Raw genomic sequence first — 144,179 nt, 5'->3', positions numbered from 1 at the left:
CAGGTGTTCTAAAGCTTTTGACAGGTAAAAAAATTAAAATAATAAAATAAGAATATGCTTCTGGATTGTGTCCTGACCGTGTCAGTTTCACTGTAGTACCTATGAAACTAAATTTAACAATAGACATTAGGAGTTGTTGAATTACTAGACCACCAATATAAACCATGGAAATGTGGACACACCTTTGACACACTCTCTCTACAGTAGGCCTACACCCATATCCTCAGAGAAGTCTAATGGTGATCCTTCTGGAGGAAAAAGTAAGAGATAGGTCTCTGCACTGAGCCCCACTCCCAAGCCTCTCCTATTGCTTTCCCCTTAACGAGAAATTCCCTCAGCTGAGAGCAGTAGAGCTGTGCAGATCGATTTGGACGGCGCACCTGGTTCATTCAGTGGTGTCACTGCCCCCAATTCATCTGCATAAGGAGTTCTGGCTGGGCATCAGCCCGGCTCACTTAGACATGCAGTGGAGCTCTCTCTCCGCCTCTGGTGCCCATGGGCCACCCTGTTGGATAATAGCATAAATCTCATAGGAGGGCACCCCTCTCTCTCTCTCTGACCTGCTTAATAAGGAGACCTCCAATAAAATATGCAATAAAAATGGCATACTGAAATAAAATGAATAAAAGTATTCTCGGCTCATTTGCACTTTGTCTCATTTGGTAATTGAGGTACATGGTAATGAAGCTGTCGGGAAGATTTTGTACTGTAGCTAACAGAACCAACTTGATATGCATGTTATCGCTTGTGCAAGGAAATCAGATTTTAAGACAAGTGGTCTTACAATCTCGCCTGCTACTTGTTCCACGTTGTGCTAATAATTGCCATAATATTGCTTTAATTTACTTAAACAGATTTATTAACATTTCCTAAATTTCAGCCAAACTTCAGTCGTGTTGAAGTGCGAATGCTTTTGAGTGCTCCATGGTTTCTGTGTTACCGCTGTGTTCGTTACACTGTTGCTGCTGTCTGTTGTTGTGACAGGCTATTTTAGTAATTGCTTTGTTATTGCATAGTAACAGAGTTACGTTTTGTTACAAGTGGAATAAGGAACAGAACCTACTCCTTACTGTGACGGTATTTTAGCCTCCACAACTGCAGACTCACTCTGCAGCAATCTCAGTCATATCTACATCTACTCATCTCTGCAATGGAGTATGGGTCATGAACATCTTTAATATGGTTAAAAACAGGCAGAATTCACTCTGCTTAATCCTTTCTAATGGGTATCAGTTGCAACTGTCTCCAGCAGCCAGTGTAAGACACAGACCAATGGCCCAACAGAAAGTGTGGTTTATTGGTTTAATCCCAAACTTTCTATCGTGATACATTATACAGCTCAGTCCTGAAGGGGCAAGGGTTAACATTTCTGTATAGACAACCAATTAGATATTTTGTCGTAAAGTGCTGTAAAAATGTTGTACAGCAAAGAGACCTTGATAAATTTGTTTGAAAGGAGGGCACTGTTTACTACAGGTAGGAGGTTGTGTCTCATGGTTATTGTATTGAAGCATGAAGCTGTAAGTGCATGTGGATTAGGTTTTAAATTGCCTACCAATTTAAATTCCCGTTTCCCTTTGGCTATTCCCATATCAATTATTTGAAAGTGCACTATGTCACCTAAAATGTCTTGCAGAAGAGGTCAACACTGGTTAGTTGAAATCAGCGAAGACCTGTTCTACTTATCTATCAGATGAAGTAATATAGCATATTTCCTGATGCCCACATCATCCAATGTTTTCAGAGAAATCACATTGAGAGATTGCTAACATGAGTCTTTTAATGCTCCAAAATGTTGCTATCATTTGTATTTTGTGTAAAATGATGAACTGATTGAAACATGGTTTAACACAGTGTAGAGGAGAGTAATTGGGCCTTTTAAGCTTCCACAACAGTCCACGGCAGATACATTTCAGAGGCTCTGAGTGACTTGGCAGAAACATAAAAACAAATAATTCACAAGCTAATGTGCTGCATCCCTTCAACAGAGAAGTTCAACAACAACATCACAACAGGAAAGGACAGTGAGAAACCAGAGACCATGTGGTGTAGTGGACAACTCTCACCTCTCTTTCAATACTACTGTAGGTGATTTACTGGCACAAGCGATCATAGCGATGAACAAAGGAAAGACATGTTTGACCATGATCAAACAGATTTGAAAAAGTCCTGCCATATAGAGTATATGCACCCCTGCATATAGGTGTGCCTGAGTGAAAATATTAGCACGTGAAAGAGATAATACCCCTTGAAGATGACTTATATTCACGCTTCATTAATATGCACAGCATTAATACTTTAGCTATAGACATAAAAAATACCACAGCTCTTCAGTTAAAATTAAAGTTGTCTGATGATGGTGGGTGGGTAGTGGGAAAAATACTACTTTGAAAGAATCATAATATGTTGATCTGTTACCAAGCTTCAATGTTGCTCATGAAAGATAATGTTTTTGCAATGTTTAATGTAGTTGATCATTTAGTTTCAAGTTGATAAAAACAAGCTTTTTAAGACTTACGAGACATGGAATTCTAAAAGAGCAATTCCTAGAGTATATAAATCACTGACACAATATTCTCACCCTTTCCCCATTAAAAGTATCGTTCACAGAGGATCTTCTGTACTGTTGGTGTATTTGCACAGCCCACACATACTAGGGAAACATGATTCATTATGCTTGTGGTGTACTGGTTAGCTTTTACACTCAATGTAAAACTTGAGTATGTCTTAATCAGAGTGGTTCCAAAAATCTCTATGTCTCTTAAAACACATTAATTTCTCCATAAACTACAATATGTAAGTCAGATCATGTCTGATGTATGTTTTTATCATAATTATCAAGACAATTGGTCACCCCTCGATCGGATATGACATGAGTTTTGTAAATTATGATGTGTTTAGTAAACTGGGTAAAACAAAGGTAAAGTATTATATTAACACATTGAATATTGTCCCCTTACCAGTCGGAAGCAGCAGTGTGCTACATGAAATGTCCCATCCTCCCATTTTTGTTGTGATGCCAATTGAACCCCGTTTCTTGGATTCACATGAGTAAATTACATATGTTGTCTGTAGCTGCAGCCACAGTTGCACATTTTAATGTACCTCCTACTCTCAGGGACAGTCTACCCAGTCCATGATGCCTTGACATGGGCCTGGCCTTCTGTTCTACAAGCCTTGAGATGGCTGTGGAGGGTATAAGGGCAAGCTCAGGACTGTTAACACCAAGCGCTGCAGTGTCCCGGCCATTCTAACTCGTTGGTTAATAAATACCTCTAGAGATCACTTGCCAAACTGGCTGTCTCTCTGAGCACATGGATAACCTTTAAAGGGCACATCAGATCTGTGCCTTTAAGGTAAGAATGCCCAGGGAGAAGACTTGGAGTGAATATGCCAAGCATGAACTACTGTAAGGCCCACTGAGCTGGTCTGTATTCTTGGCACGCCTCTCAAGCTCTCTCTCTCTCAGCTCGCCTTATTCCCATTCATTTAATGCTGGATGAGGACAAGGACACTGTGTTTCTAGCAGTAACTGATACATTTCAAATGCCTGTCAGTCAAACTACATATGGTAAATGATGATAATTCAGTTCAGGACTGAGTGTTTTTAAATCTCCTCCGTACTGGAAGTTTGGAAGTGCTCTCTTAGGGTTTTTTTTTTCTAAAAGAGTGGGCACTATCCCACTTCTTGCATTTTTTTATTTTTTTTATTGAACATGTAGGACAGTGGAGGAAATATAGGACAAGTTTGAATACAGAGGGCAGTGGGCCGAATTCCAACCCATGCAGCATGTGTGCACGGCATGTGTGTGGCATGGTCAGCAGCACTAACCACTGGATGACACAGGTCACTGCTCTTTTGAGGATTCTAATAGATATACTAGTTCAGCTCAACACTCAGAAAAACAGAGCAACCGACTTGTTTTGGTTATCTTACTAACATTCTGATGTTAGGAATCACTTTGACTGTAGCATACTCACCTGTGTCACATGCTAGATTAGAGATACTACCTCATTGCTTTTTGTTAAACAGTAAGCAAAAATATGGTGCCCATTTTAGGACATTCTTCAAAGCCCTCTGCCCCCTACTATACGTATATCCTGTGTCTCAGACAACATGTCAGAGTGGGCACCTCACAGCAAATGGCAGAGAGTCTATTATAACTGTAGAGGACAAAACAAAACAAATATCTGTTTTCTTACCCATTCTAATCCTTCCATTATAACTGTAAAAGAAAAAACAAAACAAATATGTTTTCTTACCTGTTATAATCCTTCCATTACACCTTGCCATAATTGTTGAGCTGAGAAAATACACATTTTCGCTCTTTATCTTCTACCCCAGACCTCACATTTGATTTTCCTTGTTCACTTAAAAGCGTTTGTGAATGTAACCCTGTGGTCTGCCAGTTATGTCACCCTGATGAGTCCTGTTTGATCCCAGCTCGGTGCTGTGATGAGGAGTGGCAGCGGTGGGATTTGGGCCCGGTGAAACGGTAACGCAGATGGATTGAGACCCATAACACCGAATCCACAGAGACACACTCAGAGGGGCAGAGATGGAATTCAATCCCGCCTGCTTTCCTTGTTGCCAGCTTGTCCTTCACATTGAATGACATACAGTATGTACATTCAGGGAAAAGACACACTTTGCTTTTCGCTCGTGCACCTCGAAATTTCTGAGTTCCTTGATGTGAGAGAAACATCTGTTCCTGCAGATCAACAAAGAAAGAGATTATTTTAGCCCTAATTATTTGACTCTAAAGGGACAAACAGGGTATAAAGACCATCCGTTAGCCGTGTTTTACTCACAATATACCACAGCTTCTCATGCCTTACTGCATGACATATTTAACATACACCTTTTGTATCTGCCCTCATGGCTCATATTTAGGCTTTACCCCGGGCGTGGTCCAGAGAGACGAAATGTGAATTGGGTATATTGCCTTGACATCCATATCAGAGTTATATATTTTTTTCAAGACAACTGCAGGCGAAATTAGACAACTATTTCACAACAAATGCTCACATTGTCCGAATTCCAACAGGCTTAGCAACTCTCATATGATTTGAATCACAAAATTTCACTGGCAATTTTAGCATGTAAATCTTGGTGGGGCAAAATAAAATTAATGTGGCATACATTAATGAGTGTGCCAGGATAGACGTAGTTATTATAACTATTTTGTCAGCACTTTTGAAATGTACAGCGACAGAATTCAGAACATGGGCCGTTCTTACAGTGTTCTCCCTGTACACCAAGTCAGAACCATAAGATAAATAAAGGGGCAGACAATGAAAGCTCTTACAATATTCGATGATTACATTTCTCAAAAACAGGTTATAGGCTACATGTGCACCACCAAGTCAGAACAGTAGGCACCATTAAGAGGTGGAAATAGACCAAATTATTAGTGTGAGGCACATTGGCTACTAACAGCTTACTACACAACATACACTTACTATTACTTTCTTAGCTACAGTATACATACATCCCTGGCATATTACATAATTTATGCAGCAGCATACAATACATTTTTGGACTCACTTTGTTGTGCTCCCGCTCACTTGAACAGGAAGGTGGCTAGGCTGTCCATCGTGGGCAAATTATGTCATCAAACTTTGTTAGCAAAGTCTTGCATTCTCTGGATTTATGGTGCTTTCTTGACAACTGGGAAATCAAACTAAAAATGTTGAATCATGTTGACGTCAGTAATCTTCAGGTCATAGTTCAAAAAGCATTTTCCTAGTTGTAGCTCATTTTTCCGAGTTCTCAGGTGTCTTGAAAGCACTAAAGTCAGATTTTGCAGTTCCAAGTTAACAGTTGTTTTAATCTTTGACTTGGGACCACACAATCACTCCACTATATAGCAGGCTAATGATTGCTTTACAATACTTGCAGTTAGCCACTGATTCCTTCCAAATCACTAATTGTTGAATTTGCTTATGTCCAATGGCCGATGAGCACTGATACGTTTTATCTATGTCTCTTCATTATTTATCTTCGTATGACAAGGATTAAAAAGGATTTGCCAGTAGATTGTCGAATTGATTCATGATGATGACTGCAAGCTAAGATTTTGAAAGTATGATGTTGACATGATCAGTCCAATTAAAGCTACTGTAGATATAACATGATTTGACGTCCTTTTATCTGTGGCCAATGACCTTGAGCCTTCTTGGATGGGCAATTCTAATGTAACTCTATGGCAGCACCCAAGGGGCTAGAATTTTAGAGCTCTACTCTTAGACTTGGTAGTGATGTAGTATCCCCATTAGTGACAGAACACTGAGCCAATCACAGCGCAATGCCCCGTATTTTCTGCTGGCTTGCCCCACCACCACAGAAAGCACTGAGCTAGGCTGAAACACCTGGATTTTGGAGCTGCCTTATTCAAGAAAAACAAAAAGAGACAATTTTTGTTTGCGGCTTTATTAACTCAATGATATACACTGCTCAAAAAAATAAAGGGAACACTTAAACAACACAATGTAACTCCAAGTCAATCACACTTCTGTGAAATCAAACTGTCCACTTAGGAAGCAACACTGATTGACAATAAATTTCACATGCTGTTGTGCAAATGGAATAGACAACAGGTGGAAATTATAGGAAATTAGCAAGACACTCCCAATAAAGGAGTGGTTCTGCATGTGGGGACCACAGACCACTTCTCAGTTCCTATGCTTCCTGGCTGATGTTTGGTCACTTTTGAATGCTGGCGGTGCTTTCACTCTAGTGGTAGCATTAGACGGAGTCTACAAACCACACAAGTGGCTCAGGTAGTGCAGTTCATCCTGGCTGGCACATCAATGCGAGCTGTGGCAAGAAGGTTTGCTGTGTCTGTCAGCGTAGTGTCCAGAGCATGGAGGCGCTACCAGGAGACAGGCCAGTACATCAGGAGACGTAGAGGAGGCCGTAGGAGGGCAACAACCCAGCAGCAGGACCCTCTACCTCCGCCTTTGTGCAAGGAGGAGCAGGAGAAGCACTGCCAGAGCCCTGCAAAATGACCTCCAGCAGGCCACAAACGTGCATGTGTCTGCTCAAACGGTCAGAAACAGACTCCATGAGGGTGGTATGAGGGCCCGACGTCCACAGGTGGGGGTTGTGCTTACAGCCCAACACCGTGCAGGACGTTTGGCATTTGCCAGAAAACACCAAGATTGGCAAATTCGCCACTGGCGCCCTGTGCTCTTCACAGATGAAAGCAGGTTCACACTGAACACGTGACAGACGTGACAGAGTCTGGAGACGCTGTGGAGAACGTTCTGCTGCCTGCAACATCCTCCAGCATGACCGGTTTGGCGGTGGGTCAGTCATGGTGTGGGGTGGCATTTCTTTGGGGGGCCGCACAGCCCTCCATGTACTCACCAGAGGTAGCCTGACTGCCATGAGGTACCGAGATGAGATCCTCAGACCCCTTGTGAGACCATATGCTGGTGCGGTTGGCCCTGGGTTCCTCCTAATGCAAGACAATGCTAGACCTCATGTGGCTGGAGTGTGTCAGCAGTTCCTGCAAGAGGAAGGCATTGATGCTATGGACTGGCCCGCCCGTTCCCCAGACCTGAATCGAATTGAGCACATCTGGGACATCATGTCTCGCTCCATCCACCAACGCCACGTTGCACCACAGACTGTCGAGGAGTTGGCGGATGCTTTCGTCCAGGTCTGGGAGGAGATCCCTCAGGAGACCATCCGCCACCTCATCAGGAGCATGCCCAGGCGTTGTAGGGAGGTCATACAGGCACGTGGAGGCCACACACACTACTGAGCCTCATTTTGACTTGTTTTAAGGACATTACATCAAAGTTGGATCAGCCTGTAGTGTGGTTTTCCACTTTAATTTGGAGTGTTACTCCAAATCCAGACCTCCATGGGTTGATAAATTGGATTTCCATTGATTATTTTTTTGTGATTTTGTTGTCAGCACATTCAACTATGTAAAGAAAAAAGTATTTAATAAGATTATTTATTTCATTCAGATCTAGGATGTGTTGTTTAAGTGTTCCCTTTATTTTTTTGAGCAGTATATATATATATATATATATATTTTTTTTTTACATTGTTTGCAAACTGATATGTGACACGTATTAATGTCAAAATAACAAGAAAATTAGCAACCCAACCTCAAATTATTATGATTATTATTTATTTATTTATTTATTGCTAGAAATGTGGGGCTCAAAGCAGGTGGAGCAGAGATGGCCGGTCGCCACTGCCAAACGTCTAATATTTAGGGTTAGGGTAATGTTGGAAAACAACATGTTAAAACCAAAAAAGGTGATTAGATTTTAACCACTGCCACTCATGTAATAGAAGTCCTGCTCATTATAACTATCCATCCGGAAACCCCTCCTAGCAACACCAATTCCTCTTTTGACTCTTGCAGAAATTCGCCTCACCACCACTTGAGGGCACAGCATCATCAGGCCTACAGATTGGTCGACAATCACCATAAAACATTCACTCTATTGTCATAGCTCTGGTAAGAGAGAACAATATATTAATATATCTTGTCTTTTTAGTCATGGAAAAGTTGAGACGAGGTAGGCTAAGTCTATGGTGGATGGCAGTTCTCTTTTTTCCTCTTGAAATATCCATCATAGCAATCAACCACTCCTCCATAGAGACAACCACTCCTCCATAGAGACAACCACTCCTCCATAGAGGCAACCACTCCTCCATAGAGGCAACCACTCCTCCATAGAGGCAACCACTCCTCCATAGAGGCAACCACTCCTCCATAGAGGCAACCACTCCTCCATAGAGGCAACCACTCCTCCATAGAGGCAACCACTCCTCCATAGAGGCAACCACTCCTCCATAGAGGCAACCACTTCTCATAACACAAACATGCATAACCTCAAACATACAAGTACACAACAACATTTGTAGCCCTCCAATTACAATGCTCTAAATTCCATTAACATTGAACAAAACATAGTAAGTGGTTGTACAATAAACGTGCAATACATTATATTAGAAGTACCATAGCAACAAGGTAATCAAAGTATACTCTAGAGACGGTGTAGAGTTTAAAAAAAAAAAATGTACAGGCAAAGTCAGGAGTAACGACAGCCAATTTATATACACAGTGCCCCCCAATTTTTCCCACTCTTTTCATTATTTGTTCTTTGTTCCTGCTCTGCTTAAATCACAATATTCTTGACAACTGACATTGTCCATGCAACAATTACACACAAGACACTTTCTCTGCATACAAAACAATGAATAAGTCAGCCAGAATATAATTATTTATTCCTTCCAGCACTGACAAACCCAAGAGACTTGTGCTTTTGCTATAGTGGGTTCTGTAATGTACACACCACAATAAATAATGCAATTTAAATGTTTGTCAAAGGCGTGTTTAGTTCCAAAACACTGACACAGCTGGAGTAATTTGCAAATAAATTGACATTAAAATGCAATGCACATGGAGGGTTGGAACCACTTTCCAATGAAAGGTTTTATCCAAGACCAGTCTCTACCCCCACAGTCATTTTGACGTGCCTACAATATATGCAGTAAATCCAAAATAAAAAATGCACAGAGAAAATACTGGGGTCAGAACCATATTTCTGTCACTCAGGATGCCTGCATGCTAATAAGGTGTATAAAATAGACATGCTTCTTTGTACAGAATCCTAATTTCTAGAGTTTTGGGGTGTATTTTATGTGGACAGAACACACTAGTCTTAAATACAATTATGACGGACAGTTAGAAGCTAATTTACACTTACAGCAGTTTCTAAAGGATTGACTTCCACTTCAAACAGGATTAAAAACATTCTAGAATGTCTGCAAAGCAAGATGACCTTTCAACATACAGTAGTAACTCCCAGTCCACCATCAAAGACATCCACATTGTGTCTGCCGATTTTATGGCAGTTCTCTTTGTGACACAAGGTGGCAGTATAACAATGTAGTTTTGGGTCTCTGAGGAAACTGTCTAGCCCAAACACACTGTTCAGCATTATTCTGGGAATCCGTGTTGGGCAGTTATAGATAGAGAGAGTCTCAAAGCCCGAAGAGACGTTACTTCTTGTTTGGCTGTTCCTCGGCCAAGGCACCTAAAGTGGTGCATCTGTTTACAAGCAAGCCACTTTGCAGAGGAGCACAGATCCACTCCTTATTCATGAGCGATCTCTTTAGGGTCTCCAGCTGGAAAATGGGAGAAAAAAAATCTCTCCATTTGGGTCTTATTCACAGGATGTTTAACATGGAGAGGAGAAATGTCCCCCACCGCCACCACCCAAGCAAAAAATGATTTCCTTTTTAGATGCAAATTGAGTTCTATCTTGCTTATGACATCTGTTTCGTACCCTGTATACATTACAATCCTGATATTTTCGTGCTCTGAGATAATAGCTGAAGTCTGAATGCTTCGCCCCCCCTCCTCATTTCAGAGAAGCCGCCTTAAGGCCAGATCATATTGCCTTTGAGCGCTTGGCAGGAAGGGCAGAAAAATGCCAAAGGGAAATGCCAGTCAGTTCTGCCAGAGAGGTGAAACACTCGGGGATCCATGATAATGTGGTATTCTAAAACACCCAAAAGCAGAACTGTCTGTAGATGCAGTCTGGAGGAGGGGATGAACATGGGAGGGAGGGAGAGAGAGAGAGGGAGAGATAGAGAGAGAGAGACCAGTTTCACACACAACCCACAGCTATGGACTTAGGGACACGGAATGTCTTGATATTGTACGTTCTACTTTCCAATAACACATTATTGAGTTTGGGCGATGGCTTTCAAGTAATCTTTAATTAGCATTGGATCCTCCATTACCACCATCCTCTCATGTGTATGGAAACTGTAGTGTCCATTTTGTCTGTTTTATTCCTTCACATATAGATGTACACTCTCTCCACATATAAACACAGCCATTTGTAAATGTCCTAAATGAGAAATAAATGCTGTAATGCCAAACACACACATGTTGCTGATCAAATGCAGAGATGCTAAATGACTATCATTAAAACCGCTGAGGCTTTGTGATGAAAAAGCAGGGGCGCACGGTGGAGAACACTCTCTCTGCTCAGTACGCTGTTGACATAAAGGGGGGAAATTATGATTTACTAGGTGGGCCTTTATTCATTGGCTGTCCCAGATGAATAAAGATCAAATTATGGGTTTATGAGTTTCCTTGGCTATCTTGACATTTATATGAGACTGAGCTAGGCTCAAAGTGATTTATGTTTACAGCAGAAGGGAAAACAAATGAAGTAACCCGGAATTTTATTCTAATGTTACTCGCAACGTGGGGAAAGCGTTTGGGGGACTGATAGAATCCATTCAAGCACCCCTTATGTTTTAAGGCTTACTGAGGGGATACCGTTGGGCTTAGGTTAGAGTTTGGGTCAATGTAGGGATAGGAGAAGTCGAGACGAAGGTCAGAAGTAAAATACATGTATTGGACCAACAACACATCTCCCTCATCCTACATCTATTACTATCACAGTGTGAGAAAGGAATCCGGTGATTATGACAAGTGACATCCACATGGTGGCAGGCAAGCACAACATTTGGAGCCAAACGTGGTAGAAAAGAAACAGACCCTGCAGCGTTTGTCATTAAAAACTGACAAACACAGAGAGGAAGGAGCGGGTGAGGGACCATAATGTATGTGATCAGTCAGACCTTTAGCATGCTCTCTGCTGAGATAACAGAGTAAAAATATACCTATTTGACACCTAAGTTATGATAGTAATAATGACGGGAGGACAACACAAGGCCAAAGAGCTTTCTTCTTAGGTGCGAAGATTGTACTTGATATAACTGAACACAGTAGATATGTACAATACTGTAGTATTCATCTCCCTTCGTTGTTTCAGGCATCTAATTTACCTCCAAATGTTCTCTCTTAAGAGCAACAATGCCTGATCTGGTTTTGCATAATAGATTAATAGGTTTTTTCGTCCACCATTATTCTCTTATTTTCACATTGATGACGTAAAGAACCCTTTAATGTTTTTTCCCCCTTCTTCTTTACACGCTTTCTGCTACTCAGGACTTCAAAAAGACAGTGTGTTTCCGCTACCCAGAACTTCAAAAAGACTGTGGCTTTCCACTACCCAGAACTTTGAAAAGACAGTGGCTTTCCACTACCCAGGACTTTGAAAAGACCGTGGCTTTCCATTACCCAGGACTTAAAAAAGACAGTGGCTTTCCATTACCCAGTACTTAAAAAAGACAGTGGGTTTTCACTACCCAGGACTTAAAAAAGACAGTGGCTTTCCACTACCTAGGACTTCAAAAAGGCAGTGGCTTTCCATTACCCAGAACTTTAAAAAGACAGTGGGTTTTCACTACCCAGGACTTTGAAATGACAGTGGCTTTCCACTACATAGGACTTCAAAAAGAGAGTGGCTTTCCATTACCCAGGACTTCAAAATGACAGTGGCTTTCCACTACCCAGGACTTCAAAAAGACAGTGGCTTTCCACTACCCATGACTTCAACAAGGCAATGGCTTTCCACTACCCAGGACTTCAACAAGGCAATGGCTTTCCACTACCCAGGACTTCAAAAAGGCAGTGGCTTTCCACTACCCAGGACTTCAAAAAGGCAGTGGCTTTTCACTACTCAGGACTTCAAAAAGGCAGTGGCTTTCCACTACTCAGGACTTCAAAAAGGCAGTGGCTTTCCACTACTCAGGACTTCAAAAAGGCAGTGGCGTTGCACTACTCAGGACTTCAAAAAGGCAGTGGCGTTGCACTCATTTCAGAGAAAGATGAGCTTATCTTACAATGGAGCTTAGTGGGAATATGGATGGGAAGAGTTTAGCATATTTTCCCCTCTTTTTTTCATCACTCTGTTGAGCTGATTTGTAGCACGACGTGTACCTGCTACCCCCATGTCTACGGAAGATTTCCATCCCCTCACTTGGAAGCTGCTTGTAGTTTTACCTTTACCTCAGGGTTGGCATCCTTACACCACAACACTTAAAGCCTTTACAACTGATTGCTCTCTCTTCTCTACAGCTAGACAAGGGAAACCTGGAATCTGTTAAAGGAATCCTTCATTGTAAATCAGAAAAACAATTTCAGCTTGGTCAGGTATCATATGGTCTCATGCACTTCATCTATCCACAATTGTGTTATGTGCTATATCCAGTGAGGTATAATAAGAACTGGAGACTGCGCCCAAGATGTCCAACCGTTGTTTTCAAGGTAATTTACTCATGTTCTCTTACACCGATTCATGGACCGTCAATGTCCGTGTTGCATCCGGTTTATTCAAACGAACATCACATGCGCACTAGCACTCAGTGTGCACAGGGAGCGGATGGAGCAGTGACGACGTCATCACGTCTTCCAAAAACATGGCAGACATTGGATGAATATAAAATGTTAATATCTGTGTGTGATGGGTGAAAAAATGACCTTAGCAACAAATATTTGAATAACTCAATGGATATTTAGTGCACAAAGGTGATGACTAAAGTGTTTTTTTAGAAATGTTCTAATCTGACTTCTTTATGTGGCCATCTATGGAAATTGTATTTCTGGGCCTGGCATCAGATAAACTGCAGTACTGAAGCAAAACTTTAGGAGCAGTCCAAACCGTGCTCCTAGAACGGAACCCTGGCCCCTTAGTTGTATCTTATCTTCATCTATCCACAGTTGTGCTATGTATGCTGTATCTCATCTATTTCACCCACGCTGGACTTCCTCTGATGTCTCCCTGCATACCCTCTCACTCTGTCCCCGGCCCTTGAATGAGGTTGTGTGCCCACCCTGTAGGATGGATCCAGTTCACGTAGACATCTGCCGCCGTGTAGAACCCTTCATCTTCTCATTATTCTTCCTGGGAAGTGAGGTCGATTTGGGGGACTGAGCGATAGCTCTCCCGCATCTCTCGCATTGTCTCCCTGGCTCTCTGGTCACAATAACTTGCTGCGGTGGTGGTGGTGGTGAGTGCTACGGCCTCGACGGGAGACAATTACGGGTGCGTATGCTTCCAGAAAAAGCACCCAGGCATGGGCTGTGGGATGCTTTGGATAATTTCACCTCCCTCCACAATCATAAAGAGCAGATAGCTACTTTTAACTGTGGGTATAGTAAATACCCAGCAAAGGATACCTTGGTTTTAACCTGGGCTTCTCTACATAATGTGCTCATATGAACCCAAGTAAATCATGGGACTAAACAGCAAAATAAATGTGCAGCAAAGAAGTACTGATTAGAGTTCTAAATGGATCCACCTGTACCCGAATACCCGAGACACGACCCGGGACCCGAGCGGGAATGCTAAATATTGTTACAGGTCTGGATCGGACATGACATGATTGTCATAGGTCTCGAGATGTTTACTTTTGTCCCACCCTAGTCAACGGCCAGTGGAATCGCGTGGCACAAAATACAAATACCTCAAAAATGCTATAACTTCAATTTCTCAAACATATTACTATTTTACACCATTTTAAAGACAAGACTCTCGTTAATCTAAGCACATTGTCCGATTTCAAAAAGGCTTTACAGCGAAAGCAAAACATTAGATTATGTTAGGAGAGTACATAGACACAAATAATCACACAGACATTTTCCTAGCAAGCATATATGTCACATAAACCCAAACCACAGCTAAATGCAGCACTAACCTTTGATGATCTTCATCAGATGACACTCCTAGGACATTATGTTATACAATACATGCATGTTTTGTTCAATCAAGTTCATATTTCTATAAAAAAACTGCTTTTTACATTAGCATGTGATGTTCAGAACTAGCATACCCACCGAAAACTTCCGGTGAATTTACTAAATTACTCATGATAAATGTTGACAAAATACATAACAATTATTTTAAGAATTATAGATACAGAACTCCTTTATGCAATCGCGGTGTCAGATTTTAAAATAGCTTTTCGGCGAAAGCACATTTTGCAATATTCTGGGTATATAGCTCGGACATCACGGCTAGCTATTTTGACACCCACCAAGTTTGGGGCTCACTAAACTCAGAGTTACTATTAGAAAAATTGGATTACCTTTGCTGTTCTTCGTCAGAATGAACTCCCAGGACTTCTACTTCAACAACAAATGTTGTTTTGGTTCCAAATAATCCATAGTTATATTGAAATAGCTCCGTTTTGTTCGTGCGTTCAGGTCACTATCCGAAGGGTGACACGCGAGCGCATTTCGTGACAAAAAAATTCAAAATATTCCATTCCCGTACTTAGAAGCATGTCAAACGCTGTTTAAAATCAATTTGTATGCGATTTTTCTCGTAAAATAGCGATAGTTTTCCAACCGGGCAATGTTGTATTCATTCAAAGGCTGAATGAAAAAAATGGAGAGTTCTCGTGAAAGCGCATCTCAGTCTCACTGTCCCCAGGTTGACCACTCACAAACTCTGCTGCTGTTCTTTGCCCAGAGACAGCAGACACCCCATTCCACTTTCTAGCGGCTTTAGAGAGCCAATGGAAGCCTTAGAAAATGTCACGTTACAGCACAGATGCTGTATTTTCGATAGAGATGCAACAGAAGGACAACAAATTGTCAGACAGGGCACTTCCTGTATGGAATCTTCTCAGGTTTTGGCCTGCCATATGAGTTCTGTTATACTCACAGACACCATTCAAACAGTTTTTGAAACTTTAGAGTGTTTTCTATCCAAATCTACTAATTATATGCATATTCTCATTTCTGGGCAAGAGTAGTAACCAGTTTAAATCGGTGCGTTTTTTTATCTGGCCGTGCAAATACTGCCCCCTAGCCCCAACAGGTTAACTGAATTGTTAATGGCCTCATTTGAAGCAGAGGAATGAGGTGATGACTACAATGGCTTCTTTTGAAGCAGTGGCATGCCATGATGACTACAATGGACTATTCTGAAGCAGAGGTTAATAGTGATGACTAGAATAGCATCTTCTGAACCAGAGGCATGACAAGATAACTACAATGGCCTCTTCTGAGCAGATGCATTCTGTGATGACTACAATGGCCTCTTCTGAAGCAGAAGCATGCCTTGATTACTACAATGGCCTCTTCAAAAGCATAGGCATGCCGTGAAGACGAAAATCAACTCTTCTGAAGCAGGCATGTCGTGATGACTACAATGGCCTATTCTTAAGGAGAGGGATATAGTGATGACTACAATGGCCTATTCTTAAGGAGAGGGATATAGTGATGACTACAATGGCCTTTTCTGAAGCAGAGCCATGACAGGGTAACTACAATGGACTCTTCTGAGCAGATGCATGACATAATGAGTACAATGGCCTCTTCTGAAGCAAAGGCTGGCCGTGAAGACTACAATGGCCTCTTCTGAAGCAATGGCATGCCATGATGACTGCAATGGCCTATTCTGAAGGAGAAGCATGCCGTGATGACTACAATGTCCTCTTATGAAGAAGGTGCATGCTGTGATGACTACAATGGCCTATTCTGAAGCAGAAGCACGCCCTGATGACGACAACGGCCTCTTCTGAAGCAGAGGCATGCTGTGATTACTACAATGGCCTCTTCTGAAGCAGAGGCATACCGTGATGACTACAATGGCCTCTTCTGAAGCAGAGGCATGCTGTGATGACTACAATGGCCTCTTCTGAAGCAGAGGTATGCTGTGATGACTACAATGGCCTCTTCTGAAGCAGAGGCATGCTGTGATGACTACAATGGCCTCTTCTGAAGCAGAGGCATTCCCTGATGACTACAAAGGCTCCGTAGAACTGGCTGGGTAATATAAAACCATGAGCAGCATGAATATCAAACATCTTTGAATATCTATTCATAACATTTGCAATGCATTTTAGTGTGGAAAATATACGAAGACAACCTATAGATGCTAAAAGGTAAAACTGTGTTTCCATCTACCGTGTGAGGTGAGTGTATTTACTGAGGTCAGTGCTATGTTGTATAGTGCTATGTTGTCTGATGCTGTCCTAATATGGACACATACAATGAGATTATAAGCATGGAGCGTGGAAAGAGTTGTACTAGACTACCACAGAGTACAATGCACATGGCTATGTTTGTCTCAGTCATTACCCACTGGGCACAGATGTCAGTTCAACGTGTGGTTTTGATTGACATTTGATTGAACATGAAATCAACCAAAACATTTATTGGATTTAGGTTCAAAGTTAGCTGAAAAAGAGACTAAATGGCCTTACGTTGATGATTTTTTTGCAAATCCAATCAGTTTGCCACATTGAATCAATGTCATCACATAGATTTGTTGGTGTTGAAATGATGCAGAAACAGCATTGATTCAACCAGTTTTTGCCCAGTGGGTACTCTGCTTGAAGATTACAAGATGCTAGTAAGTGGTGCTTGCTACTTGTAAAGGATAGCTTACAATATCTGCAAAATGTTCTAATGCTTAATCTCATTCACTAAATCTCCCGTTTTAGAATGTTCATCTTGGAAATGCATATTCATGTACTTATTTGCATAACGGACAGAGATGCAGTTTGGCACGACGCCAGTAAATAATGGTAGCAAAACGGTTCTATAAAAAGTCTCAGTGAATGTCTTAGCAAATACATGATTCATAACCAATTCATGAGAAATAAATGTTGTGCAAATCCTTAGTCCAAGACAATTACATTGTAGTTTGCTACATGCTAATAGCATATTAAATGACACACTCTGCCTGCTTTCTCCAGGTATCACTCCTGAGGCTGCCTGCTTTCTCCAGGTATCACTCCTGAGGCTGCCTGCTTTCTACAGGTATCACTCCTAAGGCTGCCTGCTTTCTACAGGTATCACTCCTGAGGCTGCCTGCTTTCCTCAGGTATCACTCCTGAGGCTGAACCCTTCCTCAGAGATAAAAAAAATTGCAGGGGAATTGTATGAAAGGGTGTTGTGGGGAGTGTGTTCCCAGAGCTCTCTCTCTCTCTCTCTCTCTCTTTCTCTCTCTCTCTCTCATCTCTCTCTCTGAGTGACAGGGGCTGCCTCTTTTGTACAGTGTGTGAGTCTACCCGCCACTCACCTGCTGATAACACCAAATAACCCAGTCCATTGTTATCTTTAATTCCTCACTCCTTGTCCAAAGCCATTCAATGCCATCCAGTAATCCTCACTTCTTATTTTCTTCTTCCTCCTAGCCCGTGTCTGATTCCATCCGCTCCTTCCCTCAGCCTCGACCGGGAGGTCAACAATTCTTCAGGACCAGAGGGATCAAAGCTTCCATTCTCAATGTACTGGTTCCAGATAAGCCTCTCGTCTTGTGAGAAGTGACAGTGGTCTTGTCGATATTATTCTTTCATCACTGGCTGAAAGCTAGGAAACAGGTACTATATTTTGCTCATGTTCTTTATGATCTTAGTTTAGAAATGCCCAACATGCCGCTTCTGTGCGCGTGGAGTTTGTGGGATTTTTTTTCATATCCAAAGCCATGAATATCTTACAGCCCTTATAATATGATTGGAACGGTGGCACGGCATTGAACATGAAAGATATGCACCAAGGACATGCAACCAATTTCAGACTTTTATTTAAATGTTTTATTCTGCACTATTTCAGTCTATTCTTTACCTCTTGGATAAACATCATGTATATCTTCCCAACATCACATATTTGTGACAAAGGACATACAAGATTAAACCAACGACCTATCACGCAAGTAAATGTTTGTTTACATCAAGATACAGTTGGAGATTGCTCTTCTTTGAGATCACTGCGGAATAGGGTTAGGTTTAGGGAATAGGCAGAGAATGAGCTTTGAAGTGTTTTTCCAGTTGGATTGTCTCCCCAAGGAACCAAAATGAATCTGAAGAGAATTTCAACTCACACCTCGATCCCTTTCTCTTTTTCCACATCACATCCCCTGTCGCTCATACCTGGCTCACTGGACGACAGTTCACAAAGCTACTGAGTCCCCTGAATCTCCTAAATATTTCAGCGTCATTTTACTTATTTATCCCGCTCCAGATTTGACACTCATAGCTGGGGATTATGGACTGGCATCTTTAGGGACTGTGGCCCCAAATACAGCATGTCTTCAAAAGGAAGGAAGGGCATATTTTAGGTAATCAAAATGACATTTGAAGATGAAAAATATGAATGGCTCACAAAGTATATCACAAACAGTGTATTAAAGTTATGTCACTGTATGCTCACCACTTAAACAATTGTTTGGAACCTGTTAAACACTGATACGTTCAGTAATAATATTCACAGAAAATATATTTAATTTTATTAGAGAACAGTTAGCATGGTGCCTCGAAGAGAACAATTCCTACCACAAACACCAGCCCTTAGATCCGAACCTGCTGATAACACTAAGTTATTGAATAAATACAAACGGCAGTTCTTAACACTGAATTTACACTAATTTAATGGAGATGTGAGCAAGGAACCAAAATGGTCAATTTTATTCAAGGAAGCACACAGAGAGATAACTAGCATATAGATTACTTCATTTTCCCTACTCCAGGATAATTTGTGTCCTTTGGAAGTTTAAACCAGTATTGGGCTAGCCAAAAGCAAGCAGAGGAGTGGTGAGGGCCTATATTATGTTTTTGGAGAGTGCACCAATTTTTGTTAATTAGGGGTGAAAAAGAACACACAAGCTCATTAAGTGGGTTATGGCATTGGGAAGTTGTTTCAAACTCACCCAAGGACACTGTGGCACTGTTTTCACTTTGTAGAAAAGTTCCAATTGCAATGCAGTGAGAATCAAACTAATGAGGCTACCATAATGGAACTTATACGTTTGGCATGTACTGTATATATGTTGCAGTGGAGGCTCCTCAAAGGAGGAAGGGGAGGACCTTGCTCCAAAGTGAATTTCATTCAAATAAAATAATAGTTAAACATTGACTTCAATACAAAACCTAGGAGGCTCATGGTTCTCACCCCCTTCCATAGACTTACACAGTAATTATGACAACTGCCGGTGGATGTCCTCCAACCTATCAGAGCTCTTGCAGCATGAACTGACATTTTTTCCACCCAATCAAAGGATCAGAGAATGAATCTAGTACTGAAAGCATAAGTTACAGATAGCTAGCAAGGCACTGCATAAAAAGTGGTGAGTTGTTGAAATGCCCAACATCTCTCAGAGAGAGAAAGACAATAGTTGAGAAGTTTTGAACAAATACATTTCTTAAACTGCACTGCATGATTGTAGCTGGTTTACTAACACGTTAGTTCTAGTAGCTATGTGGACTATGATGTAAGCTAATATGGTGACAATGATGTAGGCTGTGTGTAGCAGTTAGCAGTAATGATATGAAGGTTTGGCTTGGAAAGGTTTTTTCGTCTGGTCACTGTCTTCTTTTGCATGCTTTGTACAAAATAATAAAATGCAGCACGACAGGATATTTATAAAACATAGCTCTTCATTAGCTAGCTATAACTGGCATGTTCATGTGTCTCCGGCCATGATCAACTGAAATGATCTCACGACCTGGGTGGTCTTAACCAATCATAGTGCAATATGATATGACGGTAGAATGCAACCAATTACAATTCAGTATGCTGACATATGAATATTACAGTCACAGACAGCCAGCTGATTGGTTGTGCATTGAAGTCCACAAGTGAAGGGAAAAGGTAAGAAGAGGAGAGAGCATAGATGCGAGAAGGAATAATACAACGAGCAAAGCGATTAAGCTGTTTGTATGTGGATGCTATGAAAATGAACTGTGTTTGTGTGATCAGGGGTGTATTCATTCCGCCGATTCTGTTGAAAAAAGTTTCTTGAATGGAAGCAAACGGAACAAAACTGGGATAAATATACCTGAGTTTGTCCAATAGAAACTCTCATTTTCAACAATTGGACAAATAATTACACCCTAGATTAGCTAGATTCAGGCAAGAGTGTGCCAGGCAGTATTGAATGTGTCACTGTCTGTCACCTTGATTACTCAAATATTTATCTCGACAAGTGCACCTACTTTGTAAACTTTCATTCATAGGCTAGGTTGTAGCAACCTCATGATGGGTATAGGGAAATGTTTATTATCGTGTAGTAGCCTAAAACCATCGATGTTACATTGAGCTGGGTGAATGGAATATGAATGACAACCATCCAATATGCTGTAATAGAAATAAGGCCATGCTCAGAAAAAAATGAATCGTCCACTCTCTCAGCACCGACTGCCACTGAGATGTTGAGATGTGTTTATGTATCACCCATGTACGAAATTGTGTGTGGAGATTCATAAAAAATTTACCAATGACATTATTCTGCTAGGTGAGTAAAAGTGTGTTTGGCTTGTCTAGCAGAAGATATGACATATACTTAGTTATTATTACTTCTGACCATTTAGCTACATTTCTTTATATCTTATTGCTTTTGTTTTCTTTAACATAAATAGTTTTTCTACCGCTTGAGGAGTAACTCAAGTTTAAGCCTCATTAAAAGTTACCCCTGTAAAGTTTAGAGCCTGGCTGCTGGTGGATGAATGTGGAATGTGTGGCTTTCAGTTGAAAGGCCTCTTAATGAGATTGTACACTTTCATAGATGGACAGTTATCTGGGAATGTATTAAAACATCACACCTCACAGCCTCCATTTAAACCCTCTTTAATACCTTATTTTTTAATCTGTGTGGCACCAGCCATACACATTCATCCGTCTCCAATGGAATTTCAAGTGTAAAATATTAAAAACCTGAACCAAGCAAGAAGACTAGCGTATGTTTAAATCTTAAAACCTTGGACTTTTTGTTATTATGTCAGCAGAAAACTTCTGCCTGGTATAGTGGTGGTGGTTCCTACCTGGTATAGTGGATGTGGTTCTTACATGGAATTGTGGTGGTTGATCCTACCTGGTTTAGTGGTGGTGGATCGTATCTCTTATCGTGGTGGTGGATCCTACCTGGTATAGTGTATGTGGTTCCTACATGGTATAGTGGAGGTGGATTAAATTAATTGCTAAGAAACCAAAATGACAACGCAACCTGTCATGGAAATTCAGTAATGAGAGAAACTTGGTCATTTCTTCAAACAATCATCTTTATTTAATATTGATTAATTATTGCAATAATGAAGCTGTCAATCCAACAGTCTTGACTGTCAGACCGAGTGCTTAACCTTTACAGAAATGCAGAGTTCTATATATAGTAGACCTAAAGATGCTGTTATGGCTGTCTCCACCCTTCCCATGCAGACTAAGGGACATTATAAGCCACTCTGGGTTCATCTCCTGGTTTTCTGCCTCTGGTGTTATTTTTAACCCCACCTTGTTTTAGTTTTGCAGATTCCAGGATAATTAGGAATACTGAGGCCTTTGTTCTGCTCCTCCAGGCTATCTCTATCCCGGCTAAACATACACCATATCTTGTCTATGGAATGCAGGCTCAATCAGACCGGAGACATACAATTGAAGTCGGAAGTTTACATACACCTTAGCCAAATACATTTAAACTCAGTTTTTCACAATTCCTGACATTTAATCCTAGTAAAACTTCCCTGTTTTAGGTCAGTTAGGATCACCACTTTATTTTAAGAATGTGAAACGAATATTAGTAGAGAGAATGACTTGAATTGAACTAGAAATGACTCCAACCCTGGTTGGTATGTCCTAGAATTGAGGTTTTCTATCATATAACCAAGGATGAACTAGACTGAAAAAGAGATGATAAAATCAGGTGAATACTGCTTTCAGAACAACTACACATTTAAACAAACTAAACCAAAACAATGCTATAAATATGCCATCATTTGTTGCATGAAGCTGCACTGAGAAACTGTTCTTCCACATTACCATCTGAGTTCCTGCACACTCATCCTGTGCAATCCCACTCATAAATAGAGAAAGCCTTATTTGAATTATTAATGCAGATTTTTGCACACAATCTTTAGGGCCTATTATCAACATCCTGGCAGGATTTTATTTCATTTAGACAGATTAGATGGATCCAGGCAGCTGGTTTTATTGGAACACTGCACAAATGTTTAAGGGTTAAGGTGATTTCGAAAGATAATCTCGGTCCAGGCTGATTTGATAAAGCAAAGGTTGTATTAGTGTCTTTTTGCATATGAATGAATTTCATCACGGGCTATGACAATGTATTGTTTTCTGAATTCTGTGTCCATCTCAGAAGTGTGGAGTCTGGACCATGAATAAAATGTCAGGTCTCCTGATATATAATCTCTATGGACATTGAAAAGTCCAGCATTGCTTAAGAATGAGGCTGGGGTATGATACAATGACTACACCATCATCCATTTGTGTAAGGTCAAGTCACAGACATCCAGTCTTGTGAGGACTCAAATAACCACTTATCTTTTGGAAAGCCATAAACTAGGTAATCCTCTTATTTGACAGCCATACCAGACACTCATTACCTCTGCTTCTTCCTACATAATGAATCATGGTATAGGAACAGCATTTTGTGTCAAGATAAGTTCATCCATTTCATAAGACATACAGCTGGAATCTCCTCAGTGAAAGCTTCAGCTACACAACAACCTACACCTGACCAATCCCAGATTATCTCTCCACCCTTTTTAAGGACATAAAGCCCAACAGATGACACCAGCGTGCCCTTATAGAGAGGAATGAAGCCTTATTCAGAGGGATTGTGTTAACCTTCCATTTGCCCCATTGTTGTATTCTGTATTTGTCTAATCTTAAATTGTTTCCTTCTGATCACGGCCCGCGTTCAACTCTTACGACAAATTACAAATAGAGAGATTCCTAGGAGGGCAGAGAGAAGGGAAGAGAGGACGAGAGAGAGGGAAAGAGAGGACAAGGGAGAGGGGAAGAGAGGACGAGAGAGAGGGGGAGAAATGGCGAGAGAGAGGGGAAGAGAGGACAAAAGAGAGAACGAGAGAGAGGAAGATTGAGAATGGGGTCTGATTAAAATGTCACATGAGCAGTATATTTGCCTTAGATAAAGATTGACGACAGTTTATTGTACACTGCCACAACCCATAACCGCTGCTCGCAATCCAAAATGTAAATTAGTTATTGGCATCAAGCATCAAAAGCTAAAAACATATAGCATCCACCACAATATTAATTAAAGTGTGCCTCTTACTTCCATATATTCAATACAGTATGAACATGCCTACACAAACACCTACATTCCGCTCTCTAGGCACAATTAGACATTTTAAAGATCCATTTTCAGCTCTGATTTGTTTTGGAGGTACATGTGAACCTCAGTGTTGAAAATGTGTCGTTGTGTGTGTATGTGCGAGCGTGCGTGCGTGCATATGTAAACATTAAATACGTAAACATGTAATTATGCATTTTGCAGTATAGTGTCACGATTCCCACCGACGGTGGCGCCCCCTCCTGCTCGGGTGGCGCTCGGCGGTCGTCGTCACCGGCCTATTAGCTACCACTGATTCCCTTTTTGGTTTTCCCTTCTTTTTGGTTTTGTGCACCTGTGTTTAGTTTGGTTAATTAGCGGGGCTATTTATGTTAGCTGGTCCGCTTCCGTGTTGTGCGGGATTATTTCTATTGTGACGGCTCATGTTCGTGTCGGCGCTATTTTACGCCGTGTGTATTTTCTCTCCTGTGTTTGGGAGTATTTTGTTTGATGAGTGAGTGTACATTAAATACGCCACTACCCTGTGCTCGCTGCTTCCTGTGCCTCATTCCTTCACCACGACTGCCAATCCGTTAGAGAATCCCGCACCACGAAAAGGCATGGAATCAGCAGGAGCAGCGGCCACCCCTGTCCCCTCGATGGAGGAACGCGTCCTCCACCACACTACGGTCCTCCACCGCATAGGAGCCGCGATGGACCAGATGATGGAGAGGATGGACCGATGGGAGAGAAGTGGTCTCCTCTCTCCACCTCCGGCTCCTCCGATGCAGCCACCTCCTCCTCCCACTACGTCTGGCTCAGGCGCGCTTTGTTTGGCGCTCCCGAGGGAGTATGATGGGGCGGCGGCTGGGTGCCAGGGATTTCTGCTCCAGCTCGAGCTGTACCTGGCCACCGTCAGACCTGCTCCCTCAGGAGAGGAGAGCGTGAGTGCCCTCGTTTCCTGCCTGACGGGCCGAGCTCTGGAGTGGGCTAATGCGGTCTGGAATGGCCCAGACTCGGCGAGGGACTATTATTCAGAGTTCACCCGCCGCTTTCGGGCCGTGTTCGACCACTCTCCGGAAGGAAGAGCGGCGGGTAAACGGCTGTTCCACCTCAGGCATGAGACAAGGAGCGCTCAGGACTTCGCGTTGGAGTTCAGGACCTTGGCTGCTGGGGCGGGGTGGAACGACAGGGCCCTCATAGACCACTATAGATGCAGTCTCCGGGCGGACGTCCGCAGGGAGCTGGCCTGTCAAGATGCCGCTCTATCCCTGGACGAGCTCATCGACATGTCCATTCGTTTGGACAATCTGCTGGCTGCCCGCGGGTGTTCGGAGAGGGTCCTGCCCATTCCACCTCCGTGCACCCCCGCCCCTACCCCTATGGAGGTAGGGGGGGCCGTGCCAAGGGGCACCGGAGGAGCTGGCTACTCCTGCACCAGCTGTGGTCGGAGAGGACACACGGCCGACCGGTGCTGGAGGAGCCAGTCTGGGAGTCGAGAGGGCAGGCAGAACACTTCTCGGTCACCCCAGGTGAGTCAGCACCAGAATCACCCAGAACCCCTTGTTGGTCACGTGTTCTTACCTGTTTTGTTTTCTAAATTTTTTCCCTCTTCCCAGCATAGGGCGCTAGTCGATTCAGGCGCAGCTGGGAACTTTATGGATCGTGGACTTGCCATTAAGCTGGGCATTCCGCGGGTGCCGATAGATCCCCCCTTCCCCGTGCACTCCCTAGATAGCCGGCCATTAGGGTCAGGGCTAGTCAGGGAATCTACGGTGCCACTGGACATGGTAACGCAGGGGAATCATAAGGAACGCATTCGTTTTTTCCTTATTGATTCGCCTGCGTTTCCGGTGTTGCTGGGGGTCCCCTGGCTGGCTAGTCACAATCCCCGTATTTCATGGAAACAGGGGGTTCTCCAGGGGTGGTCAGAGGAGTGTTCAGGGAGGTGTCTAGGAGTTTCCATAGGTGCCACGTCGGTGGAGAGTACAGACCAGGTGTCCCCCGTGCGCATTCCCCCTGAGTACGCCGATTTGGCGATCGCCTTCTGTAAAAAGAGGGCGACTAAATTACCACCCCATCGACAGGGGGATTGTGCGATAGACCTCCAGGTCACAGGAGGAGACAGCGGCTATGGAGACATATGTCACTGAATCCCTGGGACAGGGGTACATTCGGCCCTCCATCTCACCCGCCTCCTCGAGTTTCTTTTTTGTGAAGAAAAAGGAGGGAGGTCTGCGTTCGTGCATTGATTACAGAGGTCTAAACGCTATCACGGTGGGGTTTAGTTACCCACTACCTCTCATCGCTACGGCGGTGGAATCATTTCACGGAGCAAAGTTCTTCACGAAACTGGATCTCAGGAGCGCGTATAACCTGGTGCGTATCAAGAAGGGAGACGAGTGGAAAACCGCCTTTAGTACCATATCGGGCCATTATGAGTACCTCGTCATGCCGTATGGGTTGAAAAATGCTCCAGCCGTCTTTCAATCCTTTGTTAACGAGATTCTCAGGGACCTGCATGGGCAGGGCGTGATTGTCTATATCGAAGACATTCTGATATATTCCGCCACCCGCTCCGCACATGTGTCCCTGGTGCGCAAGGTGCTTGGTAGACTGCTGGAGCATGACTTATACGTTAAGGCTGAGAAATGTGTGTTTTCCAAACGAGCCGTTTCCTTTCTGGGTTATCGCATTTCCACCACGGGGGTGGTGATGGAGTGTGACCGCGTTAAGGCCGTGCGTAATTGGCCGACTCCAACCACGGGGAAGGAGGTGCAGCGTTTCTTAGGCTTTGCCAATTACTACCGGAGGTTTATCTAGGGTTTTGGCCAGGTAGCGGCGTTTGCGATAGTCGACGGAGGCGGACGGACCCTTCAAGAAGTTGAAGACCCTGTTCACCGACGCACCCGTGTTGGCGCACCCGGACCCGTCTCTAGCATTCATAGTGGAGGTGGACGCATCCGAGGCTGGGGTGGGTGCCGTGCTATCACAGCGCTCGGGTACGCCATCGAAACTCCGCCCCTGCGCTTTCTTTTCGAAGAAGCTCAGTTCGGCGGAGCGTAACTATGATGTGGGGGACAGGGAGTTGCTAGCGGTGGTAAAAGCTTTGAGGGTGTGGCGGCACTGGCTTGAGGGGGCTAAACACCCCTTTCTCATCTGGACCGACCACCGAAACCTGGAGTACATCCAGGCAGCGAGGAGACTGAATCCGCGTCAGGCAAGGTGGGCCATGTTCTTCGCCTGGTTTAGGTTCACTATCTCCTATAGACCGGGTTCCCTTAACACTAGAGCCGACGCGCTATCCCGTCTCTATGACACGGAGGACCGGCCCATCGATCCAACTCCCATCATTCCATTCCGTCTAGGCTGGTGGCATCGGTGGTATGGGAGGTGGACGCGGACATCGAGCGGGCATTAGTGTTGGAACCTGCGCCTGCGCAGGTTCCCGTGGGTCGCATGTATGTGCTGCTCGGTGTTCGTGATCGTTTGATTCGATGGGCGCACACACTACCTACTGCGGGTCATCCTGGTGTGGCGAGGACAGTGCGGAGTCTCAGGGGGAAGTACTGGTGGCCCACCTTGGCTAAGGACGTGAGGTCCTATGTCTCTTCCTGTTCGGTGTGCGCTCAGAGTAAGGCTCCTAGGCATCTACCGAGAGGGAAGTTACAGCCCCTCCCCGTTCCACAACGGCCATGGTCGCACCTGTCCATCGACTTCTTGACAGATCTTCCCCCCTCTCAGGGGAACACTGCGATTCTGGTGGTTGTGGATCGGTTCTCTAAGTCCTGCCGTCTCCTCCCATTGCCCGGTCTCCCTACGGCCCTGCAGACTGCGGAGGCCCTATTTACCCACATCTTCCGGCACTACGGGGTGCCGGAGGACATTGTCTCTGATCGAGGTTCCCAGTTCACATCCAGGGTCTGGAGGGCGTTTATGGGGCGGCTGGGGGTCTCGGTCAGTTTGACCTCCGGTTTTCACCCCGAGAGCAATGGGCAGGCGGAGAGGGTGAACCAGGAGGTGGGCAGGTTTCTGAGGTCGTATTGCCAGGACCGACCAGGGGAGTGGGCGAGGTACATTCCCTGGGCTGAGTTAGCCCAGAACTCACTTCGGACACTCCTCTACTAACATGTCACCCTTTCAGTGTGTTTTGGGTTACCAGCCGGTCCTGGCACCATGGCACCGGAGCCAGTCCGAGGCTCCTGCAGTGGAGGACTGGGTACAGCACTCCAAGGAGACCTGGTCCCCTCACCTGGTCCCCTGCAGGAAGGTGAGGTGCCGGAGGTCCCTCCACCCCCTCTGGACATCGGGGGTCCCCGGCGTACAGCATACGGGCCATTCTGGACTCGAGACGCCGGGCGAGGGGCCTGCAGTACCTCGTGGACTGGGAGGGGTACGGCCCGGAGGAGAGGTGCTGGGTGCCGGCGGAGGACGTCTTGGACCCATCCATGTTGAAGGATTTCCATCGCCTCCATCCGGATCGCCCTGCGCCTCGCCCTCTGGGTCGTCCTCGAGGCCGGTGTCGGCGCGCTGCGGGAGCCGCGCGTCAGGAGGGGGGTACTGTCACGATTCCCACCGACGGTGGCGCCCCCTCCTGCTCGGGTGGCGCTCGGCGGTCGTCGTCACCGGCCTATTAGCTACCACTGATTCCCTTTTTGGTTTACCTTCTTTTTGGTTTTGTGCACCTGTGTTTAGTTTGGTTAATTAGCGGGGCTATTTATGTTAGCTGGTCCGCTTCCGTGTTGTGCTGGATTATTTCTATTGTGAGGGCTCATGTTCATGTCGGCGCTATTTTACGCCGTGTGTATTTTCTCCCCTGTGTTTGGGAGTATTTTGTTTGATGAGTGAGTGTACATTAAATACGCCACTACCCTGTGCTCGCTGCTTCCTGTGCCTCATTCCTTCACCACGACTGCCAATCCGTTACATATAGTAAGCAAATATTTGTTTACCATTAAAATGATATTAGAAAGATACTCTGAAGTTTATTGCCCGTAATGTAAGTTGATTTTCGAAAAATTCATTTAAAAACTTTATCCTAGTGTAATGAGTTTATATTTGTCAGGAAATGGATTGTATGTTGAAATCAAATTATGTTAAATGAACACAAAATGAGCAGCAGGAATAAAAACGTAACAGTTTACGATGATGGCAACTTTTACCTAGACACAAATGTACAATGTCATCTGTCCTCAAATGGTCACACGTTCATCATTTTTGTTTACCTTCATACACTTCCATTGCTACCTTACCATAACCTCCCTCTCCTCACAGTTTTTCTCTCCCTTTGCTCTCTCTATTAAATTCTAATAGGTTTGACAGGTTTATTTTCACTGCTGTAGATAAAAATCATTATTGCCATATTCCTCTGTCACAGCTGTCAGTGTCCCCACTATGCCCCGTTATTTGTGAAGGGCCCTTAAGTGTCATTTTGGGGATTGATGGTCACTCTGCGGCAGCGTGGTTACACTTCTCCTTCAAGCCAAAGTATGACAGCAGATGCACATCCCTTCCTATGAGCTAGCTGGAAGGTCCATGCCAAAGTGGAACGGAGACAAATTTACAGCCTCTGAAGAGGTGGTGGGGTTTTATGCTACCTTAGGGTATGGATGGCTGATAGATCTACACATGATCAGTTACTGTTCATTCTTCTCCATATCGCTGTATGTGTTTTATCTTAACTTGATCTCACAACAAATGCTCACATTGGCAAATAATCCAACAGCCTGAGATATGCTCATATTCTCTGAATCGCAAAATGACTGATACATGTTCTCTGAATCGCAAAATGACTGATACATGTGTCAAAAGCAGAGTTCTTAAATCACACGGTAAACAACCACAGAGGCAGGCCAAAGTACAATCAAAGGTTCTTTATTATAAACTCAGCTTTTACAATAATAACAATACACAGTATCACTACGGCCCGATTAGAAACATATGAAAAGCCTGAGATTTAGGGCTATAGGCTAACTATGAGCCCCGGGGCAAAGTGTTTTTTATTTGATTATGTTTATTTGTCCTTTATTTAACTTGGCCACAGTTGATTCCCTCACGGAGCGGTGGTCAATGTAAGTTCGTTCGGCTCTTTCCGAGCAGCGTTCGTTCATTTGGCTCTTCCCGATAAGGGTTCAGCTCTTCCTCCCGAGCAGGGGTCTTTAGTCGATGGCTGGTCCGGTAGTCAATGGCTAGTTCGATTGTCAATAGCAGGTAGTGCTATAGAGACCGTTGTATTTGTGTCTTTTTCCCACAGCAGGCAAACAGCGAGCAGCAGCAACGAGGTGGACGTCCATCGGTTGAGAGGTCCCCGATTCGAATGGCGTCTGAATTTTCCTGGGGTCCTGGGGTGTGTTTAGCAATTAGTTTGGGGAGGGAGGAGGTGATACGGAATTGACAACAGCTGTCTCAATGTCACTTTATCCATGCCAATCTGTGGAATCACAGCACACCATGAAAGCAAGCTAAATAGTCCATGTGATTCAATCCGATTTCACACGTGAGAATGTAAGGAAATAAGTGGAAGACAATCAAAGGAAGCTTTGTTTAAGAGCCCCGGCGCTCAATCTGAACATTAACACGTGTTGCTTGCAGTATGTTTTTGGAAGTATAAAGACCTTATCTTTCATAAAATAATAATTTAAAAAATGACAACACACCTTTATAGGGTTAGGGTTAGTGTTCCCACGGGGCCATATCTCCATGTTACACCGCTTGTTTACAGAAGACAAGACACCTGTAGTAATTAGTTATCTAGCGTGCTCCTAACACCTGTGTGTAAGCGTAACTCAGGAAGTGTAGTTTCGTCAGATGGAGGCACCAATAGCTGAACAAAACTGCTACAGTACGTGTATATTTTTTATTTTAAGGATTCTTTCTCAATGATGAAAGATAAGGGTAATACTGTATGTTTTGAAAGCTGTATCGCAAGCGATAATTGACGTTTCTAAACTTTAAAACATAGCGTTGGAATTGTAGTTCACATGAGGTGGTTGTGGGCAAAGATAATGGCTGAAAACGTTAGGGAGAAGGCAGAATGTGACACGTTAGCAGGTCGTCAGGATTAGAGTAAGGTTTAAGCATGCACGTGAGATTTAAGGTTATTAAGTCAAATTATTTGTTATTTAACCCTTATTTTACCAGGTAAGTTGACTGAGAACACATTCTCATTTACAGCAACGACCTGGGGAATACTTACGGGGGGGGGGGGGGGGGGGGGCAGAATGAGCCAAATGTAATCTATGGGCACAAGCGAGAATTGGACGAGGTGTACAGCGTCTCATCCCTGTGTGTGTAGTTTCTTCCATAAAGTGTGCATACCCATATGCAAAGGCATTTACATAGGTGTTTGAGTTTGAATACAACCAGTTCATTTAGAAAATATAGCCTGCTGTAATTTTTTTTAAGACATAGACTTAATGCCTGCGCCTTATGTAACAATAGTATTAATTAGCTTGTCCAATATAACAACAGGTTCAAGCGTAACCAGATAAACTTGCTTTGAAGATAAAACTACTTTCAACTTGCACTAATCCCGTGTCCCTGTCGCTAGAATAGTGACTTCTACTAGCTTTGGCTGCCATCTATTGGAAAGGAATGGTAACTACACTGGGCAGCTAGCTGGCAGAGTCAAAGTAGACTTGAATAATATATGCCATTTAGCAGACGCCTTCATCCAAAGTGAACTGGATGCATGGTAGTGGAAACAGGTCATAGAAACAGTATTACAATGTTAATATCATGGATGATCAGTCCTTGCATCTATAGCTATGTCTATGAATTTGAGAGTGGTTACATTTCTCTAGCTCCATCCCTCAGCTTTTTACCGAAAAAGGGGCAGGGAGACACTTTGTTATTGTTTCTACTGCTGATTACCACTTTAAGAAGTTAAGGTGCAGATTAAATACACACCAAAATATGTTACAGATACTACAAAAATGTCCCATCACTCAGACAGTAAGTGAATACACAGTATCCAGCACAGCAAACAATCCATGAAATATATTTTACAAAAGCCCTTTTTACATCAAAATAATAATCAAAGTGGTTATAGAGGGTGCAACACCTCAGGAGCAATTGTCAGTTGGCTTTTCATAGCTGAGCATTCATAGGTTGAGAGAGAGAGTCGAAACAGCAGGACCGGGACAAGGTAGGGCATCCGTTGAAACGGGTAAAAAAAATCTGTGTAAAAACAATTCCACTCCGATTCCCTTTGTGGATGGGTGTATCTTTGAATTCGCTGTTGAATGGCCTGCTCCTAATCCGTTTTCGAAACACCAGCCCGCTCCCCCAAATTGATCGATAGTATATCTTGGCTCGCACTGTGGTGATTGTGATTCTGAGCTCTCAGGTTCACACAGCGAGTTATGGTCTTCACTGATCTCACTCTCCGTCAGCTCCATCTGTGGCGTATTGGGCCAGGACTCGGTTGTATACTGATGGTCATGAGCGCAATCTATCTGGGCCCCAAGGTCTTTAGTGATGGTCCCAGTGGACCTCTCCTCCACTGCAGCACAGGAACACTCTGGCACCCCGGGGTCAGTTTGGCATGCTGTACTAACCGTTCTTTTCTGTGGGTAGAAAACAATTATGGCATCTATTAGGCTATACTTATATTCAAGAATCACCTGCATATACTTGAAATAAACAATAGCCTTAGAAATAACATGGATTTGCATGTACCTCTGCCTCCTGCACAGTCTCCTCCAGGATGAAAACATTTTCAGGGATGAAGATGTCATTCTGAAAACAAACAAGTGTTTTGTTAAGACAACTGAACCCAAATATATCAGTTCGCATAAACAGGCTACCTGTCTTGTATGCTTTGTCAACACACACACAGCAAATACTGGGACACTTATTTTTCAGCAAACATTAGCTATGTCAACTTCAGTCTAGCTAAATGAGGTGGAGCTAACAAAATATTACAAAAACAAATCTGTCAACAAAATGTATTACAGTACTTGACTATCTGAGGTGGAAGCTAGCTACAATAACTACCTAATAACAGGGGTAAACAGAGAAACTGTGTTGCAATTTTAGTTGCAGTTGAGTTGCTTGCTAATGTTACTTGCTGGTGGGTGTTACACAAAACACTTCAGAGGCAATTAGCTAGTTACTGTCAACTAGAGTTGCAACAAAGTTGTGTCTAAGGCTAGCCTGGTCAACAACAGTCATGACCGGTTGACGTTACCTCAGGCTCCATTGCATTGACTTACGTCACCTCTTCCATTCAGTCGCTTTTGCTTGCAGCAATGTTGATGATGATTGGTCGGTAACCCCTACACCATAACCCTCGAAATTTCAAATGCATATGCAAGCTGAGGGCTTCATTGTAGGCCTATGACTCCTTTTCATTCGGAAACTCCCGGTTGTCGCATCAAAAGTACCCTTCATCGTGAAGTCTGCGGACCCTGCTGGCTCGAGCTGGCACGTCCTTCCTCTTCAGGACATGAAGCCACATCTTCAAAAGTTGTGGGTCCTTGGGCAGCCGATGGTAGTTTACCGAGGGATTGTTTTGAGCCAATTCTTTCAGCCTGGCGCTATACAGTTAATTTTTAATTACTACTTGCTGCCATCTTTGATGTCCGCACCTAAACTCACTCTTTTCGGTTCTCCGCAAGAAAACTCTATACCATCGACAATTTGCTGATTCTTGTCAGTGATGCAGTGGTGTCAGTCATTACTATGGCAATTTAAAATGGCACTGACCATAGCGCTAATAAACCTTGTCGATGTTCAAAATACTAAATATAGACATGTTTTTATGTTAAATGCACATATTTAGTATTAGTGGATTGAATACATCTCTTTATTTAGATTGAATTCCTAAGTCTTTCCATTCACCTTTAAGGTTAAGTCTAATGTAGGGTAAGGTTAAGGTTAAGTCTAATCTAGGGTAAGGTTAAGGTTAAGTCTAAAGTAGGGTAAGGTTAGAAAACAAAAGCCCGGATTCCAACCTGCACATTAAGCCCAACCAGCTATCAAGCACATTTCCATAATCTGCTGCTTGGGAGCACATCTTCACCAGACGTACATATTGGTTGAAAATTACACCATAAGTGTTTGGGAATGACTCCAATAATGGAATGTAACAGAAAAGACTCCAGTAATGGAATGTAACAGACAAGACTCCAGTAATGGAATGTAACAGAAAAGACTCCAGTAATGGAATGTAACAGACAAGACTCCAGTAATGGATTGTAACAGACTTGACTCCAGTAATGGATTGTAACAGACGACTCCAGTAATGGAATGTAACAAACAAGATGCCAGTAATGGAATGTTACAGACAAGACTCCAGTAATGGAATGTAACAGACAAAACTCCAGTAATGTAATGTAACAGACAAGACTCCAGTAATGGATTGTAACAGACTTGACTCCAGTAATGGATTGTAACAGACTAGACTCCAGTAATCCATTTGAATCCGAGGGATGGTTAAATACTGCACCAAGCAGAGCAGAGCACATTTTGCTCAAATGATGGTGATATGTTATATGTAATTAGAATTCCTTAATTGTATCATACTTAAGTATAAACAAAATAAACATATGGTAGTTTAAAGAGGAAGCATTTCTGCAGTACACAGATTGGCAATGGTTCATGTTAATGGAGTCTTAATGTACTCTGCAAGGCTCTCATGTGGGCTCTCATGCGGCCTGTATGTGTTATCCCTTGAATTAGTCAGTAAGTAAAGGCACAAGATCTGCACATCTTTTCTCCAGGCCCCCGGCGGTGTTGATCTATACCCCTAACACATTGCCACACACTGCCCTGCGTTAAGGGTTCCTAAAAGTTTGATTTAATAGGCCAAGCAGGGAATTTCAAGGAGCATTGTGTAAGCTTTTATTCTCAATTATGCATATGGAATGATTCTTATTTAGTACAGCCAGAGATAATAAATTAGAATTACATCCCTCTCCCTTTTCTTTAAGGTCCTTTTATAGATCTCTATCCCGCCTGGACCCTGAGTCGTGTTTAATCAGATTCATAAATAAAACATGCTGAGGCCCCTGGGCTATGGGGTCACTGTATCCTCCTCAACCAATAAGGAGTCAGTAAGACAAAACTAGGATGTGGAGAGAGTAAATTCCATATTTAACAATAACAATATAACCCCCAGTGGATTAATTCACGCACCCTCCCACCTGAGGAAGCCACATCGCACCATTCTGACCTTTGACCTTATTAATATATGCACGCTAAACTGCAGCTCTCTCAGCTCGCAAAATCCAGGGAGTGGGAAGGAGGTCACAACATCTCGCTAAGTAGCAAATTAGCATGAGCATAATCTCTCTGCAGATGCAGCTAATTCTGTGTGTTTTTAAAGATAACTGTGAGGATGAGCAGACCAAATGTATCTGCAGTTCCAGTAAGGACTGGGACCTATGTTAAAAACACAGAGTCTACAAAACATTAAGAACGCCTGTTCTTTCCATGACAGGAGACTGACCAGGTGAAACCAGATGAAAGCTATGATCCGTTATTGATGTCACTTTTTAAATCCACTTCAATCAGTGTAGATGAAGGGGAGGAGACAGATAAACATGTTTAAGCCTTGAGAAAGTTGAGACATGGAATGTGTACGTGTGCCATTCAGAGGGTGAATGGGCAAGATAAAAAACGGTAGTTGGTGCCAGGTGCACCGGTTTGAGTGTGTCAAAAACTGCAACACTGCTGGGTTTTTCATGCTCAACAGTTTCCCATGTGTATCAAGAATGGTCCGCCACCCAAAGGACATCCGGCCAAGGACATCCAGCCAACTGTGGGATGCTTTGGAGTTAACATAGGTCAGCATCCATGTGGAACGCTTTCAACACCTTATAGAGTCCATACCCCGACGAATTGAGGCTGTTCTGAGGACAAAAGGGGGGGGGGTGCAACTCAATATTAGGAAGTGGTTCTTAATGTGCAATGCAGCTGGATTTTTGATGGTAGATGCTTGATGTACTACATTTCAGTTTAGATACAATTAAGTGCTTTTTGTCATTAGGATTGATAATGCCAATAAAATGCAATAAACATAAGGTCACTGTTATATTTAGACATCAATATTTAGAGGTGTTCATTTATCACAACGTAAATGAGCCAAACAAAAGCCCAAACAAATGGCCTTTTTATGGAAATTAAAAGTGCACTCTCCTCCTCACCTTGTAATCCTCCCTCCCTCCCTCACCTTACATTATACAATTGAATTTTACTTCCCAGGAAACCTGCAATTAGGAGCCTCTCTTGCTCGGACAACCATACATTATATAAAAAGGCAGTTACGATGACAATGGTAGGCCTGGTGATTTTGATAACACTGTGTCTAGATACATATATTATTATCTGACCTGGTATTAACTTACCTACAACTTATGTGACCTTATGCTTAAAGGGATAGTTCGCCCAAATTACAAAATTACATATTGGTATCCTTACCTTTTAAGCAGTCTATGGACAAGGTAGGACAGTAATCCATGCTTTGACTTTGTTTACCTGTCCACTGTATCCAAATGTCAACAAATAGTAATTTTGTAATGTGGGTGAACTATCCCTTTAACCTCTTATGGCTAGGGGGCAGTATTTTCACGGCTGGATAAAAAACGTACCCGATTTAATCTGATTATTAGTCCTGCCCAGAAACTAGAATATGCATATAATTATTAGCTTTGGAGAGAAAACACTCCAAAGTTTCTAAAACTGTTTGAATGGTGTCTGTGAGTATAACAGAACTCCTATGGCAGGCAAAAACCTGAGAAGGTTCTGTTCAGGAAGTACCCTGTCTGACCATTTATTTGCTTTCTTTGACATCTCTTCCAAAAACTAAGGATCTCTGCTGTTACGTGACAATACCCACGTCTCCAATGGGCTCTCAGAGCCCGGGAAAAACAGGAATGACGTAATTCAAAGCCCTGGCTGAAACAAAGGAGAGCAAAAGCTAAGTGGTCTCTCAGTGGGGAAATGCCTACGCTCGCGACATCCCCCGCCCCCGGCTTTCGGTTTTCCCTCAGTTTACAGACATGCAGATTCCCGGTCGGAATATTATCGCTTTTCTACGAGATAAATTGCATAAAAATTGGTTTTAAACAGCGGTTGACATGCTTCGAAGTACGGTAATGGAATATTTTGAAATTTTTTGTCACGTTCTGCGCCATGCTCGTGACCGTGATTTAGCATTTGGATAGTGTCTAGAACGCACGAACAAAACGTCGTTGATGGAACATAACGATGGATTATTTGGGACCAAACCAACATTTGTTATTGAAGTAGAAGTCCTGGGAGTGCATTCTGACGAAGAACAGGAAAGGTAATAACATTTTTCTTATAGGAAATGTGATTTTGGTGAAGGCTAAACTGGTTGGGTGTCTAAATAGCTAGCCCTGTGATGCCGGGCTATGTACTTAGAATATTGCAAAATGTGCTTCATCCGAAAAGCTATTTTAAAATCGGACATATCGAGTGCATAGAGGAGTTCTGTATCTATAATTCTTAAAATAATTGTTATGTTTTTGTGAACGTTTATCGTGAGTAATTTAGTAAATTCACCGGAAGTGTTTGGTGGGAATGCTAGTTCTGAACGTCACATGCTAATGTAAAAAGCTGTTTTTTGATATAAATATGAACTTGATTGAACAGACACGCATGTATTGTATAACATAATGTCCTAGGTGTGTCATCTGATGAAGATCATAAAAGGTTAGTGCTGCATTTAGCTGTGGTTTTGTTTTTTGTGACATTATATGCTAGCTTGAAAAATGGGTGTCTGATTATTTCTGGCTGGGTACTCTGCTGACATAATCTAATGTTTTGCTTTCGTTGTAAAGCCTTTTAGAAATCGGACAGTGTGGTTAGATTAACGAGAGTCTTGTCTTTAAATAGCTGTAAAATAGTCATATGTTTGAGAAATTGAAGTAATAGCATTTCTAAGGTATTTGAATAACACGCCACGGGATTCAACCGGCTGTTGAGTAGGTGGGACGCAAGCGCAAGCGTCCCACCTAGCCCAGAGAGGTTAATTCCACGTAGAGCCAAGAATTTACAGTTGAAGTCGGAAGTTTACATACACTTATGTTGGAGTCCTTAAAAGTATTTTTTCAACCACTCCACAAATGTATTGTTAATCTAACCACACTGTCCGATTTCAAAAAGGCTTTACAACGAAAGCAAAACATTAGATTATGTCAGCAGAGTACCCAGCCAGAAATAATCAGACACCCATTTTTCAAGCTAGCATATAATGTCACATAAACCCAAACCACAGCTAAATGCAGCACTAACCTTCATCAGATGACAATCTTAGGACATTATGTTATACAATACATGCATGTCTGTTCAATCAAGTTCATATTTATATCAAAAAACAGCTTTTTACATTAGCAGGTGACTAGCATGTGACTAGCATTCCCACCGAACACTTCCGGTGAATTTACTAAATTACTCACGATAAACGTTCACAAAAAACATAACAATTATTTTAAGAATTATAGATACAGAACTCCTCTATGCACTCGATATGTCCGATTTTAAAATAGCTTTTCGGTGAAAGCACATTTTGCAATATTCTAAGTAGATAGCCCGGCATCACAGGGCTAGCTATTTAGACACCCAGCAAGTTTAGCATTCACCAAAGTCAGATTTCCTATAAGAAAAATGTTATTACCTTTGCTGTCTTCGTCAGAATGCACTCCCAGGACTTCTACTTCAATAACAAATGTTGGTTTGGTCCCAAATAATCCATAGTTATGTTCAAACAGCGGCGTTTTGTTCGTGCGTTCAAGACACTATCCGAAGGGTAAATAAGGATTACGAGCATGGCGCATTTCGTGACAAAAACTGTCTAAATATTCCATTACCGTACTTCGAAGCATGTCAACCGCTGTTTAAATCGGGCACGTTTTTTATCCGGCCATGAAATTACTGCCCCCTATCCCAAAGAAGTTAAACCCTTACAACTCATCCAGAACGACGCAGCGTTCTGGAGTTCAACCTTCCCAAGTTCTCTCACGTCACCCCGCTCCTCCGCACACTCCACTGGCTTCCAGTTGAAGCTCCCATCTGCTACAAGACCATGGTGCTTGCCAACGGAGCTGTGAGGGGAACGGCACCTCCGTACCTTCAGGCTCTGATCAGTCCCTACACCCAAAGAAGGGCACTGCGTTCATCCACCTCTGGCCTCCTCACCTCCCTACCTCTGCGGAAGCACAGTTCCCGCTCAGCCCAGTCAAAACTGTTCGCTGCTCTGGCACCCCAATGGTGGAACAAGCTCCCTCACGACGCCAGGACAGCGGAGTCAATCACCACCTTCCGGAGACACCTGAAACCCCACCTCTTTAAGGAATACCTGGGATAGGATAAAGTAATTCTTCTAACCCCCCCCCAAAAAAGATATAGATGTACTATTGTAAAGTTGTTGTTCCACTGGATATCATAAGGTGAATGCACCAATTTGTAAGTCGCTCTGGATAAGAGCGTCTGCTAAATGAGGTAAATGTAAATGTAAATCTTGTTCTGGGTAGCTAGCTAACTCAATTTACTTCTGGGGTGGTAGTAGTTAGATCTGAACTAGCCAAATTGGTGTAAACTAATGATTCAGCAGCCCAAAGCCCCTCCCTGGCCCCCCCAGCCCCACTATAATTCAACCATTAATCCTTGGTAATATATCAACATATTTTCCTGAAGATTATTTGAGACACAAAAGTAAAGGAAAGGGCTCTCCCCATGAGAGGTTCTCAAATTGTTAGTTTGTGATGTGTAATTCGAAATCTGTTTGTCACTTGACTGACTAGTATTGGAATGATTTTCCCTTTTCATTTGGAGATAAAGAACATTTAATTAATGACTGACCAGTGATACATTATAAAACCTTAGCAGCTGAATCCCAAAAAGGTCAATGGGCAAAGGCAAAATAGTAAAGCTCTATTCAATCTGCAACGCTGAAGCATTACAGATTACGCAAGAGAAATTTTAAGTTAATTTCCGATTGAGCCGACATATGCAGCGTTTACTGTGAATGCAGTCTCTACTAAAGCGAGAACACTGCCTTTAAATTTCAATCACGGTGTGAAGCTGAACTTCCACGATGTGGATTGAACAGAGCCCTAAATCTGCTTATACTGGAATCTGCAGAGAATTAAACCATCCACCTCATATCTGGGACCAAGTCATTTCCCCCGCTGCTCTGCTTCATTTCCTTGATCTCTCATCCGTTAATGAGGCCTCTGTCTGTTTGTTCAGGTTACTTCTGACTGACTGGCCAATCCTGGCTTCATTTACATGGGGCGCTATCCTCGACCAACAGTAATACAAATTCCCTAAATGTCTTTTACATCGGCAAATATTCAAATCGCAAAATGGCTTTCATTATACAACGATGCAATGTGCTCAGGTGCAGCCCCTCTGTGTTTTGAAAGACACGGTTTGTCATGTGTACATGACTGAAGAAAACACACACAAAGATGATGTTGTTTAGATATGTGTTGCTCCCGTTAAGCGATCATTCCTTTGAGACGTGACGACCACATAGAATTAAAGGCATGAAATAATTGTGTGTGATGTTGGAATGTGCAGCCATGTGAATTGAATTAATGTTTGGTGATATGATGCACTTTGTGTGTTAATGTGGGAGTATTAGCTGGAACATATGCTAAGGAGGTGTTCATTTGGAACACAGAGATGAAAGTGTAAGGGAAAACAATATTTTTGTGAAAAATAGATTTCCAGTACCTCACTTCTTCTCGGCCCAGTCTCCATACAGAATTATTAATATGGTTCCTATTCCCTGACCCTTTCCCTCTTTCCTGGGTTCCAGTGCATTTAGTCTAACTGGCATTCTCCCTCACTCTCTTTTGCTCTTTTGTTTAATTTCTTCTGTAAGCACATGAAGATTAATTGGACCCCTCTTTCAACGTTCAGAGCTCCTTTTCCTTTCTGTCTTTCCCTCTCGCAGGAATGCCTCTCATCATCTTTTCATTAAAGGTACCTCTGCCCTTATGCATTATTCAGCTTAAGAGTCTCTGAACAGAGCTCGTCCTTTATTAGATTGTCGCCAGAGTGCATTCCACAAACTCATTAAAAAACTATTAAAGCCAGATGATTTTGCAGATAACCCAGCACACCTTGGAGCAGGCCTCTCTTTCTCTGTATTACATTGACATAGGGATGGGTCTAGTGCGAGTGCAAGGCTAGCCAGCTTGTGTGGTAAATGTTGTCCCTTGAGTTTTGTGTCCCAGTTGTTGTGTCCTGCATTCTCTCGTTTACTGGTGTGTGGGTGTGCGAGTGTATGTGCACGTGATCGTGTGTGTGTGTGTGTGTGTGTGTGTGTGTGTGTGTGTGTGTTATCATTATGTGTGTGTATCTGCGCCCTTGCCCCCAGTCCTAGGTCCCAGCTGTGGTTCCCCCACCGCGACTGTGTTGCCACCAGAAATCTCTTTCTGCAAAAGCTGCAGAAATGTGAAAGCAATAAAGCACTGGGCTGCGCCAGGCAGAGCTGCAAATACATCAAGGGTTCATTCTTCTCTATTTGCTATTATTCATGCATGGCATCCACGGAATGTCACACCTGAGCTATGTGCCTCCCACTCCCAGGATATATGGCCAGAGTATTTCATATTTGAAGTTATTTACCTCGTCGTTTGTTTTCATTTTTACTGATGTGGGTCATTTGACAGTTTGGAGTAGTTTCAAATCTCCCCCAAACAAACAGCCATACATTATTGTGACATGGGTATTTCAACTCAGAGACAGATGGAGACCTTTTGCTTTCTCCTTAAAGGCTGCCTCTGGATTTTTTTAAAATTACAGAATATGTTTTTCTTCACATACTGATTTATGTTTTTTGTTTTCTTTCTTATATGTTTGCTATGGAGCTTTTCACAAACATTCAGATGACTGTATTACAAGATTGTATCAAAGTACAGTAGTTATAACGTTAAAAACCCAATGTGAAATAATACACATTTGTTATTTTGTGGAAGGGCAACTCTCCAAAAAGTGGTTATAAAACTGTGCAGAAGTAATTGCATCAATTGTAATGTCATATTTTATCATTATTTTATTATACAAAAAAAAATGGAGTCGATTGACTCAGCCGTGCGTCACACAGTGACATCATTTTGAATATTGAATAGCTCCCTGTGTGTTTATTCTAGAGACATACCTTTTCTTATAGTGGCTGCTGATCAATCCACTCTTTCCGCCGATATAAAACATGCGCCTATTACATAACATGGGGCTTGTGAAAGCGGCTATTTTCTACACATGAGAGGATCCCGACAAGAAAATCATCACAAAATCGTCTGTAAAACCAGAACCGTGTCACCAATATCGAAAGGGGAGACTTGTTCTGCACACAGGTGTCAGTTGTTCGGCACACAAGCTTCAGGGGAGTCATCTAAAAGGTAACCCATTACCAGGCTGTAAAATTGGCAAAACGTGACCAAACGTAGGTCTAAAAAATTATGTTTTTCCTACATTTTCTTACTGTATATCTCTGTTGTAGGACAGAGACCTTAAAACCTTGTTCATGATGATACATTTTTTTGTCTTTTTGTTTTGTAATTTATGAATGCGTTATTCAATTTGTTTCTTTGGGCTATAGCAGTGAAAGCCAATTATATATTTTTTTTATATACCTACAAGGGTCCTAAAAATCTAAATAAAATGGCTAAATGTGTCACGACTTCCGCCGAAGTCGGCTCCTCTCCTTGTTCGGGCGACGTTCGGCGATCGACGTCAGCAGCTTTCTAGCCATCGCCGCTCCATTTCTCATATTTCCATTTGTTTTGTCTTGTTCCATACACACCTGGTTTTCATTCCCTAATCACACTGCATGTATTTAGTCCTCTGTTCCCCTCCATGTCTTTGTGTGAAATTGTATTTATGTTATGTGGGTATTGTTACGCGCCATACTTTTGTCTATGTTCCGTGTTTGGACACATTTATGTACTTTTGTGCTTTCGTTAGACCGGAATAAAAAGTGTGCCTGTTCACTACACTCTGCTCTCCTGCACCTGACTTCGCCTCCAGTACACACCCTTAACAGAATTTCACACCACCATGGAGTCAGCAGGAGCAGGTACCCCGGTTAGAGGAGTCGAGGAGCGTGTCCAGGAACACTTTGCAATGTTACATCATCTTGGTGCCATGATGGATCGCGTTGTCCAGACCATGGACCGCTGGGAGAGACAGGACGTCTCTCCTGTGCCTCGACCAGTGCAACCAGAGTTACCTCTACCCGTCCCGTCCGGAGCCAGTCCCAGTGGGATGCGTCTCTCCCTTCCCAGGGAGTATGATGGGACGGCAGCACAGTGCCAGGGGTTCCTTTTACAACTGCACCTCTACCTGGCCACCGTTCAACCAGCTCCCTTGGGAAGGGAGAGAGTGTCCGCCCTCATCTCATGCCTCTCGGGGAGAGCTCTGGAGTGACCATTTCGAGGATTTCACCCCCCGCTTCCGGGGTGTCATCGAACAGCTCTTCCATTTGAGGCAGGGGATGAGGAGCGACCAGGAGTTCGCCCTGGATTTCCGGACCTTGGCTGCCGGAGCAGGCTGGAATGACAGGGCCCTCATTGACCACTACCAATGTAGCCTGCGCGAGGACGTCCGACGTGAGCTGGCCTGCAGGGATGCCTCCATCACCTTTGACCAACTGGTGGCTTTGTCCATCCGGTTGGATAACCTGCTGGTCACCCGCGGACGTCCAGAGGGAGCTTTGTCGGTTCCATCTTCTAGCACCCCCGCTCCGGTGCCCATGGAGTTGGGAGGGGCTGCACGTAGGGAGGCTGGAGGAGGGGCCATCACGTGCACCTTCTGTGGCCACAGAGGGCACACTGCCGGTCTGTGCCGTGTCCGTCCCTCTGGGAGTCAAGGCAGCAGGCAAAGCACTCTGGCATCACCCCAGGTGAGTCTGCATCACACTCATCCAGAGTCTTCTGTTCACCACCTGTTTGTACCTGTTTGTTTCCCTGAGTTTTCCCCGCATTCCAAGCATAAGGCGCTTGTCGATTCAGGCGCAGCTGGGAATTTTATCGACAGAGCGTTAGCCCTTAGTTTAGGGATCCCCATTATTCCTGTAGTTAGACCTTTCCCGGTACATGCTCTGGATAATCGCCCATTAGGGTCCGGGCTAATCAGGGAGGCCACCATCTCCCTGGCTATGGAGATGCAGGGGGGTCACGAGGAGAAAATCAGTCTCTTCCTCATTGACTCTCCTGCGTTTCCCGTGGTACTAGGCCTTCCCTGGTTGGCTCATCATAACCCCACCAATTCCTGGCAACAGAGGGCTCTCACGGGGTGGTTGTGAGAGTGCACGGGGAGGTGTGTAGGGGTTTCCGTTGGTGCTACTATGGTGGAAAGTCCAGACCAGGTCTCCACCGTGCGCATCCCGCCAGAATATGCCGATTTGGCTCTCGCCTTCTGTAAAAAGAAAGCGACTCAATTACCACCTCATCGATGGGGGGATTGTGCGATAAATCTCCTGGCAGACGCTGCGCTTCCCAGGAGTCACGTGTATCCCCTGTCACAAGCGGAGACGGTGGCTATGGAGACATATGTCTCTGAATCCCTGCGTCAGGGGTACATTCGGTCCTCCACTTCACCCGCGTCCTCGAGTTTATTTTTTTGTGAAGAAGAAGGATGGAGGTCTGCGCCCATGTATTGACTATCGAGGTCTAAATCAAATCACGGTTAGGTGCAGTTACTCGCTACCTCTTATCGCCATGGCAATTGAGTCAATGCATGGGGCGCGCTTCTTCACTAAACTGGATCTCAGGAGTGCGTATAACCTGGTGCATATCCGGAAGGGGGACAAGTGGAACACAGCGTTTCGTAACACCTCAGGGCATTATGAGTACCTCGTCATGCCGTACGGGTTGATGAATGCTCCATTAGTTTTCCAATCCTTTGTAGACGAGATTTTCAGGGACCTGCACGGGGAGGGTGTAGTGGTGTATATCGATGACATTCTGATATACTCCGCTACACCCGCCGAGCATGTCTCCTTGGTGCGCAGGGTACTTGGACGACTGTTGGAGCATGACCTGTATGTCAAGGCCGAGAAATGTCTGTTCTTTCAGCAGGCCGTCTCCTTCCTAGGGTATCGCATTTCCACATCAGGGGTGGAGATGGAGTGACTGCATTGCAGCCGTGCGTAATTGGGCGACTCCCACCACGGTAAAGGAGGTGCAGTGATTTTTAGGGTTTGCCAATTACTACCGGAGATTTATCCTGGGTTTTGACCAGGTGGCTGCTCTTATTGCCTCATGACTGAAGGGGGTCCTGTACGGTTGCAATGGTTGGCTGAGGCAGACAGAGCTTTTGGGCACCTAAGAGCTCTGTTTACGTCGGCTCCCGTGCTGGCCCATCCGGATCCCTCTTTGGCGTTCATAGTGGAGGTGGACGTGTCCGAGCCCGGGATAGGAGCCGTGCTCTCACAGTGCTCGGTACACCACCGAAACTTCGCCCCTGTGCTTTCTTCTCGAAGAAGCTCAGCCCGGCGGAGCGTAACTATGATGTGGGGGACCGGGAGCTGTTGGCTGTGGTTGAAGCGTTGAAGGCGTGGAGACATTGACTTGAGGGAGCTAAACACCCTTTCCTCATCTGGACTGACCACCGCAACCTGGAGTACATCCGGGCAGCTAGGAGACTGAATCCTTGTCAGGCAAGGTGGGCCATGTTCTTTACCCGTTTTGTGTTTACCCTGTCCTACAGACCAGGTTCCCAGAATATGAAGGCAGACGCACTGTCCCGGCTGTATGACACAGAGGAGCGGCCCATGGATCAGACTCCCATACTCCCGGCCTCCTGCCTGGTAGCACCGGTCATGTGGAGCTGGACGCGGACATTGAGCAGGCATCGCGTACAGAGCCCGCTCACCTCCAGTGTCCCGTCGGGCGTATGTACGTTCTGTCTGCTGTCCGTGACCAGTTGATCTATTGGGCCCACACGTCACCCTCCACTGGTCATCCGGGATCGGTCGGACGGTGCGCTGTACTGGTGGCCCACCTTGGCAAAGGACGTGAGGGTTTATGTTTCCTCCTGCTTGGTGTGTGCCCTGTGTAAGGCTCTGAGACACCTGCCCAGAGGTAAGCTACATCCCTTACCCGTTCCACAACAACCTTGGTCACACCTGTCGGTGGATTTTCTAACAAATCTTCCCCTTTCACAGGGAAACACTACAATCCTGGTTTGTTGTGGATCGTTTCTCTAAGTCCTGTCGTCTCCTCCCTCTGCCCGGTCTTCCTACGGCCCTACAGACTGCGGAAGCCCTGTTTACTCATGTCTTCCGGCACTACGGGGTGCCTGAGAATATAGTGTCTGCTCGGGGTCCCCAGTTCACGTCGAGAGTCTGGAAGGAGCGTCTGGGGGTCTCGATCAGCCTCACCTCGGCTTTTCACCCACGAGAGTAACGGGCAGGTAGAGAGAGTCAACCAGGATGTGGGCAGGTTTCTGCGGTCCTATTGCCAGGACCGGCCGGGGGAGTGGGGGGCGTTTGTGCCCTGGGCCAAGATGGCACAGAACTCACTTCGCCACTCCTCCACTAACCTCTCCCCCTTTCAGTGCATATTGGGCTACCAGCCGGTTCTGGCACCGTGTCATCAGGGTCAGACCGGGGCTACGGCGGTGGAGGACTGGTTCAGGTGCATGGAGGAGACATGGGAGGCCGCCCATGTTCTCCTCCAGCGAGCCGCGCTGCGCCAAAAGACCAGCGTGGACCGTCACCGCAGTGAGGCCCCGGTTGTCTGGCTCTCGACCCGAAACCTGCCCCTCCGCCTGCCCTGCCGGAAGCTGGGTCCGTGGTTTGTGGGGCCATTCAAAGTCCTGAGAATGGTGAACGAGGTGTGTTACAGGTTACAGCTTCCCTCCAATTACCGTATTAACCCCTCGTTCCATGTGTCTCTCCTCAGGCTGGTGGTGGCTGGTCCGCTCCAGGAATCTGAGGTGTGGGAGGTTCCTCCGCCCCCTCTGGACATCGAGGGGGTCCCGGCGTACTCCGTTCGTTCCATCCTGGATTCGAGGCGTCAGGCGGTGGGCCTTCAGTACCTTGTGGAGTGGGAGGAGTACGGTCCGGAGGAGAGGTGCTGGGTCCCGGTTGCGGATGTTTTGGACCATGAACTGATGCGGGAGTTTCATTGTCGCCGGCCGGATCGCCCTGCGCCTCGCCCTCCGGGTCATCACCAAGGCCGGTGTCGGCACACCGCTGGAGCCGCGCGTCAAGGGGGGGTACTATCACGACTTCCGCCGAAGTCGGCTCCTCTCCTTGTTCGGTCGACGTTCGGTGATCGACGTCACCGGCTTTCTTGCCATCGCCGCTCCATTTTTCATATTTCCATTTGTTTTGTCTTGTTCCTTACACACCTGCTTTTCATTCCCTAATCACACTGCATGTATTTAGTCCTCTGTTCCCCTCCGTGTCTTTGTGTGAAATTGTATTTATGTTAAGTGGGTTTTTTACGCGCCATACTTTTGTCTATGTTCCGTGTTTAGGCACATTTATGTACTTTTGTGCTTTCGTTGTACCGGAATAAAAAGTGCGCCTGTTCACTACACTCTGCTCTCCTGCACCTGACTTCGCCTCCAGTACACAGCCTTAACAAAATGATACATTATAGGAATATCTTAAAACAATTACATATGTTAGCTTAGTAGAGATTGCAATCTAAGGGCTTAAAAAAGTATCATTTGCGGACCACCTACAGTACATTCTCCGAACAATTTGGAACCATGACTACTGTTGAGTGAACTAAATTCTTGGCTAGCATTATTGCCCGCCCCCCCCCCCCAACACTACAAGAAAGATCTCTCACCTGAGAGACCCTGCTATATCACCAGCCCAATTTGGACACTGGACATAGCTCTTTATTAATGAAACACATAGTGGTGCACTGTGACGACCTGCAGGCCATAATGATTTAACCCCTATCTTGCCTGGTGGTCGACTGTGATCCTACATGTATAACACGTTACGGGCATTCTCTCCATAGCCACTGACCCCTCACGGCCACACAGTAGATGCATGAAATGTTAGTAGTACAAAACATGTATTTTGATGGAAGGGCATAGACACATCTCAAGGGCATCTCTCTCATGCCAATTATGTTTAAAGAGGGAAACATTATGGTATGTGAAATACAGTAATTTAATGTCAGTTCTATATGAAGGTAAGTGTAAACCTCCCTCCCATGCACACATGTATTTCCTTTCTTCATGGCTATACTTTGATATACCTTAGATCACGATTTGACAAGCATTGGATGACGACCATTAAATACAGTATGGATAGACTTGTTTGAAAATGTTTAAAATATTTTGGGGTTAAATTCCAACTCGCCCAAGGACTTAATAAAAATATATAATCTCTCTCTCTCTCTCTCTCTCTATATATATATATATATATATATATATATATAGTGAGGGAAAAAGTATTTGATCCCCTGCTGATTTTGTACGTTTGCCCACTGTCAAAGAAATGATCAGTCTATAATTTTAATGGTAGGTTTATTTGAACAGTGAGAGACAGAATAACAAACAAAAAAATCCAGAAAACGCATGTCAAAAATGTTATAAATTGATTTGCATTTTAATGAGGGAAATAAGTATTTTACCCCTCTGCAAAACATGACTTAGTACTTGGTGGCAAAACCCTTGTTGGCAATCACAGAGGTCAGACGTTTCTTGTAGTTGGCCACCAGGTTTGCACACATCTCAGGAGGGATTTTGTCCCACTCCTCTTTGCAGATCTTCTCCAAGTCATTAAGGTTTCGAGGCTGACGTTTGGCAACTCAAACCTTCAGCTCCCTCCACAGATTTTCTATGGGATTAAGGTCTGGAGACTGGCTAGGCCACTCCAGGACCTTAATGTGCATCTCCTTCGCGCCACAACTTTGTGTCCTTGGCCGTGTGTTTTGGGTGACTGTCCAGCTGGAATACTCAACCACGACCCATTTTGAATGCTCTGGCTGAGGGAAGGAGGTTCTCACCCAATATTTGATGGTACATGGCCCCGTCCATCGTCCCTTTGATGCGGTGAAGTTGTCCTGTCCCCTTAGCAGAAAACACCCCCAAAGAATGTTTCCACCTCCATGTTTGATGGTGGGAATGGTGTTCTTGGGGCCATAGGCAGCATTCCTCCTCCTCCAAACACGGCGAGTTGAGTTGATGCCAAACAGCTCCATTCTGGTCTCATCTGACCACAACACTTTCACCCAGTTGTCCTCTGAATCATTCAGATGTTCATTGGCAAACTTCAGACGGGCATGTATATCTGCTTTCTTGAGCAGGGGGACCTTGCAGGCGCTGCAGGATTTTGCGTAATGTGTTACCAATTGTTTTCTTGGTGACTATGGTCCCAGCTGCCTTGAGATCATTGACAAGATCCTGCCGTGTAGTTCTGGGGTGATTCCTCACCGTTCTCATGATCATTGCAACTCCACTAGGTGAGATCTTGCATGGAGCCCCAGGCCGAGGGAGATTGATAGTTCTTTTGTGTTTCTTCCATTTGCGAATAATCGCACCAAATGTTGTCACCTTCTGACCAAGCTGGTTGGCGATGGTCTTGTAGCCCATTCCAGCCTTGTGTAGGTCTACAATCTTGTCCCTGACATCCTTGAAGAGCTCTTTGGTCTTGGCCATGGTGGAGAGTTTGGAATCTGATTGATTGCTTCTGTGGACAGGTATCTTTTATACAGGTAACAAGCTGAGATTAGGAGCACTCCCTTTAAGAGTGTGCTCCTAATCTCAGCTCGTTACCTGTATAAAAGACACCTGGGAGCCAGAAATCTTTCTGATTGAGAGGGGGTCAAATACTTATTTCCCTCATTAAAATGCAAATCAATTTCTAACATTTTTGACATGCGTTTTTCTGGATTTTTTGATGCTGTTGTTCTGTCTCTCACTGTTCAAATAAACCTACCATTAAAATTATAGACTGATCATTTCTTTGTCAGTTGGCAAATGTACAAAATCAGCAATGGATCAAATACTTTTTTCCCTCACTGTATATACACTGCTCAAAAAAATAAAGGGAACACTTAAACAACACAATGTAACTCCAAGTCAATCACACTTCTGTGAAATCAAACTGTCCACTTAGGAAGCAACACTGATTGACAATACATTTCACATGCTGTTGTGCAAATGGAATAGACAACAGGTGGAAATTATAGGCAATTAGCAAGACACTCCCAATAAAGGAGTGGTTCTGCAGGTGGGGACCACAGACCACTTCTCAGTTCCTATGCTTCCTGGCTGATGTTTTGGTCACTTTTGAATGCTGGCGGTGCTTTCCCTCTAGTGGTAGCATGAGACGGAGTCTACACCCCACACAAGTGGCTCAGGTAGTGCTGATGGCACATCAATGCGAGCTGTGGCAAGAAGGTTTGCTGTGTCTGTCAGCGTAGTGTCCAGAGCATGGAGGCGCTACCAGGAGACAGGCCAGTACATCAGAGGACGTGGAGGAGGCTGTAGGAGGGCAACAACCCAGCAGCAGGACCGCTACCTCCGCCTTTGTGCAAGGAGGAGCAGGAGAAGCACTGCCAGAGCCCTGCAAAATGACCTCCAGCAGGCCACAAATGTGCATGTGTCTGCTCAAACGGTCAGAAACAGACTCCATGAGGGTGGTATGAGGGCCCGACATCCACAGGTGGGGGTTGTGCTTACAGCCCAACACCGTGCAGGACGTTTGGCATTTGCCAGAGAACACCAAGATTGGCAAATTCGCCACTGGCGCCCTGTGCTCTTCACAGATGAAAGCAGGTTCACACTGAGCACATGTGACAGACGTGACAGAGTCTGGAGACACCGTGGAGAACGTTCTGCTGCCTGCAACATCCTCCAGCATGACCGGTTTGTCGGTGGGTCAGTCATGGTGTGGGGTGGCATTTCTTTGGGGGGGCCGCACAGCCCTCCATGTACTCACCAGAGGTAGCCTGACTGCCATTAGGTACCGAGATGAGATCCTCAGACCCCTTGTGAGACCATATGCTGGTGCGGTTGGCCCTGGGTTCCTCCTAATGCAAGACAATGCTAGACCTCATGTGGCTGGAGTGTGTCAGCAGTTCCTGCAAGAGGAAGGCATTGATGCTATGGACTGGCCCGCCCATTCCCCAGACCTGAATCCAATTGAGCACATCATGTCTCGCTCCATCCACCAACGCCACGTTGCACCACAGACTATCCAGAAGTTGGCAGATGCTTTAGTCCAGGTCTGGGAGGAAATCCCTCAGATGACCATCCGCCATCTCATCAGGAGCATGCCCAGGCGTTGTAGGGAGGTCATACAGGCACGTGGAGGCCACACACACTACTGAACCTCATTTTGACTTGTTTTAAGGACATTACATCAAAGTTGGATCAGCCTGTAGTGTGGTTTTCCACTTTAATTTTGAGTGTGACTCCAAATCCAGACCTCCATGGGTTGATAAATTGGATTTCCATTGATTATTTTTGTGTGATTTTGTTGTCAGCACATTCAACTATGTAAAGAAAAAAGTATTTAATAAGATTATTTCTTTCATTCAGATCTAGGATGTGTTGTTTAAGTGTTCCCTTTATTTTTTTGAGCAGTATATATATATATTCTGACTTGGTGGTGCACATGTAGCCTATAGCCTGTTTAAGAGAAAAGTCATCATCAAATATTGTAAGAGCTTTCATTGTCAGTTTATATGGCCACTTTATTTCACCTACGGTTCTGACTTGGTGTACAGGGAGAAAACTGTATGAATTGCCCATGTTCTGAATTCTGTCAAAAGTGCTGAATAAAAAGTTATATTGACTACGTCCATCCTGGCTCGCTCATTAATGTCTTAAACGAAATTACGGATTGCCTCTTATCCGCACGTTGTCCCCTCATGCCATAGTTTGTACATCTCAATTGTCAGTAGAAACCACATTTGTTTAAGCAGGTCAGCCATATCAGCTATGTTTTTTTAAAGGCAGTAAATGAGGCTGAATGAACTGTTTCGCTGCCAGACAAGGCTCCGCTGATAGCCAGGTGTAGCAGTGGTAAGGTGTTGGGACTGCTGTTGGGACTCTGTTGTTGGGACAGCTTTTGTACTGTAGGCACTAACAGTTTGTAGGCACTGTTTGTCACTGTTATAGTGCAATTAATGTATTGTTTAGTGTTGTGCAGTGGCTTTGCTGGCATGCATAAAAAAACTTTTTTTTCTTGGCCCCACCAATATTTACATGCTAAAATATTCACTGAATAGGATGCAAGTATCTGACTTTTTTAAATTCTGTACAGGCTTCCTTCTTTTTATTCTGTCATTTAGGTTAGTATTGTGGAGTAACTTCAAAATTGTTGATCCATCCTCAGTTTTCTCGTATCCCAGTCATTAAACTCTGCAACTGTTTTAGAGTCACCATTGGCATCATGGTGAAATCTCTGAGGGGTTTCCATCCTCCTACAACTGAGTTAGGAAGGACACCTGTATCTTTGTAGTGACTGGGCGTATTGATACACCATCCAAAGTGTAATTCATAACTTCACCATGTTTAAATGGATATTCAATGTCCACTTTGAATAATGATTGACTCAAGACATTTTCAATGAATTTGTAAAAACATAATGTCACTCTGGCATTATAGGGTATTGTGTGTAGGCCAGTGACACAAAATCTATATTTAATCCATTTTAAATTCAATCTGTAACAACAAAATGTGGAAAAAGTCAAGGGCTTGGAATACTTTCTGGGAAAAAAATGGCATGGGACTATATTTCACTTTTTACACAGTTCTTTCAAATACTTGTATTACTTATAACACAGACATGGATTACCCATCCACATTCTGTCTACGTCTCAGCCCATCTAATAATTCCAGTTTGGTAGCCTACTGTATGTGTCAAGGGTGTGTATGGGTGAACTCCTCGAAGTGGTCCAACGCCGCGTCTTCTTCTCCCCACACGGCGTTTGCCCACTCCAGAGCTCTCCCCGAGAGGCATGAGACGAGGGCAGACACTCTCTCCCTTTCTGAGGGAGCTGGGTGCACAGTTGCCAGGTAGAGGTCCAGTTGTAGCAGGAATCCCTGGCACTGTGCTGCCGTCCCATCATATTCCCTGGGAAGGGAGAGACGCATCCCACTGGGACTGGGTCCGGATGGGACGGGTAGAGGTAACCCCGGTTGCGCTGGTCGAGTCACTGGGGAGACTTCCTGTCTCTCCCAGCGGTCCATAGTCTGGACAACGCGATCCATCATGGCACCAAGAGGATGTAACATAGCAGAATGTTCCTGGACGCGCTCCTTGACTCCTCTAACCGGGGTACCTGCTCCTGCTGACTCCATAGTTTGATGTGTAATTCTGTCAAGGGTGTGTATGGGAGGCGAAGTCAGGTGCAGGAGTGCAGAGTGTAGTGAACAGGCGCACTTTAATTCCTTTCCAGAAATTACAGCACATAAAAACAATAACGTGCAAAAAACACCGAACATGGCAAAAGTAAAGCGCCCGACAATAATCCACATCACAAACAAACAAATACACACAAAGACATGGAGGGGAAACAGAGGACTAAATATATGCAGTAATTATGGAATGAAAACCAGGTGTGTAATGGAATAAGACAAAACCAATGGAATATGAGAAATGGAGCGGCGATGGCTAGAAAGCCAGTGACGTCGATCGCCGAACGCCACCCAAACAAGGAGAGGAGCCGACTTCGGTGGAAGTCGTGACACTATGCTGTTGGATAGGTTTTCTGGTCATGGTTTTTCATGCAGTGGTTACAATGTATGACTGATCAAACATTGTCAAAAAAAGTCTGTGGCAAAGCCGCGAGAGCAACCGTGTTTAAAAACAGGGTGAGACATTTTGTGTTACATGCAAATCTGATTGGGTACAGTTTTTGATTACTGAAATATCAGCCTTAATTTAACTTCTGTTGCTTTTTTCTTTTTGAGGGCTAATCTGGGCCGGAACAAAACAAGCATATCTTTTTTTGTTCTGATGGGGTACGACAATCTAATTAACTTATGTGGTATTTATTAGTTATATTTTTCAAGAATCAATGGGTATATATAATTACGTCCAAAAATGGATGTAGCAGCTGAGGATTCCAGCTTTAGGTAATCATCCATATCGAAAAAGTGTAACCAAGAAACATAGTTGAAAGTGGTACTGCACCATAAAGCCAAGTGGCAGTTCCTTTAATTATAAAGTATTTCTCATTTTCTCAGCTGAAGGCAACAAAGCAGTCACCCTACAAGGCTTCATATCTGCAACCATCTGGTCTCAAGTCCAGCTCCCAACAGTCTATTCCCTCCAGATACTTAATATTAAAGTTTAATTAATCCGCAAACTGTTTAAGCGAGGAGCCTCTGAAACAGTGGCCTCGGCTGTATGGCCTTCCTGACAACAACCTTCCAGTGGAACCTGACAGAGAGAAACTGAAGAGGGGAACTAATTACATTCCACTCGCAGCTTGCTGTATGTCACAACAAAAAGTTGGGAGGTGAGGAGATAAGGAGGCAGGGGGAGAATTCAACACATGCCGTCGCCACCACTTTGCCCGACATGCCTTAAATAACATGCTCTGGTTAATTTCTGAAATGCATAGCCCTATTTTACATATGGTTCCTTTAATTACACATGCAAGTTGATTTTAATTATGTCATGACATCGGGAAATGCAATTGCATGGATCCTTTTTCCATGCTGTTCATCCCTTAGTTTGAGTTTACATGATCTCAGGTGGCGTGCGTTCACACTTGGATGTAGTGTAAATATAGACCTTTTTTAGCTTAGCGACAGCTTAGTGTAGCGTTAGATGTAAATATGCTGAGACATTGTGTTGTGGTTTTTAGAATAAAGCTACCATAGTGTTGTAAAATGACCATGGCCTACATTTAACTAATCACACAGACACCGGCATGTCAAGTCGACATAACATGTTGTTCTCAAACTGATACACAACCAATGGGAATGAGATATAAACAGCTGTGTTTTTCAAACGGTTAGGAAAGTCTTGTGAGAGATGCCAAGTAAATGAATGGCAGAGAGAAAGGTATCGCCTGATCATGGGTTCCCCTGCTCCCCTCCACTCTCGGTGAAGTGATGCGCAAACAATGGAGTTCCTACCCATATCACACACACGACTGCTCTCCTCATATGGGACCCCCCACTTCAGGGTTCAAACAGAGAAAGAAACGTGTGTGTCTTTCATTGTGTGCTTGTTTGTGTGTGCATAGGGGGGTGGGGGGGCTTCATCCCAAGAGATGTCATCAGTGTTAGTAGTTGTGTATGTGACATGAAAGCTTGAAGTGAGCCGCTCTGCTGACTAGCCAGACTCTGTTAGAAAGTCCCAGTCCAGTTTTGGCAGTCAGCTGGTATAGGCCTAAATCTCCTGAAATCAGCAGATCGACAAAATCATGCATTCCAAGGCCAAAACACATGTGAAATACATATTTATTTATATCCACTAACCAACTGTGCAGCACGTCTGGGATTGGGTCTGAGATTAATGTGCAACTAAACAAAGAGGTAATTAATCCAGAAAATAAAGAGAGTATACTGTGCCCTACATGGCACCCAATTACCTGCGTAGTGCACTACTTTTGACCAGGGCCTGCAGGAAATAGGCTGCATCGCAAATAGCACCCTATGTGTGCATTGAGCACCTTGGGTGGTGTGGGGATTCTCCGTAATAAGGTTACAGATTTATTTCTCCTACAACAACCCTTACGAGAATATTACTGGAATCAATGGGATGGGAGGTGATGAGATGGGAGTAAAGATGTTTGTCTTTGTCTTTGATCCACGTGGACAAAGATCCCATCCCTGTAGTCATTACTGAGCCTTTGGTGGTGTCCTACATGTACAACAAACATACATTGCTTTACGAGGACTACTGTTAACCTGACAGTAATTATCAAATCTAATCAAATTGTATTTGTCACATGAGCCAAATACAACAGGTGTAGTAGATGCTTATTTTACAAGCCCTTAACCAACATTGCAGTTCAAGAAATAGAGTTAAGAAAATATTTAGTAAATAAACTAAAGTAAAAATAAAATAAAAAGTAACACAATAAAATAACAATTCCGAGGCTATATACAGGGGGTACCGGTACCGAGTCAATATGCGTGGGTACAGGTAAGTCAAGATCATTTGTACATGGAGGAAGGGTAAAGTGACTATGCATAGATAATAAACATTGAGTATCAGCAGTGGGGGGTCAATGTAAATAGTCTGGGTGGCTATTGGATTAATAGTAGTGGTAATGGTGGTGGTAGTGGTATTAACAACAATTCCATGGTTTTATCCCTAATGGCTATTCTTTATATAGTGCACTAATTTTGACCAGAGCCCATAGAGCGCTGGTGAAAAGTGGTGCACTATATATTGAATAGGGTGCTATTTGGGATGCATGCCAGATCCAACACATGCATTGCTGCGCCAGAAAATAGTCCCACTCTCTTATAACCAAATGATGCATGTTGGAAAGAGGAGGTAAGTCATCATGGCTGCCATACAAAGTTGGTACCCAAACTATGTTTATTGCTGTGTCTGCCTCCTAAGTTGATATCACTTTAAAAGGATATTACAAAGGACTGGGTAATTGGTTGGTAAGTGGACATTTACCAATGGCACATTTCTCTCAGTCAACCAGATGAGGTAATATCATAAACGCTGCAAAGTAAGTATTTAAATTTAAATGAACTAAAACATTTAGCTAATAACTAGAACAAACATTATAAAATAATAATCATAATTTGTTTGTACAAAAATGTATCTTTTGCACATCCCAACACTCCCTGAGACACCCCTAGATTCAAATAGGATTGAAATAAGTCCAGCAGGATAAGGTCCATGTAAATGAATATTGTTAATAATATCGCTGTTGTCAACAGAGCGCAGAAATATGCAAAAAAGCCCCAACAGAGAGGGAGGGGGAGAGAAAACATAAATTGATCCAAATGAATGGAGGCATGTTTAGAGCTGTGTTCATGACAACCCAGGACTATCAAAGCAATTACACTGCAAGCTGTTCATAAATATATTAAACATGTAGCTAAGTATACTATTATTGCACATTTATATTTTATGAGGTCTTGACGACTGAAAAAAACTATATTTTCCCATATGCTCACAAGGGTTTGTGTTTTGGAACATGAGGGAGGCTTCTTATGTTGTGCCGTAGCTAGCACAAGTTTAAGGTAGATGACTGAATATTATCTCCACAAATTTGGTTGGACAATCATGATAAAATCATAGTCAACACAGGCTCTCCTCAATATGAACATTATTCAGTCAATGGCAGCATTTGGTGATGATTGACTTCAAATGACAGAGGTGCAATTTTTTCCTCATTACTAAAATTACCCTCTATTTTAAGTACAAGTGGGAGGAAACTTTGAACATGAACCCTTTAATGTTAGTGCAGTTGACCTAGGGAGAGCAGGGACAACTGTAACAACAACAATGCTGAAGTTAGCATTTGGTGACCAAGTCAAGTAAACAAAACCGAAGCATGGATTGACCTTTGGATCTGTCCTTGTCCAAAGAATGCTTAGCAGAGCTGTTCATCTCCAGTCGTGGCGGGCCGAAACACTTTCTGGTATTTAATTTTACTCACCTGGTGTCCCAGGTTTGAATTAGTCCTTATTAGAAGGAGAGGATGACAACCTGAAGTTTTACGGCTCTCCAGGACCGACATTGAACAGCCATGAGGGTCAGGAAATGAACATGCAATTGTATCACTATTCAAGTTATGGAAAATAATAAATGTGTTATTTCTTTCGATAACGTCCTCTTGAACTACAGTCCCCCATTTCTAAAAGTTGAACATGACCCTGGCCTATCATTAGGCCCCACCTACGCAAGAGCTCAAAGCTAACAAATAAGAGAACATGCCAACTGTTACAAATGTAGCTCATTACTATCAGCAGCACTTGACACCTTCAACAGACACATTCAATGTTCTAATATGTGACTTAATTTTCTCTAATATATATTATTTTCAGCATAAAAGTCCTTTCATTGAGTTGATGCTAACAGTAACAAAGTGAAAATGTACTGTATCATATGGCACCAAGGGCAGAACATTCAAAACAAAATGGCACACGAAATAATGTCTTTGTTTAATTAGCTCAGGCTCAGATAGAAGGCACTGCTATTGTGCTGAAACAAGTTGAGATTTTCCAAGTAGTTGCTCAGCTGACATTTCCAAGTGCTCAGTGAGAACAGAGACAAGCATCTCTCAGAGACCTAAGGCAAACATTGACTAAATTGAGAGCTTAGCTACACATTTGTAGCTGTAGATTTAGAGCTGGCAAAATTAAAAGTATGGAGAGTAATTATCTAAATAGTAATCTTATGTCTTTATTAATTAATGTTATGTCAGTGTATTGTTGTGTTCTTCTTATGAGTCTATTAACATGAAACAGACAAACTGGATAGGCCTGGAGGTTGGGTTATTGTTTCTACCATAGATGCTCAAATGTGATTGTTGTTATTTGATGTTGTGAGAATGCTATGGAGCCATTTCATGGAATTACATCATGTTTTTTATAAAATAAGTATGCATTGTCTTTTCTTTGTGTCTTCATTTTGAATGTGCCTCAAAATTGCCCTAGTTCCACAATTAGGTCATCCTGACATTTCCTTGGTCTGAGTACTGTACCTAGGCTTATTCCTATTGTTATTTCAGAGGCATTCAATTTGCATTGGAATCATGCTACACTTTAGCAAGTTTAAAATAAAATGGCAGTAACCTGTTTGTCGGAAATGCAAGTTTGTTTACACTACAAGAGCAAGAAATGATTTGCTAACTTACCTCCAAACACTTTTGAATGTGCACCGACACTAAAAAACAGAAGTGGAAATTATTCCAACCCTGTGACCTTCAAGCAAAACAGACCTTTGAAGCAAGTGATTCAACATTTTCAGAGAATTTTAATTTCATTTTCACTTCATGTTGTCTCCAGTGTTATTTTGCCTTGAGAATAAAACATGCTCACAGTCATGTTCGAAAGGAAGAAGTGGAGAAGTTGAGAATCTCACAAGATCAAGCTTGAACCCTTTTTTCATACAGAGCCATACCAGAAACATTGTCCTTGGTGCACAAATTAGACTTTCTGAGATTCTTGCATCAATTTATATTAGGGGTATGACTTAGACTACTGGTTTGCAGGAAAGTGAGTATCAAAGTAGTTAAGAATCTGTATAAATGTGAGTGTGCTTGCTGTGGGGTGTAGCCTACAACCTACAGTTGGAGTCAGAAGTTTACATACACCTTAGCCAAATACATTTAAACTCAGTTCTTCACAATTTCTGCCATTTATTCCAAAAATTCCCTGTTTTAGGTCAGTTTATTTTAAAAATGTGAAATGTCAGAATAATAGTAGAGAGAATGATTTATTTCAGCTTTCGTTTCTTTCATCACATTCCCAGTGGGTCAGAAGTTTACATACACTCAATTAGTATTTGGTAGCATTGCCTTTAAATTGTTTAACTTGGGTCAAATGTTCCGGGTAGCCGTCCACAAGCTTCCCACAATAAGTTGGGTGAATTTTGGCCCATTTCTCCTGATAGAGCTTCTGTAACTGAGTCAGGTTTGTAGGCCTCCTTGCTCGCAGATTCTGCCCACAGATTTTCTATAGGATTGAGGTCAGGGCTTTGTGATGGCCACTCCAATACCTTGACTTTGTTGTCCTTAAGCCATTTTGCCATAACGTTGGAAGTATGCTTGGGGTCATTGTCCATTTGGAAGACCCATTTGCGACCAAGCTTTAACTTCATGACTGAGGTCTTGAGATGTTGCTTCAATGTATCCACATCATTTTCCTTCTCATGATGCCATCTATTTTGTGAAGTGCACCAATCCCTCCTGCAGCATAGCACCCCCGCAACATGATGCTGCCAACCCCGTGCTTCACGGTTGGGATGGTGTTCTTCGGCTTGCAAGCCTCCCCCTTTTTCCTCCAAACATAACGATGGTCACTATGGCCAAACAGTTCTATTTTTGTTTCATCAGATCAGAGGACATTTCTCAAAAAAGTACGATCTTTGTCCCCATGTGTATTTGCAAACCGTAGTCTGGCTTTTTTATGGCGGTTTTGGAGCAGTGGCTTCTTTCTTGCTGAGCGGCCATTCAGGTTATGTCAATATAGGACTCGTGGATATAGATACTTTTGTACCTGTTTCCTCCAGCATCTTCACAAGGTCCTTTGCTGTTGTTCTGGGATTGATTTGTACTTTTCGCACCAAAGTACGTTCATCTCTAGGAGACATAATGTGTCTCCTCCTGAGTGGTATGACGGCTGCGTGGTCCCATGGTGTTTATACTTGCATACTATTGTTTGTACAGATGAACGTGGTACCTTCAGGCATTTGGAAATTTCTCCCAAGGATGAACCAGACTTGTGGAGGTCTACAATTGTTATTCTGAGGTCTTGGCTGATTTCTTTAGATTTTCCCATGATGTCAAGCAAAGAGGCACTGACTTTGAAGGTAGGCCTTGAAATACATCCACAGGTACACCTCCAATTGACTTAAATTATGTCAATTAGCCTATCAGAAGCTTCTAAAGCCATGACATATTTTGTGGAATTTTCCAAGCTGTTTAAAGGCACAGTTAACTTACTGTATGTAAACTTCTGAACCACTGGAGTTGTGATGCAGGGAATTATAAGTGAAATAATCTGTCTGTAAACAATTGTTGGAAAAATTACACGTGTCACGCACAAAGTAGATGTCCTGACCGACTTGCCAAAACTATAGTTTGTTAACAAGAAATTTATGGAGTGGTTGAAAAACGAGTTTTAATGACTCCAACCTAAGAGTGACGTTCTCCTTCCTATTCTGTTTTTGAAATCCAGATGTTATGCGTCGATAGTGAATTGATATTAAGCCATGATAGCAAGTGCATCAACATATTGCTCACTCCTAGTCAAACCAAAAGTAATACAAAGAAAATCAAAATAGAATATCCTATGAAACTTTATACATTTGTACATTCCTCAACCTAGGAACTCATACGTAAGGATGGATATGCAAATAATTCCACATGTATATGTGAGGAATGACTTGTCTATCAGTATGGCAGTAAATCTGATTAATACTGCCTCTCTTCCCCTCCCACAACGAGAGCAAGAGAGAGAAACGGCTAAGCCTGTTGAACTGGGTAGAGATCGACGGCAGATTTATAGGCACTCAAGTGGTAAGAATATGACCTGAACTGCTGACGGTGGTATGTCTGTGTGACTATTGATCTGCTGGCGTACACTGGAGCCCAGCGCGGTGCAAACCAACGACTGCAGAACTCAAAACAAAGAGGCCCAGGAGTAGGGGAATGTCTACGGGAGAGTAATGGAGCCCACATTTAGGGAGGGAACAACATCCACTCATATGTATTTCTCCACTTGGCTACCAAACCCAACTGAATTGTGAAAGCTCATATTTATAAAGCTTGGCGGTGCTTCTGCTAATCTTCTGGGTTTTCATCTAATAACATTGCGCCCAAGTGAGGTTGACACACCTGGGTTTAAATACTATTTGAAATCTATCAAAATGTATGATCATTTGCTCTAGCCTGCCTGTGGGTGAGGTTTTCCCTTTTGTGACTTTTCTATTGGTTCTATTGCAACAGGCAATCTCAATTATGCAAAGCGAAAATATGTGACATAATTAAAAATAGCTAGTATTTGAACCCAAGTCAGGTGGTTTGTGAAGTCAAAGAAAGCTGTCTGTCTGTGGGTCGTATTGTTGGGCTGGGGCAGTGTGGACTTCAGAGCGCGGGAGTGGAATGATGATTACCGGTGATCTGAAGTCAGTGTGTGTCTCACTGCAGAGTTGGTATTTTTGGGGGGAGATGTGAGAAGCAGGGTTAGGTGCTCACAGGCTGATTGGCTCTCTCTCCACACCCCTGGGGATCAGCAGCTTGATCTGATCTTTCTAAGCCAGGCTACCAGCTTTGAATATAATTTAACACGGACCACACTGAAACACAAATGCCCATTGTGTATATGCTGGCAACACTACACCTGTCTCTTAGTGAAAGCAATGTATAACCAATGATGCAGACGCCAGGATTTAGTGCTTCTACTTTCTCAGGCCTTCCCCATTCAGATTCCCATTTACCTGGCTAAAGAACACCTGTTTAGGAGTCTCCGTTTTAATTTCATTATTTGCCACATTGTTTTCCCCTTTCTGAGAATAGTGAGACACCCTTAGAAAGACGGCAGGTAGCCTAATGGTTAGAGCGTTGGATTAGTAACTGGAAGATTGCAAGCTCAAATCCTCAACCTGACAAGGTAAAAATCTGTTGTTCTCCCCCTGAACAAGGCAGTTAACCCACTGTTCCTAGGCCATCATTGAAAATAAGAAATTGTTCTTAACTGACTTGCCTAATTAAATGTAAAAAAAAAAATACACTTGATGCGTCCTATACTGTCAGGCATTCAAAGTGTGAAGTATTTACACTTTGTCTAAAGAATGTTTGGATTAGGCACTTCACATAATCTTCAGCTATATTTACAATATGTATGTTTCATTGCATTCTTACTTTTATACTTTTATGGTGAAGCATGTTACAGTGCACAAGAAAAAATGTTGTTCTTTAGAAGCGACATTCAGGGAAGCACACCTTTCTCCTGCAATCAACTCAGCGCAGGGTGCAGCAAATCAACAGTAATTACTATGATCAAATTGAACTCAGTGTGTGGACTGATGCTATCTGCTGGAATTTTATAATACACCTTTACTATATTATTATTATTAGTATTTCACAGAGAAAAATGGGATCAAATGACGTCGTTAGGTTAGCGCCTGCTCAATGTCCTTGGTATAGCAGATGCAAATACCCAGTGGCAGTTTTAAAGGCCAATTACTATATAATTTAGAAACTGATTAATGATTATAAAGGCTTTGAAGACTTTCATACTGATATTTAAAACAAGACCAATACCTGTTCTGTGCAGACTGCAGTGTGTATTATTTCATAAACCAAGATGTCTACACTGCTAGCGTTTCAGTTTGGTGTACCGTTGTGAAATAACTGTAGAGAGCTGAACTCCTCGTGCGTTAGATGGTGAGAGGCACTGGTAGATGCTTTCTCTTTTTCCCTTCTGTCTTGCTGTGGTTTTCAAAGGAATATCTGGTAAGCTTTCTCAACTTCACACCTTCATCTTTCATTTTGGAGCATTTTGCCTTGGGCATGTGCTTGCCTCACTATTTCCTTTTCTGGAAGTAGAATGAAAGAAACAACACTTTTGACAACATGTTTCGGGAATGCTAAAATCAACTTCAGACTCACCTACTTAACTTTCATGTTTGTTTTAGTACCTCCCTATATCGACCACTCAGCTTGCCCCATCATCAGAGAGGGGCGCTAACTGATCGATCATGACACATGCAACATCAGCTGAACATAATCAGTCATTCTTGAAGCATTGAACCTCAACGTGCATTCACAAACTCACGCACGTGCACACACACAAACACACACACACACACTGTGAAAGAGATCACAGAACTTGTTCCCTGTAAAATGAATTGGAACATTTAATGCATTTTTCTGGCATGTGTGGAACTACTGCATACATTGACATAGTGGGTGAACACTCTGTCATCATGTAAGAAGTATGGTATTATGTAACTACAAAACAACTACATAAATGCATTAATAACTCACAAACTATTGCATGAGGATACCATGAAAGCCACTAGACTGTCATGTGGGTGTTGTGTATTTTCCTTTCACGTCTCTTTCTCTGGGCCTGTGACTGTGAACTGCAGGATGGTGACTCCCTTGTCAATCTGATGTCTTAGAAAGTTTGGGTAATTTAACCTTTTGGGTAATATATCCTTAATAATTTTTAAATGGAGAATGTCTCTTTTTTTCCCTGGCTAAAACCCAGACGGGAATGTTGGAGCTGGCAATCGTGTTTCATGATGTGCTGTGTGAAAGGCTGAGAAGACTAGAGGAAACCTGTCTGGTGTGTGGCTTTTTTGGACACATTTAGTGACACTTTGCACCAAATGGCTGCATTTTATGTGCTTTTATCGCTACAACGAGGGCATCGAGGCCTCTATTCTCAGGATGAAGAGGCTAAGTGAGTCAGACAGACTGCCAGACAGATTGATCACAGTGTTACTGACTAAGTGAAGGCATTTCTCAAGACCCTTCCTGTTCAGCTCCTAACCTAGCAGGACAACATAGTAGCCTCGGATCATTGTAAAGTTTAAATTACAGCTCAGGCTGAAGAAAATGGAAAGTTGATCGGACTGAAATAAGTGTTTTCACCTTTTGACCTCTTCATTGTGTGTTTACGCATAGTATGTTGAATTTTTACAATCGAACAACAATAACTGACCTCTGTGCATTACCGTATGTTACACAAGTGTATAGATATTTAATTGAACTGAAATTAATTTGTAATACACAGTGCTAGTATGTCTGCAAACCTGAAATATGGCCTATGCTATTTCATTAATCTATTTCCATATGAAGGCTTGATCATTCTTCACGAATAAGACATCCCCGTTTAAAATGAAAACTAATTTGCATGTCCCACTAAATCAGGGTCAGTGCTATCTGGGATCCTTGGGACATTCCTACCCTAAACGCTAACCTTAACAGTTACCCTAACCTAACCTAACCTTAACAATAGCCATAACCCTTACCATTTTTATTTATTTTTTATTTCACCTTTATTTAACCAGGTAGGCCAGTTGAGAACAAGTTCTCATTTACAACTGCTGCCTGGCCAAGAGAAAGCAAAGCCGTGCGGCAAAAACAACAACACAGAGTTACACATAAACAAACGTACAGTCAATAACACAAAAGAAAAGAAAAATAGAAAATCAGCCAAAACGTGGCAAGGTAGCTAACGTTAGGGTATCTAACACTAACGCTAACCCTAATGTTAGCTACCTTGCCTCGTTTTGGCTGATTGTCTACTCGGCTTATTATCAAAATGTAATTCCTTAACTTAATATTGTTGTCCTGAATTCAATGGCCTAGCTGTTAAAGTTGTAAGAACCCTTTTGAAATCCAGTAGCGGCAAGGCGCATTCACTTTCAGGCTCCATGTCAAAACTCACAATTTGCTCACTCCTACCAATGACACATTGGCGTCAGTTGTTACTTTGTCGCTACGCATAACTCTAATAAACGTTGTGGAAGATCAAAATAATAAACATTTAGATGCTTCTATGTTACAAGCGCATTTGTGGATTGATCACATCCTCCCTTTGCTCAGCTTTCTGAAGTGTTTCCATTCCCCTTTAATTTGAAGAGCATTTGTCATTAGGTGTGAGCTAAACCTAGCTAAAACTAACTAGCTGACGTTAGTGATTAAATATGAAGCTAGTTAGCTAGCCAGCCATGCAGAAGAGAGAGCTGCTGCAGGATTGTTATTTTACCAGTAAAATGTATGATCTCCATATATACAGTAATTATTAGCTACATATCTAGATATATTATGTTTCTTTTGATCTGTGATAGCTATAATTCCCCCCAAAATAGTAGGCCTGCTGACTGTTGATTGCAATAGTTAATGTAGCATAAGCCTGAAGCCTAACCCTGATATCTTGTACAATTCCCTTCCATTCATGATTACCTTTTTATGTGCTGAAGGGTAATCACTATTTGGGGAAGATGAGAATGAAGAGGATGAGATTGAAATGGAGGAGCCGGAGGAAGTTGGAGTCACCACGTGATGATTCCATTTCTCAGCCTAGCTTTTTGACTGGCAGGTAACTGTCAATTATATATTATTGTTATGTAATATTAGTCCTATACATAATTTAGGTATATGCATTTTAAAATACTTTTTCTCTCGCTCGTTCGCTCTCTCGCTCTCTCTATCTCTCTTTATTTATCTCTCTCTAGGACACTGTGGTGGACTGTCAGCTCTCAGACCACCGTAAGGAGGATGAAACTATAGACATGTCAGCTGTGCTCCACTGTGACAAGGATAGACAGGGTTCGGAGAGACTGGACAACATGCTGCTGAGGCTGCAAACAGGGCTCAGAGACAATCACACCCTCACCCTCACAAGACACATATATACGTAGAAATATAGTGTCTTCGGAAAGTATTCAGACCCCTTGACTATTTCCACATTTTGTTAAGTTAAAACCTTATTCTAAAATGTATTAAATATATAAAACATTATTGGTATTCTACACACTATAGCCCATAATGACAACTTGAAAACAGGTTTTTGGAAATTTTTGAAAATGTATTCAAAATAGAAAACAGAAATACCTTATTTACAGACCCCTTGCTATGAGACTCGAAATTGAGCTCAGGTGCTTCCTGTTTCCATTGATCGTCCTTAAGATGTTTCTCCAACTTGATCGGAGTCCACCTGGGGTAAATTCAATTGATTGGACCTGATTTGGAAAGGAACACACCTGTCTATATAAGGTCAGAGTTGACAGTGCATGTCAGACCAAAACCAAGCCATGAGGTCAAAGGAATTGTCCGTAGAGCAACGAGACAGGATTGTGTCGAGGCACAGATCTGGGGAAAGGTACCCACAATTGTCTGCAGCATTGAATGTCCCCAAGAACAAAGTGGCCTCCATCATTCTCAAATGGAACAAGTTTGGAACCATCAAGTCTCTTCCAAGAGCTGGCCGCCTGGACAAACTGAGCAATCGGGAGAGAAGGGCCTTGGTCAGGGAGGTGGCACTTTTTTGGTTACTACATGATTCCAAATGTGTTATTTTATAGTTTTGATGTCTTCACTATTATTCAAAAATGTAGAAAATAGTAAAAATAAAGAAAAACCCTTGAATGACTAGGTGTGTCCAAACTTTTTGACTGATACTGTATATGTTTAATATACTATCCAGATTAGGAAGTCTCTGATTACAGAACATTCCATAGAATTCTAGAAAAATACCACTGAAACAACTGTTACTCATGATTACCATTAGATTGATGTGTTGCTTTAGCATATTGTACCATTTGAAAGGGCTGCTTCTCATCTTTCAAAAGATGCATCATGTTTTCATATATGGTTGGACACCAGCAAAGAATGCTCATTAATATACTCAGAGGTCATGGTCTCAGTAAATTCAGGAATTCCAAAACTCTGATGCAACAATGCTAAAATAGCAATTTACAGTAACAGTTAACTGGTGTTCTAAACCCCAGTGTTTCCATTCCCCTTTAACCCTTACCTTAACCATTTTAAATGTAGACTTCAATAGGGTAGGGATGTCCCAAGGATCCCTGATAGCAAGGACCCGTCTAAATCCATAACCACATGGTATATCATAATATCATGTGCTAACATTTCACCTCACTGATGCAAGACTTGATTATTTTCAAAACAATTTTCAATTGATAATGACCTTTAGAACACTGTGATACACCAAACTGATTTAAAGATGTTGACACCTTTGAGCTACAGAGATTTTCATGCATAGCACAATTATTCATTTGTAGAACGCAGGTTGACATTTAATGTCATGAGTCTCATCCTGGAGGCAGAACTGATATGTTTTCCCTTAGATAGGCCAGCTGCGAATTCAAATTTGGCTACATTGTAAAAATGTATGAAAAGAAAAATTTGCTTTTTGGAATGTTACTCAACATTAGGGTTAGTCATTAGGGTTAGCAGTGTGGTTGGGGTTAAGGTTAGGGTTATGTTTAAAATCAGATTTTATGACTTTGTGGCTGTGCCAGCTAGTGACCACTATGCGAAGCTGCCTCCGGAACAGGATTAATGACGAAAAACACTAACCTGCTTGTAGAAAGGTTCTTGAAGCAACCTAAACACATGTAAGTGCGGCAATCAGCTTCATGAGGTACGAGCTAAACTTCTTCTATGCTCGCTTCGAGGCAAATAACATTGAAGCATGCATGAGAGCACCAGCTGTTCCGGAAGACTGTGTGTTCACGTTCTCTGCAGCCAATGTGAGTAAGACCTTTAAACAGGTCAACAATCACAAGGCCGCTGGGCCAGACGGATTACCAGGATGTGTACTGTGAGCATGCGTGACCAACTGGCAAGTGTCTTCACAGACATTTTCAACCTCTCCCTGTCCGAGTCTGTAATACCAACATGTTTTAAGCAGACCACAATAGTCCCTGCTTAAATGACTACCGACTCGTAGCACTCATGTCTGTAGCCCTGAAGTGCTTTGAAAGGCTGGTCATGACACATATCAACACCATCATCCCAGAAACCCTAGACCCACTACAATTTGCATACCCTAACAGACCCACAGATGATGCAATCTCTATTGCACTCCACACTGCCCTTTCCCACCTGGACAAAAGGAACACCTATGTGAGAATGCTATTCATTGACTACAGTTCAGCGTTCAACACCATAGTGCACTCAAAGCTCAACATTATGCTAAGGACCCTGGGACTAAACACCTCCCTCAGCAACTGAATCCTGGACTTCCTGACGGGCCACCCACTGCTGGTAAGGGTAGGTAAGAACAGATCCACCACGCTGATCCTCAACACAAGGGCCCCTCAGGGGTGCGTGCTCATTCCCCTCCTGTACTCCCTGTTCACTCATGACTGCACAGCCAGGCACGACTCTAACAACATCATTACATTTGCAGATTACACAACAGTGGTAGGTATGATCACCGACAATGACGATACCCTCTCCCTCAACGTGATAGACAAAGGAGATGATTGTGGACAACAGGAAAAGGAGGACTGAGCATACCCCCATTGTCATCGGCAGGGCTTCAGTGGAGCAGGTTGAGATGTTCAAGTTCCTTGGTGTCCACATCACCAACAAACTAACAAGGTCTAAGCACACCAAGACAGTCGTGAAGAGGGCACGACAAAACCTATTCCCCCTCAGGAGACTGAAAAGATTTGGCATAGGTCCTCAGATCCTCAAAATGTTCTACAGCTAAACATCGAGAGCATCCTGACTGGTTGCATCACTGTCTGGTATGACAACTGCTCGGCCTCCGACCGCAAGGCACTACAGAGGGTAGTGCCAACAACCCAGTAAATCACTGGGGCCAAGCTTTCTTCCTGCCAGGATCTCTATACCAGGCGTTGTCAGGGGAAAGCCCTAAAAATTGTCAAAAACTCCAGCCACCCTAGTCATAGACTGTTCTCTCTGCTACCGCATGACAAGCAGTACCGGAGCGCCAAGTTGAGGTCCAAGAGGCTTCTAAACAGCTTCTACCCCCAAGCCATAAGACTCCTGAACATCTAGTCAAATGGCTACCCAGACTATTTGCATTACCCCCCCCCCCCCCTTTTTACACCACCGCTACTCTAGTTACTTTAATAACTCTACCTATATGTACATACTACCTCAACTAAATGGTGCACATTGACTCTGTATCGGTATCCCCCTGTATATAGTCTCGCTATTGTTATTTTTCTGCTGCTCTTTAATTACTTGTTACTTTTATCTCTTATCTTTATTTTTTGAAACTGCATTGTTGATTAGGGGATCGTAAGTAAGCATTTCACTGTAAGGTCTACACCTGTTGTATTCGGCGCATTTGACAATTTTTTGGTTGATTTGATTGGAAGAATCACTGCTATGTAACTGAACATAATGCTAATGTAATGAGCATAATGCTAGCTAGCGTAATGAGCATAATGCAAACTAACTTAATGAGCATAATGCAAGCTAGCGTAATGAGTGTAATGCTATCTAGCTTAATGAGCATAATGAGCATATTGCTAGCTAGCGTAATGAGCATAAAGCTAGCTAGCGTAATGAGCATAATGCTAGCTAGCTTAATGAGCCTAATTCTAGCTAGCATAATGAGCATAATGCTAGCTAGCGTAATGAGCATAATGCTAATGAGCATAATGCTAGCTAGCATAATGAGCATAATGCTAGTTAGAGAACATACATACAATGTTATGTAGACTTGCGCATTCTGCTTCAACGCGAGTATCCCAGGTCTAGGACTGCAGGTCTTGGACTGTCACTCACAGACATGTCTGGAATTACCATGCCTCAGTGGTAGTCTTCAGTGTGCCTCTCCACATCAAAGGGATTGGAAAGGTGCACCACTGTAGGGGGCACTGGGCTCCTCAGTAGAGTGTTGGGGTAAAAAGCAGGGACAGACATATCTCTGCCGCTGGGTAACTTTTCGAGTGACGTCTTTTCCCAGCATGCTCATCACCAGCCCCCCGGCAGGCCTGTGCTCCACACCTGTCGCAGGTAATGGGCCGACTCTGCCGTCTGTACTGCCACTCTGCCGCACGCTAGAGAGCCAAGGAGCTTTGATTAGGTCTATGGAGCGTGCTGGGAGTTTTGGCATTTATGTCAGCATCGGCACTTTCCTTCGGGGCAAAATGGAGAAACAACAGCATGTAGAGAGATACTCTGAAATTTGAGACAGCTCACCCACCTTTTGTGCTGTGGTCGTCTAATTTCTTTTTTTTTGGAAGGAAAAACGAAACTGAAGAAATGCTGTAAAATTTCATGGCAGTCATGCATCTTGTGACTGTATGATATCTGATAATCTGTCATGGTATTGTGGGATTCACGTGACTAAATCACCCTGTGTATTGGCCCTGTATTAGGTTTGTATTAGCTCTGACCCGCACACAGTTGAGACGGGCAGGTAGAGAGGAAGGGAGGGCTCTCTCCACCGAAGTCATAATAAATTAGACCAAGCCTTGGCAACAAACAGCAGCCTGTAGAAGAGTGAGCGGCTGAGGATTACTAATGGGCTGCAGCTAAAGATTTGCGGCTTGGGTGGTCGGTTGAAAAAACATGTAATGATGCCACTGACGGCCTGATGCCTGATGTGACTGAAACACAATACATAACCCATTTACATTGAAGCAGTCATAATGATTAACTTCACGACAGGGTCTCACATTTGGCTGTTTTGATACATTATGTTCCCCTATGATGAATTTAGTATTTATGTGAACTATCTCAAAAGTGCTCTTACCGAATAGGCTAAACCCCATGAGTTTGAAACTGTGCAAGGATTGGTTTTAAATCCAGGATCCTGAGCTTTTAATATGTGTACAGTATAAAACACTACAGGGACAATTCTCTACAAGGCACCACTAAAGCCATATGCTCTTCCCGAAACCGTCCAAAATCCAGCAATATCCATGCATAATTCTGCTGGAGAATTTGGGCAAAAGCCCTTGGAGAAAGTGGGAGCTGTGAAGCGGAGTGTAGCATCTGCACCGTTTTCTCATCAAATTCAATGAGGAATCAAAACTCAATAAAGCTCCTTTAAACAGCAACCATTCGTTTTTCATCAAATCCCTCTTATTCCTGGGATTCTAGAAGCCAAATGGAACCACATTATGGGAGCAGATTCCCATGGTGGTAGAGCCAAATGGAATGCTTTGCCACATCCAATCATGGGACCGCCGGTTTATTTGGCCCAGTGACAGCTGTTTGAATAGATCAATGAGTCCCTGCCTGTGAAAGCTGATTGGTGTTGATACACAGAGGCTATGTTTGTGTGACCATTCACACTCTTCAGCATTGTGTCACAGTGTCTATACATGCCATCAATGCTTTCAAATCCCAGGCAGGTCACCTGTGATACAAGTCAGTAGTCCATCCATGTCTGAGGATGTTGGGAGATGCCGTGGAAACCGTCCACTAGGGGCAACAGTGAGTGTTGTTACTTTCAAGTAGGTTTTGATTTTGCTAGGGCATTGTGGCCAAGTGTGGCGGATGGGTGTAAGCACCTGCCTCTGATTCCAAAGATTGCATGTTCAAAATACAGTGTTTTTAATAGTCAATGCCTAACCTTACATTTAAACTCTTTGAAACAACTGACGTTTAAGAAACATTGATGCAAGTCTAATTCTGATGTGAGACTGTGAGAGCTTGTAGCAAATCCATGGAATATTTGTCATGATTTCAGTTACTTAATGAAAAGGTATATACAGCAAACTTGGCCATGTGATCGGCAGGTGGCAGCTCATGGCAGGGGGTCCTTGAGTCACTGTGGAGTCACCTCACGTCTGCACACACATCACCATGCTGACACTGTTGTGTTTTTTATAGCCCTGTCTGCATTACTTTCCTTGATGTGTCAGATGCACACACACTGGTGATTTCTGACGGTATTCCAGATCACAGGCAACATCTATGGGAAAAAAGTGAGAAGAGAGAAGATTTGTGTCACTAGTCCGATGTGACAGAGCACAGAGAGAGAGAGAGACGGAGAGAGAGACAGGGTGGAAGCCCTGGAAATGGGAATAATGTCTTACTGCTGTCTTTATCAAAGCAAACAGCGGGTGGGAGAGGAGCTAGTCTTTTTCCTTGTCTGAGTTCAATGTTTTTCATTCTCTGGGATATGAGGCTAACTCCCTCTCTAAACCTTTACTATTGTTCATGAGCTTAGTGATGCTGCCACTGTTTGGTTTTCCTTTCCTCAACTGACACACTCTTTCCCTCACACATAAGTCTAAGGATGTTTGTGTGAGTGCCACAGTTCACTCAGTTCCATACACATTTGGTTACAGTTGAATAGGGTACCAAAGCTCATTGTTCTCAAATGGCAGTGGGGGAAAAAATGTCTGTGGTAGTTTGTTGATGTTTTTAAGTCTTGATATGTTCCTCAAAATGTTTGTTGTACATGTATCACTGGAAACTGAATTAAAGTAATTTGCCCTGTGGAGTTAATTAAGACGTCAAAGAAGCAATAACCTCTATAGAGTTAAAGTGAGGTTAAGGTAAAGGTAAAGATCATGGGAGAGGTTAAAACAGGAAACCAAGAACAAAACCGAAAGTAAATTGCCCCACATGGGAGTCGACCCATAACAGGGAGGGTCGGAGATTTAAGTCAATGCTAAAGCCCATCCACCAAACCCAAAACTGCCACTCTATCATAATGTCACAGAAGGTAGTATAACACCCTCAGCTGTCCTATTGTGGAACTCTATCTTGCACAAACATCTAAAAAAGATGCCAAATGCTGGCAACCAGATGCTCTGTGGATGCTGTTGTGCTGTTGTGGACTCTAATGTTGTTCAAGTGAGGATTTGGACCTGTAGATTGATGAGGGTGTGAGAGTGGAGGAAATTGTGTCTGTGTGCAGAGCATGTTGTCAGGATCCAGCTCTTCCAGTGGACAGCCCTCTGGAGGGCGTCTGACTGGCCATGATGGGCCATTAATTGGACTTCTTTAATTAGTTTTGGGGATCTCTGAGAAATCGCATGCTCTCCCCTTCCCAACTGTCCTCTCCACTGATGCACTAAGCTTTTCTCTGTCCTGCCTGGAAATACCCTGGGACCTGCTGATCGGCCCCTCAGCATTCTCTTGACCTCACAAAGAACAAGAAAAGTGAAGCAAGTTGGCCATTTTGTTTTACCTGGAATGGCAAAATGTTGAGTTGATAAAAGACTTCAGCAAGCCTACTGTCCTCACTGTTACCAGGTAACAAAGTTCTATGTCTGAGACAATCAGAAAGTGCAGGGTGATTTTATAATTACTGTGTACTTTTGTGACCCCTGTCTCTTGTTAAGGTTTCTTGTCTGTGCTGTTTGCTAGCAGATTTTGTAGGTGTAACGTCGGCTCTGTGATGACTCTATTTAAAATAAACCCATTACCAATTATTTACAGGCAGGGTTATTACAATATTATACTACCATTGTGGATTGTGTCCCATGAATCCTCTAGTAATCTGTGATTGGTCCTCTTTTCTTTTTATTTGTGTAAATTTGGCACAAATGTTCATATTCTGCTCTAAAGCAAAAAAAACTATGTTGAGCAGGCTACACTAATTTCCTTCCCTGGGGATGTAACTATTACCATCTAACAATACCAAGCTTGTATATCCTAATTTATAATGAAACCACAAGTATACTCTTCCTACCAGTTCTTTTCAGCCAAGCTCTGTTCCATGTGCTCCTCAAAAATAACACTATCACACTAATACACTACATTCCAGGACAAAAAACACGTTATACGGAACTATAAACAACCTCGAGATATCCAACTAAAAGTGCTTGATTTGCCTGGATATCCTCTTTAAGACATGACTTTGAGTAAGTGGTGGACATGAAGAGGTCTCTAAACATTCTGTCCATCCTTGTCTCCAGTCCAGCACCTGCTTTGCATTTCTTTGACTTTGTATCATTGGGTCCCATCTGCTGCGTATCAGTTAAGCTAGACAAGCATAATTTTGCCAGGACCAGGGACGTCTGCTTCCTACCCTCATTGGCTCTCAACCTCCCCTTCAGTGACTCCAAAATCACTGTAGTGTGTATTATGAAGAGGAGGAAAACACGGAGATCGAATGAATAATGAACTAACAGGATTTGGCATGTCACAAATGTCAGTCTCTAGGTTTAGAGGAAGGGATGGTAAAACAGGCTTAAACAGCTACAACCCGTTTCTAATTAAACGTTTAGTTGTCATGAATTAAACATGAGCGAGACCTGTACAATATTAATGGCACTTGGGACACATTGGCTGTAGTGGGGAAAGCAGAAGGATGGAGGTGGCTGGCTGCCATCGCAATGGTCACTCCCCTCCCAAAAACCTCTGCCAAAAAACAAAATGACAGATGAATCAAATATTTAATGTTGGATGCTTCCTTACACTGAAAGTAGTCTATGAGCCAGGAGAAACTGTAATCCATGGTTCGGATTTCTTAACACTGGCACTATAATTTTCAGCTAGCCTAACTTTAGCCGCTAGCTAAAAATCAGTGGGTGATAGGTGCAACCGCAAAACAAAGTTTTTGGCCAATTCACCTTAAAGTAACTTCAACAAAGCCATTGAGTTGATTTCAGTTGATTGGCCTTGACATTTAGAAAATTGCCCAGTTGCCCCTATCAAAAAGCTGAAAATTGTAAGAACTCCGAACCATGGATTCCAATTTCTCCAGGCTCATAGACTAATTCCAGGGTAGGGAACCATTAAACATTACATTGTAAAATAGTAAACCTATCCTTTATAGGCAACTACTTATACAAATCTAGCAAGGACGTTGATGCATTGTGCTAGATTTAGCCTAACAGATACTATCATTTACATATCTCCAGGCCCTGATCCTTGATTGTTGGTCTTTGTGCATGTTGCCATCTGTCAATGAAATCACGTCTCACATTCTGCCAGTTTAAAAAGCAAACAAAGAAAAATGTATTTTGTTTTTTCATTTCTTAATCTTTATCTGAATGAGCAGATAGTTTTATCTTAATTTATTCTTTAACCTTCACATGGCGCTCCCTAACTGATGGCATCATGGCTGCACATTGTTTTAATTGCCACAACGTGTCGGTGCAGATGTTCTCAGTAATGAATTTGAGGGAACAATAACCAAAGAGACACTCTCCTCACAACAGCTTCCAAATTCTGTCTCCATTAAAGCTGTATATTTTAAATTGAAATGTTTCAATCATACACTGCCTACACCAGGCTGAAATCCTAATTTGTCAAACTTTAATCATTATCAGTCTCTGTGCAGGTTTATGACTGGATATCCTGAAAATTATATTTACATTTAAGTAATTTTATATCATACTTAAACTTTAAATGTAATCTAAATTCTTACTTAAAGCTATATTAATTTAACACTTGTACTTTCGGTGTTATGCAAAACTGTTATTTCAAACTACATACATTTCATCCAGGATAATGTCAAAAGGAACAAAATGCTTTGCCTAAAGAGAACACATTACCTGTCAATTTCTAAATATAAAAACTAAAATCTGACAGGGAAAGACTGAGTGGTCTCGATGCTAAAAAAGATAAAATGGAGGAGGCGGTGCAGTGGCAACATGCCTTCACAAGGCATCTCTTTTCTACACACAAAGACAGGCTCTGGATATCAGAGACACACACCTGTACTGGAAATGAAAGAGCAGTGCTGAGAAGCCTGTGGCTAGGACTCAGTGAGAGTAGAGAAAGACAGAGTGGGAGTACAGAGACCGAGGGAGAGGGAGTGGAAGTGAAAGGGAACCGAGAGAACACCAGAGAGTAAAGTGGTAATGGGAGATTGCCAGGCCCCTGCAATTAATTTTAGTTTAGCCTGACACACATATGCTCACTTCTTTCAAAGCAGGGATGGTACCAACAGCACTCTTACCTGTGGTACTAACAGTGCTCTTACCTGTGGTACTAACAGTGCTCTTACCCGTGGTACTAACAGTGCTCTTACCTGTGGTACCAACAGCGCTCTTACCTGTGGTACCAACAGCGCTCTTCAATGTGCCAATAGGGAGTGATTGGGAGGGCTTTTTGGAGGGCTCTACAGCATTCCTTCCAGAGAGTAGTCCTGGTACCCATAACTGCACACTGTGCATATTGACTTCTTGATGAGATTTAAAAATATAGATATTTGTAAACGAGGATTATTATAAAAGTAATTATGTTTTTTGATTACCAGTTAATATGCAATATTATTACATTTAGTAGTTGCACAGTCATACTATGAGTTCTAGATACCAACAACTAATACACTTCTGTGTAACATTCCGACTTCAGCCACAGGTTCCATAAGGACATATCTACTACACTAGGGGAGATGGATGGTAGGGAGGGGTAGAGTGAAAAGGAAGGGTGGGGGGACCCTTTGGGCATGAACTGAGCCTGGCAGCTCTTAATGCAGCTGTCAGTGTCGCCGGTCCAGCGATGCATTGCACCACGCACACACCATTCGCCATCCCGCCACCAACGTCGAGATTATACAGCATTTTAAATGAGCCGCAGCCATGGGGAACGCGTCCCCGGGAACGCCTGTCGCTACGGCGACATGAGCCATGATTCGCCATGCCATTAATCTCGCAGGGGAAATCTCAGCCGATTTGTCCTACTCCGGATGAAGCTATAAACTTCTCCCACTGTCTCTTTGGATCCTGTCGCTGAACTGTTTGACAGAAGCAGGATGCAGTTTGGCCTTGTACACTGAATACATTCACTCTTTAGGTGAAGGCTGACACCCCGTGACTGTTTCAATCCAAGGAGCTGTTCCACTGATTTCAGTATGGATCACATCTGTCTTTCGGCATTTTCAAAGAAGGGGTTCTTAAGAGGCAAAAGAACGTGAAATAACCATGGGGATCTGTGGATCTCAAGCTTCACTTTTTCAAGCAACCAATGGGAGCTTTATCAATGGTGGACAGTTTCCTTTAGAAAATGTATTATTAAAGAAGTGCCAAGGTATGTGGATGCTTTCTGAATCGTTCCTGTGCATATGAATGCACTTGAGGTTGAATACGGGAGAGACCACTGAGGAATAATATTAACTGGAGACTGCATCTAAGATGTCCGACTGTTGTTTTTAAGGTAATCAACTCACGTTCGCACACACCGATTCATGGACCGTCTACAGTTGAAGTCGGAAGTTTACATACACCTTAGCCAAATACATTTAAACTCAGTTTTCACAATTCCTGACATTTAATCCTAGTAATAATTCCCTGTCTTAGGTCAGTTAGGATCAACACTTTATTTTAAGAATGTGAAATGTCAGAATAATAGTAGAGAATGATTTATTTCAGCTTTTATTTCTTTCTTCACATTCCCAGTGGGTCAGAAGTTTACATACTCAATTAGTACTTGGTAGCATTGCCTTTAAATTGTTTAACTTGGGTTAAACGTTTTGGGTAGCCTTCCACAATCTTTCCACAGTAAGTTGGGTGAATTTTGGCCCATTGCTCCTGACAGAGCTTCTGTAACTGAGTCAGGTTTGTAGGCCTCCTTGCTCGCACACGCTTTTTCAGTTCTGCCCACAAATTTTCTATAGGATTGAGGTCAGGGCTTTGTGATGGACACTCCAATACCTTGACTTTGTCATCCTTAAGCCATTTTGCCACAACTTTGGAAGTATGCTTGGGGACATTGTTCACTTGTAAGACACATTTGCGACCAAGCTTTAACTTCCTGACTGATGTCTTGAGATGTTGCCTCAATATATCCACGTAATTTTCCACACTCAATGCCATCTCTTTTGTGAAGTGCACCAGTCCCTTCTGCAGCAAAGCACCCCCTGTCACGTCTGATTTGGACTGGCGGATAGGCGGAATCAAATGCAGGAGACAGAGGTGCTGGAGGTGAGTGTCTTTTAATAAAACGGACACACACAAACGCCGAAAAGCACAGGGCGCTATACAAAGTTCGCCTGGGAGAAACACTTTCCCATAAAACACAAAATATAATTCAAAGGCAAGGAGCGCAGCCCGGTAAATCCTTTCCGTATAATTGTCACTAACACAACGTGGACAATAAACAATCCCGCACAAAATCCCAACTGAAAACACACATTAAATAAGTCCCCACTAATGACATACCCAAAACAGGTGCGGAACAGACAGACAAAACTAAACGACACAGAAACAACGATCGGTGGCAGCTAATAGGCCGGCGACGACGACCGCCGAGCGCCGCCCGACCGAGGAGGGGCGCCACTCTCGTTGGATCCTGTGACACCCCCACAACATGATGCTGCCACCCCCGTGCTTCACGGTTCGGATGGTGTTCTTCGGCTTGCAAGCCTCCCCCTTTTTCCTCCAAACATAACGATGGTCATTATGACCAAACAGTTCTATTTTTGTTACATTTCTCCAAAAAGTACGGTCTTTGTCCCCATGTGCAGTTGCAAACCGTAGTCTGGCTTTTTTTTATTGAGGTTTTGGAGCAGTGGTTTCTTCCTTGCTGAGCGACCTTTCAGGTTATGTCAATATAGGACTCATTTTACTGTGGATATAGATGCTTTTTGTATTTGTTTCCTCCAGCATTTTCACAAGGTCCCTTGCTGTTGTTCTGGGATTGATTAGCACTTTTTGCACCAAAGTACGTTCATCTCTAGTACGTTCATCTTCCTGAGCGGTATGACGGCTGTGTGGGTCCATGGTGTTTATACTTACATGATATTGTTTGTACAGATGAATGTGGTACCTTCAGGCATTTGGAAATTGCTTCCAAGGATGAACCAGACTTTTGGAGGTCTACAATTTTTTTCTGAGTTCTTTGCTGATTTCTTTAGATTTTCCCATGATGTCAAGCAAAGAGGCACTGAGTTTCAAGGAAGGCCTTTAAATACATCCACAGGTACACCTCCAATTATCTCAAAAGATGTCAATCAGCCTATCAGAAGCTTCTAAAGCCATGACATCATTTTCTGGAATTTTCCAAGCTGTTTAAAGACACAGTGAACTTAGTGTATGCAAACTTCTGACCCACTGGCATTGTGATGTAGTAAATTATAAGTGAAATAATCTGTCTGTAAACAATTGTTGGAAAAATTACTTGTGTCATGCCCATAGTAGATGTCCTCACCGACTTGCCAAAACTATAGTTTATTAACAAGACGTTTGTGGCGTGGTTGAAAAACTAGTTTTAATGACTCCAACATAAGTGTACGTAAACTTCCGACTTCAACTGTATATCCGGGTTTCATCTGGTATACACGGACCAACATCACATGTGCGCTAGCACCCAGTACGCACAGGGAACAGCGCGATCAGTGACAATGTCATCACGTCATCCAAAAACATGGCACACATTGGATGAATATAAAAAGTTAATATCTTCGGCTGTGAGTGATGGAAAACCAATGGGCCTCAGCGACAATTATTTGATAACCTGAATGGATATTTTGCTCACAAAGGTGATGACTAAAGTGTCTTTTTAGGAATTTTCAAATCTGACTTCTCATTGTCAACGTGTATGGAAATGGTATTTCTGGGCTGGGTGTCAGTTAAACTGCAGTACCAAAGGAAAACTGTAGGAGCAGTCAAAACTGTGCTCCTAGACCGGAACCCTGGCCCCTTGGGAGACACTCATCTCCTGACAATATTTGAGTGAATGCCACTTTTGTAGCTGAGCAAACTAAGGTACAATCCATCTGAAATTATCTTCCTCGAAACTGAATCAGTGGAACAAAAACAAGAGCTTATTGACCATTTCTGTACTCGAGCACAGAGGTAATGTAGAGATTATTCTCTTTCATTTGAATTTTCCTCGAACCACTTTGCCAACAGCATTGCGTCAGGCTAAACTGCAGTGGTGTAGTGGAGAGTATACACAGGTATACAACGTATACCCACTGTTTTTATTGGGCATTGCATATACTCACTTCTTAATCCACATGATGCGTATCAAAGTAGTGTAGTGGAGGTATTCGCCGTATCAATTAATAAGGCTGATGGAACAGATCAGAATGTTTAGCTTAAAATGTTGATAAACTATTTTTTCTTCACATTTTAAGCTCAGCAATCTGCACACTGTGGTAGGCCTACATGTGAATGTGTCAAAATGCAATTTGCGGAAAACACCGTTCTAAAATGCACACAACACATGCTAGTGGTTTAGTGGACAGAGATAGACACACCCATAGAAATGTTAAAAGAGGGGAGGACCTAAAGATTCAAAAACTATCATGGGTTGCTAATATGACTATCTAGCAGCCTTTTGCTGCTAGATAATGAATTGCCTCCAAGTTTCTATGGTTGGATTTTGTCTAGACTATTTTGAAGCAAAGTATGACATGTCTCATAATATAAAGTCAAACATCCAGGTTTCAAACAATTAAGGAACAGGAAAAATATAGCGATGCTAATGATAGGCCCAACCGTCTTCCTAAAATCCTTCTCAATTAAATGTAGCCTACCTGGCAGAATGATATCATGATTATTTGCATCAATCTACTGGCCATTTATTTTGCAAACTCCATCTCATGTGTGTTACAGAGAAACCACTAACCAAACAACATTGCTATATACCTGTGCATTTAATTAAAGGGTAACTACACAAAAAAATCTACATTTCTTAGATCTTTTGCAGACCTCAAAAGTAGTCTCCTGATGTGGTTCAAGCATTGTTGTGGACTTAGAACTTCCAATGACTTGGAAGTTACTATTAACTACTATTATTAACCTACTTGCACAGTACAGCTTGGGTTGGCCTGACTTTTTATTTATTTATTTATTTTATTTCACCTTTATTTAACCAGGTAGGCAAGTTGAGAACAAGTTCTCATTTACAATTGCGACCTGGCCAAGATAAAGCAAAGCAGTTCGACAACATACAAAAACACAAAGTTACACATGGAGTAAAACAACATATAATCAATGATACAGTAGAGAAAATAAGACTATATACAATGTGAGCAAATTATGTGAGATAAGGGAGGTAAAGGCAAAAAAAGGCCATGGTGGCAGAGTAAATACAGTATAGCAAGTAAAACACTGGAATGGTAGATTTGTTATTTGAAGAAAGTTGAAAGTTAAAATATAAATAATATGGTGCAAAGGAGCAAAATAAATAAAATAAATAAATACAGTAGGGGAAGAGGTAGTAGTTTGGGCTAAATTATAGATGGGCTATGTACAGGTGCAGTGATCTGTGAGCTGCTCTGACAGCTGGTGCTTAAAGCTAGTGAGGGAGATAAGTGTTTCCAGTTTCAGAGATTTTTGTAGTTCGTTCCAGTCATTGGCAGCAGAGAACTGGAAGGAGAGACGACCAAAGGAGGAGTTGGCTTTAGGGGTGACCAGAGAGATATACCTGCTGGAGCGCATGCTACAGGTGGGTGCTGCTATGGTGACCAGTGAGCGGAGATAAGGGGGACTTTACCTAGCAGGGTCTTGTAGATTACCTGGAGCCAATGTGTTTGGCGACGATTATGAAGCGAAGGCCAGCCAACGAGAGCGTACAGGTCGCAGTGGTGGGTAGTATATGGGGCTTTGGTGACAAAACGGATGGCACTGTGATAGACTGCATCCAGCTTGTTGAGTAGGGTATTGGAGGCTATTTTGTAAATGACATCGCCGAAGTCGAGGATTGGTAGGATGGTCAGTTTTACGAGGGTATGTTTGGCAGCATGAGTGAAGGATGCTTTGTTGCGAAATAGGAAGCCAATTCTAGATTTCACTTTGGATTGGAGATGATTGATGTGAGTCTGGAAGGAGAGTTTACAGTCTAACCAGACACCTAGGTATTTGTAGTTGTCCACAAATTCTAAGTTAGAACCGTCCAGAGAAGTGATGCTGGACAGTTGAAGAGCATGCATTTAGTTTTACTTGTGTTTAGGAGCAGTTGGAGACCACGGAAGGAGAGTTGAATGGCATTGAAGCTCATCTGGAGGGTTGTTAACACAGTGTCCAAAGAAGGGCCAGAAGTATACAGAATGGTGTCGTCTGCGTAGAGGTGGATCAGAGATTCACCAGCAGCAAGAGCGACCTCATTTATGTATACAGAGAAAAGAGTTGGCCCAAGAATTGAACCCTGTGGTACCCCCATAGAGCCAGAGGTCCAGACAGTAGGCCCTCCGATTTGACACACTGAACTCTGTCAGAGAAGTAGTTGGTGAACCAGGCGACGCAATCGTTTGAGAAACCAAGGCTACTGAGTCTGCCGATGAGGATGTGGTGATTAACAGAGTCAAAAGCCTTGGCCAGGTCAATGAATACGGCAGCACAGTATTGTTTCTTATCGATGGCGGTTACGATGTCGTTTAGGACCTTGAGCGTGGCTGAGGTGCACCCATGACCAGCTCTGAAACCAGATTGCATAGCGGAGAGGGTGCGGTGGGATTCGAAATGGTCGGTAATCTGTTTGTTGACTTGGCTTTCGAAGACCTTAGAAAGGCAGGGTAGGATGGATATAGGTCTGTAGCAATTTGGGTCAAGAGTGTCACCTCCTTTGAAAAGGGGGATGACAGCAGCTGCTTTCCAATCTATGGGAATCTCAGATGACACAAAAGAGAGGTTGAACAGGCTAGTAATAGGGGTTGCGATAATTTCGGCAGATAATTTTAGAAAGAAAGGGTCCAGATTGTCAAGCCCAGCTGATTTGTAGGGGTCCAGATTTTGCAGCTCTTTCAGAACATCAGCTGAATGGATTTGGGAGGAGAAATGGGGGCGGCTTGGGCGAGTAGCTGTGGGGGGTGCAGTGCTGTTGAATGCAGTAGGGGTAGTTAGGTGGAAAGCATGGCCAGCCGTAGAAAAATGCTTATTGAAATTCTCAATTATAGTGGGCTTATCGGTGGTGACAGAGTTTCCTATCCTCAGTGCAGTGGGCAGTTGGGAGGAGGTGTTCTTATTCTCCATGGACTTTACAATGTCCAAGAACTTTTTAGAGTTGGAGTTGCACGAAGCAAATTTCTGTTTGAAAAAGCTAGCCTTGGCGTTTCTAACAGCCTGTGTGTATTGATTTCTAACTTCCCTAAAAAGTTGCATATCGCGGGGGCAGTTCGATGCTAATGCAGAACGCCACAGGATATTTTTGTGTTGGTTAAGGGCAGTCAGGTCTGGGGAGAACCAAGGGCTATATCTGTTCCTGGTTCTAAATTTCTTGTAAGGGGCATGCTTATTTAAGATGGAGAGGAAGGCATTTAAAAAAAATAACCAGGCATCCTCTACTGACGGGATGAGGTCAATATCCTTCCAGGATACCAGGGCCAGGTCGATTAGAAAGGCTTGCTCGTTGAAATGTTTCAGGGAGCGTTTGACAGTGATGAGTGGAGGTCGTTTGACCGCTGACCCATTACGGGTGCAGGCAATGAGGCAGTGATCACTGAGATCTTGATTGAAAACATCAGAGGTGTATTTAGAGGGCACGTTGGTTAGGATGATATCTATGAGGGTGCCAGTGTTTGCGGCTTTGGGGTTGTGCCTGGTGGGTTCATTAATAATTTGTGTGAGATTGAGGGCATCAAGCTTGGATTGTAGGATGGCTGGGGTGTTAAGCATGTCCAAGTTTAGGTCACCTAGTAGCACAAGCTCTGAAGATAGATGGGGGCAATCAGTTCACATATGGTGTCCAGAGCACAGCTAGGGGCCGAGGGGGGTCTATAGCAGGCGGCAACGGTGAGAGACTTGTTTTTGGAGAGGTGGATTTTTAAAAGTAGAATTTCAAATTGTTTGGGTACAGACCTGGATAGCAGGACAGAACTCTGCAGGCTATCTCTGCAGTAGATTGCAACACCGCCCCCTTTGGTCATTCTATCTTGTCTGAAAACGTTGTAGTTAGGGATGAAGATTTCAGAGTTTTTGGTGGACTTCCTAAGCCAAGATTCAGACACAGCTAGGACATCCGGGTTGGCAGAGTGTGCTAAAGCAGTGAATAAAACAAACTTAGGGAGGAGGCTTCTAATGTTAACATGCATGAAACCAAGGTTATTACGGTTACAGAAGTCATCAAAAGAGAGCGCCTGGGGAGTAGGAGTGGAGCCAGGCACTGCAGGGCCTGGATTCACCTCTACATCCCCAGAGGAGCAGAGAAGAATAAGTATGAGGGTACGGCTAAAAGCTATAAGAATTGGTCGTCTGTGACGTCCAGAATAGAGAGAAAAAGGAGCAGGTTTCTGGGGGCGATAAAATAGCTTCAAGGTATAATGTACAGACAAAGGTATGGTGGGATGTGAGTACAGAGGAGGTAAACCTAGGCATTTAGTGATTATGAGAGAGATATTGTCTCTAGAAACATCATTGAAACCAGAAGATGTCATAGCATGTGTGGGTGGAGGAACTGAGAGGTTGGATAAGGTATAATGAGCAGGGCTAGAGGCTCTACAGTGAAATAAGCCAATAAACACTAACCAGAACAGCAATGGACAATGCATATTGACATTAAGGAGAGGCATGCTTAGCCGAGTGATCAAAGGGTCCAGTGAGATTCAGACAGCTAGCCGGGCCATAGGTAGCAAGCTGGTGGAAGATGGGAGGGAGGTCTGTTTTTAGCCACCTCGTGCGTTTCCGTCTGTGGGTTAGTGGGGTTCCGTGTGGAAGGGGGGACCTGTCCAAGTTGGCAAAATAGTTAGTTATAGTGGCCCAAGAAAAGTGTCCGATAGACCTATTCAGATCGCAGCCAAAAAGACAGCTAACGATTAGCCGGCCGCAGATGGGCGATCAGGTTACGTCGCGACGGAGGGGCCAGTTGGATAACTCCCTCGGGCAAATAACGTCGGTGGTCCAGTCGTGAAGACCCGATGGGGCTCCGCATCGGCAGTAAAACGGGTCAGGATAGGTGAGTTGTAGCCCAGGAGACACTTCAGCTGGCTAGCTCAGGAATAGCCCAGGAGTGGCTGACGGAACTCTTCAGCTGGCTAGCTGGCTAGCTCCGTAATAATGTGTGTTAATTCCGTGACCGACGTTGCCAATAGTCACTCAGGTAGCAGCTAGTTAGCTGCAAGATCCAGGTGTAAATGTCCAGAGCCTGCGGGAGAAATCGGGGAAAGGAGAGAGAATAGGTCCGGTATGCTCTGGTCTGAGTCGCGCTGTACAAAAAACTGGCGATAGCTTTTCGAGCTAATGGATAGCTGAGGACAGCTAACCGTGGCTAGCTGAACTTCAACGTTAGCCAGTGAAAATGGCTAACCTCTGGCTAGCTTCTGTTGTGGAATTCAGATGAGGTAAATAATACTTTCTTTTTTAAATTGGTGAGGCGGGTTGCAGAAGAGTGCTTTGAGGTTGAGTTTTAGAATAAAAAATAAATAAAAATGTAAAAAGATAAGTGAAGAAAAAAATATGTAAATATATATATACATATATACACGGGACACGACAAGAGGGTAATGGACGACTGAACTGCTACGCCATCTTGGATAGATAGAAAGACAAATAATTGTATTGATAATTTTAGGTCATTCAGAGTATACAGAGTATACACTGTTTATCATAAAAATGTTCGGCCAGTGTGCAGGGTGGGCTGTTTGGGAAATTGTTGGCGAAATTAGATTATACCCACTTCTCCAGACACCACTAAACCACTGCTCAACCTGCAGGCTTAACCGGGGGACTTCAATAGCATACAGTAGATATGGTCTTGGTTATTGTCACAGACTTTTTGGGAGCCATATAGTGCATGCAGGCTGTGCCTCTGAGAGGCCTCATTAAGCGCTTTGCTGTTGGAGGTTGCTCTTTGTGCTAAATGGTTATGCGCAGCACCACAATGAGTTCCCATAGAAACAGAGCGCATTCTCCCATAGACAAACTAACAAAACAACACTACCTGTTCTGTAAAAAGAAAGAAATTGCCACAATAAAAGCAGTAGCTGTGTGTGGGTAAAATCACTGGGGGAGCCAAGCCCCAAACAGTTACATGACTTACAGCATGGTCAAGCAAGTTAATGTTTTCGACATTTCCGGACTACTAAACAACTATTGATTTAAAACCATGGAGAGTTACCACAAGTCGCAAAGAAAACAGGAGCTGCCTCCAAATTTCCAGCACCATTTCAGCACAATTTCAGCTTAGTCTTATACAGTGACAACTAAAATATAGGAAAAACAAGTTAGCCCAATCAACGTAAGCTAAATATGATGTGGTTGTCCATGGTTCTGATTTCTGTGTGTGTGTATGTGTGTGTATGTGAGATTGTGTGTGTGCTTGTAGAGAAATGCCAATGCTGTCCTCCTCTCTTTCATGTTGACAAAACGGTCTATGACTCTGTCATACACTACACTAAGTTTTGAGTTGTTTATGTCCTAGGCTACCTGGCTAAATTGCCTAACTTCCTTTCATGGGCAATGATGAGCCAGTTAGTTAATCTAACCACATTGTCCAATTTCAAAAAGGCTTTACAGCGAAAGCAAAACATTAGATTATGTCAGGAGAGCACCCTGCCAAAAATAATCACACAGCCATTTTCAAAGCATGCATATATGTCACAAAAACCAAAACCACAGCTAAATGCAGCACTAACCTTTGATGATCTTCATCAGATTACACTCCTAGGACATTATGTTATACAATACATGCATGTTTTGTTCAATCAAGTTCATATTTATATCAATAACCAGCTTTTTACATTAGCATGTGATGTTCAGAACTAGCATACCCACCGCAAACTTCCGGTGAATTTACTTAATTACTCACGATTAACGTTCACAAAATACATAACAATTATTTTAAGAATTATAGATACAGAACTCCTTTATGCAATCGCGGTGTCAGATTTTAAAATAGCTTTTCGGTGAAAGCACATTTTGCAATATTCTGAGTAGATAGCCCGGCCATCACGGCTAGCTAATTTGACACCTACCAAGTTTGGCCCTCACCAAACTCAGATTTACTATTAGAAAAATTGGATTACCTTTGCTGTTCTTCGTCAAAATGCACTCCCAGGACTTCTACTTCAACAACAAATGTTGTTTTGGTTGGAAATAATCCATAGTTATATTGAAATAGCTCTGTTTTGTTCGTGCGTTGAGGTCAGTATCCGAAGGGTGACGCACGGCGCATTTCGTGACAAAAAAATTCAAAATATTTCATTACCATACTTCAAAGCATGTCAAACGCTGTTTAAAATCAATTTTTTATGCAAGTTTTCTCATAAAATAGCGATAATATTCCCACCGGGTGACGTTGTATTCGCTCAAAGAGAGAAAGAAAAAAATTGAGTCCTCTCCTGCACGCGCGCTCCAGTGTCAGTGTTCCCTGCCTGACCACTCACAAACACTCCTGCTGATTTTCGCCCAGAGACTGCAGAGCTCTCATTCCACTTTCTGGCGCCTTCTTAGAGCCAATGGAAGCCTTAGAAAATGTCACGTTACAGCAGAGATGCTATATTTTTGATAGAGATGCCCTAGAAGGACAACAAATTGTCAGACAGGGCACTTCATGCATTGAATCTTCTCAGGTTTTTGCCTGCCATAAGAGTTCTGTTATACTCACAGACAAAATTCAAACAGTTTTAGAAACGTTAGTGTTTTCTATCCAAATCTACTAATTATATGCATATTCTCATTTCTGGGTAAGAGTAATAACCAGTTTAAATCGGGTACGTTTTTTATCCGGCCGTGAAAATACTGCCCCCTAGCCCCAACAGGTTAAATCGGGTACGTTTTTTATCCGGCCGTGAAAATACTGCTCCCTATCCATAACAAGTTAAAGAGAGTCTTGTCTTTAAAATGGTGTAAAATAGTCATATGTTTGAGAAATTGAAGTTATAGCATTTATGAGGTATTTGTATTCCGTGCCACATGATTCCACTGGCTGTTGACTAGGTGGGACGCAAACCTCCCACCTTGCCCAGGGAGGTTAACATTAGCCTATTGCATCTAGCTGTATATTGAACTTCCATTCTCTCAGGCCTAGGGCAAAATGTAGGAATTTTTTGTTATATTCAATGGCCAGTACAGAGAATTAAGTAAAACCATGGCTAATTTAGGAAGGTGACCATTTTTACTAGCTAGCTAGTGACCTGAGGACAACGATACAACAAGATGCAACAACTCAATTTTTTTCTGTCAATGACGTTGTTGTGATTGGAGTGAAGCCATATCCAAACAGGCTTCCCTTAGTACTTTTTTTTGGTGCACCAGGATCATTCACAGTTAAACTCACTCACTTTAGCTCAACGGGTATTGAGCTCAACAGTGCTCACTGGTTTCCCTAGCATTCAATCCTGTGGGCAGCAACATAATATTTTTGACCAGACAGCATCATATAGATGGGCTACACATACAGAGACAGAGGTGTGCTGTTTCGCTCGCTCGGTTGCTTTCTCTGGTGAGATGCATTCAACCTCTTGCAAATTGAAGGAAAATTATGAAACACAGAGAGACTAAAGATACATTATTATTATTTTTATTTTATTTTTGGGGGGGAAACCTGCCTTCCCTTGGCATCCATGAATACACACCACTGGACAAAAGCTTATGAATGTGGAATAGTTTGTTCTCAAGGCTATTCCATGAAGTTCATCAACTTCTCATTGAACATTGATTAACCACAATAATTTAATTCTGTAGAATGAAATGATCAAACTTAATTTGGGTTAATGTTTTAGGGCATAACACATAAGGAAACGTCCAACTCAAAACATGCACAGAATAAACAGACTTCCTATCAAATATGCTCAGAACAAGTTAGGTACCTATGTCTTCCCTTTCCTTTCACGACTGCTTTAATTCTGACATAAGCAAGTCAACAAATCCAACATGCCTGCATAATGTTCCTTTCCCGATATGCCTCCCATTAGGCATTAATCAATCCTGATCTGGAAGTAATGTTTGCTGGAGGCCAGCTAGGCACTAACGAACTGCCCCCTGGGTGGTTTATGCCACATTAGCGCACAAGGCCACACTAACGTCTGTGACAGGATATGCTTGGGGATGCCAGGACACTCCAGAGCCCCCCCCCCCATCACCCTGAATAATTTACTTCAGATAGAGAGGGTGGGGTGATGAGAGGGGTAGCTGGGGGAAATGCAAGGCTCTGATGCCATACCTCCAGATGGGACACGTTTGCCTTTGCCAATGCTGCTGTGTGCCCAGAGTAGAGACAAACCCATTAATACCACTCACCATCCACGAAATGACATAAATAATCTCTGGGACACTGAGCAGCCTGTTTCTACTCAAAGAGGAGCGACGCAAAGAAACACGTGAGAAAAAAGAAAAGGAAAAGGAGAGGCTTTTACAGTGGCCTGCCACATGGATTCCTCCTGTCTCCTCATTTCGCCACCATTGTCACACGGCTCTCTTTCTCTTTGTACTGCCAAATCTGCCTACTGGATTAAATGAGTCTTGCGCCTGCTCTTCAAAGTCAGCTCTGCTGCACAAATCATTCTTTTTTCCCTTCTATAACTTTGTGAAGCAGAAGATACTTTATCTGCTAGTTTCTTCCCACTGTATAATTTAACAAAGCTGCCGACTATGGAGAGAATAAGAATAACACACAACGAGAGGCTGGTGCCACTCCACAACAGAGACATTTCTCATGGTGACAGTGACATGCAGTAGATGGACCTTTCCAGCTGAGAAAACTCCATAATATTTAAGGTGCCTTTAAAAAAAGGATAAAATGACACAGGAACACTATGTGTAAGTTAAAGCATGAGCATTGTCACATTTTTTATTTTAGTTTGTTCTTCTCACTGGGCGCTGAAACATTAAAGCACATAATCTATGTTTGAGAAATATCCCTTATTAAATGATTACTAAATAAGTAACTCATTGTTAATTAATGGGTTGGCACTATTATATTTGGTGTCATAGGAAACCAAAATAAAAATAAAAAAGTTTTTGAAACACACTGGACCAGATGATACCACACTGTGTTATGATAGTACACTTTATGGACACGTTTGATCGGAATGGGGAGGGCAGAAATGAACGATCCACAAACATTTTTTTAAATAAAAATCATCCTGACTGATGAACACAATATCCTAAACTCAGAAGGGACCCAAATTAAACTATTTGTAGATATTCGACGTGACAGTCAAATTATGTCTATTCCTCGTGCAAGTACTAATATTATATAATGCAAAATGGCACTTTTAATCAACCCTCATAGGGCATCCTAAATATACAGTATATTACCTTCATGTTAAATAGACTTGATTAGTATTAATCCATTTATTTTGCATTTTATATTCATGTCAACAGGGGTGCAACTTTCACTGGGGACGGGGCATGTCCCCCCACATTCTGAAATAGCATTTTTGTCCCCCCCCCAGTTTTATCATTGGAATGTGATACAAAACGAGGTGACAGTGTGCTTTAGGACCATGAGGAAGTCTCCGAGCGGTTGGGTAGGCAGTTTGGAGTGTTTATCCGACTGGATAAAAAAATGTAACATATAAAATAAATTATTTCCTCCCCACTTCTAAAACCACAGTTGTGCCTCTGCGTGTCAAGGCTGTATGAGTCATGTTGCAAGATCACAGTGTCTCATGGATACTAATACCTAGCCATTCTTCTCAGTGCCCAAACATCCATTAGAGCAAGGCCTTGTGGACTCATTCTAAACACTTTTGATGGCAACACAACGCATATCTGTTCTTTAGGTTTCTGTTTTGTGAACAATTTTTATTTTATTTTTTGTTACATGTCCTAGACAATTACAGTTTCAACATATACATATGTACAGTTCAATAGGGGGAAATCAAACAAAATGTCAAAACACAAAAACAACACCACAAAAATGAAAAAGGACAAAACAAAACAAAACAGATTTAATAGTTTTCATTATTTCTAAATTAAAACAGTCTATTCAAATGTCATTCTCAAAGGCTACCAACCCAGAGCCACAGAAGGGACCCAAATTAAATTAAATTAAACTATTTGTAGATATAAGATGTGACAGTCAAATTATGTCTATTCCTCGTGCAAGTATTAATATTATCCACAGCAAAATGGCACTTTTAATCAACCCTCATAGGGCATCCTAAATATATATTGCCTTCATGTTAAATAGACTTGATTAGTATTAATCCAGAGTCGCTCGCATTTTCTATTCATGTCAACAGGGGCACAACTTTCACTGGGGACGGGGCATGTCCCCCCACATTCTGAAATAGCATTTTTGTCCCCCCCCCAGTTTTATCATTGGAATTGGATGTTTGTGCACTGAGGAGAATGGCTAGGTATTACTGTATCCATGAGACACTGTGATCTTGCAACATGACTCATACAGCTTTGACACACAGGGGCACAACTTTGGTTTTAGAAGTGGGGAGGAAATCATTTATTTTTTTATGTTACATTTTCTTTATCTGGTCGGAAAACACTCCAAACTGCCTACCTGACCGCTCGGAGGCGACCTCATGGTTCTAAAGCACATCGTTGCCTCATCTCTTATTCTTATCCGTATTTTTTGGAAACGGCATGGTTAGTTAGGGGCTCGTAAGTAAGCATTTCACTGTAAGGTTGTATTCGGCCCACGTGACTAATAAAATGTTATTTGATTTCATTTGATTAGACCTATTGTAGGAAAACTGGGAAAAAGAAAGAGAAGGGCAATGCTATCTCACATTGTTGTTAAATTAGCTCTTGCAAGTGGGAGATAGCATGTGACAAATTGACCAGAGTTGCGGGCTTGGCCCCACGCAGTCTGGCAGTGGATATTTCCAGTTGTGCAATGTCCAAGTACATAAACAACTAACATCTGCAAAGTGCAATACTGGGTTCAAACCAACTCCATAGAATAGTTTTTGTGCCTGCTGTTAATGAAGCCATAACAATCCGCCTTTCTTGATAAGACAACGAAATGCTAGGGCTACCACCCAGTAGGAGGAGGGATGGGTAAGTAGGTAGGTTAATGCCAATTATATCATTTAAAACACTAACATGAACTCAAGGAGACTTCACCAGTACATAGCTCCAAAACATATGCATATAATTGCCCAGCTGAGATTGGTTACATGTATTACATAAATCACGATCCACAAGTTTCATTTTGAACCTTTGCTCTGGGGTTTAACCCTCCTGTTGTGTTCGTTTCATGTTAATGAATCCTGTGTTCCCGGTCCAAAATGACCGCCCCATTGTAGCTGATTTTAAATCCATAATAATACAACAATTATCACCAAATGTTGTGTTAGATCTTTTTATCAACTTAAGTTCTTGTGAACATTACAAGTTTTGAACTTCTATTTGCTATTCATGGCCTGTAGGCCTCATTGACCATAGCTCAAACAACTAGTTTTTGAGTAAAAAAGCATAATGTATGGATTATTCTGACTATAACAAATACTCAGATGAAACATATTGTGCTATTTATCACAGACTACTTTGTGTCAAAGTTCAACAAGGACTTTTTCCTCCTCACCAGTGTCATGATCAAAGATATGATCAAGAGCCTCACATATAGTATATATTTTGGTCATTGTGCTGCCACAGAAGGAATTGTGAGCAAGGCCTCAAAAAGCTTTATATTCCACAGCTGCAAGAAATGTTCTATATACACTGCTCAAAAAAATAAAGGGAACACTAAAATAACACATCCTAGATCTGAATGAATGAAATAATCTTATTAAATACTTTTTTCTTTACATAGTTGAATGTGCTGACAACAAAATTACACAAAAATAATCATTGGAAATCCAATTTATCAACCCATGGAGGTCTGGATTTGGAGTCACACTCAAAATTAAAGTGGAAAACCACACTACAGGCTGATCCAACTTTGATGTAATGTCCTTAAAACAAGTCAAAATGAGGCTCAGTAGTGTGTGTGGCCTCCACGTGCCTGTATGACCTCCCTACAATGCCTGGGCATGCTCCTGATGAGGTGGCGGATGGTCTCCTGAGGGATCTCCTCCCAGACCTGGACTAAAGCATCTGCCAACTCCTGGACACTCTGTGGTGCAACGTGGCGTTGGTGGATGGAGCAAGACATGATGTCCCAGATGTGCTCAATTGGATTCAGGTCTGGGGAACGGGCGGGCCAGTCCATAGCATCAATACCTTCCTCTTGCAGGAACTGCTGACACACTCCAGCCACATGAGGTCTAGCATTGTCTTGCATTAGGAGGAACCCAGGGCCAACCGCACCAGCATATGGTCTCACAAGGGGTCTGAGGATCTCATCTCGGTACCTAATGGCAGTCAGGCTACCTCTGGCGAGCACATGGAGGGCTGTGCAGCCCCCCAAAGAAATGCCACCCCACACCATGACTGACCCACCGCCAAACCGGTCATGCTGGAGGATGTTGCAGGCAGCAGAACGTTCTCCACGGCATCTCCAGACTCTGTCACGTCTTTCACATGTGCTTAGTGTGAACCTGCTTTCATCTGTGAAGATCACAGGGCGCCAGTGGCGAATTTGCCAATCTTGGTGTTCTCTGGCAAATGCCAAACGTCCTGCACGGTGTTGGGCTGTAAGCACAACCCCCACCTGTGGACGTCGGGCCCTCAAACCACCCTCATGGAGTCTGTTTCTGACCGTTTGAGCAGACACATGCACATTTGTGGCCTGCTGGAGGTCATTTTGCAGGGCTCTTGCAGTGCTCCTCCTGCTCCTCCTTGCACAAAGGCGGAGGTAGTGGTCCTGCTGCTGGGTTGTTGCCCTCCTACGGCCTCCTCCACGTCTCCTGATGTACTGGCCTGTCTCCTTGTAGCGCCTCCATGCTCTGGACACTACGCTGACAGACACAGCAAACCTTCTTGCCACAGCTCGCATTGATGTTCCATCCTGGATGAGTTGCACTACCTGAGCCACTTGTGTGGGTTGTAGACTCCGTCTCATGCTACCACTAGAGTGAAAGCACCGCCAGCATTCAAAAGTGACCAAAACATCAGCCAGGAAGCATAGGAACTGAGAAGTGGTCTGTAGTCACCACCTGCAGAACCACTCCTTTATTGGGAGTGTCTTGCTAATTGCCTATAATTTCCACCTGTTGTCTATTCCATTTGCACAACAGCATGTGAAATTTATTGTCAATCTGTGTTGCTTCCTAAGTGGACAGTTTGATTTCACAGAAGTGTGATTGACTTGGAGTTACATTGTGTTGTTTAAGTGTTCCCTTTATTTTTTTGAGCAGTGTATTATTGAAACAATGTTGCGATTGTTTGTGAGAATGCCAACAGGTGTGGTTTCCGTGGGGGAAAGATTCTATTGGGGAAATGTTCCCGTGGGGGTTGCCATGGTGTGTGTGTGTGTGTGTGTGTGTGTGTGTGTGTGTGTGTGTGTGTGTGTGTGTGTGCGTGTGTGTGCTCAAACACACATGCATTTGGGGGTCTGGGAGAGGAAGTGTGTCCATCTGATGAATGGGCATGTGCCTGAACTCAATTTTATACACTAATTGTATTCTCACCTATTCATTTCTAATGACCGGTCATTTTTGACTGGGAACACCACAGGTGTACAAAAGTTAAATAAAACACCCAAAATGTTATGAAAATCATCAAAATGTATGTTGTGTGTTCAGATGCCCTGTGTGGACAAAGTCATGGAATCTAATAGACAATCAGATTAAATGAACTACATTTTTCAGAAAGAAAACTTGTAAATCGGTCCATTTCGACCGGAACACAGCAGGAGGGTTAATAAAACTTTTGAGGAAATTTGAAATGAATAAGTTGATGGGCAATACTCTTAGAAGAGGCAAAAATATTTCCCCATATTGTCTTCCAATCCAATTAAAACGCTGCACTTTGTAGGTCCTTTTCCCAGATCTCCATAACAGGTAGATGTTTTATGTTATGAGTCACTAGCCTATCATATAGTGAGGACACCATTCAGGCTTACCCTGGACATGAAAGTGGTTTCAATAAAGAGTGGGAGCTTGGTTTGGCGTCCTATTGTACACCGTAGGTTTTCAACGCTGTAAACAAATGTAAAGGGCATAGAGCCAGATAAAATCAAATTTTATTTCAAATAGGCGATAGCTCATTAAAATTATAAGTTGTGCCCAGATAATTATTGATTTGGTACCAAACAGTCAATTTATTACAGTCGTTCACAATGACATTTCTCACAAAGATATCTATGTCCTTAATAAAGAATGAAGTTGGGAGAGGAAAACAGGAAATTAATATGGGGGAGGTGTAAGGTTCTGGGTGTAGCTGGTGCAGAGGAGTCAGGCGCAGGACAGCAGAGATGAGTAACACAATGAACTTTACCCCACGAGGTACTGAAGGCCCCTCGCCCGACGCCTTGAGTCCAGTATGGCTCGAACAGCATACGCCGGGGACCCCTCGATGTCCAGAGGGGGCGGAGGAACCTCCCACACCTCAGACTCCTGGAGTGGACCAGCCACCACCAGCCTGAGGAGAGAAACATGGAACGAGGGTTTAATACGATAATCTGGGGGAGCTGTAACCTGTAGCAAACCTCGTTCAGTCTCCTCAGGACTTTGAATGGCCCCACAAACTGGCCCAGATTCCGGCAGGTGGAGGGGCAGGTTTCGGGTCGAGAGCCAGAGGTGCCAAGGTGCCAGAACCGGCTGATACCCCAGTACACACTGGAAGGGGGAGAGGTTAGTGGAGGAGTGGCGGAGCAAGTTTTGGGTCATCTCTGCCCAGGGGATAAACGCCGCCCACTCCCCTAGCCGGTCCTGGCAAAAAGACCGCAGAAACCTACCCACATCCTGGTTTACTCTCTCCACCTGCCCGTTACTCTCGGTGTGAAAGCCGAGGTAAGGCTGAGCGAGACCCCCAGACGTTCCATGAACGCCCTCCAGACCCTTGACGTGAAATGGGGACCTCGATCAGACACCTCAAGCACCCCGTAGTGCCGGAAGACGTGTGTAAACAGGGCCTCAGCAGTCTGTAGGGCCGTAGGGAGACCGGGCAAAGGAAAGAGACGGCGGGACTTAGAGAACCGATCCACAACGACCAGGATCGTGGTGTTACCCTGTGAGGGAGGAAGATCTGTGAGGAAATCCACCGATATGTGTGACCACAGCCGTTGTGGAACGGGTAAGGGCTGTATCTTCCCTCTGGGCTCTGTACGTAACGCCCGCTCGATGTCAGTGTCCAGCTCCCACACCACCGGTGCCACCAGGCAAGAGGCCGGAAGTATGGGAGTGTGGTCCATGGACCACTCCTCTGTGTCATACATCCGGGACAGTGTGTCTGCCTTAGCATTCTGGGAACCTGGTCTGTAGGACAGGGTGAAAACAAAACGGGTAAAGAACATGGCCGTCCTTGCCTGGCGAGGGTTCAGTCTCCTCGCTGCCCGGGTGTACTCCAGATTGCGGTGGTCAGTCCAGATGAGAAAAGGGTGTTTAGCCCCCTCAAGCCAATGTCTCCATGCCTTCAGAGCCTTGACAACAGCCAACAGCTCCCGGTCCCCCACATCATAGTTTCGCTCCGCCGGGCTGAGCCTCTTCAAAAAGAAAGCAAAGGGGCGGAGCTTTGGTGGCGTACCCAAGCGCTAAGAGAGCACAGCTCCTATCCCAGCCTCAGACGCGTCCACCTCCACTATGAACGCCAAAGAGGGATCCGGATGAGCCAGCACGGGAGCCGAGTTAAACAGAGCCTTCAGGTGACCAAAAGCCCTGTCCGCCTCAGCCGGCCACTGCAGTCGCACCGGTCCCCACTTCAGCAGTGAGGTAATGGGAGCTGCTACCTGACGAAAGCCCCCGAATAAACCTCCGGTAGTAGTTGGCAAACCCTAGAAACCTCTGCACTTCCCTTACCGTGGTGGGAGTCGGCCAATTTTATGCACGGCTGAAATGCGGTCACTCTCCATCTCCACCACTGAAGGGGAAATGCGGTACCCTAGGAAGGAGACGGACTGTTGGAAGAACAGACATTTCTCAGCCTTGACGTACAGGTCATGCTCCAACAGTCGACCAAGCACCCTGCGCACCAGGGACACATGCTCGGCGCGTGTACCGGAGTATATCAGAATGTCGTCGGTATACACCACTACACCCTGCCCGTGCAGGTCCCGGAAAATCTTGTCTACAAATGCCTGGAAGACTGATAGAGCATTCATCAACCCGTACGGCATGACGAGGTACTCATAGTGCCCTGAGGTGGTACTAAATGCCGTCTTCCACTCGTCTCCCTTCCGGATACGCCCCAGTTTGTAAGCGCTCCTGAGATCCAATTTTGTGAAGAAGCGCGCCCCGTACATTGACTCTATCGCACTGGCTATGAGAGGCAGCGGGTAGCTGTACCTCACAGTGATTTGGTTGATAGTCAATTCACGGGCGCAGACCTCCATCCTTCTTCTTCACAAAAAAGAAACTCGAGGAGGCAGGTGAAGTGGAGGGCCGAATGTAACCCTGCCCCAGGGATTCGGAGACATATGTTTCTATAGCCGCTGTCTCTTCCTGTGACAGGGGATACACATGACTCCTGGGAAGTGCTGTGTCTACCAGGGGAGTTATTGCACAATCCCCCGGTCGATGAGGTGGTAATTTAGTCGCCTTCTTCTTACAGAAGGCGAGAGCCAAATTGGCATATTCATAGGGGATGCGCACGGTGGAGACCTGGTCTTGACTTTCCACCGTAGTAGCATCGATGGAAACCCCTACACACCTCCCCGAGCACTTTTGTGACCACCCCTTGAGAGCCCTCTGTTGCCACGAAATAGTGGGGTCATGACAGGCCAACCAGGGTAGGCCCAGCACCACGGGAAACGCAGGAGAATCAATAAGGAACAGACTCATTCTCTCCTTGTGACCCTCCTGCGTAACCATGCCCAGTGGAGTGGTGGCCTCCCTAATTAGCCCTGCTCCTAATGGTCAACTATCTAGGGCATGCACAGGGAAGGGCATATCCACAGGAACAATGGGGATCCCTAAACTATGGGCAAATGCTCTGTCAATAAAATTCCCATTTGCGCCTGAATCTACGAGCGCCTTATCCTGGGAATGCGGGGAAAAGTCAGGAATATTTATAAACAAAAACATGTGAGCAACAGGGGGATCTGAGTGAGCCTGGCGCCGACTCACCTGGGGTGACACAAGAGTGTCTCGACTCCCAGAAGAACCTCCCCAGCACTGACCAGTGGTGTGCCCTCTGCGGCCACAGATTGTACAGGGAACGGCTCCTCCTCTGTTCGCCCTAAGCGCAGCACCTCCCAGCTCATGGGCGTCGGAGCAGTGGTGCTGGGGGATGGAACTGACAGGCCCCGATCCGGACATCCACGGGTAGCCAGCAGGTTATCCAGCCGGATGGACAGGTCCACCAGCTGGTCAAACGTAAGAGTGGTATCCCTGCTGGCCAACTCCTGACGGACGTCCTCGCGCAGACTGCACCGGTAGTGATCGATCAGGGCCCTGTCGTTCCATCCAGCGCTGGCAGCCAGGGTCCGGAAGTCCAAGGCGAACTCCAGTGCGCTCCTCGTCCCCTGCCTCAAGTGGAACAGACGTTACGCGGGTGAACGCCACGTAATTGTCCAACACCGCTTCTCCTTCCCCCCATATGGCGTTGGCCCACTCCAGGGCTTTCCCTGAGAGACAGGAGACGAGGGCGGACACGCTCTCACGTCCCAAAGGAGTCGGGTGGACGGTCGCCAGGTAGAGTTCCAGCTGGAGTAGGAATCCCTGGCATCCGGCAGCCGTCCCATCATACTCCCTCGGGAGCGCGAGCCGAATCCCACTGGGACCGGGTGAAGTAGGGGTGAACTGTGGTGCCTGTTGTAGTGGTGCCGGCAGAACACCTCCTCTCTCCCATCGGTCCATCGTCTGCAGCACGCGATCCATGGCGATGCCGAGACGTTGCAACATGGTCGCATGCTGCTGGACGCGCTCCTCGACCACCAAAGGGGGGTTGTCTGCTCCTGCTGACTCCATTTTCAAGTGAGTGATTCTGTAAGGTTCTGGATGTAGCTGGTGCAGAGGAGTCAGGCACAGGACAGCAGAGATGAGTAACACAATGAACTTTACTCAAAATTACCAAATACATGAAGTACCAAGCCCACAAACATTGGACCGAATTACAATAAAACAATCACTCACAAAAACCATGGGGAAAACAGAGGGTTAAATAATGAACATGTAATTGGGGAATTGAAACCAGGTGTGTAAAACAAAGACAAAACAAATGGAAAATTAAAAGTGGATCGGCGATGGCTAGAAGGCTGGTGACGTTGACCGCCGAACACCGCCCGAACAAGAGGGACCGACTTCGGCGGAAGTCGTGACAGGAAGACATTCATTTTAATAACCAAATTCTCCCATAAAGAGTAACGTGAAGTGGAGACCATCTACTTACATCTTTTCTTTTTGCAACAAAATTCTCATTTATCATGAGTTGCAAATTAAATGGAATATGAATGCCCAGGTATGTAAATCCCTTATCTCCTGAAGTGATACGGAAAGAGGGTAAAGTGAGTTGTTTAGCTGTGGGGTTTAAAGGCATTAAGATAGACCTGGATCAGCTAATTTTGTATCCAGAGAAAGAACCAAATTCTTTAAAGAGGTCAAGTACAGTTTGTGTGGTATAGAATTAGAGACATCAAAAAAATACAGGAAGATGTTATCAGCATACAGGGAGATATGGTGGACTGGAGGACAACCCTGTCTTTGTACAGTGGCAAGAAAAAGTATGTGAACCCTTTGCAAATACCTGGATTTCTGCATAAATTGTTCATAAAATTTGATCTGAACTTCATCTAGGTCACAACAAAAGACACAGTCCGCTTAAACTAATAACGCCCCAAACAATTATACGTTTTCATCTCTTTATTGAGCTCACCGTGTAAACATTCACAGTGCAGGGTGGGAAAAGTATGTGAACCCTTGGATTTAATAACTGGTTGACCCTCCTTTGGCAGAAATAACCTCAACCAAACGTTTTCTGTAGTTGCAGAGCAGACCTGCACAACGGTCAGGAGGAATTTTGGACCATTCCTCTTTACAAAATAGTTTCAGTTCAGCAATATTCTTGGGATGTCTGGTGTGAACTGCTCCCTTGAGGTCATGCCACAGCATCTCAATTGGGTTGAGGTCAGGACTCTGACTAGGCCACTCCAGAAGGCGCATTTTCTTCTGTTGAAGCCATTCTGTTGATGATTTACTTCTGTGTTTTGGGTCATTGTCTTGTTGCATCACCCAACTTCTGTTGAGCTTCAATTGGCGGACAACTCAACTGTAGTTTCATTTGTCCATAGAATATTTTGCCAGTAGCGCTTTGGAACATCCAGGTGTACTTTTGCAAACTTCAGACGTGCAGCAATGTTTTTTTTGGACAGCAGTTTCTTCTTCCGTGGTGTCCTCCCATGAACACCATTCTTGTTAAGTGTGTTACGTGTTGTAGACTCGTCAACAGAGATGTTAGCATGTTCCAGAGATTTCTGTAAGTCTTTAGCTGACACTCTAGGATTCATCTTAACCTCATTGTGTCATAGGCGTCGATGAACGGTGACCAAAATGCAGCGGGTATAGTGCTCATCTTTCCTCTTTTATTTAGAAGAACACTCAAAACAAAATAAAAAGATGACAAAACAGTTCCATAATGCACACAGGGTATACAGAAAACAACCACCCACAAAAACACAGGAAAAACAGGCTGCCTAAATATGGCTTCCAATCAGAGACAACGAAAGACACCTGCCTCTGATTGGACGGCCACTCCAAGGGAGAGTAGCAACAGTACTGAACTTTCTCCATTTATAGGCAATTTGTCTTACCGTGGACAGATGAACTTCAAGGCTTTTAGAGATACTTTTGTAAACTTTTCCAGCTTTATGCAAGTCAAAAATTCGTAATCTTAGGTCTTCTGAGATCTCTTTTGTTCGAGGCATGGTTCACATCAGGCAACATTTCTGTTTTTTTATAGGGAAAGGCAGCTCTAACCAACATCTCCAATCTCATCTCATTGATTAGACTCCAGGTTAGCTGACTCCTGACTCCAATTAGTTTTTGGTGAAGTCATTAGCCTAGGGGTTCACATACGTTTTACCAACCTACACTGTGAATGTTTAAATGATGCATTCAATATAGACAAGAAATTTAAAGAGTTTGTGTGTTATTAGTTTTAAGCAAACTGTTCTGTTTATTGTTGTGACTTACACTTAGATGAAGATGAAGATCAAATTTGATGACCAATTTATGCAGAAATCCAGGTCATTCCAAAGGGTTCACATACTTTTTCTTGCCACTGTAGATCTTTGTAGGACAAACTCTGTGGCAGAGGAATGGCCAGTTTGGACATGGTAAGCCGGGATATAGGCTGCAGACGATACTAATAGATGATGACCCGAAGCCCAAATTTTCCAAAACAGGCCATAAATACTCCAATTCCGCACGGTCAAACTTTTTCTTTTCAAATAATAAGAGGACTGCACAAGCATGTGGTTGAGAGTCTATAATATACAGTCAATAGTCAATCCAAGATGGCGTAGAGGTGCAGACGTGTTTGTTGTTGTCCCATGTAAATGTAGTCTTTTTTGTATATATTTCAATCTCTTTTTCCATTTTTAAATGAAATATACAGTTGAAGTCGGAAGTTTACATACACTTAGGTTGGAGTCATTAAAACTCGTTTTTCAACCACTCCACAAATGTCTTGTTAACAAACTATAGTCTTGGCAAGTCGGTTAGGACATCTACTTTGTGCATGACACAAGTAATTTTTCCAACAATTGTTTACAGACAGATTATTTCACTTATAAATCACTGTATTGCAATTCCAGTGTGTCAGAAGTTTACATACACTAAGCTGACTGTGCCTTTAAACAGCTTGGAAAATATCCAGAATATTCCATAATGGCTATAGAAGATTCTGATAGGCTAATTGACATCATTTGAGTCAGTTGGAGGTGTACCTGTGGATGTATTTCAAGGCCTACCTTCAAACTCAGTGCCTCTTTGCTTGACATCAATGGAAAATCAGACAAGACCTCAGAATAATAATTGTAGACCTCCTCAAGTCTAGTTCATCCTTAGGTGCAATTTCCAAATGCCTGAAGGTACCACATTCATCTGTACAAACAATAGTACGCAAGTATAAACACCATGGGACCACGCAGCCGTCATACTGCCCAGGAAATAGACGCATTCTGTCTCCTAGAGATGAACGTACACTGGTGCGAAAAGTGCAAATCATTCCCAGAAAAACAGCAAAGGACAGTGTGAAGATGCTGGAGGAAACGGGTACAAAAGTATCTATATCCACAGTTAAACGAGTCCTATATCTACACAACCTGAAAGGCCGCTCAGCAAGGAAGAAGCCATAGCTCCAAAACCTAAAATCAAATCAAATGAAATTTTATTTGTCACAAACACATGGTTAGCAGATGTTAACGCGAGTGTAGCGAAATGATCGTGCTTCTAGTTCCGACCGTGCAGTAATATCTAACAAGTCATCTAACCTAACAATTTCACAACAACTGCCTTATACACATAAGTGTAAAGGAATGAATAAGGATATGTACATACAAATATATGAATGAGTGATGGCCGAACGGCATAGGCAAGATGATGGATATTTAACAGTCTGATGGCCTTGAGATAGAAGCTGTTTTTCAGTCTCTCGGTCCCCGCTTTGATGCACCTGTACTGACCTCACCTTCTGGATGATAGCAGGGTGAACAGGCAGTGGCTCCGGTGATTACTATCCTTGATGAACCTTTGGCCTTCCAGTGACATCGGGGGTTGTAGGTCTCCTGGAGGGCAGGTAGTTTGCCCCCGGTGATGCATTGTGCAGACCTCACTACCCTCTGGAGAGCCTTACGGTTGTGGGTGGAGCAGTTGCCGTACCAGGCGGTGATACAGCCCGACAGGATGCTCTCGATTGTGCATCTGTAAAGGTTTTTGAGTGTTTTTGGTGACAAGCAAAATTTCTTCAGCCTCCTGAGGTTGAAGAGGCGCTGCTGCACCTTCTTCACCACACTGTCTGTGTGGGTGGACCATTTCACTTTGTCCGTGATGTGTACGCCGAGGAACTTAAAACTTACCACCTTCTCTACTACTGTCCCGTCGATGTGGATAGGGGGCTGCTCCTTCTGCTGTTTCCTGAAGTCCACGATCATCTCCTTTGTTTTGTTGACTTTGACTTTGAGTGTGAGGTTATTTTCCTGACACCACACTCCGAGGGCCCTCACCTCTTCCCTGTAGGCTGTCTCATCATTGTTGGTAATCAAGCCTACCACTGTAGTGTCGTCTGCAAACTTAATGATTGAGTTGGAGGCGTGCATGGCCACGTAGTCATGGGTGAACAGGGAGTACAGGAGAGGGCTGAGAACTCACCCTTGTGGGGCCCCAGTGTTGAGGATCAGCGGGGTGGAGATGTTGTTACCTACCCTCACCACCTGGGGGCGACCCGTCAGGAAGTCCAGGACCCAGTTGCACAGGGCGGGGTAGAGACCCAGGGTCTCAAGCTTAATGACGAGTTTGGAGGGTACTATGGTGTTAAATGCTGAGCTGTAGTCGATGAACAGCATTCGTACATAGGTATTCCTCTTGTCCAGATGGGTTAGGGCAGTGTGCAGTGTGATTGCGATTCCGTCGTCTGTGGACCTATTGGGGCGGTAAGCAAATTGGAGTGGGCCTAGGGTGTTAGGTAGGGTGGAGGTGATATGGTCCTTGAATTGTCTCTCAAAGCATTTCATGATGACAGAAGTGAGTGCTACGGGGCGGTAGTCATTTAGCTCAGTTACCTTAGCTTTCTTGGGAACTGGAACAATGGTGGCCCTCTTGAAGCATGTGGGAACAGTAGACTGGGATAAGGATTGATTGAATATGTCCATAAACACACCAGCCAGTTGGTCTGCGCATGCTCTGAGGACGCGGCCAGGGATGCCGTCTGGGCCTGCAGCCTTGAGAGGGTTAACACCTTAAAATGTTTTACTCACGTTGGCTGCAGTGAAGGAGAGCCTGCAGGTTTTGGTAGCGGGCCATCTCAGTGGCACTGTATTGTCCTCAAAGTGAGCAAAGAAGTTGTTTAGTTTGTCTGTGAGCAGGACATCGTGGTCCGCGACGGGGCTGTTTTTTTTTTGTAGTCTGTGATTGACTGTAGACCCTGCCACATACCTCTCATGTCTGAGCCGTTGAATTGCGACTCTACTTTGTCTCTATACTGACACTTAGCTTGTTTAATTGCCTTGCGGAGAGAATAGCTACACTGTTTGTATTCGGTCATGTTTCCGGTCACCTTGCCCTGATTAAAAGCAGTGGTTCCCGCTTTCAGTTTTGCGCGAATGCTGCCATCAATCCACGGTTTCTGGTTGGGGAATGTTTTAATAGACGCTGTGGGTACAACATCACTGATGCACTTGCTAATTAACTCGCTCACCGAATCAGCGTATTCATCAATGTTGTTGTTCGACACTATGCGGAACATATCCCAGTCCACGTGATCGAAGCAATCTCGAAGCGTTGAATCCGATTGGTCGGACCAGCGTTGAACAGACCTGAGCACGGATGCTTCCTGTTTGAGTTTCTGTCTATAGGCTGGGAGCAACAAAATCGAGTCATGGTCAGCTTTTCCGAAAAGAGGGCGGGGGAGGGCTTTATATGCAGTTAGAGTAACAATGATCCAGGGTTTTGCCAACCCGGGTCACGCAATCAATATGCTGGTAAAATTTAGGGAGCCTTGTTTTCAGATTAGACTTGTTAAAATCCCCAGCCACAATAAATGCAGCCTCAGGATATGTGCTTTCCAGTTTACATAGAGTCAAATGAAGTTCTTTCAGGGCCGTCGATGTGTCTGCTTGGGGGGAATATATACGACTGTGATTATGATCGAATAGAATTCTCTTGGTAGATAACGCGGTTGGCATTTGATTGTAAGGAATTCTAAGTCAGGTGAACAAAAGGACTTGAGTTCCTGTATGTTGTTATGATCACACGACGTCTCGTTAATCATAAGGCATACACCCCCGCCCTTCTTCTTATCAGAGAGATGCTTGTTTCTCTCTGCGAGATGCGTGAAGAAACCAGGTGGCTGTACCGACTCCGATAGCGTGTCTCGAGTGAGCCATGTTTCCGTGAAACAAAGAACATTACAATCGGTACGCGATGTGCCTGTCTACAGAGCCTGACCAGAAGACCGCTCCATCTGCCCCTTCTGCGGCGACATTGTGTTGGGTTGCCGGCTGGGATCCGATCCATTGTCCTGGGTGAAAGACCAAACAGAGGATCCGCTTCGGAAAAGCCGTATTCCTGGTCGTAATGTTGGTGAGTTGACGGTGCTCTTATATTCAATAGTTCCTCTCGAATGTATGTAATAAAACCTAAGATTTCCTGGGGTAACAATGTAAGAAATAACACATAAAAAAACAAAACACTGCATAGTTTCCTAGGAACGCAAAGCGAGGCGGCCATCTCTGTCATCGCCGGAAAAAAGCCAGATTACGGTTTCCAACTGTACATGGGGGCAAAGATCGTACTTTTTGGAGAAATGTCCTCTGGTCTGATGAAACAAAAATAGATCTGTTTGGCCATAATGACCATTGTTATGTTTGGAGGAAAAGGGGGAGGCTTGCAAGCCAAAGAACATCATCCCAACCGTGAACCACGGAGGTGGCAGCATCAGGTTGTGGGAGTGCTTTGCTGCAGGAGGGACTGTTCCGCTTCACAAAATAGATGGCATCATGAGGGTGGAAAATTATGTGGATATATTGAAGCAACATCTCAAGACATCAGTCAGGAAGTTAAAGTTTGGTCGCAAATGGGTCTTACAAATGGACAATGACCTCAAGCATATTTCCAAAGTTGTGGACAATAAGGACAACAAAGTCAAGGTATTGGAGTGGACATCACAAAGCCCTGACCTCAATCCTATAGAACATTTGTGGGCAGAACTGAAAAAGTGTGTAGGAACAATGAGGCCTACAAACCTGACTCAGTTACACCAGCTCTGTCAGGAGCAATGGGCCACATTTCACCCAACTTTTTGTGGGAAGCTTGTGGAAGGCTACGCAAAACGTTTGACCCAAGTTAAACAATTTACAGGCAATGCTACCAAATACTCATTGAGTGTATGTAAACTTCTGACCCACTGGGAATTTGATGAAAGAAATAAAAGCTGAAATAAATAATTCTCTCAACTATTATTCTGACATTTCACATTCTTTAAAAATGTGACCTAAGACAGGGAATTTTTACTCGGATTAAATGTCAGGAATTGTGAAAACTGAGTTTAAAAATGTTTTCGAATAGTAATTTAGTAAATTGTAGCGCTATTTCACCGGATGCATTTGAGGGAAAATATTGCTGAACGTCACGCGCCGATGTAAAATGCTGTTTTTATATATAAATATGAACTTTATCGAACAAAAGAATACATGTATTGTGTAACATGATGTCCTAGGAGTGTCACCTGATGAAGATTGTCAAAGGTCAGTTCTTCATTTAGCTGTGTTTTGGTTATTTGTGATGCATGTGGTTGGTCGGAAAATGGTGGTGTGGCTATTTTGACGATGTACTCTCCTAACATAATGTAATGTTTTGCTTTCGCTGTAAAGCCTTTTTGAAATCGGACGACGTGGTTCGATTCAGGAGGAGTGTATCTATAAAACGGTGTAAAATAGTCCTATGTTTGAGAAACAGAAATTGTTACATTTGGTTATGAATATGGCGCTCTGATTTTTGGCTGGATGTTGATCCCGGTTATGGGATCAGCGCTAAAAGAAGATAAGGGAGGTAAGGCAATAAATAGGCCATAGTGGTGAAATAAATACTATTTAGCAATTAAACACTGGAGTGATAGATGTGCAGAAGATGAATGTGCAAGTAGAGATACTGGGGTGCACAGGTTCAGAGCTTACGGCAGGAATCCAGCAATGTAGTGGCTTCTAGCCGTGTTAGTGAAGAGTCCGGGAAGCATCAGCTGTGTAGCCGAGTGATCATAGGGTCCACTGAGCAGGCCGGGAGATGGGTCTGGCTCAAAGGCTATCTTCGGGGCTGGGCCACTCGGTAGCAGCTAGCTAGCTGCGATGGTCTGGATTAATGGTCCAGTAATGGAGTAATCTGGAGTAATGGTGGAGAAAAGCAGTCTGATATGCTCAGGGTTGATATTGTGCTGTGCAGACTGGCGGGTATTATCCAGGGTAAAAGAAGCTGGTGTCTGAGCTAGAGGTAAAGACGGCTAGCAGTGGCTAACAATGACAGAATAGCAAGTAGCTTTTTAGCTGGTTAGAATCTGATGGCTAGCTTTTGATGGAGGTTCTAGCTGTAAGGTCTAAAAATAACAGATTCGTATCACATTGGGTGAGGCGGGTTGCCGGAAGGTAAAGTTGAAGTCAGAAGTTAACCTAATCCTTAGCCAAATGTATTTAATATTAGAGGTTATCTTACCTCATTTGCACACACTGTATATAGACAGTATTTCTACTTGCACATCATGATCTGCACATCTATCACTCCAGTATTAATTTGCTAAATTGTAATTACTTCGCTACTATGGCCTATTTATTGCCTTACCTCCTTACTCCATTTGCACACACTGTTTATAGATTTTTCTATAGTGTTATCGACTGTACTTTTGTTTATTCCATGTGGACTCTGTGTTGTTGTTTGTGTGGCACTGCTTTGCTTTATCTTGGCCAGGTCGCAGTTGTAAATGAGAACTTGTTCTCAACTAGTCTACCTGGTTAAATAAAGGTGAAATGTTTTATTTTTTAAATCGGATCATCACAAATAGCTAGCTGCTACCGAGTGGCTAAAGTGACTAATGCCCTTGTCCCGAAGCTGGCACCAGTTAGCCTCGAGCCAGACACATCTCCCGGCTAGCAAATGAAATTACTCCAGCTACAATACCTCTTTTGCTAAATTGCCTGGACCCTTTGTCGACACGGAGCCCCGCCGATCCATCACGACTGGTCTGCTGGTGTAATTCCGTCCGATGTGCCCTCAACCGGCCTTACGTCAGTGAAGACGCTTCTGCTAGCCCTGGCCTGCTAACTTTATAAACGCTTTGTCTCCCGCTTGCTAGCGTAGTAATGACTTCCCTGTTTCATCTATTGCTGTTCACTGGACCCAATGATCACCTGGCTACATAGCTGATGCCTGCTGGACTGTTAATCATTTTGTTTATTTTGTTTATCTGTCGGACCCAGCCTCGATCTCAGGCCCTGTGTGTAGTTAACTGACCCTCTCTGCCAATTCATTGCCATTTTACCTGTATTGTTGTCTTAGCTGATCAGCTGTTGCTGTCTTACACGTTGTTGTCTTAGCTAGCTCTCCCAATCAATACCTGTGACTGTTTTATGTCTCGCTTTATGTCTCTCTCTAATATCAATATGCCTTGTATACGGTTGTTATCAAAGGGTAGTTATCATTGTTTTATTTTACTGCGGAGCCCCTAGCCCCACTCAACATGCCTCAGATACCTCTTTTGTCCCACCTCCCACACATGGGGTGACCTCACCTAGCATAACTAGTGCCTCCAGAGACTTAACCTCTCTTATCGTCACTCAATACCTAGGTTTACCTCCACTGTACCCGCACCCTACCCTACCTACCCCTGTCTGTACATTATGCCCTGAATCTATTCTACCATGCCCAGAAATCTACTCCTTTTATTCTCTGTCTCCAACGCACTAGACGACCAGTTTTGATAGCATTTGTACGTACCCTCATCCTACTCCTCCTCTGTTCCACGGGTGATGTAGAGGTTAACCCAGGCCCTGTGTCCCCCCAGGAACTCTCACTTGTTGACTTCTGTAACCGCTAAAGCCTTGCTTTCATGTATGTTAACACCAGAAGCCTCCTCCATAACTTTGTTTTACTCACTGCTTTAGCACACTCCGCCAACCCTGATGTCCTTGCCGTGTCTGAATCCCGGTTTAGGAAGGCCACCAAAAATTCGGAGATTTCCATTCTAAACAACAACATTTTCCATCAAGATAGATCTGCCAAAGGGGAAGGAGTTGCAATCTACTGCAGAGATAGCCTGCAGAGTTCTGTCATGCTATTCAGATCTGTGCCCAAACAGTTCGAGCTTCTAATTTAAAAAATGTATCTCTCCAGAAATAAGTCTCTCACTGCTGCCGCTTGTTATAGACCCCCCTCAGCTCCCAGCTGTGCCCTGGACACCATATGTGAAATGATTGCCCCCCATCTATCTTCAGAGTTCATTCTGTTAGGTGACCTAAACTGGGATATACCCTACAATCTAAGCTAGATGCCCTCAATCTCACACAAATTATCAAGGAACCCACCAGATACAACCCTAAATCCGTAAACATGGGCACCCTCATAGATATTATCCTGACCAACTTGCCCTCCAAATACACCTCTGCTGTTTTCAATCAGGATCTCAGCGATCACTGCCTCATTGCCTGCATCCGTTATGGGTACACGGTCAAACGACCACACCTCATCACTGTCAATCGCTCCCTAAAACACTTCCTTTCTAATCACCAACTACTTCTCAGATATAGTTCAGTGTTTCAAATCGAAGGGCCTGTTGTCCTGACCTCTGTCAGTCTCTATGGGGGTACCACAGGGTTCAATTCTCAGGCCAACTCTTTTCTCTGTATACATCAATGATGTTGCTCTTGCTGCGAGTGATTCCTTGATCCACCTCTATGCAGATGACACCATTCTGTATACATCTGGCCCTTTTTTGGACATTGTGTTAACACACCTCCAAATGCGCTTCAATGCCATACAACACTGCTTCCGTGGCCTCCAACTGCTCTTAAACACTGGATGCTCCTCAACTGATCGCTGCCGCACCCGCCCGCCCGACTAGCATCACTACTCTGGATGGTTCAGACTTAGAATATTTGGACAACTACAAATATTTAGGTGTCTGGCTAGATTGTAAACTCTCCTTCCAGACTCATATTAAGCATCTCCAATCCAAAATTAAATCTAGAATCGGCTTCCTATTTCGCAACAAAGCCTCCACTCACGCTGCCAAACATACCCTCGTAAAACTGACTACCCTACCGATCCTCGACTTCGGCGATGTCATTTACAAAATAGCCTCCAACACTCTACTCAGCAAACTGGATGTAGTTTATCACAGTGCCATCCGTTTTGTCACCAAAGCCCCATATACCACCCACCACTGAGAACTGTATGCTCTCGTCGGCTGGCCCTCACTGCATATTCTTCGCCAGACCCAAGAGCTCCAGGTCATCTAGTCTTTGCTAGGTAAAGCCCTGCCTTATCTCAGCTCACTGGTCACCATAACAACACCCACCCGTAGCACGCGCTCCAGCAGGTATCTCACTGGTCATACCCAAAGCCAACTGCTCTTTTGGCCGCCTTTCCTTCCAGTTCTCTGCTGCCAATGACTGGAACGAATTGCAAAAATAGCTGAATTTGGAGACATATCTCCCTCACTAACTTTAAGCATCAGCTATCTGAGCAACTTACCGATCGCTGCAGCTGTACATAGACCATCTGTAAATAGCCCATCCAACTACCTACCTCATCCCCATATAGTTTATTTCTTTTTACTTAGCTTTTTTTGCATACCAGTATTTCTACTTGCACATCATCATCTGCACATCTATTACTCAGTATTAATTTGCTAAATTGTAATTACTTCGCTACTATGGCCTATTTATTGCCTTACCTCCTTACTCCATTTGTACACAGTGTTTATAGATTTTTCTATAGTGCTATTGACTGTACTTTTGTTTATCCCACGTGTAACTCTGTGTTGTTGTTTTTTGTCGCACTGCTTTGCTTTATCTTGGCCAGGTCGCAGTTGTAAATGAGAACTTGTTCTCAACGGGCCTACCTGGTTAAATAAAGGTGAAGAAAAAAAGAAAAAAAAAATATATATATATATATATATATATTTTTTTTATATATATATGGAATAGTATGTTGTCCAAGGCCCACCAACCCTTTATGAATCCTGATTGGTCAGGATTAACTTTTGATGATATGCAAGTTAAGTCTTTTCGATAAGACTGTAGCTTTAACAATCAAGAAGATCCTTGCCACCTTTTAATAGCAAGGTTATACAGTAAGAACTGTTATTTTGTCCTTATGGAATGGCCCATTTTCCGGTGAGTGGTTGATTGAGTTTAGTAATACAGATCCAACTAAATCCCACAAATCCCATACCATCCGACCCTGGAGACTTGGATTTTGACATTAAATCTAAGGCAGTCTTCAGATCTGCCCAAGGAAATGGGGGCATCTAATAGACTGACATGATTAATTTGATTAAACATTTTTTTATTTAACCTTCATTTAGCTAGGCAAGTCAGTTAAGAACTTATTTTTACTTAAATTTACAATGACGGCCTACCCTGGCCAAACCCTAACCCAATCAAGGCCCGTTGTGATACAGCCTGGAATCGATCCCAGGTTCTGTAGTGACGTATCCAGCACTGAGATGCAGTGCCTTAGACCACTGCACCACTCAGGAGCTGAAAGGGAGGGAAGTTTGGAGGAATTTAAAAAGGACAACATCTTCCTAGAGTCTAGGAAACTCTAGGGTATATAGATTGGAATAAAAAGTAGTACATGTATGATTCATTTAGGAGGGAAGGGTACAGAGTTCAACTGTTATTGTTCCTAATGACCAATAGATGAAAAATGTTCAGTTTGCTTCAATTTCATTGCCAAGTGACTACTCGGTCTACCCTCATTAGGCTTCTAAACCTAGGGTTCTGTTCAAATTGTATTGCTGAAGCGTTTCAGATTGCGTGATAGAAATGTAAAGGTGATTTCCAATTGAGCCAACATATGCAGCGTTCACCGTAAATGCAGTCTCTGCCAACACGGGAACATTGCCTTTAAATTACAATTGGGCTTCAACGCTAAACTTCGGCAATCAAGATTGAATAGAGCCCCTACTCTTGGCAATGACAAAGTCAATGCTGAATAGTTGTAGATAACTATAAGTGCGTTATGCAGCTATGGATACTTTCATTCAAAAGTTTGCCAAACTCAGATCACATAGATTGTCCATATCCACTGTATGGATTATCAGTAACATTTAGTAAGAGTACGCCTCCAGCTCCCTTCTCAGTGTCTTTGTATGAAGTAATCTGTCAGTGTTTGTAGTGAAGCTGTGCACAATGCCTTCAGCATGTCACATTAGTATAAATGTTGCCAAATCAGCTCGTGATGTGGCCCTAGTGAAGCTAGGCTGACAAAGCTCCACCACTAATCCAGCGTTAGCAAGTTAGCGCTTCACTGGCTCCTCTCTCAGCTGGAGTAAATACCTGTTCACACCTCCAAGGTAAGCGTACTCTAAGGTTTAGCGTCTACCTCTTAACACTTCATCCTAATTATTTCTGTCTTGCAGAAACCGGCGGCCTGGTGCCTTTAAAACAGATTCTCCAGAGGCTAAAGGTGCGATGAGGCTTGCCTCTGACAGGTGTGTCTGGAAACCCAGCAGGCTGCGTGGGCATACACACACACACACACAAACACACACACACACACACACATCACACACATGCAGGCACACACACACAATATACACACATGTGAGTGAAATAGAAGATATCTGAAAGGAATCATAAAGTAAAGTAATTGACTGTGTTTTCCAGCTATTTCATGTCATCTCTGTAGACACAGGTCCCACTAGGTACACACTGGTTTAATCAACATTGTTTCCATGCCATGTCAATGAAATTAAATTGAACCAACATGGAATAGACATTGAATTGACACCTGTGCCCAGTGGGGTGGGTATAAAACAAATACACAACTAATTTGTTTCTCCAAAGTTGGTTTGTCTGCAAAGTATAAACTGTTAGAAGTTTAAACTTTACCTTCTTTGAAGTTCGGAGCTCAAAGCCTCTCATTTGTTCCTGGGAACACTGCAACTTTAGAGTAGTTATGGGAGTCATAAAGCCTGAGGAGGCTTGAGATGTTTTGAGCAGACATATAGTGATCACATTATAAATGGCTTGGAGATCCATGTGACAGAGGTGGCCGTTCGTGGAAAGCGGTTGTGTAAAAGTGTCAACAATTTACTGTTTATGAAATGTTGTTTGTTTCTCGGAATGTTTGCTGGTTGGTTAATAATCTGCAAGGCCTGAGGACATATTATATGAACTGCAGGAGGTTGCTCAAAGTATGTTGTATGTAGAGACTTGATTGTTGAAAGGGAAAGGAGGAAAAAAAGAAGAGAGACCCAGTAGGTCCGTTAAAGAACACACAGCTGAGACACAACTCCCTCCGGGGGACATAAAGTCCCTCCCCTTGAGGAACACAAAACCCATGGGGCCTAGTTTTCCACTGGCTGAGGTATGGTCGTGGTGTTGACCACCCGACAGAGCCCTGGGCCTGAGAGACCTGTTAGGTCAGAGAGCCGAGCACAGTTCGCCCCAACTGCAATCTATTAAAAGTTATTCTCTTTGCAGTCGCTTCCCTTTCCCGAAGGACTGCTCCTCCGCTGCTCCTCGTCGAGCGTATGGAACCCAAGCTACAGGAAATCTCCACTCCAGCTGCTTTGCTACCTCTTGCCGCTGGCCAGCTGCCTAATGGCAACCATAAAAGGAGATGGGAAAAACAAAGTGTGAGCACTTGAGACACTCCTTTGGGTCCCCCAGGGCCTACCACAGGGCCTGAGAAATACAGATTGTTTGCAAACATATGATAAGATATGCAGTCCTCAGCCTGTACAGCTGTAGTAGAGAGGGAGTCGGAGCACCACTGCTGTCTCTACCCTTGAGCAAAGTACTTACTTCAGTAAACACGAAGCGTTGTGAATCGAAGGGAAATGGTCATTGCGTAAATGAATAAAACCAAGCTTAAAATTTCTCTCCTTTACGGTGGAAGGAAGAAAAACAAAATTGTCCATGGAGGATTATTTTTAAAGATAAGCCAATTAGGAGTTGACCTTTGATGTGAAGTGGGCTTGGAGGAGCATTCTGATGGTCGTGGCTGTTGCTGGACATTGTGTAACAGACAGTAAATTGTTCTTTGTCACTCAGGCAATAAAGAATAGGAATAAGACCTACGTGTTATCTTTGGCCTGGTAAGACCTAAGTGTTATTTTTGGCCTGAAAAGACCTAAGTGTTATCTTTGGCATGATAAAATCTAAATGTTATCTTTGGCCTCATGTATTTTACCACAGCAAAGCATGTGCTTTTCAAATGGGTTTCTTTTTCAATTTCTAGTCATCCACATTGCCGTGAACTAGTGAGGCCAATGTGGGGGTCTTAATGAAGCAGACTAAAGCCTAGGTACCACACACACAAACATGTGGGGGTCTTAATGAAGCAGACTAAAGCCTAGGTACCACACACACAAACGTGGGGGTCTTAATGAAGCAGACTAAAGCCTAGGTACCACACACACAAACAACAGCATTACACAGCAGGCGTTCATTTGAGTTCTATTCCACCTTGATTGAATCAAACACCACATTGGCCTTTTGTTTTCTCTGAAATGGCATTTCTGAAAATATTGTGAGGGTGGTGAAAAAGGGTCCAGTCAAATAAACAAACAGGTGGAAATAATATTAAATATGAGATTAAACGGCATTGGCTTGCCCAGCGGCCTTGATTGTAGGGTTGGTTTTGCTTCACTCAACTCTGTAATTGTAGTTGACAAGAGTACTGTGTTGATGCTGAATGGGAGTTATTGGGAGAAATTCTCTGATGTAGGTTTCACAAAGGGTTAGCCTCATGAGGAGAATGCCAAGTGTCAAAATGCCATTGAATATCCTCTGGGTTTTAGTTATTTCTAGCTCATAAGTGTTGAAGTTGAAATACGTGCATAGTGTTTAAGCTCCAACTTCAAATATGCGAGCTTAACTCTCACCTTCTATGAAGTGGTCCCTGCAGTTAACTTTGTATCATCCCTGTACACTGGTAGATACAACACATACTGTACTGTAAACAGGACAGGAGTTCTTCTGTTGTAGTGTTTTGACGTGAGCTGTGTTGGGTTATATATGTGTTGATGTATGATATGATATGCTATGTTAAGAATTTTTAAAAGCATAAAAATTCTCTAATTTCACAGTCCCTGGATACACCTGCCCTGGGGCACTCTGATTCTTGCAGCCTCTGGAGTTCTACTGGAGCTATGAGTTCTAGCTATGGCGCCAATCAATTATTCCTAAAAAACATTGAGTTGCATCGGTACCCACTGTGATTACACAAAATATGAACGATCACTACACATGCTAATAACAACAAAACAGCAAAATTCAGTCATACAGTGAATACATTACGTGTACATACAGTGGATACATTCTGTGTACATACAGTGGATACATGATGTGTACATACAGTGAATACATTACATGTACATACAGTGAATACATTATGTGTACATACAGTGGATATATTCTGAGTGGCACAGCGGTCTAAGGCACTGCATCTCTGTCCATGAGGTGTCACTACAGATGCTGGTTCGATTCCAGTCTGTATCACAACTGGCTGTGACTGGGAGTCCCATAGGATGGTGCACAATTGACCCTGCATCGGCCAGGTTAGGGTTTGGCCAGGGTAGGCTGTTATTCTAAATAAGAATTTGTTCATAACTGACTAAATAAACATACAGTTTAAAAGTTACATTTCCAGAACGATATTCTGTGATAAAAGAGACACAAGCACAATTATAAGTTTGATTCTTGTCTTCAAACATTACATTACAGTCAAATTACTTTTCCTGTATGTTTTGTAATCAGAATTGCAAAAAATTATTTATGAGTAATCCAGTAGGCTACATTTTGATACTTTGGGGTGGGCGTTCGGGTTTAACACTATGGTCAATCTAACACTGAACACCATTTTGGTGTTTGGAAATCCATTTTGGCACTAGTATTTCAGACATTTGTCTCAGAAAATTACTAGGAGGAGACTGTTTGATGATTAAATGTATTCAGGAGAGGGTTAACAAGCACACAACCACGCTTTTCACATTTGTTGTGCAGGAAGTAACAGCCCCAAAATCGACGCTGTAGATTTCTTTTTTTTTTTTAATAACCCACACATGATTTCACCTTGGTACATTTATTCTCGTCAACATTATGGTAAAATAATTGTGGTCCTGGTTTATGGTCGTGGTTGGGAATGTATTTCACCACACAACTCAAATTTCTGGTGCTGAAATGTCAAATTAACCAGGTCACCCTGGCTTTCGCCCTCAGTCACTTTGGTGCCAACTTCCCATGAAGAGCAATTACCACGACTCGGCAAAGGCTGCCAAGGCTGCTATGACATTACTTGGTTTGTGTTCTCATGCGATAGGGGTCTGAGGTGAGGTGAAGGTAGGTGGATGTGAGAGACTTTTCTACTGAGAGAGACTTACTTTAAAAGGGACAACCAAGACACACTAGTAGACAGCTGGGAGACGTGTCTCCAAGACCTGACTCTCTCCTCATTGGCCCTCTATTAAAATGAGCCTATCATATCGCACAGTGCATTAGTCCAGGCTTCGGCTCTTCTATTATCTCAGTCTGCTCCACTTCAATGGCTTGAGAGAGTGATGAATTTCTTTGAAGATATCAGATTTTCCTTAAACGTACTACCACATCTAAGGGCATTTCTTGGGGCTTTGGTACGCTGTCTTTATTTTAACTCTTTATATTTCCTAGTTCTTATATATTACGCTGCTTGCCTGGCTTTGAGAAATGTTTTAATTATTGGAATACCAATCTCCATTATATGTGTTCTTGATATGCTCAAAGTGTTGACAATTATGAACCCAAATATAAGGTTAATGACTTCTATATTTCAAGGTTTAATGGACAAACAATAGACATACATATGCATATGGGGAGACAGACACATTCCTCTGAGAGGTCGGTACCAATCTACAGAGAACTCAAGGACAGAACCTCGTGATATACGCATTCTATCTCTGTTTGCTCTCCAAGTGCCCAGGGCATGGTCAAAACATTAGTCAAGGTTATCCTACTCTGGGTCAGAGTACACCGTACATTAGACATACTTGAACGTTTCTATAGCTTGGTTACAGCTATCAGCCTTAGCCTCAGGAAGGTCACCTAGGATGGTGACCCTGAACCTCAGAGAAGTGTCACCCAGAGGCTAATATCTGATTTAATGGGCAGCTTGAATTTAGGAACCCAACAGTCTCTGCCTGTCTGTCTGTGTTGCTGTGGAGGCTATGGTGAACTGAAGCGAAAGTCAGAGATACATAACATTTCTCTTTTATTTTTATCCCCCATATGGCACCGTCCTCATCTATTGTGTGCCAAATGGACTTGCAGGGATTTCTTTTGTCTTCATGAAATTCCTGATTTAAAAAAGAGCCCAGCTCCTTTAATCTATAATGGAACAGACATTATCATTATTGTTAAATAATGCACATGAGCCGCCAGCATCAAGTATTAATAACTTATCGAAAACTGTGGTTTCTGGTGGCCTGCCTTTGGGCATAATGTGGACGTTGAACGGACCTAGGAGCTAGGAAGGGAGGTGGAACCTAGGGGTTTGGCTGGCTTTGTGTATGAGTGTGTGTGTATTTTATTGAGAAATATTGGGAGTTAGACGTGCACAAGAGTTGCAGACAAGCATGATTTTAAATCTGTATTTTGCTACAACCCTCCTGTCCTGCTGTGTGTAGCTCTGGACTCACCCTACTCTTGCGTGAGAGAGAGAACGACATTTAATCAAAGTCACATCTATCTAGGGTTCTTGGGCTTCTCTTGAAATTTTTTGTTGCTGACCTATTACGTGTCTGTAATTCTATTCTCTGGTTGTGTTGTACTTGATAATTGATGCAAACATTTGATGTCAGAAGTTATTTAGTCAATTGTAATATAAAGCTGATGGAAATTAATGCATATGAAGACTTATAAATGCATCTATTCAACCCAAAGTCATGAGCCAAAATGGAGTCCTGTGTTCAAGTTTCAATGTTTATTCACCACGTGCACTGGATACAACAGGTTTATAACTTCTTACTTTAAGAGCTCTTTCCCAACAATGCAGTGATAATAATAATAGTTATAATAATAAAGATAATAATAGAAAAATAAAAACCACAACAACTAAGATGTGAGTTAGAAACATGAGAATGCAAGTACATCCAGGTCAGCTCCAGTACCTTCAATCTGCAGGGGTACTTGAGAGGTTGGGGGGATATACATGTAAACAGGGCTGAAAAGTGACTGTTAGCAGGAATATATGAATACATATGGTTTACTAATGATAAAATATACATGTAAATAGGAGTAATAGTGACCAGTAGCAGAATAAATAGATAGATACCCCCAAGCTATAAGACTACTAAATAGTTAACCTCCCTGGGCAAGGTGGGACGTTTGTTTTGGGGTTATTATTTTATTTTTTTGTGTGAGGTGCATCTGGGGTCTGCACCTTTGGGGGGGGGGGGGTACTGTCACGTCCTGACCAGTATAGGGGTTATTTGTTATTGTAGTTTGGTCAGGACGTGGCAGGGGGTGTTTGTTTTATGTGGTTCAGGGTGTGTTTTGTGTATGTGTTTAGGTAGAGGGGTATTTGATTTATTAGCCCTGGATTTGTTAGTCATTGTTCTATGTTAGTATATTTCTATGTTCTATCTAGTCTTTTGTATTTCTGTTTAGTTCATTGGGGTTGGACCTTCAATTGGAGGCAGCTGGTTATTGTTGCCTCTGATTGAGGGTCCTATAATTAGGAGTTTGTTTTTCATGGGTTTTTGGTTGGAGATTGTTCTTGTTTAGCTGTTTTGCCTGACAAGACTGTCAAGTTCGTTTTGTTTTGTATACGTTGTATGTGTTTTCCTTCTTCACCTCAATAAAAAGATGAGTGTACATTTTCCCGCTGCGTCTTGGTCTCTACCCTACGACATCCGTGACAGCGTCCCACCTAGCCCATAGAAGTTAACATCTGAAGACTGTTATTTATCTAATTACCTAACTATTTTTTATTGTTACCGATTAAATTAATAATGTAACAATTAACTCATTAGGATCTGGGGCACCACGAGAGTGGTTCTTTAAAGAGTTACCATCTCCTGAATTAAACTCTAAAAGGTCTTTACCTATCACATCTATAAACAGTCAACTTATTAATCATAACCTCGTATCATATCATCATTCTGAACAGTCATATCCTCCCTGCATCTGAAAAAACCAGAGCCTTACTTATGATTCAGTACTACACAATTTGGTTTAGTTATTTATTTACTAGCTAATTACTTGGTAACACAGGATAAACATACACACTCTGCACCGGTTATTGACTGGAGACTTAATATGCTGAAAACAGGTCCATAGTGGAATGACAACAACATTGATGCTTGTTAAAGAAGAGATGGAGAATAATGGACATTTTTCATATTACATGTGTAACAGTTTAGCTTCCGTCCCTCTCCTCACCCCTACCTGGGCTTTAACCAGGGACCCTCTGCACACAGACAACAGCCACCCTCGAAGCATCATTACCCATCGCGCCACAAAAGTCACAGCCCTTGCAGTGCAAGGGGAACAACTACTTCAACGTCTCAGAGCGAGTGATGTCACCGATGGAAATGCTATTAGCCTCCCTGGGCAAGGTGGGACGTTTGCATCCCACCTAGTCAACAGCCAGTGGAATCGCGTGGCGCGAAATACAAATACCTCAAAAATGCTATAACTTCAATTTCCCAAACATATGGCTATTTTACACCATTTTAAAGACAAGACTCTCGTTAATCTAACCACATTGTCCGATTTCAAAAAGGCTTTACAGCAAAAGCAAAACATTAGATTATGTCAGGAGAGTACCCTGCCAAAAATAATCACACAGCCATTTTCAAAGCAAGCATATATATCACAAAAAACAAAACCACAGCTAAATGCAGCACTAACCTTTGGTGATCTTCATCAGATGACACTCCTAGGACATTATGTTATACAATGCATGCATGTTTTGTTCAATCAAGTTCATATTTATATCAATAACCAGCTTTTGACATTAGCATGTGATGTTCAGAACTAGCATACCCACCGCAAACTTCCAGTGAATTTACTAAATTACTTACGATTAAGGTTCACAAAATACATAACAATTATTTAAAAAATTATAGATACAGAACTCCTTTATGCAATCGCGGTGTCAGATTTTAAAATAACTTTTCGGCGAAAGCACATTTTGCAATATTCTGAGTACATAGCCCGGCCATCACGGCTAGCTAATTTGACACCCACCAAGTTTGGCCCTCACCAAACTCAGATTTACTATAGGAAATATTGGATTACCTTTGCTGTTCTTCGTCAGAATGCACTCCCAGGACTTCTACTTCAACAACAAATGTTGTTTTGGTTCCAAATAATCCATAGTTATATTCAAATACATCCATTTTGTTCGTGTGTTCAGGTCTGTATCCGAAGGGTGACGCGCGAGCACATTTCGTGACAAAAAAATTCAAAATATTCCATTACCGTACTTCGAAGCATGTCAAACGCTGTTTTAAATCAATTTTTATGCAATTTTTCTGGTAAAATAGCGATAATATTCCAACCCGGGCGACGTTGTATTCATTCAATGGCTGAAATAATTTTTTTTTGAATTCTTATGAACGGCATCTCCAGTGTCACTGGTCCCAGCCTGAGCACTCACAAAATCTCCTGCTGTTTTTCGCCCAGAGACAGGAGAGACGTCATTCCACTTTCTGGCGCCTTCTGAGAGCCAATGGAAGCCTTAGAAAATGTCACATTACAGCAGAGATGCTGTATTTTTGATAGAAATGTCACAGAAGGAGAATAAATTGTCAGACAGGGCGCTTCCTGTATGGAATCTTCTCAGGTTTTGGCCTGCCATATGAGTTCTGTTATATTCACAGACACCATTCAAACAGTTTTAGAAACTTCAGAGTGTTTTCTATCCAAATGTATTTTATTATATGCATATTCTCGTTTCTGGGCAAGAGTAGTAACCAGTTTAAATCGGGTACGGTTTTTATCCGGCGGTGCAAATACTGCCCCCTAGCCCCAACAGGTTTTAACCAAATAGCTACCCAGGCAAGCTCTATTGACCTGTTCTTGCACTAACTCTTTTGATTGAACACATACATGCCAAGTCACTTTATCCCTACATACACTGAGTGGACAAAACATTAGGAACAACCTCCTAATATTGAGTTGAAATAAAATTGTATTTGTCAGATGTGCCAAATACAGCAGCTTTAGACCTTACGGTGAAATGCTTACTTTCGAGCCCTTAACCAACAATGCAGAGTTGTAAAATTAGCTATGAAAAATTTGCACAAAAATAGAAAAACAGTAACACAACAAAATAACAATAACGAGGCTATATACAAGGATTACCGATATCGAGTCAATTTGCGGCGGTACAGGTGTGTGTGTGTGTGTGTGTGTGTGTGTGTGTGTGTGTGTGTGTGTGTGTGTGTTGGAGTGTCAGTGTAGTATGTGTGTGTGTTTGGTTAGTGTCCAGTGAGTGTAAGAGTGTCAGTGTAAAAAATTATAATAAATACGAATCAAATAAGAAGTCAATGCAAATAGTCCGGGTAGTCATTTAATGAACTGTTGCACCCCCTTTTTTCCCTCAGAACAGCCTCAATTCGTCGCGGCATGGACTCTACAAGGTGTCGAAAATGTTCCACAGGGACTAGCCCCCAGGGACTGAACCCAATGCTTCCCACAGTTGTGACAAGTTTACTGGATGTCCTTTGGGTGGTGGACCATTCTTTATACACAAGGGAATCTGTTGAGCGTGGAAAACCCAGAAACTTTGCATTTCTTGACACACTCAAACTGGTCACCTAGTACCATACCCTGTTCAAAGGATCTTCATTATTTTGTCTTGCCCATTCACCCTCTGAATGGCACACAGACACAATCCATGTCTCAATTGTCTCAAGGTGTAAAAATCATTCTTTAACCTGTCTCCTCCCCTTCATCAACACTGAATGAGGTGGATTTTTAACAAGTGACATCAAGAAGAGAACATAGCATTCACCTGGTCAGTCTTTGTCATGGAAAGAGCATGTTTTGTATATGTTTTGTATACTCAGTGTATATGTACACATCTACCTCAATTACCTCGTACCCCTGCACATAAACTTGGTGCTGGTACCCTGTGTATATAGCCAAGTTATTGTTTCTCATTGTGTATTTATTCCTCATGTTATAATTTGTTCTAGTTTTTTTTTTTAGCAATTTTTCAACATGGCGGAGGTGTTGTTGCCTACTCTCACCACCTGGAGTCGGCCGTCAGAAAGTCCAGGATCCAGTTACAGAGGGAGGTGTTCAGTCCGAGGGTCCCAAGCTTTGTGACAAGCTTGGAGGGCACTATGGTGTTGAACGCTGAGCTGTAGTCGATATACAGCATTCTCACATAGGTATTCCTCTAGTCCAGGTGGGGGAAGGCAGTGTGGAGAGCAATTGAGATTACATTCTCTGTAGATCTGTTGGGGTAGTATGCAAATGTGAGTGTGTCCAGGGTGTCTGGGATGAGGGAGTTGATGTGTGCCATGATGAGCCTTTCAAAGCTTTTCTTGATAACAGATGTTAGTGCTACAGGGCGGTAGTCATTGTGGCAGGTAGCCTTAGAGTTCTTGGGAAAAGGAATGATGGTGGTCAACTTGTTACATGTGGGGATTACGGACTAGGATCAAGAGAGATTGAAAACGACCGTGAAGATGCCAGCCAGCTGGTCTTCACATGCCCTGAGATCGCACCCTGGAATACCGTCTGGCCCCGCGACCTTGTGAGTGCTGACCAGATATAAAGAACCACCTATTCATAGATTACTTTGAAAAGGCTTTTGATAAAGTACGATTGGAGATAATATATAAATGCCTGGAAGATTTCAATTTCGGAGAATCTCTTAAAATGGGTTAAAGTCATGTATAGTAACCCTAGGTGTAAAATAGTAAATAATTGCTACTTCTCAGAAGCTTTTAAACTGTCAAGAGGAGTAAAACAAGGTTGTCCACTATCGGCATATCTATTTATTATGACCATCAAAATCTTAGCTATTATAATCAGATCCAACAATAATATCAAGGGGTAAGAAATACCAGGCTTAAAGCAAAGGTGACATTGTACACTGATTATTCAATGTTTCTTTTAAATCCACAATTTGGATCCCTCCACAGCCTCATAGAGGATCTAGATACTATTTCTAACCTCCCGAGATTACAACCAAATTATGAAAACTGTACTATATTATGTATTGGATCACAAAAAATACAACTTTTACATTACAGTGTAGTTTACAAATAAAATGGTCTGATGGTGATGTGGACATACTTGGTATACATATCCCGAAATAAATAAATGATCTCACTCCAATACCTTTTTATAGAAATAAATAATATCTTGCTACCATGGAAAGGAAAATACCTGTCTATTTGTGGAAAAATCACCCTTATTAACTCTTTAGTTATATCCCAGTCTAGCGAACAATTGTTCAATTATATGAAAAAAAAATATTATATTTTATTTGGAACGGAAAGCCAGACAAATTTAAATGGGCCTATTTATATAAAGAACATGAATTCAGAGGACAGAAATGATTAAACATTCATGTATTAGACCTCTCACTAAAGGCTTCAGTCATAGTTATACTTAAATCCGAACTGGTTCTCTAGCAAATTAATAAGAATGTCTCACCTCATGTTCAAGAATGGCCTTTTCCCCTTTATTCAGATCACAACTTCACACTTTCAGTTATTTGAAAAGAAAATCTTCTCCCAAATATCACCATTTTTAAACAAGCCTGTATGGGGTGCATAACCAGTGGCAGGGAAGTCAGACGCATGAGAGCAGAACTTGGTAATAGCAGTTTAATCGCAAAACCAACGGCATAAAAATAACAAGATGTGGGTACAAAAACCCGTCGCGCACCAATAAACACATGCACAAGCACTTACAATAAACTATCCCACACAAAGACATGGGGGAACAGAGGGTTAAATACACAACAAGTGATTGAGGGAATTGAAACCAGGTGTGAGGAAAAACAAGACATAACACATGAAAAACGAAAAGTGGATTGATGATGGCTAGAAGACCGGCGACGCCGACCGCCGCCCGAACAAGGAAAGGACACGACTTCGGCGGAAGTCGTGACAAAGTCATAGAAAGTTGGTTGCAATTTCAATTTAATCCACCAGAAAATACAGAACAAATAATAAAACAAATATTGTGGTTAATCTCAAATATACTAATCGATAAAAAAATATAAAAAAATAATAATCTTTGTAAATTACATCACAAATAGGACTGGAGGAGTTATACAGCGAACAAAAATATATGGAAATGTTTGCTCTTCCCAAAATGATGACCAACTAATTGCAGCATTACTGCAAAAATGTAAGAGGAAAGTGTAAAAAATTTGAGAACTTGTCTGCATTAAAATCATAATTGGTTAAAGAAAAATGTCATAAATAAAAAGTATACCTGTTTCATTTAAGGACCAACAAATTGACAGCTGTGCCATAAATATTGTAAAATAGATATTGTAAAGAGATTTTCGACATACCCATTCCATGACACATGGTTTATGAATTGATACGCAAAACGGATCCAAACTTAGAATTTTTCTATTTAAATTATTATACAAAATTCTTGCAACCAATATAATGTTATATATATGGGGGATACAACCTTCCCAGCTGTGCAGATGTTTCTGTGAAGAGACAGAATCATTAGATCATTTGTTTTGGTACTGTCCATTTGTAGCTTGTTTTTGGTCACAGGTCCAGGAATGGCTGAAGAATTGCAACATTTGCCTGGAGCTAACTCTGCAGATAACACTACTGGGTGACCTGAAAGTCATAGTCAATCAATCAATAATCTAATAATACTTTTAGGAAAACATTTTATTTTTTTAATTTACAATCTGTAGAAATTATGAGAATAGAAAAGTGTATATATATATATATATATATATATATATATATATATACAAAGAAGCAACTCCAATCTGCATTCAAAATCAATGGTGTGCTTGAATGCACCAAAAGATGTCTCATCACAATTTGAAATGCTTCTCCCAAACACCTTCAACATCACTTCAGAGGTGCAGCTGTACTGTAAACATCAGCGACCCCTCTTCCCCTTTAAAATTAGCCTCTCACCTGAGGGATAACTGCAAAGCCTCATCGATTTTCATAATTCAACAGCACTGTCACGTCCTGATGACTTCCCCACACCAAGCCCATCCATTATTCATTATGTTTTCCCATCCATTTTCCAGGTCTGTAAGCACCAACACCACAGTGGAGAGAGATGTTAGCTCTATTGTGGTGCCTATTTATAAGGTATTATAGGAACTGGCATAACACATACATGATGCATTAAGTACATTCAGTAAGGATGTAAAGGGGAGTGGGGTTTAACTAACTTGTTGAAAATTGCTACCTCGTAGACAATAGACTGATCAAGCCATCTCTGTGGTTATGACCACTAATCTATCATTGTTATGAAATCAAATGTATGGACAGATCAATTAATATGGAGTGGTTCTAATGTCAGAGTGTTATGACAGTCCTCTTATTTCAGCATATTTGTTGTAGGTCAAATGTTTACTTCATAATTAATTACAATTAAATACAAATGGGGTAGCTAACCTTTGAAAATTACAAGAAAAAAAGATGGGTTAGCAGCAGATACATAAAGGAAAGATAACTCCTAGATAACAAGGCATGCTGCCTCTGACTTCAAATTGCTTTTATCATCAAACAACAGTCAGGGAAAAGGCTAACATCGGAGAATGAGGGGAGAGTGTTCTGGACCACATAGTCACAGTTAAAAGCACCTCAGGGTCTGGCCCAACTTGGTAATAGCCAAGGAAAAGAGACATCACTCTTGCCGCCGTTCATCCGACAGTGTGTTTATTGGCCCCACTAATGTCAGCAAACTAAATGAAAAATCTAACACAAGTTAACAAACAGTTGGCTGTCTTTCATTTTGTGTGCTGTAAACATCCCATATAAAAATATATTTGTTGGATGGTTTGTGAAAGCTTAAAGATGGTTGCCTAGCAACTGGGCCCTGTTGCCAACTGGAGCATTACTGCCAATTATGGTGGGCAGGGGATGTGGCGTGTCCCCTTTTTTCCTGACTGGTAAAAAAAAAACAAGAAAAGAAAACAACCTTTTTACAGGAAGATCTAACAACACTGCAGCTATCTGAATCTTCCCAATGGCAGAACGAAACCAATGAAAACACAACAAAGTTGATCAAAGCAGCATTTAAAAGATTAACAATCAAGGAATCCGCACATTAGGATTTCTGCCTTTGTCTCAGATGGTTCATTTAACTCCAGCCCTTCTCTTTCTTTCCATGAAATCATTTGGTCGTCCTCAATCTTTTATTTATCATGGCATCTCAAAGGATAGGCTTCAAATTAATTAGCCATCTTTTGAAAATGTTACTTCATTTTGTGTCCTTTGAAGTACTAGATTCTAAAAAGATAACCTTTCACATGGGTGCTGTGGTTTGAGACCTCACATTTTTCAAAAAAATTATAGACATAAAAACACAACCCTGCAAACAATTCTGGAGTTAATGTTTGCAATTAGATTGACCAGACGTATCTTATAGCCCCACCTAGCTGGAAGGTATTGCGATAGAACACTGATGAAAACTAATGGTGTAATTCTCTTCGGATATTGCACCTGACAATTAGATTTAGTCGTCTTATATGAAGGTAATGTGCTTGTTGGGTAACTGAGTTTGCCTGGGTATTATTGCTTTACATTTGGCCTCAGAGGACCATTTCAATGTTCCTAATCTTCATCAGCTGTATAAGGGGGCTTCTTAGCTATGGCTGTGTAGCAAAGACCTAGCCCAGGATTGTTATAGAGCTGGGATGGCCTTGACATAGCAATGAAACAAACAAAGTTAAAAGGGGACTGCTATTTATCATGATGTTTGATTTCCCAAATAGGATACTATTTACAGGATGGATGAAACACAGAGTATCTAAAAGGTAGACATGTACTGATGTGATTCTCAACCAGTAATGCAACCTGTAAGACAGCCATGTGAGTGATGTGTTTAAGCAATGTAATTACCCTGTGACATGTTAGTAATATTATAAACTGGGTGGGTTGAGCCCTGAATGCTGATTGGCTGACAGCCGTGGTATATCAGACCATATACCAGGTGTATGAAAAAACATGTATTTTTACTGCTCTAATTACATTGGTAACCAGCTTATAATAGCAATAAGGCACCTCTGGGGTTTGTGATATATGGACAATATGCCCCGGCTAAGGACTGTGTCCAGGCACACACAGCCCTTAACCATAGTATATTGGCCATATACCACACCCCCTCTGGCCTTATTGCTTAATTATGCAACTTTAGTAATCATGCAAACAAATCAGAAAAGGTATTTATACCTGGGGAGGTTGGCAATTATGACAGAATTGTACCAGCATTACTTATCCTGGCATACTGTGCATTAATAGGGAACCGCTCTTTTTAATTTTCAGAAGAAGGAGGGAAAAAAGGCAATCCCATTCTCTCACTTCTCCTCTCTTAAGTCACAGGAGACATGCTTTCCCCGAACTGTCTCAACCCTCCTAGAAGATACCTCCTTGGGATGAGGCAGATAAACACAGCGCAGAAATGAATGTGCCCGACAGCATCTCCCCTTACAAACACACCCAAGGTGGCAGCCACGTGTTCCCGAAGTCAAACACCCTTTTTAATCTCTGTGACAGACACGGGTGCCATCCCTGGCATGGTGAAAGCCTTTTTAATCATGCCCGGGACGTGTGAAGTGAACGGGCTTGGGGACAGGGGATCGTGTCGTGTGTTTGTCTTCAAAGGCACTGTGTGCAAAGGTACGATAATGTCAGGATAATGAGACCTCTCATTATACGGCGGAGTGGGAGACTGGGCCCTGTTTTCATCCTCAACAAAGTCTAGGGAGTAGAAGTGGACACTGGTCCACGTGTGTCCCCACTAAGAAAGGAAATGAGTCATTATATGGCTTTTCGATGGCACCCACTTGTCCAGCCGGACAGTTGGTTCTTTCATAATCTGACCTGGGTTGTCATTAGGACAGGAAATGGAAATGGGGGTTTGCAACAGAAAAGCGAAAAACGGTCTGGTAATCCCTCCCTGTACCAGTCCGTTTTTCCGTTTGATGCCTAATGAACACGACCATGAAAGAAAGAAGGGATGTCCATTGTGATTGGGGTGGGGGGGTCATTGAAGTGGGACATCCAATCAAAGCAAAGGAATGTACTGTATGTGCGGTTCATGTTGGGTAAGATTGTTCCTACCAGCTCTTGCGGTCTCCAGTCAGAATTAGACATTCATCCATGTTCCTCAAATGTCAAATTTTTTTGTTTTTCCTTGGGATAGGTTTAAAACAAAAATATCAAAAACACTTTCTAGCGCTGGATTCAAACATGCAACCTTTGTAATCAGAGGCAGATGCATACGCCCATCCCCATCCACAACACCCTAGCAAAACCGAAACCTACTTGAAGGTGACAGTGGATCACCGGGGGCATATTGCCTGCCCTCCAGGACACCTACAGCACCCGATGTCACAGGAAGGCCAAAAAGATCCTCAAGGACATCAACCACGCTAGTCACGGGTTCACCCCGCTATCCTCCAGAAGGCAAGGTCTGTACAGATCCATCAAAGCTGGGACTGAGTGACTGAAAAACAGCTTCTATCTCAAGGCCATCTGACTGTTAAATAGCCATCACTAGCTGGCTTCCACTCAGCACCCTGCCCTGAACTTAGTCACTGTCACTAGCCAGCTACCACCTGGTTACTCAACCCTGCACCTTAAAGGCTGCTGCCCTATGTACATAGACATGGAATCCCTGGTCACTTTAATTATGGAACACTGGTCACTATAATAATGTTAACATACTGTTTTGCTCATTTCATATGTATATACTGTATTCTACTGTATTCTAGTCAATGCAACTCCAACATTGCTTGCCCTAATATTTAGATATTTCTTAATTCCATTCTTTTACTTTGAGATATGTGTATTGTTGTGAATTGTTAGATACTACAGGACTATTGGAGCTAGGGACACTAGGCATTTTGCTACACCCGCTATAACATCTACTAAATATGTGTATGCGACCAATAAAATTTCATTTGATTTATTTGATTTAAAATAAATACTATTTGATTTGATTTGATCAGCACTCACTGTTGCCTCTACTGGCCGGTTTCCACTTCATCTCCCGACATCCTTAATCCAAGATGGCATAGCAGTCAGACGTCTTTGTCTTTGTCCTGTCGTGTCCCTTGTATATATCTTTTTCCATATTTTTCTTCGCATATCTTTTAAAAATATTTTCCTAAACCTCAACTTCTAAATACTCTCCTGCAACCCGCCTCACCCAATGTGGCGTGGATCAGTTTTTTTTTAAAAGTATTTCTATTTACTTCGGATCTGGAATCCCTCAACTGAAGCTAGCCAGCCAGCTAACTACCTACCAGCTATCAGTCTGCAAACCATTGCTAGCGGTCATCAACTAACCTTTAGCTTGTAAAGCTCTCGCCAGTTCAAACAACGTGACTCAAACCAGAGCATAACGGACCTATTATTATTTTTAAAAATACCCCCATATCCCTGGATTCCTACCGCAAACTCTGAACATTTTCATCTGGATCTTCGCAACTAGCTAACCGCAATCCCAGGTGACTACTCCTGGCTAGCGATTCCATACCGGAGCAAGCACCAATTAGCCTGAAGCTAGCCCGACCAGGGCTTCTGTGCTACCACCGAAGCACACTCCTGGGCTACAATATCCGGACCCCTTCTACTGCCGGTACGGGGCACGGAACCCTGCCGATCCTCTACGACTGGAATACCGACATAATCTGCCCGAGGATTCCAACAGGCCCCTCAGGCACGACGTCCTCTGAAGGCTCATTCTGCTAACCGCGGCCTACTAGCGAACTAGAGCTACTTGGAACCCTACTAATTCCACGACTGGTCTATCGTCGTCACCGCACGAAGAGGCAAAAACGGACTTACCCCCATTGCGACGTCCCCCAAAGGCTAACTTGCTAGCCCCGGTCTGTTAACTGCTAGCTTGCTTGCCCCGGTCTGCTAACTGCTAGTTTGCCTGCCCCGGTCTACTAACGGCTAGCCCCGGTCTGCCAACTGCTTGCTTGCTAATCCGGTCTGCTAACTGCTAACTTGCCAGCCCCGGTCTGCTAACTGCTAGCTTGTTTAGCCCTGGCCTACTAACTGTTAGCTTGTTAGCATCGGCCTGCTAACTGTCTGAATCGCAGTGTCCCCAGTGAGCCCAACCACTCACTGGACCCATATGTTCACTTGGCTACGCATGCCTCTCTCCAATATCAATATGCCTCGTCCATTATTGTCCTGGTTAGTGATTACTGTCTTATTTCACTGTAGAGCCTCTAGCCCTGCTCAATATGCCTTAACCAACCATGTTGTTCCACCTCCTACATATGCGATGACATCACCTGGTTTAAACGTCTCTAGAGACTATATTTCTCTCATCACTACTCAATGCCTAGGTTTACCTCCAATGTACTCACATCCTACCTTACCTTTGTCTGTACACTATGCCTTGAATCTATGCTATTGTGCCCAGAAACATGCTCATTTTACTCTCTGTTCCGAAAGTGCTAGACGGCCAGTTCGTATAGCCTTTAGCCGTACCCTTATCCTACTTCTCCTCTGTTCCTCTGGTGATGTGGAGGTTAATCCAGGTCCTGCAGTGCCTAGCTCCACTCCCACTCCCCAGGTGCTCTCATTTGTTGACTTCTGTAACCGTAAAAGCCTTGGTTTCATGCATGTTAACATTAGAAGCCTACTCCCTAAATTTGTTTTACTCATTGCTTTAGCACACTCTGCCAACCCGGATGTCTTAGCCGTGTCTAAATCCTGGCTTAGGAAAACCACCAAAAACCCTGAAATCTCCATCGCTAACTATAACATTTTCCGCCAAGATAGAACTGCCAAAGAGGGCGGTGTTGCAATCTACTGCAAAGATAGACAGTAACACAGAACTCTGCAGGCTAAGTCTGTACCCAAACAATTTGAGCTTCTACTTCTAAAAATGCACATTTCCAGAAACAAGTCTCTCGCTGTTGACACTTGCTATAGACCTCCCTCTGCCCCCAGCTGTGCCCTCAATACCATATGTGAATTGATTGCCCCCCATCTATCTTCTGAACTCATGCTATGAGGTGACCTAAACTGGGACATGCTTAACACCCCGGCCATCCTACAATCTAAGCTTGATGCCCTCAATCTCACACAAATGATTAATGAACCTACCAGGTACAACCCCAAATCCATAAACACGGGCAACCTCATAGATGTCATCCTAACTAACTCGCCCTCCAAATACACCTCTGCTGTTTTCAATCAAGATCTCAGCGATCACTGCCTCATTGCCTGCATCCGTAATGGGTCTGCGACCAAACGACCACCACTCATCACTGTCAAACGCTCCCTAAAACACTTCTGCGAGCAGGCCTTTCTAATCGACCTGGTATACTGGAATGACGTTGAACTCATCCCGTCAGTAGATGATGCCTGGCTATTCTTTAAAAGTGCCTTCCTCACCATCTTTAATAAGCATGCCCCACTCAAAAAATTTAGAACTAGGAATAGATATAGTCCTTGGTTCACTCCAGACCTGTCTGCCCTTGACCAGCACAAAAGCATCCTGTGGCATTCTGCATGAGCATCGAATAGCCCCCGTGATATGCAACTTTTCAGGGAAGTTAGGAACAAATATACACAGCCAGTTAGAAAAGCTAAGGCTAGCCTTTTCAAACAGAAATTTCCATCCTGTAGTACTAACTCAAAAAAGTTCTGGGACACTGTAACGTCCATGGAGAATAAGAACACCTCCTCCCAGCTGCCCACTGCTCTGAGGCTAGGAAACACTGTTAACACCGATAAATCCACTATAATTGAGAATTTCAAAAAGCATTTCTCTATGGCTGGCCATGCTTTCCACCTGGCTACCCCTACCCCAGTCAACTGCCCTGCACCCTCCACAGCAACCCGCCAAAGCCCCCACCATTTCTCCTTCACCCAAATCCAGATAGCTGATGTTCTGAAAGAGCTGCAAAATCTGGACCCATACAAATCAGCCAGGCTAGACAATCTGGACCCTCTCTTTCTAAAAGTAACTGTCAAAATTGTTGCAACCCCTATTACTAGCCTGTTCAAACTCTCTTTGGTATCGTCTGAGATTCCCAAAGATTGGAAAGCTGACACGGTCATCCCCCTCTACAAAGGGGTGACACTCTAGACCCAAACTGCTACAGACCTATATCTATCCTACCCTGTCTTTCTAAGGTCTTCGAAAGCCAAGTTAACAAATAGATTACCGACCATTTCGAATCCCACCGTACTTTCTCTGCTATGCAATCTGGTTTCAGAGCTGGTCATGGGTGCACCTCAGCCACGCTCAAGGTCCTAAAGGACATCATAACCGCCATCGATAAGAGACATTACTGTGCTGCCATATTCATCAACCTGGCCAAGGTTTTCGACTCTGTCAATCACCACATTCTTATTGGCAGACTCGACAGCCTTGGTTTCTCAAATGATTGTCTCGCCTGGTTTACCAACTACTTCTCTGATAGAGTTCAGTGTGTCAAATCGGAGGGCCTGTTGTCCGGACCTCTGGCAGTCTCTATGGGTGTGCCACAGGGTTCAATTCTCGGGCTGACTCTCTTCTCTGTATACATCAATGATGTTGCTCTTGCTGCTGGTGATTCTCTGATCCACCTCTACGCAGACGACACCATTCTGTATACTTCTGGCCCCTCTTTGGACACTGTGTTAACTAACCTCCAGACGAGCTTCAATGCCATACAACTCTCCTTCCGTGGCCTCCAACTGCTCTTAAACGCAAGTAAAATTAAATGCATGCTATTCAATCGATCACTGCCCGCACCTGCTCGCCCGTCCAGCATCACTACTCTCGACGGCTCTGACTTAGAATTCATGGACAACTACAAATACCTGGGTGTCTGGTTACACTGTGAACTCTCCTTCCAGACTCACATTAAGAATCTCCAATCCAAAATTAAATCTGGAATCGGCTTCCTATATCGCAACAAAGCATCCTTCACTCATGCTGCCAAACATACCCTCGTAAAACTGACCATCCTACCGATCCTCGACTTCGGTGATGTCATCTATAAAATAGCCTCCAACACTCTACTCAACAAACTGGATGCAGTCTATCACAGTGCCATCCGTTTTGTCACCAAAGCCCCATACACTACCCACCATTGCGACCTGTACGCTCTTGTTGGTTGGCCCTCGCTTCATACTCGTCGCCAAACCCACTACAAGGTTATCTACAAGTCTCTGCTAGGTAAAGCGCCACCTTATCTCAGCTCACTGGTCACCGTAGCAGCACCCACTCGTAGCATGCACTCCAGCAGGTATATCTCACTGGTCGCCCCCAAAGCTAATTCCTCCTTTGGTTGTCTTTCCTCCCAGTTCTCTGCTGCCAATGACTGGAACGAACTGCAAAAATCTCTGAAGCTGGAGACTCATATCTAAGCACCAGCTGTCAGAGCAGCTCACAGATCACTGCACCTGTACATAGCCCATCTGTAAACAGCCCATCTATCTACCTACTTCATCCCCATACTGTATATATTTATTTATTTATCTTGCTCCTTTGCACCCCAGTATCTCTACTTGCACATTCATCTTCTGCACATCTACCATTCCAGTGTTTAATTGCTATATTGTAATTACTTCGCCACCATGGCCTATTTATTGCCTTAACTTACCTCATTTGCACCCACTGTATATAGACTTTTTGTTTTCTTTTGTTCTTCTGTATTATTGACTGTATGTTTTGTTTATTCCATGTGTAACTCTATGTTGTTGTATGTGTCGAATTGCTATGCTTTATCTTGGCCAGGTCACAGTTGCAAATGAGAACTTGTTCTCAACTAGCCTACCTGGCTAAATAAAGGTGAAATAAAATAGAAAATCCTCAGACGTGGATGTACGTTGAATACTGACTTGTATCATGGGGGACCTGGATGGATTGTTCATTGCATGGCTCCATTGCTTTCATCTCCCACTGAAATGTGTTGCACAACTAATACATTCTATCAAATAATGCAGCATTTTATGTCATCAAACAACACGACACAGGCCCTTCCCATAATCTAACTCACTACTACAACATTTTATGACTCATTATAATCAAGACTACTTTTATTCAACATAAATTGAGTCTTACAATAATGCACTAATCAGGAGATTGGGAACTGATACTTTCCTTGCTATAGGGGAGTCTCCATTTCTCTAGTTTTTGAATGTAAAGCTGGGAAACGTTACACCTGACCTTTGTAAGGAACTTACTTTTAGTTTCAAAATATTTTTTTTGTTACATTCTGCAGACATTGATTTTCCCCCTGCCTTTCTTCCATTTGTTCTGATGGAAAAATAAAACAATTATAATGGGCCTTGGGAGGTCATACAGCAGTTGAATGTCACACTGCTGTCACACTTTTAAAATAATGCTTGCAGAGCCGAAGGTCACCAAAAAGTGGATTTTTTATTGAGAGATTTTGAATAAAAAGCATTCACATAATATAAAGGTCCCTTCATTCGGAGAACCTTTCTAAAGATGGCAATGAGGGGAAGGATCCGAAAGATTGCTTAACCCTTGTGCTTTGCTAAACAAAAAATGATGTCCATTGTGGTATGGGTCAGATTTACCCACACAGTATAAACACTCAAGACAGACAAAGAATCAAGTAAAAACAGTCAAAACTTTATTTTGTCTTGTTAGACCTTTCAGAAAGAAGAAATACAAGAACATTTAATTTCAAAAACTCTATATTTAAGAATGATTTGTTAAACATATTTCCTTTCTCACAAACAAGCGTTTTCTGTTTGGAGCTCATTTGTTTTGTGTCAGAGATCTGCTGCTCTCGCACTGCAAAGGAGAAGCTTGGGAAAGCTCCTTTTCACACAAACATAATTATGAAAGTGCAATCAGAACCAGTCAAAACTAAACACATCAGAGACACTTGTTTATTTTATACCTGTGCAAATATGTATACACATGAAAGCCTCTGGGTCAAAATGACCCACAACATCATGTTTGTACACAGAATCTACACAGACATTCCACAACACTTTGTCCACATTTTGAAGTTAGGTTCATGACCCTAAATGAGGAAAAGTCATGTAATTTCATGGAGAAAAAGAGAGGTTAACTAGTATTTTAGACAACTCAAAAGTGGAAATGGGTCAAGTTGACCTGCAACATAATAAGAGGGTTAAAGAAAAGGAGAAGCACATGCACACACTCACACATCATGGCCATTTTTGATCACGTGGGTTGAGTATGATTTTCCTTCTTTCCTCAGTTGGCTGAAGAGGCCAATTCTAAGAACCACGATTCTGCTGAGGTGAAGGTACTGTATGTGATGGTGGTGGATGACAGTTGAGTCTTCTTGGTGGGAAGCCTCTGCTTATGTTGTTGCCACTTGTCCTGTGCGACAGGGCAGACATATTGTTAGTAGAGTGCATCCCTCTCTTGGACAGTCTTCCTCCATATAGAGTACTTCTGTCCTCCCAGTTGATAGTGTTGATTAGGCACTTCCTGAGGTTGGTTCTGACATTGTCCTTGGAGCACTTACTTAGCCCTGCCAGCTGCCCTGCATTTAGCTGGAGGTACAGGACCAGTTTTGGGAAGTGTGAGAAGGAGGGAAGGCAGCCAAGGTAGGCACGCCACACACACACACACCAGGTACAGTATATTCCACACTAGACGTAGCAGTTGTTTCTTTTAGTGCTAATTATCCATAGCCGAGTCTCCCTTCCCACCTTTATTGTAGACTAGGCATAGGACTACACATGCTATAATGTTCATCAAAAATACTTAACACAATGAATTCTCATTTAATTGTATGCAGTGAAAGTCAATCTGTTTGTTGAACACATTTTAATTGGACTAACCATATTTTACCACATCATTTAGTGATGGAAAACCCCTCCTAGAAAAGATGGCGGTTGATAATGAGACTTGCTGGAATATCTTCTGGGTATAATTTGTTATTTTTCTTCTCAGTCTCGAGTGGGAAACACTTAATCAAAGGTTAGAGTGAATAAAGTTTGTTCAAAGAGGCTTGTCCAAACATTCGGGACAAGGAGGGAGAGAGTGAGAGGAGAGAGACTGAAGGAAAAAAAATCTAATTATTTTCTTTCTTTATCACATCAGTTGCTACAAATAAGACACACACTTCTGAGAAAGACACAGTTTAGTTTTATAATTGCTGTTTTAGCACCTGCCATTTCAACTCACATTCACTGTGACTTTTCCTTTTCGGTTTTGATGCCACTTGGATTTGAGATAATCAGGGCCGTGTCCAATTATGCTCATTATTTTTTAGGGACAAAAGGATTATGGATTTTTGAATAATAAATGACCATGAAAATAAAATAAATAAATGTAATATACAATATTTTGTATTTTGTGCCATGGATACACATCAAGAAAACAGTGAGGAACAAGGCCTTAAAACAAATAACAGAAGCGCTAAAGTATCCCTCCACACCATCACGTTATTAGGACCATGGAAAATGAGAGGCGCTTTCTTCATTTACTTTTGTGCCATGTGCATTACACACATTTTAGGAGGGTGAGGGCTGTGTACCTTATTCTGAAGTTAAGCAAACCCGGGAAAGCAGTTTATGAACAGTTCATGGCCATGGTCCAATCAATAGTATCTTTATAAGCATTACTACATGTAAATAAAATTGTAATGAGATTGAGCCCATTAATGCACATTTTTATGATGGCATTCAGGTGGTATTAAAAATATATTCTCTAGAGTAGATGAACTAAATCAATGTGATTCATTTTTGAATCAGGGAAATTCTTGATTTCAGTCTTCCAGAGATTTGAGATTGGCACAGAGGTTCACCTTCCAGCAGGACAATGGCCCTAAGCATAATGCTAAAGCAACACTCAAGTGCATTAAGGGGAAACATTTAAATGTCTTGGAATGGCCTAGTCAAAGCCCAGACCTCAATCAAATTGAGAATCTGTGGTATGACTTAAAGATTGCTGTACACCAATGGAAGCCATCCAACTTGAAGGAGCCGGAGCAGTTTTGCCTCAAAGAATGGGCAAAAATCCCAGTGGCTAGATGTGCCAAGTTTATAGAGACATACCCCAAGAGACTTGCAGCTGTAATTGCTGCAAAAGGTGGATCTACAAAGTATTGACTTCGGGGGGGGGGGGGGGGGGGTGAATAGTTATGCATGCTCAAGTTTTCATTTTCGTCTAATTTCTTGTTTTCTTCACAATAAAAAAAATATTTTGATTTTTCAAAGTGATAGGCATGTTGTGTAAATCAAATGATACAATCCCCCCAAAAATTCATTTTTCTTCCAGGTTTTAAGGCAACAAAATAGGAAAAATGCCAAGGGGGTAAATACTTTCGGAAGCCACTGTAGTAGGCCACCGAAGTTTGACTCATTTAATTTCAAGTTCAAGTCTTGACAAACGACGTGGCCTTAGTGGACGCATGTATTCTTAAATCTCCACCTGATACAGCCAGAAGAGAACTGGCCTCCCCTCTGAACCAAGGTTTCTTCCTAGATTCCTGCCTTTCCAGGGAGTTTTTGATACCCACTGTGCTTGCGCATCTGGATTGCTTGCCCTTTAGGGTTTTAGGTTCGGTATCTGTGAAGCACTTTGTGACAATTGCTGATGTAAAAATGGCTTTTTAAAATACATCAATACATTTGATTGATTGATTGCCCCACAGAGCAAGCAAGTGCCATTTCTGTCTTTTGTTTAGAATCTTTATGGACAAAATCAAAAGTGACTTTTGAGTTTTCACTGAACGTCAAGCTACCTCAGATCTAAAAAAGGACCGGTCTTCTGTTTCTTTTATGAAAGACCGAATGAATGGAAGAAGAAAAGAGTGAATATTTGAAGCAAGAGCTGCGAGGTAAAGCTAACAGCATCCTGGGGATTGTGAATGAGGACAGGACATTACTCCCCAAAACAAATTATAAAAACAAACACATAACCTCTGTTTTCCCTGAATGTAAAGTTTGTCTCTCCGGGATGTATACCCTGCAGCCACATGCTACAGAACAACTAACAAACGCAATATCACAAAAGCGATGAGAATGAGAAACAACGTAATAAAGTGATTCTATTAAAAAGCCATCTGAACGTTAATAAAAGTAATGATTTGATTATAACGTACTATCCAAGAGCCAAAGGCACAGGTTAAAGTGGTTTTTATTTTTATGCCCCTCCATCACAGAGAAAATGAAAAAGGTCGGAAGAGGAGAGAAAAGCAGAACATAAAAACTATTGCTGCATTTTTCCATCTTTCTGTTAATGGGATTTGGTCCCTACTGCTGATGTGGCTGAGGCAAAAGCATTATTTGTGTTGGAAGCGATGGGAGATGGGTTGATGGGGAGATGGGATACAGCACACCCACCCGAGTAGCTCAGCATTTCTTACATAGCGGTATCACCTATACTCTCTCTCTTTCTGTTGCTCCTTTCACCGTCCCAGCTGGTTGCATCAAAAAGAGACTTTTATGTGTTAAAGGGGAAAATTAGTCACAAACTTATTCTAGCTAGTGTTACGTTGCACAGACAAAATCTTTCCATTGGGTACCTGAGATCACATTTTACAGCATATGATGTATATTCTATACACATGCTATGTTTGTAGTTAACAGAAAAACAACTATTATTTCAATACCAATAAACTTTTATAATGCAAGGAATACTGACCAAAGTGGTGTTTTCATTCTTGGCCATATGCAGCTCTCTGAGGACAAGAACTTCAATATATTCTGTGAGCTGAGCACCACACAGCCTCTTTGAACCTGTCCATTTCATAAAATCCAAGTAAACTGAATTGAACTCTTATGCTCTTCCTCAGTTCAGCATGATCCCATAGGGCAGTGCACAATTTACCCAGCATCGTCTGGGATTGGCCGGGGTAGGCCGTCATTGTAAATAATAATTTGTTCTTAACTGACTTGCCTAGTTAAATAAAGGTTAAATAAATTACATTTTTTTTAAATCTAATGAATGTGCTGAGGCAGAAAATTGCATATATACATCACCAGTCAAAGGTTTGGATACACCTACTCATTCAAGGGTTTTTCTTTATTTGTATTATTTTCTACACTGTAGAATAATAGTGAAGACATCACAACTATGAAATAGCACATATGGAATCATGTAGTAACCAAGAAAGTGTTAATGTCACGTCCTGACCAGTATAGGGGTTATTTGTTATTGTAGTTTGGTCAGGACGTGGCAGGGGGTGTTTGTTTCATGTGGTTTGGGCTATGTATTTAGGTAGAGGGGTGTTTGGTTTATGTGGTTCGGGGTTTGTTAGTCTATGTTCTATGTTAGTATATTTTCTATGTTCTATCTAGTCTTTTGTATTTCTATGTGTAGTTAATTGGGGTTGGACCTTCAATTGGAGGCAGCTGGTTATTGTTGCCTCTGATTGAGGGTCCTATAATTAGGAGTATGTGTTTCATGGGATTTTGTGGGAGATTGTGCTGTGTATAGCTTTGTGCCTTACCGGCCTGTTATTCGTCGTTGTATTTTGTATACGTGTTTGTTTTGGGTTTTTCCTTCTTTGTCTGTAATAAAGAAGATGAGTGTACATATTCCCGCTGCGTTTTGGTCTTTACCCTACGACAAACGTGACAGAATCTCCCACCAACCACGGACCAAGCAGGGGAGAAGGGAGCAGCAACAGTGCCCAGTAGAATCATGGACATGGGAGGAAATTCTGGACGGGGCTGGACCTTGGCACCAGGCTGCGGAATATTGTCGCCCACCGGAGGAGATAGAGGCAGCCAGGGCGGCGCGGCGCTGGTATGAAGCCTTGTACGCGCCGAAGGGGAAGCACGAGAGGCACACGGGTAGTTTGGCGAGGCCAGGATTGAGCCGCAAGCCAACTCCCCGTGCTTATTATGGGAAGCAACTGGAGGGGAGAGCGCCGGAGTATGCAGAAGTGCGCACGATCTCGCCTATGCGCACGCACAGTCCGGTGCGAGCGATCCCAGCCCCTCGCAAGTGCCGTGCTAAAGTAGGCATCCAGCCTGGAAGGAGGATGCCTGCACAACGCATCTGGCCACCAGTGCGCCTCCTAGGCCCAGGCTACCCTACGCCTGCTCTACGCACGACAACCATCAGGCCTCTGCACAGCCCAGTTCGCCCTGTACCAGCACTCCACTTGTGCAGGGCTGCTATTTCCATCCAGCCAGGACGGGTTGTGCAAGAGGTGCGCTCCAGACCTCCAGTGCTTACTCATGTCCCGGTGTATCCACTTCCTGCTTCTCGTGCTGACCCTGAGGTGTGTAGTCTGGCGTCTCCTAAACCAGCACCACGCACCAGGCTTCCAGTGCGTCAGCCCAGTCCAACTCGTCCTGTTCCTGCTCCCCGCACTAGCCCTGAGGTGCGTGTCCCCAGTCTGGTACCTCCACCACCAGCCCCACGCATTAGGCTTCCTGTGCGTCAGCCCAGTCCCAGTCCTGAGTGTCCGGCAACAGTGCCTCGTCCAGAGTGTCCGGCAACAGTGCCTCGTCCAGAGTGTCCGGCAACAGTGCCTCGTCCAGAGTGTCCGGCAACAGTGCCTCGTCCAGAGTGTCCGGCAACAGTGCCTCATCCAGAGTGTCCGGCACCGAGTGAGATGGCCTACAGTCCGGCACCGAGTGAGACTGCCTAGAGTCAAGAAGCTCCTAGAGTTGCCTTACAGTCCAGAGCTCCCAGAGCCCAGTCCAGGGTCTTCAATGACTGGCCTCGGGCAGAGGTATGCAGTGGGGGTGGTTTGGTCCGGTAGGGGATTAAGGCCTGAGCCTAAGCCACCTCCACTATAGCAGGTTTGGGGAGGGGGGGTGTAGCACAGGAGCCGTCGGTGACGGCAGCCACCCTGCCTTCCCTCCCTTTAGATTTGGGATTTATTTTTTTGGGGTTATTTTTGGTTGTTTGTGTGAGGTGCATCCGGGTCTGCACCTTTGGGGGGGGGGGTACTGTCACGTCCTGACTAGTATAGGGGTTATTTGTTATTGTAGTTTGGTCAGGACGTGGCAGGGGGTGTTTGTTTCATGTGGTTTGGGCTATGTATTTAGGTAGAGGGGTGTTTGGTTTATGTGGTTCGGGGTTTGTTAGTCTATGTTAGTATATTTTATATTTTATATCTAGTCTTTTGTATTTCTATGTGAAGTTAATTGGGGTTGGACCTTCAATTGGAGGCAGCTGGTTATTGTTGCCTCTGAGGGTCCTATAATTAGGAGTATGTGTTTAATGGGATTTTGTGAGATATTGTGCTGTGTATAGCTTTGTGCCTTACCGGCCTGTTATTCGTCGTTGTATTTTGTATACGTGTTTGTTTTGGGTTTTATCTTCTTTGTCCGTAATAAAGAAGATGAGTGTACATATTCCCGCTGCGTTTTGGTCTTTACCCTATGACAAACGTGACAGTTAAACAAATCAAAACATATTATATATTTTACATTCTTCAAAGTAGCCACTGTTTGCCCTGATGACAGCTTTGAACAGTCTTGGCACTCTCTCAACCAGCTCCATCACTCTCTTTCTTCATCAAATAGCCCTTACACAGCCTGGGGTTGTGTTGGGTCATTTTCCTGTTGAAAAACACATGATAGTCCCACTAAGTGCAAACCAGATGGGATGGCATATCGCTGCAGAATGCTGTGGTAGCGATGCTTGTTAAGTGTGCCTTGAATTCCAAATAAATCACTGACATTGTCACCAGCAAAGCACCCCCACACTCTCACACCTCCTCCTGCATTCTTCACGGTGGGAACTACGCATGCGGAACTCCATTCACCTACTTTGCGTCTCACAAAGACATAGCGTTTGGAACCAAAAAGCTCTAATTTGGACTCATTAGACCAAAGGACAGATTTCCAACTTGTCTAATGGCCATTTCTTGTGTTTCTTGGCCCAAGCAAGTCTTTTCTTCTTGTTGGTGTCCTTTAGTAGTGGTTTCTTTGCAGCAATTTGACCATGAAGGCCTGATTCACGCAGTCTCCTCTGAACAGTTGATGTTGAGTTGTGTCTGTCACTTGAACTCTGTGACGCATTTATTTGGGCTGCACTTTTTGAGGCTGGTAACTCTAATGAACTTATCCTCTGCAGCAGAGGGAGCTCTGAGACTTATTTTCCTTTGGCGGTTCTAATGAGAGCAAGTTTCATGTTAGCGCTTGATGGTTTTTGTGACTGCACTTCATGTCTTAAAGTAATGATGGACTGTAGTTTCTCTTTGCCTATTTGAGCTGTTGTCATATGGACTTGGTATTTTACCAAATAGGGCTATCTTCTGTGTACCACCCCTACCATGTGACAACACAATTGATTGGCTCAAATGCATTAAGAACGAAAGAAATTCCACAAATTAACTTTTGACAAGGCACACCTGTTATTTGAAATTCATTCCAGGTGACTACATTATGAAGCTGGTGGAGAGAATGCCAAGAGTGTGCAAAGCTGTCATCAAGGCAAAGGGTGGCTACTTTGAAGAATCTCAAATAAAATTAATTTTGATTTGTTTAACACTTTTTTGGTTACTAAAGGATTCCATGTGTTATTTCATAGTTTTGATGTATTCACTATTATTTTACAATGTAGAAACCCTTGAATGTGTAGGTGTGTCCAAACTTTTGACTGGTACTGTATGCCAGAAACACTTAACCATGAAATGTAAAAAAAGTTGATCCTATTTCTTTTACCATGCTGGGGGGATACAATACCTATTACCATACCTGCCTGCCAGGGGCTACCGTTTTCATAAATGAGTGGCACAGTCATGACTTTAACCAGACCCAAGGCTGTCAACCATATGGGTGTCACTTAGCCAGTGTTACCCGTGACAGACGTCCCCGGACACCATCATGTCTTAGGCAGAATGTGGTGTAAGGGGAAGGCCTGCAGGAGCTAGAGTGATGGACAATTTTTTACTGGACATATCGTGCATGGAAGTCCATGGAAGTAAGTCCAACTTAAAATTATGAGCCGCTTTTGGCCCTCTGGGCTGTGGAGTTCGAGGTAACTGATGGTCACTTCCAAAGGGGACTTTACGTGTATGTGATTGACAATTAAACCTTTGATGTTGAAGGCTGCATTAGAGCTGAAGGAGACGGCATGATACAACCTTCAAATACCCTTTAGTTTTAGATATCTGTGGACAGAGTTTGAGATTCAAAATATCTATGATTATCATGGTGTAGAATAGCCTTGATTAAGTTTACATGTATCTTTCCGTATTACATTGAAATAAATGGGTGTTCTCACTCTAAACTTGTGCTGTCTGAAAAATCTGACTTCATGTTTTTTTTTACATGCCAATTGACTGGTGGATTGAAGTATGAATGGCAGTGCCATTATCATTTCCTTGTAAGGAGAGATGAGACAAAACAATATGAGTCACAGAAGTGATTGCCCCTGAATCCAGCAGCTATACAGATGCAGATTGAAACACATTTTGCTAGTTTGCTTGTTGTCTATATTGCTGCAATATGTGAAAAGCTAATACCTTGGAAAACTCTCACCCATCTCAGATAGATTATTCAAATGTCTTTTAACCACACAACAGGTAGATATATATATATTTATATATATATATATGTTAACTACACACTGTACCTATTATTGAGAATGTTACATTAGGTCAATATATCCCTAGCCATACTATGTTCCCGTGGCTTTGGAGCTCTCTCATAAACATGGCTATTTGCTTGAGACGACACCATATAATGCATTAGCGATTTGGTCTTGTAAATGCAATAACTTTTGGAATCACCAGAGCTAAACTCACAACAATTTCCAATCCTTCCTCAGCAGGTTATTTATGTATGGTAAGATTTAGAAATTCAGTCTCGGGGAGATAATATCACAAGGATGTGGGAATTGCACAACCATTAAATTGGATTCATTCATATTATTGGCTGTATTTTTAAGTTGGTTATTTGTCATTGGGTTTTCAGGCTGTGCACACAATGGCCTGCTTAAAGGGGTTTGAAATTTAAAAAGGAGAGACATATGAAAATGTATTTTAGCTGGGAATGGGGGTATGCAAGTACAGAGCCTTTAGAAAGTATTCACACCCTTTGACTTTTTCCACATTTTGTTGTGTTACAGCCTGAATTTAAAATGGAGTAAAATTAGATTTTGTGTCACTGGCCTACACACAATACCCCCATAATGTCAGAGTGGAATTGTGCTTTTAGACATTTTGACAAATTAATAAAAACTGAAAAGCTGAAATGTCTTGAGCCAATAATAATTCAACCCCAGTGGCAGTTCAAGCTTGTATGGCTCACTGGGCGAACCCCCCAATCAGGCCCCCCCTGCCAAAAAAAGCACCATTCTGTACTAACTGTAATTTTTATTCAGACATTTGGAACAACACAAATAATAATCAAAACACTTAAAACTATATAAAAATAAGAC

The sequence above is a fragment of the Salmo trutta genome, chromosome 3 (genome assembly GCF_901001165.1).
Source record: "Salmo trutta chromosome 3, fSalTru1.1, whole genome shotgun sequence".
Classification (NCBI taxonomy): Eukaryota; Metazoa; Chordata; class Actinopteri; order Salmoniformes; family Salmonidae; genus Salmo; species Salmo trutta.
This window is presented reverse-complemented; position numbering follows the sequence as displayed.